Source organism: Salmo trutta, chromosome 18 (genome assembly GCF_901001165.1).
Source record: "Salmo trutta chromosome 18, fSalTru1.1, whole genome shotgun sequence".
Lineage (NCBI taxonomy): Eukaryota > Metazoa > Chordata > Actinopteri > Salmoniformes > Salmonidae > Salmo > Salmo trutta.
Window position 1 is genome coordinate 50,530,257 of NC_042974.1, and position 108,712 is coordinate 50,638,968.

Consider the following 108,712-nt stretch of genomic DNA (forward strand, 5'->3'; position numbering starts at 1 on the left):
CCATGGTATACGGTCTGATATACCATGGCTTTCAGCCAATCAGCATTCAGGGCTTGAACCACCCAGTTTATAATCAAAAATATTCCACAGCATAGGGCATACAGAATAGGGCGTACACTCAAACACATATTATTGATATCTTCTCCCCACCAATGCCAAAACTGTTCAATTTATATGTATCAATAAAATAAAGTGAATATTTGAATGATCAACTCATAAAATGTGTTTCATGCAGTGCACATGATCAAAATCATATTATATTGCTAAGTGTGAATTCCTACTTATCCCAGCTCTTTGGAGGAACATTTCCTCTGTTATCTACTGTGTAAACATCCTATACTCTATGTTGTCCCCATGGTGATTGTAACCAAATCTGTCACTGACAGGAAATTGCTTTATGTTTGCGAAGTCTGTGTTTATTGGTTGTGTCTGTGCGTGCATATCCAATGTGTAAGAATCACTCCCTCTCAGACTCTATAGTAAACTATACGTGGGTCATACAGAGTTTTTACATTTTGAATTATTAACCTGTTTTAGTAGTATTGATGGAATATCATACACTGTAAAGGGGTTGTGGTGAATTTGACAGTAACTTACAGGCAGCTAAATTTCAACTAAACTTTGGTTTAAAAGTACATTGCTGTAAAGAAACGTGTTATCAATTTGTAGTGGTCATATAGTCAGTTGCTGTGCCTTTGCAACACAACTGGACCTCTAAGCACCATTTTAGTGACAGTGGGTAGATTGAGGATTAAATGCTTGTGGCACCAAATCATTTTAAAAATAATAAGACAAATCTACAAATCATGCAGTCCACTCGACCCAGGCAAATTCCAATTGAGGGCAAAGTCAAAGTATGTTTCAAATAGTCAAGAATGAAGACAAACAAAAATATCCTCTGGATTGTATCCCTGGGGGTAATACCTGTTCTCCTAATGCTCCCCATTGATTCTCACAGAATGCCTGTCCAAATCCCCTCATCTTTGTTGTCACTAACAGCACTAAACCTTTACAACGCTGTGATAAATTTCCTTCAAGCAGCTTGTAAAACTGACCATTGTAGGCAGTAGTGAGTTAACAGACTGCAGCAACATAGTCGACATTAAAGGAATTCAACATAAGTATTAGTCAGCAAAATGAGCTCCCTGACAAGCTGCAGTGACCCCCTTAGAAAAAGCCCTTCAGAGGTGAGAGGACACTTGAGTGACCCAGGCCCAACCAAAAAGCAAGGACAATAATTATTCATTGTAATATAACCCCTTTCTCTGCCTACTCTTTAACCCCTATAAGCCATCACAAATAAAATAAAATAATTTCATTGGTCACATACACATATTTAGCAGATGTTATTGTGAGTGTAGCGAAATGCAGCGTGATGAATGTGTAACCTCTCTCTCTGCCTACAGTTTAACCCAGATGAGCCATCACCACAGCAATGTGATGAACGTGCCTGTTTGTTTCCTATTTAGCACAGTAAAAAAAGGATCAAGACCAGTTCTCTATCCCTTCCTTCTCTGCCTCCTCTACTTCCTCATTTCCTCCACCACCCCATGTTCTAGTGAAGGAGAGTGTGTGTAACAGGCAGCCAGTCATCCTGTCAACTGGGTTCTGCCCAGGAGGCCCTGGCTTCAGCAGCTTAGCCAATCAGAGCACAGGCAGTAGGCAGGGCTTAAACCAGTCCCCATCCCAGCTCTCCTGCTGCCTGTATCTGCATTCAAGCTAAAATTACTCCATGTAGTCTGACTTCCTGGGAACCAGGGAGAGAGTGTTGCGAGCCCCATACATGACCAATTTCTCTAGCTTTGTTTGGATTGAAACTGGGATCTTTTTTAAACCTCCTCGCCGGGGAGCGGGGACTACAGGGATTTCCCTTTTTATTTAGCTCTCTGTTTATTCTTTCACCACATCGGTGGACAGGATGATCGCAGCACAGCTTCTGGCCTACTACTTCACTGAGTTGAAGGATGACAAAGTCAAAAAGGTGAGTGCCCTGTAGAAATGTGGCTACAGCAAGCAGAGCCGTTGTTACCTACCTTCCAAAAATAGGACAGCTTTGAGGCACAGAGCTCAGGGCCGTGTGACAACAAGTGACACAATCTGAAGCCCTGGGCTTATTGATTGTCTTGAAGCTGGTAGATTCACTCTCAGGCTTACATTTCCCTGTCTTTTGATAGCATGCAGCAGCATCTACAGCGCCGGTCAGGCATCTTGTAACACTGCAATGCCCTTGAAACCAGGATGTAGCCTGCCCTGAGCAGTGGGCCCTGGGTTTTTCCATGTCTGTTGTGACTGAATGTGTAGGGTGTGTTTAGCTCTAACCTTGTAAGGGGGCAGTTCAGGAGCATCTACCACTATCCACCTCCTGAGTTAGGTTTCAGCCTTCAAATGACATTGCGCCAACCCGCTTCCTGGAGGCCCTTGCTGTAATAATTTCGCTCTATCATTGTTGAGAGAGAAAGGATTGCAAACTTTGAGAATGCACATGTTGAAAATGCCCAATACCTCCTTTCCTGGCTGTTGCAGGACTACTAGCTAGGGTGTGTTAGTGGCAAATGTGCCTAAATAACAGCTAGCAAGAACATACTGTAGCTGGCAATCCTATATCCTTGTGATAAATGTAATCAAATCAAAATCAAATCCAATTTTATTAGTCACATGTGCCGAATACAACCTTACAGTGAAATGCTTACTTACGAGCCCCTAAACAACAATGTAGTTTTAAAAAGTACAGATAAGAATAAGAAATAAAAGTAACAAGTAATTAAAGAGCAACAGTAAAATAACAATAGCGAGACTATATACCGGGTACCGGTACAGAGTCAATGTGCATAATATATACATGTAGGTAGAGTTATTAAAGTGACTATGCATAGATGATAACAACAGAGAGTAGCAGCGGTGTAAAAGAGGGAGAAGGGGGGGGGGCAATGTAAATAGTCTGGGTAGCCATTTGATTAGGTGTTCAGGAGTCTTATGGCTTGGGGGTAGAAGCTGTTTAGAAGCCTCTTGAACCTAGACTTGGCGCTCCGGTACCGCTGCCGTGCAGTAGCAGAGAGAACAGTCTATGACTAGGGTGGCTGGAGTTTTTGACAATTTTTAGGGCCTTCCTCTGACACCGCCTGGTATAGAGGTCCTGGATGGCAGGAAGCTTGGCCCCAGTGATGTACTGGGCCGTTCACACAACCCTCTGTAGTGCCTTGTGGTCAGAGGCCGAGCAGTTGCCATACCAGGCAGTGATGCAACTAGTCAAGATGCTCTCGATGGTGCAGCTGTAGAACTTTTTGAGCATCTGAGGACCCATTCCAAATATTTTTCGTCTCCTTAGGGGGAATAGGTTTTGTTGTGCCCTCTTCACAACTGTCTTGGTATGCTTGGACCATGTTAGTTTGTTGGTGATGTGGACACCAACGAACTTGAAGCTCTCAACCTGCTCCACTGCAGCCCCGTTGATGAGAATGGGGGTGTGCTCAGTCCTCTTTTTCCTGTAGTCCACAATCATCTCTTGATCATATTGAGGGACAGGTTGTTGTCCTGGCACCACACGGACAGGTCTCTGACCTCCTCTATATAGGCTGTCTCATCGTTGATCAGGCCAGTGGTTGTGTCATCGGCAAACTTAATGATGGTGCTGGAGTCATGCCTGGCCATGTAGTCATGAGTGAATAGGGAGTACAGGAGGGGACTGAGCACGCACCCCCTGAGGGGCCCCTGTGTTGAGGATCAGCATAGCAGATGTGTTGTTACCTACCCTTACCACCTGGGGGGCGGCCCATCAGGAAGTCCAGGACCAGTTGCAGAGGGAGGTGTTTAGTCCCAGGGTCCTTAGCTTATTGATGTGCTTTGAGGGCACTATGGTGTTGAACGCTGAGCTGTAGTCAATGAATAGCATTCTCACATAGGTGTTCCTTTTGTCCAGGTGGGAAAGGGCAGTGGAGAGTGCAATAGAGTGCATCATTTGTGGATCTGTTGGGGCGGTATGCATATTGGAGTGGGTCTAGGGTTTCTGGGATAATGGTGTTGATATGAGCCATGACCAGCCTTTCAAAGCACTTCATGGCTACAGACGTGAGTGCTACGGGTCGGTAGTCATTTAGGCAGGTTACCTTAGTGGTCTTGGGCACAGGCACTTGGACAGGGAGAGGTTGAAAATGTCAGTGAAGACACTTGCCAGTTGGTCAGCGCATGCTTGCAGTACACATCCTGGTAATCCGTCTGGCCCTGCGGTCTTTGAATGTTGACATGTTTAGAGGTCTTACTCACATCAGCTGCGGAGAGCGTGATCACACAGTCTTCCGGAACAGCTGGTGCTCTCATGCATGTTTCAGTGTTATTTGCCTCGAAGCAAGCACATAAGTAGTTTAGCTCATCTGGTAGGCTAGTGTCACTGGGCAGCTCTTGGTTGTGCTTCCCTTTGTAGTCTGTAATGGTTTGCAAGCCCTGCCACATCCGACGTGTGTCAAAGCCGGTGTAGTACGATTCGATCTTAGTCCTGTATTGATGCTTTGCCTGTTTGATGGTTCGTCGGAGGGCACAGCGGGATTTCTATTAAGCTTCCGGGTTAGAGTCCCGCTCCTTGAAAGCGGCAGCTCTAGCCTTTAGCTCAGTGCGGATGTTACCTGTAATCCATGGCTTCTGGTTGGGGTATGTACGTATGGTCACTGTGGGGACGACGTCATCGATGCACTTATTTATGAAGTCAATGACTGATGTGGTGTACTCCTCAATGCCATCGGAGAAATCCCAGAACATATTCCAGTCTGTGCTAGCAAAACAATCCTGTAGCTTAGCATCTGCTTCATCTGACCACTTTTTTTATTGATCTAGTCACTGGTGCTTCGTGCTTTAATTTTTGCTTGTAAGCAGGAATCAGGAAGATAGAATTATGGTCAGATTTGCCAAATAGAGGGCGAGGGAGAGCTTTGTATGCGTCTCTGTAGGTCGAGTAAAGGTGGTCTAGAGTTTTTTTTCCTCTGGTTGCACATTTAACATGCTGATAGAAATGAGGTAAAACGGATTTAAGTTTCCCTGCATTAAAGTCTCCTGCTACTACGAATGCCGCCTCTGGGTGAGCGTTTTCTTGTTTGCTTATAGCGGAATACAGCTCATTCAATGCTGTCTTAGTGCCAGCCTCTCACTGTGGTGGTATGTAAACAGCTACGAAAAATACAGATGAAACCTCTCTAGGTAGATAGTGTTGTCTACAGCTTATCATGAGATACTCTACCTAAGGTGAGTAATAGCTCGAGACTTCCTTAGATATCGTGCACCAGCTGTTATTTACAATAATATAGTCTGCCGCCCCTTGTCTTTCCAGACGCCGCTGTTCTATCCTGCCGGTACAGCGTATAACCAGCCAGCTTTATGTTGATAGTGTGGTCGTTCAGCCACGACTCTGTGAAGCATAAGATATTACAGTTTTGAATGTCCCCTTAGTAGTTAATCTTGCACGTCGGTCATTGATTTTATTCTCCAAAGATTGCACGTTTGCTAGCAGAATGGAAGGAAGAGGGGGTTTATTCGATCGCCTACAAATTTTCAGAAGGCAGTCCACCCTCTGGCCCCTTTTTCTCTGCCTCCTCTTCACACAAATCTCAATGATCTAGGCCTGTTCCCGAGAAAGCAGCATATGGTTCAAGTCGGGCTCGTCAGACTCGTTAAAGGATTAAAAGGATTCTGCTAGTCCGTGGTGAGTAATCGCAATCCTGATGTTCAGAAGTTATTTTCGGTCATAAGAGACGGTAGCGGCAACATTATGTACAAAATAAGTAAAAAAAGAAGTTATGAACGAACAAAAAAAACACAATCGATTGGGGACACGTAAAACGTCTGCCTTCTTCTCCTGCGCCATTTTATAATGTCATGACATTAAAGCCAGCAAGTATTAGGAAGTATCAAACATCTTTAGGTTTCTCTGGCAAAGCCATGTTAACAATTTACCACAGAGAGGTACAGGTTATTCATTCTCTGAAGGTTATTTGTGTGGATATCTGAGATGTGCTACAGCATGACTCGTAGTGCTAATGAAAGAAACACTCAGTTTCAAATTGTTGGGCTGAACTTGTTTTTTGTAATATGCATCTGCTTTTACTTGTTTGGTGTGCTGCAAATGTATTCCCCCTTAAATGGAGTAGTATTCAGAAATGTTTTACAATATGTGCAATATGATCAGTTGTACACAGGGATAATGAATGTTATATGGGCATCACATAGTTTGTCTGTGTTTGTACTCACTAATTTAAATTATTTATATGTCAGACGATTAGGCCCACGTGCCCAAGACATTACACACATTTCCTGTTTTAACCATTTCATTAGCCTTGAGACTAGGCTGATGAAATTTGGTAATAAGTATTGTACAAAAATGTCTCAAAATATTGATTGTGTTGTAAGTATTGTCTTCACCTGTCCTTTGTCAATATATGTACACATAGGACACATAATTACACTGTAGATACAACTAACTCTGTAGGGAATGCTATTGTATTGACTTAAAATTGCCCCTTGTTGACTTGGCACACCTTCTTTGCATTGAGTGAAGGAAAAACAGTTTGACAGTTTAACCTGATACCCATGTTACATCTGGTTATGTTTCTCTAGCCACTGGAGTATGCCTAACAAGGTATTTCAATATGTTTTTTTACTACCACAGCACACATCTCAATAAAGGAGAGGGGGTACGTCCACTTAATTATCACTGGTCACTGTAGACAGACAGCATGGTTTGCAGTCATCATATTGTTCCCTGTTTCCTGAAGATGTAGAACGGAGTGAGGCCTATCAGCGCGTCCTAACACTTTTTTGGTTCCTACATGATTCCATATGTGTTATTTCTAGTTTTGATGTCTTCACTATTGTTCTACAATGTAGAAAATAGTACAAATAAAGAAAACCCTTGAATGAGTAGGTGTGTCCAAACTTTTGACTGGTACTGTATATATACATAGGGTGCCGTTGGAAAGTATTCAGAACCCTTGACTTTTTCCAAATGTTGTTACTTTACAGCCTTATTCTAAAATGGATTAAATACGATTGAGCTCAGATGCATCCTGTTTCCATTGATCATCCTTGAGATGTTTCTACAACTTGATAGGAGTCCACCTGTTGTAAATTCAATTGATTGGACATGATTTGGAAAGGCAAACACCTGTCAAAAAGGTCCCACAGTTGACAGTGCATGTCAGAGCAAAAACCAAGCCATGAGGTCGAAGGAATTGTCCGTAGAGCGCCGATACAGGATTGTGTCGAGGCACAGATCTGGGGAAGGGTACCAAAAAATGTTTGCAGCATTGAAGGTCCCCAAGAACACAATTGCCTCCATCATTCTTAGATGGAAGAAGTTTGTAACCATCAAGGCTCTTCATAGAGCTGTCCGCCTGGCCAAACTGAGCAATTGGGAGAGCGGCCTTAGTCAGGGAATTGACCAAGAACTCAATGGCCACTCTGACAGAGCTCTACAGTTCCTCTGTTGAGATGGGAGAACCTTCCAGAAGGACAACCATCTCTGCAGTACTCCATCAATCAGGCCTTTATGGTAGAGTGGCCAGACGGAAGCTACTCCTCAATAAAAGGCATAGGACAGCCCGCTTGGAGTTTGCCAAAAGGCACCTAAAGACTCTTAGACCATGAGAAACAAGATTCTCTGGTCTGATGAGACCAAGATTGAACAATTCGGCCTGAATGCCAAGTGTGACGTCTGGAGGAAACCTGGCACCATCCTTATGGTGAAGCATGGTAGTGGCAGCATCATGCTGTGGGGATGTTTTTCAGCGGCAGGGACTGGTAGACTAGTCAGGATCGAGGCAAAGATAAACAGAGCAAAGTACAGAGAGATCCTTGATGAAAACCTGCTCCAGAGCGCTCACTACTTCAGACTAGGGCGAAGGTTCACCTTCCAACATGACAATGCCCCCAAGCACACAGCCAAGCCAAGGCATGAGTGGCTTCGGGACAAGTCTCTGAATGTCCTTGAGTGGCCCAGCCAGAGCCCGGACTTGAACCTGATCAAAACATCTCTGGAGAGACCTGAAAATAGCTGTGCAGCAATGCTCCCCATCCAACCTGACAGACCTTGAGAGGATCTGCAGAGAAGAATGGGAGAAACTCTCCAAATACAAGTGTGCCAAGTTTGTAGCGTCATAACCAAGAAGGCTCGAGGCTGTAGTCGCTGCCAAAGGTGCTTCAACAAAGTACTGAGTAAAGGGTCTGAATATTTTATTTGCATAATTTAGCAAACATTTTCTAAAAACCTCTTTGCTTTGTTATTATGGGGTATTGCGTGTAGATTGATGAGAGGAAAACTATTCAATACGTTTTAGAGTAAGGCTGTAACGTGTGAATGTGGAAAAAGTCAAGGGGTCTGAATACTTTCCGAATGCATTGTGCATATACATATATATGTTGTGTCTTTACTGTCATTAAATGTGAAAACTTGTTTTATCAAATCAATTCTCTGTGTAATTATTATTATGTGATTAAACTAATAATGTAAACTTAATTAACTAGGAAGTCGGGGCACCACGGAAAATGTTGATTTACAGAGCTATAATTTTCCGAATATAACTCTTCAGATATTTTAATATCTGATCGATTAGTCATTCTCATTCATGTATTATCCTCTTACAGCTACTTAAGGATAGGGGGCAGTATTGACAATTTCGGGAAAAAATATGTGCCCATATTAAACTGCCTCCTACTCAAACTCAGAAGCTAGGATATGCATATTATTAGTAGATTTGGATAGAAAACACTCTGAAGTTTCTAAAACCGTTTGAATGGTGTCTGTGAGTATAACAGAACTCATATGGCAAGCAAAAACCTGAGAGAAATCCTACCAGGAAGTGGAAATCTGGATGCATGGGCTCTCTTCAAGTCGTTTCCTATTGAATACACAGTGATGTAGGAATAATTGTGCACTTCCTACGGCTTCCACAAGATGTCAACAGTCTTTACAAAGTTGTTTGAAGCGTCTACAATGAACAGAAACCAAATGAGGAGGAGGGGAAGTTGTTGAGGCAGGGAATGACATCACTTCTTGGCGCGCGTTCATGAGGGTGGATCCTCCGTTCCAAAACGTTTTTCAAGACACAGGAACCGTCCGGTTGAAATATTACTGAATCTCTACGTTCTGAAGGCCCTAAAGATTTATGTTTTACAATGTTTGACATGTTTGAACGAACGTAAATACAATTTTTTTAAACTTTTCGTCGTGACATCGTCCGCGCGCTTCCTACATTTGGAGTAGCTTACTGAACACGCGAACAACAAGGAGTTATTTGGACATAAAGTCCATAATTTATCGAACAAAACAACATTTGTTGTGAACCTGGGATTCCTGGAAGTGCCTTCTGATGAAGATCATCAAAGGTAAGGGAATATTTCTAATGCAATTTATGATTTTAGATGACTCCAAGATGGCGGCTATCTGTATAGCCTAGTGTATTTTTCTGAGCTCAGTACTCAGATTATTGCAAAGAGTGCTTTCTTCGTGAAGCTTTTTTAAAATCTTTCATAGCGTTTGCATAAAGGAGCTGTTCATCTATAATTCTTTGAATGACAGTTTAATTTTGTATCAACGTTTATGACAAGTATTTTTGTAAATTGTGGCGCTGATTCACCGGCAGTATTTGAGGGAAAATATTTTCTGAACGTCATGCGCCGATGTAAAATGCTGTTTTTATATATAAATATGAACGTGGTTCGTGGTTCGATTCAGGAGAAGTGTATTTATAAAATGGTGTAAAATAGTCCTATGTTTGAGAAATATAAATTATTAGATTTGGTTTTGAATATGGCGCTCTGATTTTTCACTGGCTGTTGATCCCGCTAACGGGATCGGAGCGGTAAGAGGATTTATTATTACCTTGTTAGTCTCATTCCAAACGTCGTAAAATTCTTGGTTATCTGCACAAACTCTAGCATAAATTATGAATCAGTGATATACAAATTGGCTTAAATATTTATTTATTATCTAACTAAATAATCACAGAAATACACAACAGACAAACAGTAGATATTGGTTTCTAACAATGATAGAAAAGTCCCTAGTGGGCTAAGCCGATATGACAGCTTGGTAGACAAAAGGAAAGGAGTGGGACTGAGAAAGAACGGGAAAGACAATATGGATTCATTACACACAGTCTATAATTATATTCATTGAAATGCTAGTCCTTTGCATATTAAAGGCCGCTCATTCGAGAATAATTGCAATGTATATATATTTACGCCCGTATGTCAATGTTGTCTTCTCTGTAAGAATCCTTGATTGTCATGTAAGGTTCATCAGTCTGTGGTTAACTTTTGAAGTCACAACATCTTTTGCGGTTGTAGAATGGATACTTCAGAGTACCATTCAGAAATGTTGTCGGTATTCTCGTTCTAGGATTACGTAATTTCTAGCGGCAGACTAGTAATTCGTGTCGTCTAGAATTTGCTCCTTCTGTACTGAATCAATTATCTCAGAGTTTAACCATTTCCAGCCATGTAGCCAACGCTCCACGTGGGATGGTTTTCTAGTCTTATGGTTTGCGTTGTCTTAACCAATCGAGACGTCCGACTTACCGTGGATCTCTTTGGCTTGAAATGTAAATTTTGTCACAGGTGGTTTATACATTTCAAAGAAAAGGGCGGTTCCATGACGCCTGATGTAATGGCTGTCTAACGGGGGCGAGGCCACTGACTAGTTAAACTTTACATTGAAGACAATTCTCTCATTTTAAAGGTTAACATCCCATTACATCATTTCACAAATAGTTTAATCTTAACTCGTTCATTTTATACAAGAATTAGATGCAAACCCCATAATTGAGAAATGTACATATTCAGAGGTACAGTTATGTGTGTTTCCTGTCCGTCATCATCAAATGAAACACACTCAACATGACTGCCCCTTAAGTGTCCACGGACCATTCCCACAGTAGAAATATTGTTTAATTCTCCCATTTTGGGGATTTAGGAGTTTGGCCAAGTCTTTCTTTGTTCTCTCTAGGCTCTCTACCTCCATACTGCATGGAAGTTTCTACCCGGTATTTATGACCTGAGGTAAGAAACCTGGTTTAGGAGAGGAGTGGGGGTGCCACGATCTATACCCAGAAAGGGCCACGTCATGACAGTCCCCCCCTGGTGGTTTGGATCTTGTGATTATCCTGCAAGTTACAAACCAACATAATAATAATGACCACGTAATGTCCTGGTTGTAGATCATCATTGCAGTCCCACTCTGGTGGTTGACCTTGGTAGGTTCTCTGAAAGCAGAGCAGACCAACACAAGGATGGGCAGTGGATGTCCGGTTGGTAATCGCCATTGCAGTCCCCCTCTGGTGGTCGACCCAGGTAGGATTTCTGAAAATGGAACAGGCCGTCACAAGGATGGGCAGCGGATGTCCAGATTGGGACCGCCGTTCCGGACCCGTCATCTGGTTGTACAGACTGGAAGAACTGGGCAGTAACTTAGGCAGACGTTAACTTCCCTGGCTTCCCAGTCAACAGCCAGTGGAATCGCGTGGCGCGAAATACAAATACCTAAAAAATGCTATAACTTCAATTTCTCAAACATATGACTATTTTACACCATTTCAAAGACAAGACTCTCGTTAATCTAACCACATTGTCCGATTTCAAAAAGGCTTTACAGCGAAAGCAAAACATTAGATTATGTCAGGAGAGTACCCTGCCAAAAATAATCACACAGCCATTTTCAAAGCAAGCATATTTGTCACAAAAACCACAACCACAGCTAAATGCAGCACTAACCTTTGATGATCTTCATCAGATGACACTCCTAGGACATTATGTTATACAATACATGCATGTTTTGTTCAATCAAGTTCATATTTATATCAAAAACCAGCTTTTTACATTAGCATATAATGTTCAGAACTAGCATACCCACTGAAAACTTCCGGTGAATTTACTAAATTACTCATGATAACGTTGAAAAAAATACATAACAATTATTTTAAGAATTATAGATACAGAACTCCTTTATGCAATCGCTATGTCCGATTTTAAAATAGCTTTTCGGCGAAAGCACATTTTGCAATATACAATGCCATGTATGGACTTATAGACCAAAAACGAATGTCCATTAGAGAGGACAAAAATGAATTGCTTGTCCTCAGCAACTCTGCCTTCATTCCCCTGGACAGATGTGGAAAGACTTTAGAGAGAACAGCTCACTCTCCCAAGATTAAGGCTTAGAGGGGTGGCCTTCATCGTGATTGTAATGGGTCCTAGGTGTAGCTGGTGTAGAGAGTCAGGCGCAGGACTGCAGATATGAGTAATCAAAGTACTTTTACTCAAAATGTCAAATATACAAAGTAACAAATACATGCACACCATGACAGACCGAAAATACAACAAACAATCACTCACAAAAAAACATGGGGGAACAGAGGGTTAAATAATGAACCAGTTATTGTGGGATTGAAATCAGGTGTGTAAAGCAAAGACAAAACAAATGGAAAATGAAAAGTGGATCGGCGGTGGCTAGAAGGCCGGTGACATCGACCGCTGAACGCCGCCCGAACAAGGAGAGGGACCGACTTCGGCGGAAGTCGTGACAGTGATACTGGATCCATTATGTCATAGGACAGCTGAATCACTACTAGTAGATGTTTTGCAAGTATTAATGTCTTTTGAGAGCTCATTGTGTTCCCTCTTATGGAGAAAGTAGATCATATCATCTTAATGTTATGAATTATGAATGAATTACTCCCTGGATTAATCTGAAGAAACTGGTTGTAAATGATCAAAGATGATGATGTGTTGGTGTCTTTCAGATCGATAAGTACCTGTACGCCATGCGTTTCTCCGACGAGACGCTGATGGACATCATGAAGCGATTCAGGAGGGAACTGGGGAATGGGCTGGGTCGGGACACTAACCACACAGCAACTGTCAAGATGCTGCCCACCTTCGTCAGGTCCATTCCTGATGGGTCAGGTGAGCATGGACACTCCAACCAGATACTCAGAGGAAGAAGAGTTGTGGGAAATCTATGCCTGGTTCTTTCTTTTTTAAGGACAAGATGTAATAACATGTTAAAGATTTGTACAGTTACAAATCCAGGTATGAGGCAGAAACCAGTTGGTCAAGTGGCATGGTTTCTATTTTTTCACCCATTGGCTAGAGTCACAATAGAAATAACAGGGTCTGGGCCCATATCCACAAAGAATCTCAGAAAAGGTCCTAGGAATCCGGTTAAAACCTGTTTTAAGAATGAAAAAATTCTCAGCTCAGAATAGGTTTTAGGATGATGTTAAGACGCTGCCCAGACAAACTGAGCCAGGAGTAAACTCAACTCATAAAAGTTTCTCAGCTGATAATCACAACAGTTTGAGTTACCGCAAAGGAAAGATAGTTTTGACTTTTGTCATGTCTTTGGCATCATTAAAGTGAAGACTTATTTTATCAAATCAATTCTCTGCAATTATTATTACGTGATTAAACTAATCATGTAAATGTAATTAACTAGGAAGTCGGGGCACCAAGGAAAATCTTCAGATTACAAAGTTATAATTTTCCTAATATAACTCTTCAGATATTTTAATATCTGATCAATTAGTCTTCTAATTAATGAATTATTCTTTACTTCACGGTAGTCTCATTCCAAACGTCGTAAATTGTTGGTTATCTGCACGAACCTAGCCTTCAATATGAATCATCCATACACCAATTGTCTTAATTATTTATTTACTAACTAACTACATAATCACAGAAATGCATAAACAACACAGTAGATATGGTTACAAGGAAATGATAGGGGAGGTTCCCTAGTGGGCTAAGCCGATATGATGGCTTGGTGGACAAAGGGAAGTGGGTGTGGACTGAGAACAGCGGGAAAGACAAAAAAATTAATCACTACACAGTTGATAATTATATTAATTGAAATGGTAATCCTTTGCACATGAACGCTCACTCATTTGGGAATAACTGCAATCAATATATATTTACGCTCAGTGTGTCATCGTGATCTCTGTTGGAATCCTCCGTTCATCCAAGCGTCTCTCTCTCTCTCTGCTTCCCTGAAGATCAAAGTCTTTCATGGTTAGAATGGATACTTCAGAGTACCATTCAGAAATGTTCTCATACCATAGATGTTTCGACGGTTGTCGGTCTTCGTATCCCAGGTTGACATAATTTATAGCTGCAAACTAGTAATTAGTATCTAAGATTTCCTCATATTCTGTAGAGATCGATAGTCTCAGAGTTTAACCCTTTCCAGCCGTGTAGCCAATGCTCCATGTGGTATGGTTAGGAATTCAATAACTAATCGCAATCACAGCTCACGCTGTGGGTTTTCTTAATCTAAACTCAAACCTGTGCCTGCGTTTTTCTGGATTTTTTTGTTGTTATTCTGTCTCTCACTGTTCAAATAAACCTACCATTAAAATTATAGACTGATCATTTCTTTGTCAGTGGGCAAAGGTACAAAATCAGCAGGGGATCAAATACTTTTTTCCCTCACTGTATGTGTTCTTCAATTCTAAGTTTGATTTGAAGGAGCAATGTGAACTAGAACAATCAAAGTGTCCGCCAAAGTGCTGGTTAAAAATGTGTGCAATTACTAACAAGCAAGCAGGGGAGGAAGTCTAGTGGGTTTGACTACCTCTCGACATACTATTGCTATGCTACACTGAAGTTTCTGACTTTCTCCCATCAGGAGACCAATTTGGCAGAGAGTGAATAATAGCAGATACAGTGTTGTTGTCAAGCAATAGCAGTAGGGCAAAATTAAGTTGTTAATCCGTCTGCACTCAGTGTTTTAGTAAAATAAGCATATTATCAGACCATCACTTTGAAGTGCAGTACCAGTCAAAAGTTTGGACACACCTACTCATTCAAGGGTTTTTCTTTATTTGTACTGTTTTGTACATTGTAGAATAATAGTGAAGATGTCAAAACTATGAAATAACACATGGAATCATGTAGGAACCAAAAAACTGTTAAACAAAAGTTTTTATATATCATTTAGATTCTTCAAAGTAGCAGCCCTTTGCCTTGATGACAGCTTTGTACACTCTTGGCATTCTCTTAACCAGCTTCACCTGGAATGATTTTCCAACAGTCTTGAAGGAGTTCCCACATATGCTGAGCCCTTGTTGGCTGATTTTCCTTCACTCTGCGGTCCAACTCATCCCAAAACATCTCAACTGAGTTGAGGTCGGATGATTGTGGGGGCTAGGTAATCTGATGCAGCACTTATCTCTCTCCTTCTTGGTTAAATAGCCCTTACACAGCCTGGAGGTGTGTTGGGTCATTGTCCTGTTGAAAAACAAATGATAGTCCCCCTAAGTGCAAACCAGAGTATCGCTGCAGAATGCTGTGGTAGCCATGCTGGTTAAGTGTGCCTTGAATTCTAAATAAATCCATGACAGTGTCACCAACAAAGCACCATCACACCTCCTCCTCCATGCTTCGCGGTGGGAACCACACATGCAGAGATCATCTGTTCACCGTCTCTGTGTCTCACAAAGACACAGCGATTGGAACCAAACATCTCAAATTTGGACTCATCAGACCAAATGACAGATTTCCACCAGTCTAATGTCCATTGCTCGTGTTTCTTGGCCCAAGCAAGTCTCTTCTTCTTATTGGTGTCTTTTAGTAGTGGTTTCTTTGCAGCAATTAGACCATGAAGGCCTGATTCATGCAGTCTCCTCTGAACAGTTGATGTTCAGATGTTCTGTTACTTGAACTCTCTGAAGCATTTATTTGGGCTGCAATCTGAGGTGCAGTTAATTCTAATGAACTTATCCTCTGCAGTAGAGGTAACTCTGTGTCCTCCTTTCCTGTGGCGGTCCTCATGAGAGCCAGTTTCATCATTGCGCTTGATTGTTTTTGCGATTGCACTTGAAGAAACTTTCAAAGTTCTTGAAAATTTCTGGACTGACTGACCTTCATGTCTTAAAGGATGGACTGTCATTTCTCTTTACTTATTTGAGCTGTTCTTGCCATAATATGGACTTGGTCTTTTTCCAAATAGGGCTATCTTTTGTTTACCACCCCTACGTTGTCACAACACAACAGATTTGCTCAAACGCATTAAGGAAAGAAATTCCACAAATGAACTTCTAACAAGGCACACCTGTTAATTGAAATGCATTCCAGGTGACTACCTCATGAAGCTGGTTGAGAGAATTCCCAGAGTGTGCAAAGCTGTTATCAAGGCAAAGGGTGGCAACTTTGAAGAATCTCAAACATAAAATATTTTTAACATGTAGAAAATAGTAAAAATAAAGAAAAACCTTGGAATGATTAGGTGTGTCCAGACTTTTTACTGGTACTGTAAATCAGATCAAAAGTTAAATAAATCCCACTGTGAGTGTGTTAGCTAGTGAATGACGTAAGAGATTATATGGAGTAGGCCTTTAGGGTTCATCGTTTGTATTCCCTCTTGTTTTTTAAAAAACTTTTCAGTTCCTTTGGTTTACAAAAAATAGGTTGTCACGCCCATAAAACTACTACTGCTTTAATTGCGACATGTTCTCAAGACAGTGTGAAACTGTTTTTAATTCCCGGGAAGAGTGGATTTTTGGCAGGAGCCAGGAGCTTTTGACAAAATGACATCTGATATACTATTGCATGGCAATGCCAACAGTAGTCAGCCCAGACATGACAATCATTGGGCAACACAAAGATTTGAGTCACTGAGTACGGTTGCATGCACACAATATTGCGATTATTGTGGACAGTCAGATTAATATAATAGTTTGATTAGAATGTTTACATGCTTTACAAGAAGAACGATTTCCGTAATAATCCTGTTTACATGGACACATCTGAAATCAGGCTACCTAGTTTAAGTTTTAATGTTACATGCACAAGTACAGTGAAATGCCTTTCTAGCAAACTCAAAACCCAACAATGCAACAATCAATAACAATGTAATACTAGTGTCATGTATGTCGTAGGGTGTAGACCAAAACGCAGCGGGAAAATGTATACTCATCTTCTTTTTATTAGTGAAGAAGGAAAACACAAACAACGTATACAAAAAACAAACGAACTAGACAGTCTCGTCAGGCACACAGCAAAACAAGAAACAATCTCCCACAAAATCCCATGACAAACACATTCCTATTTATAGGACCTTCAATCAGAGGCAACGATAGACAGCTGCCTCCAACTGAAGGCCCCAGCACCAATTAGCTAAACATAGAAATACAAACGACTAGACTGAACATAGAAATAAATTAACATAGAACAATAACCAAAACCCTGGACTAATAAATCAAATACCCCTCTTCATACACAACCACCCCGAACCATATAAACCAAATACCCCCTCTACATGAACACATAGATAAACACACCCTGAACCACATAAAACAAATACCCCCTGCCACGTCCTGACCAAACTATAAGAACAAATAACCCCTTTACTGGTCAGGACGGGACAACTAGAAAAAAAACACAAGAAATAAGAAGAAATATGAAGAACACAATAAGTAAGTAAGCATACTATATACAGGGTAAGTTCCAATACCATATTTACAATGTGCAGGATACTGGAGGGATGGAGATAGATGCAGTATGTATAGGGATAAGGTTACTATGCAACAGGAAATAAGATAAACAGAGTAGTAGCAGCTTGTATGTGAGTGGGTGTTGTGATAGAAAAATGACATATTTACCTGATTTGTTTAATATTAAAAGATAGATATTTGTTTGACAATTTCTGATTATTTTTGCTTGGTTTTATAGTTAGGTAACACCAGTGAATTTGAGCAGGAAGTTAATGTATTCTAAAATTGTAATCTGTTTTGATTACGTGGAACAGTGTCCAGTAATTAAAGTAGATTGAAATAAGTATTGACTATTAAGCTGATAAAAGAGGACCAACTTTTTGAAGGTTCTACATTTGTTAAACAACAGTTTATATTTTTACTAAATTAAGGCAACAGGTTGCAATCTTTACATTGCCGGAAATGGGTTATGGGTTTGTTTATTTTAGACGGTGTCGATTCCACATAATGAAACACTGTATTTGAGCTCCCGAGTGGCGTAGCGTCCTAAAGCACTGCATTTCAGTGCAAGAGGGGTCACTATAGTCCCTGGTTCGAATCCAGACTGTATCACATCCGGCCGTGATTGAAAGTCCCATAGGGCGGCTCACAATGGCCCAGCGTTGACGAGGTTTGGCCCGGTAGGCCGTCATTATAAATAAGAATTGTTCTTAACTGACTTGCCTAGTTAAAGAAAGGTTAACAGGAACAATCTAAGGTGACAATATAGTAACAATATCATGATAATTTGACATGGTGACCAGTCATATAATACAATATGGGAGTGAATTGTTAGACTCAGTGTTGCCATGTCTAAGGGTAGTACAAGCTAAATTAAGCGCACATAAACGTTGGGGTACATTAAAATGAATGATTATCATGATCATGATTTGTTTGTAGTTAAAACCTTTGGGTTGCTGATTATGATATTATTATACTGAATGCTAAAGAAATTTACATTTCTCTTCCAGGAGAATGGGGATAGTCATTTTCTCTCTCTTTGAAATGTTTCCTGAGGCTATGGTCTTGGGAGAGGGGTTAGTGAAATTCAGCAATTTTATAGGTAAAATGGTATCTGGATTCGGTGGTAAAGAGGAGTTACCAAATTAAATAAGGCCCCATTTTTGTTTGATTTTACCAATGTTCTCAGTTTTAATTGACCACGTGAATTATTCTGATATTAAATGTACTGAGGAAACTTACTGTAAACCTGGGATACAAAATGTATGAAATATTTTACTGTTTTTTATGAATTTGTCTAACATAAACTCAACAAAAAAAGAAACGTCCCTTTTTCAGGACCCTGTCTTTCAAAGATAAATCGTAAAAATCCAAATAACTTCACAGATCTTAATTGTAAAGGGTTTAAACACTGTTTCCCATGCTTGTTCAATGAACCATAAACAATTAACAAACATGCACCTGTGGAACGATTGTTAACCTAGTATCCCACCTCGACAACGCTAGTGTCCCACCTCGACAACAGCCAGTGAAATTGCAGGGTGCCAAATTCAAACAACAGGAATCCCATAATTAAAATTCCTCAAACATACAAGTATTATACACCATTTTAAAGATAAACTTCTTGTTAATCCAACCACAGTGTCCGATTTCAAAAAGGCTTTACAGCGAAAGCACACCATGCGCGTTATGTTCAGTAATGTATTGTCTCAAATAACATCTGGTGAAATTGCAGAGCCAAATCAAATTACAGAAATACTCATCATAAACATTGATGAAAGATACAAGTGCTATACATAGGATTAAAGATAAACGTCTTGTTAATCCAGCCGCTGTGTCAGATTTTAAAAAGGCTTTACGGCAAAAGCACACCATGCGATTATGTTAGGACAGCACCTAGCCACAAAACACCATACATACATTTTCCAGCCAAGGAGAGGACTCACAAAAGTCAGAAATAGCGATTAAATTAATCACTTACCTTTGATGATCTTCATCTGGTGGCACTCCCAGGACTCCATGTTACACAATACATGTTCGTTTTGTTCGATAATGTCTTCCTTTATGTCCAAAAACCTCTGTTTTGTTGGTGCGTTTAGTTCAGTAATCCAAAGGCACAAAGCGAGCTCTCAACATCCAGACGAAAAGTAAAAAAAGTACAATAAAAGTTCGTAGAAACATATCAAACGATGTTTAAAATCAATCCTCAGGTTGTTTTTGTAATAAATAATCAATAATATTTCAACCGGACAAAAGCTTCATCAATAGAAAAGGAGAAACAAGAAAGGTGCGCTACCGATCACGCGCTAGACTCATGTCTGAAAATTTCCACTGTCCACTCATTGAAAGTGCTGTATCTCCCTCATTTTTCAGAGTAAAAGCCTGAAACAATGCCCAAAGACTGGCCACATGTAGAAGAAGCCATAGAGATCATGAACTGGGTCCTAAGTCTTTGTATGGTGGATAGGCTTTCAATGGAAAAACAGCCTTTCAAAATAATAGTACTTCCTGGATGGATTTTCCTCAGGTTTTTGCCTGCCATATCAGTTCTGTTATGCTCACAGACATTATTTTAACAGTTTTGGAAACGTTAGAGTGTTTTCTACCCAAATCTACCAATTATATGCATATCCTAGCCTCTGGGCCTGAGTAGCAGGCACTTTAATTTGGGCACGCTTTTCATCCAAAATTCCGAATGCTGCCCCCTACCCTAGTGAAGTTAAGACACTAACAGCTTACAGACGGTAGGCAATTAAGGTCACAGTTATGAAAACTTAGGACACTAAAGAGTCCTTACTACACAAAAAGAAAGATGCCCATAGTTCCTGTTCATCTGCGTGAACGTGCCTTAGGCATGCTGCAAGGAGACATGAGGACTGCAGATGTGGCCAGGGCAATAAATTGAAATATCCGTACTGTGAGAGGCCTAAGACAGCGCTACAGGGAGACAGGATGGACAGCTGATCATCCTCGCAGTGAAAGACCACCTGTAACAACACATGCACAGGATCGGTGCATCCGAACATCACACCTGCAGGACAGGTACAGGACAACAACTGCCCGAGTTACACCAGGAACACACAATCCCTCCATCAGTGCTCAGACTGTTCGCAATAGGCTGAGAGAGGCTGGACTGAGGTCTTGTAGGCCTGTTGTAAGGCAGGTCCTCACCAGACATCACTGGCAACAACGTCACTTATGGACACAAACCCACCGTTGCTGGACCAGACAGGACTGACAAAAAGTGCTCTTCACTGATGAGTCACGGTTTTGTCTCACCAGGGGTGATGGTCGGATTCGCGTTTATCGTCAAAGGAATGAGCGTTACACCGTGGCCTGTACTCTGGAGCGGGAGCGATTTGGAGGTGGAGGGTTTGTCATGGTCTGGGGCGGTGTGTCACAGCATCATCATACTGAGCTTGTTGTCATTGCAGGCAATCTCAACACTGTGCGTTACAGGGAAGACATCCTCCTCCCTCATGTGGTACCCTTCCAACAGGCTCATCCTGACATGACCCTCCAGCATGACAATGCCACCAGCAATACTGCTTGTTCTGTGTGTGATTTCCTGCAAGACAGGAATGTCAGTGTTCTGTCATTGCCAGCGAAGAACCCGGATCTCAAACCCATTGTGCACGTCTGGGACCTGTTGGATTGGAAGGTGAGGGCTAGGGCCATTCCCCCCAGAAATGTCTGGGAACTTGCAGGTGCCTTGGTGGAAGAGTGGGGTAACATCTCACAGCAAGAACTGGCAACTCTGGTGCAGTCCATGAGGAGGAGATGCACTGCAAAACTTAATGCAGCTGCTGGACACACCAGTTTCTGACTGTTACTTTTGATTTTGACCCCTCATTTGTTCAGGGACACATTATTCCATTAGTCACATGTTTGTGGAACTTGTTCAGTTTATGTCTCAGTTGTTGAATCTTGTTATGTTCATACAAATACTTACACGTTAAGTTTGCTAAAAATAAATGCATTTGACAGTGAGAGGACGTTTCTTTTTTTTCCTGAGTTTAGTAAGAATCACTAATTTGAAGGGTTTGAATGACATCTGACCTCAATCCTGACTTTCTAGTGTGATTTTTATCACCCTCGCTGGAAAGCTGAGAGACAATGGATGATGATTTGAAGGTAATTTGTAATGCTGTTAAATATGGAGATGTTTTATAACTAATAGGAAGTGTTGTTGTTTTTACACATTAGTCAATATTGTGAATTATTTGTCAAAATGGGGGAATTACAATTTTTTTTGTTTTTTGTATTGAAGTTTACACACCTTGAGTGATATGTAGGTATGTATTGAGTGATGTATGAAGGAGTGTATTGTTGCCTTGTTTTTTTTTGTTTTGATAAATCTCACCAGATTGGGTCTGCTGGATGATTGGGATAATTTCCTGATCCTTTGACTGTGATGAGGTTGACAGTGTGATAAGGGGAGTATAAGCTCATTTGGGAAAAGATGTTTCAACAGAATGTGTTGTTATTTTCTTCAACATTTGTTTTAGAAATTTGCATTAAAACCTGTTGGGGCTAGGGGGTAGCCTTAATCCCCCAGTTGAGATTGCTAGCAAGGCGGGAAATTCAAAACATCAAAAATCGATTTCAATTTCAATTTCTCAAACAATCAACTATTTTACACCATTTAAAAGATAAACATCCCCTTAATCTAACCACATTGTTCGATTTTCAAAGAGGCTTTACGGCGAAAGCATAAAGTTAGATTATGTTAGGACAGTACATAGCCAAAAAAGTACAAACATCCATTTTCAATTCAAGGACAGGCGTCACCAAAAGCAGAAAACCAGCTAAAATTATGCACTAACCTTTGACAATCTTCATCAGATGACACTCCTAGGACATTATGTTATACAATACATGCATTTTTGTTCCATCAAGTTCATATTTATATCCAAAAACAGCATTTTACAGTGGCAGAATTTTTTTCTCCCTCAAATGCTTCCAGTGAATCAGCGTTACAATTTACAAAATTACTATTCGAAAACATTGGTAAATTATAATATTGTCATTCAAAGAATTATAGATTAACATCTCGTAAATGCTACCGCATTACCAGATTTCAAAATAACTTTACTGGGAAATCACACTTTGCAATAAACGGGGTCCTATGCTAAGAACATGCTAAGAACAATAGGCTAGGATATACAGGTTAGCACCATCTAATATCAATAATACTATTGTTAATAATCCCTTACCTTTGATTATCTTAATCAGAAGGCACTTCCAGGAATCCCAGGTCCACAACAAATGTGGTTTCTTTTGACAAAGTTCATAATTTATGTCCAAATAACTCCAAATTGTTCCATGTTGTTAGGCGTCCGGTAGGCTCCTCAAAATGTAGGGGGGGGGAAGTCACGATGAAAAGTAAAAAAAAAAATCTATTTACGTTCGTTCAAACATGTCAAACGTTGTTTAGCATCAATCTTTAGGGCCATTTTTAACGTGAAACATCAGTAATATTTCAACCCGACCTCTCCTGTGTCTTGAAAACCGTTTTTGAAAAATGTCTCGCCTCACATGCACGCGCAGGCGCGCACAATAATGAAGTGACGACATCCCAGGGAAGTCAACTTCTCTTCGTTGTCATCCGGTCTCTGTTCATCATAGACGCTTCAAACAACTTTATAAAGATTGTTGACATCTAGTGGAAGCCGTAGGAAGTGCGAAATGAATCCTTTGTCACTGTGTGATCTATTAGCAATGACTCGAAAATAGTACAGCCACAAAATTCTCATTTCCTGGTTGTATTTTTTTCAGGTTTTTGCATGCCATATGAGTTTTGTTATACTTACAGACACCATTCAAACAGTTTTAGAAAATTCGGAGTGTTTTCTATCCAAATCTGTTAATAATATGAATATCCTAGCTTCTGAGTTGGTGTAGGAGGCAGTTAAAAATGGGCACATATTTTTTCAAAATTCTAAATACTGCCCCCTAGCCCCAACAGGTTGAGAATATTGGTAGAAGTAATAATTTCTCATATAGTCAATGCTTGTCTGGATTTCCTGGATCAGAAATGAACTGAACTGAATTGTTGTTCTGATTTGTCCTCTCGAGGTTAACCTGTTATGGCTAGGGGGCAGTATTTTCACGGCTGGATAAAAAACGTACCCGATTTAATCTGATTATTAGTCCTGCCCAGAAACTGGAATATGCATATAATTATTAGCTTTGGAGAGAAAACACTCCAAAGTTTCTGAAACTGTTTGAATGGTGTCTGTGAGTATAACAGAACTCCTATGGCAGGCAAAAACCTGAGATGCTTCTGTTCAGGAAGTACCCTGTCTGAACATTTCTTGCCCTTCTTTATTATCTCTATCGTTTACAAAGGATCTCTGCTCTTACGTGACACTTCACACGTCTCCAATGAGGTCTCATAGCCCGGGAAAAACAGGAATGACGTAATTCAAAGCCCTGGCTGAAACAAAGGAGAGCAAAAGCTAAGTGGTCACTCAATGGACTAAGCCTTAGGCGCGTGACACGCCCCGCCCCCGGCTTTCGGTTTTTTCCTCAGTTTACAGACAGGCAGATTCCCGGTTGGAATATTATCGCTTCTCTACGAGATAAATTGCATAAATATTGGTTTTAAACAGCGGTTGACATGCTTCGAAGTACGGTAATGGAATATTTAGAATTTTTTTGTCATATTTTGCGTCATGCTCGTGGCCGAGATTTAGCGTTGGGATAGTGTCTAGAACGCACGAACAAAACGTCGCTGTTTGGATATAACGATGGATTATTTGGGACCAAACCTACATTTGTTATTGAAGTAGAAGTCCTGGCAGTGTATTCTGATGAAGAACAAGCAAGGTAAGAACATTTTTCTTATAGGAAATGTGATTTTGGTGAAGGCTAAACTTGCAGGGTGTCTAAATAGCTAGCCCTGTAACGCCGGGCTATGTACTTAGATTATTGCAAAATGTGCTTCATCCGAAAAGCTATTTTAAAATCGGACATATCGAGTGCATAGAGGAGTTCTGTATCTATATTTCTTAAAATAATTGTTATGCTTTTTGTGAACGTTTATCGTGAGTAATTTAGTAAAATCACCGGAAGTGTTCGGTGGGAATGCTAGTTCTGAACGTCACATGCTAATGTAAAAAGCTGGTTTTTGATATAAATATGAACTTGATTGAACAGACATGCATGTATTGTATAACACAATGTCCTAGGTGTGTCATCTGATGAAGATCATCAAAGGTTAGTGCTGCATTTAGCTATGGTTTGGGTTTATGTGACATGATATGCTAGCTTGAAAAATGGCTGTGTGATTATTTCTGGCTGGGTACTCTGCTGACATAATCTAATGTTTTGCTTTCGCTGTAAAGCCTTTTTGAAATCGGACAGTTTGGTTAGATAAAGGAGAGTCTTGTCTTTAAATAGCTGTAAAATAGTCATATGTTTGAAAAGTGTAAGTTTTCGGATTTAGAGGAGTTTGAATTTCGCGCCCCGCCCATCATTGGATATTGGAGCAGACGTTCCGCTAGCGGAACGTGTAGATGTAAGAGGTGGAAATGGTATCTAAATGCACGAAAGGGATAATTTGACCAAACAGGGTGTGGACCTCAAAACCCCCTCTAACCGGCTGAAGAAATGGCGTTCACTACAGCCCTGTCCTGCATCACTCCTATCGAGAGACCTGAGTCCGAGCCAGCAACCGGTGTACAGCATCCAGTTCTCTCATATTGCTGGTATACTGGTTGGCAAATGAAAAATAGATAATAGGAGTTGTGGTGGGGTTCAAGTGTGACATTATCATGGGCCATACACTTTGAACTGTGAAGCTATCTGAAGAAGGAAAATGAAGAAATGCCAGAAGATTGAGTGCCGGAGAAGGGAGGGGGTTGGTCAACTGTGCCCGTAATTGATTTAGACTTATCTGAAATTGTTATTTGGTGTATAGTTATTTAGGGTAAGAATGCATTGAGATACTGATCTGTAATTATAACGCTGACGAGAGAGTTAATTGGGTTAATTATAAGGTGAATATATTGTATGTTAATATGGATGTACATTCTGCCAGTGTTGATGTATGTTAAATTGAGGGTTTTCATTTTGAGTGATAGAACCAATGTGAATCACTGAGCTATGTCATTCAACATTTTGGTTGGATAATTAATTGGGTTTTGAAATATGATTTGGAAACAAAATTATTTTTTAAAACTGACTGATTGATTTGAGTAAGTTTTAGTATGTTAACCTCCCTGGGCAAGGTGGGACGTTTGCGTTATGTCAGGAGAGTACCCTGCCAAAAATAATCACACAGCCATTTTCAAAGCAAGCATATATGTCACAAAAACCACAACCACAGCTAAATGCAGCACTAACCTTTGATGATCTTCATCAGATGACACTCCTAGGACATTATGTTATACAATACATGCATGTTTTGTTCAATCAAGTTCATATTTATATCAAAAACCAGCTTTTTACATTAGCATGTGATGTTCAGAACTAGCATACCCACCGCAAACTTCCGATGAATTTACTAAATTACTCATGATAAACGTTCACAAAATACATAACAATTATTTTAAGAATTATAGATACAGAACTCCTTTATGCAATCGCGGTGTCAGATTTTAAAATAGCTTTTCAGGAACGCTGCGCCTCACTGACCTGGTTCTCTATTCCCCAGACGTGGGTAGCCGCCAGTCACGAGGTAGAAAGAATGGTCTCGGGATCCGAGGGTGTAGAAGTGGGGCAATTGCGGCGTGAAAGCGCGTCTGGCTTAACATTCTTAGACCCCGGGCGGTAGGAGATGGTGAGCCGGGTGAACAACAGGGCCCATTGAACTTGCCTGGAATTGAGACGCTTGGTGGTGCGGGAGATATTCCAGGTTCTTGTGATCCGTCCACACTATGAATGGAAGTTCTGCCCCCTCTAACCAGTGTCTCCACTCCTCCAAGGCCATCTTCACCATGAGTAGTTCTCGATTCCCCACATCATAATTCCTCTCCGTGGCAATAAGGTGATGGGAGAAGAAGGCACAGGGATGCAGCTTAAGGGCAAAACGCTGGGACAGGGTGGCCCCCACTCCGACACCCGAAGCGTCTACCTCCACCGCGAACTGACGGGACACCTCCGGATGGATCAATATGGGAGCTGTGGTGAATCGGTGCTTAATGTCCAGGAATGCCAGGTCAGCAGCTGGGGACCACGTGAATGGGACCTTGGGAGAGGTGAGTGTTGACAGTGGGGAAGCCAGGGTGCTGTAACTCCGGATAAAACGCTGATAGAAATGGGCAAATCCTAAGAAACATCGCTGCTGCACTCTGGACGTGAGTTGGGAGAGGAGGTCTGATTCCAGTCCCCCTCCCCCCCAAAAAATAGATAGCCCGGCCATCAAGGCTAGCTAATTTGACATCCACCAAGTTTGGCCCTCACCAAACTCAGATTTACTATAAGAAAAATTGGATTACCTTTGCTGTTCTTCGTCAGAATGCACTCCCAGGACTTCTACTTCAACAACAAATGTTGTTTTGGTTCGAAATAATCCATAGTTATATTGAAATAGCTCCGTTTTGTTCGTGCGTTGAGGTCAGTATCCGAAGAATGACGCGCGGGGCTCATTTCGTGACAAAAAATAAAAATATTCCATTACCGTACTTCGAAGCATGACAAACGCTGTTTAAAATCAATTTTTATGCGATTTTTCTCGTAAAATAGCGATAATATTCCAACCGGGCGACGTTGTATTCGTTCAAAGAGAGAAAGAAAAAAATGGAGTCCTCTCGTGCACGTGCGCTCCAGTGTCAGTGTTCCCTGCCTGACCACTCACAAACACTCCTGCTGTTTTTCGCCCAGAGACTGCAGAGCTCTCATTCCACTTTCTGGCGCCTTCTTAGAGCCAATGGAAGCCTTAGAAAATGTCACGTTACAGCAGAGATGCTGTATTTTTGATAGAGATGCCCTAGAAGGACAACAAATTGTCAGACAGGGCACTTCCTGCATGGAATCTTCTCAGGTTTTTGACTACCATATGAGTTCTGTTATACTCACAGACACCATTCAAACAGTTTTAGAAACTTTAGAGTGTTTCTATCCAAATCTACTAATTATATGCATATTCTCGTTTCTGGGTAAGAGTAGTAACCAGTTTAAATCGGGTACGTTTTTTTATCCGGACGTGAAAATACTGCCCCCTATCCCCAACAGGTTAACTATATGAGTGGAGCAATTAATGTATTATGGATTGATTGTTTAGATTGTTGTTATGCTAATGATGACATGGGTAAAGAAGTTGTGTACTATGATGAGACTATTCTCAGCATGCCTTGGTAAAAGGAGGGGTAAACTCTGATCCTGAGAGTGAAACTCATCTTAATCTATTTGATTTATATCCATTACCAAATTGAAATGTTTAATGATAACACTCAGGAACTATAGCAGGTTTATGCTAATGGCACATAGAGTCCATTGGTGATGCCTTATTGTCACGTCCTGACCAGTAAAAGGGGTTATTTGTTATTGTAGTTTGGTCAGGGCGTGGCAGGGGTGTTTGGTTTGTGTGTTTCGGGGTTTTTGGGTTATGTTCTAGTTTTTCTATTTCTATCTAGCTTTCCTATGTCTATGTTGGTTTTGGTAGGACCTCCAATTAGAGGTAGCTGGTTGTTATTGGCTGTAATTGGAGGCCATATTTAGTTGGGTTAGTTTTCTCTTGTGTTTTGTGGGCGGTTGTTTCCTGTTTAGTCTGAGCACCTTATGGGACTGTTTTCGTCGTTTGTTTTGTGTAAGTGTTTTTTTCCTTCTAATAAAAAGAATATGATCAATATACCCGCTGCATTTTGGTCTACCTACAGCGACGCTTGTTACAGAACCACCCACCAAAGAAGGACCAAGCAGCGGAGGAAGGAGCAGCAGGAAAACTACCTGGAGTTGTGGACATGGGAGGAGATATTAGATGGTAAAGGACCATGGCACCAGGCTGGGGAGTACAAGCATCCGAAGGAGGAGCTGGAGGCAGCTAAGGCAGAACGACGGAGATGTGAGGCATTATATCCTCCATTTCAGGAGGAGAGGAGGCAGGGGAGTTTAGTTGAGTCAGGGGGGAGCCCTGACCTAACTTCCCGGGCATACAGGAGAGAGCCGTGGAGGAAAAGAGAGCCAGTCATGGAATCAAGCGAGGAGCTTGACGCGAGATTCCAGAGAGAGGAACTGGCGGAAAGGGCACGAAGGGGCACCTGTGTTTATTATGGGGAGCGACGGATCAAGCAAGCAGCATGTTATGCAGAGATACGCACGGAATCGCCAGTGCGCAGCTACAGTAGAATGCGCTTGGTGAAAGCTCCTCACAGGTGTCATGCTAGAGCTAGCATCGAGCCAGGACCAGTGATGCAAGTTGCAAGCATCAGACCGCCGTTGAGGGTTCATGGCCCAGTGTATCCTGTTCCTGCTCCTCGTACTCTTCCTCCAGTGCACCTGCCCAGTCCAGTACATCCTGTTCCTGCTCCTCGCACTAGCCTTGAGGTGCGTGTTACTAGGCTGGCGCCTCCAAAGCCAGCCCCACGCATCAGGCCTCTAGTGCACCTGCCCAGTCCAGTACGTCCTGTTCCTGCTCCTTGCACTAGCCCTGTGGTGCGGGTTACTAGTCTGGTGCCTCCAAAACCAGCCCCACGCATCAGGCCTCTAGTGCACCTGCCCAGTCCAGTACGTCCTGTTCCTGCTCCTCGTACTAGCCCTGAGGTGCGTGTCACTAGTCTGGCGCCTCCAAAGCCAGCCCCACGCATCAGGCCTTCAGTGCACAGTCCCCGTCCAGAGCTTCCGGCGACAGTTCCCCGTCCAGAGCTTCCGGCGACAGTACCCCGTCCAGAGCTTCCGGCAACAGTACCCCGTCCAGAGCTTCCGGCGACAGTTCCCGTCCAGTGCTTCCGGCGACGTCCCACACTCCGGAACCGACAGAGACGTCCCACAGTCCGGAACCGGCAGAGACGTCCCACAGTCCGGAGCCTGCAGAGACGTCCCACAGTCCGGAGCCTGCAGAGACGTCCCACAGTCCGGAGCCTGCAGAGACGTCCCACAGCCCGGAGCCTGCAGAGACGTCCCACAGCCCGGAGCCTGCAGAGACGTCCCACAGCCCGGAGCCTGCAGAGACGTCCCACAGCCCGGAGCCTGCAGAGACGTCCCACAGCCCGGAGCCTGCAGAGACGTCCCACAGCCCGGAGCCTGCAGAGATGTCCCACAGCCCGGAGCCTGCAGAGATGTCCCACAGCCCGGAGCCTGCAGAGACGTCCCACAGCCCGGAGCCTGCAGAGACGTCCCACAGCCCGGAGCCTGCAGAGACGTCCCACAGCCCGGAGCCTGCAGAGACGTCCCACAGCCCGGAGCCTGCAGAGACGTCCCACAGCCCGGAGCCTGCAGAGACGTCCCACAGTCCGGAGCCTGCAGAGACGCACCTCAGCCCGAGGTCTCCAGAGACGCACCTCAGCCCGAGGTCTCCAGAGACGCACCTCAGCCCGAGGTCTCCAGCGACGCACCTCAGCCCGAGGTCTCCAGCGACGCACCTCAGCCCGAGGTCTCCAGCGACGCACCTCAGCCCGAGGTCTCCAGCGACGCACCTCAGCCCGAGGTCTCCAGCGACGCACCTCAGCCCGAGGTCTCCAGCGACGCACCTCAGCCCGAGGTCTCCAGCGACGCACCTTAGCCCAGAGCCTTCAGCAGTGGTCTACAGCCATGAGCCTTCAACGGGGGTGGGCAGGTTAGAATGGGGACTAAGCCCAGAGCCAGAACCACCTCCGTAGTGGGAGGATTAGGGGGGGTGTAGCACGGGAGCCGTAGTTGACGGTGGCCACCCTCCCTTCCCTCCCTTTAAGTTTGGGGTTATTTTTGTGGGGCTTTTGTGTTTAGGTGCATTCGGGATGTGGACCTTTGGGGGGGGGGTACTGTCACGTCCTGACCAGTAAAAGGGGTTATTTGTTATTGTAGTTTGGTCAGGGCGTGGCAGGGGGTGTTTGGTTTGTGTGTTTCGGGGTTTTTGGGTTATGTTCTAGTTTTTCTATGTTTCTATCTAGCTTTTCTATGTCTATGTTGGTTTTGGTAGTACCTCCAATTAGAGACAGCTGGTTGTCGTTGCCTCTAATTGGAGGCCATATTTAGTTGGGTTAGTTTTCTCTTGTGTTTTGTGGGTGGTTGTTTCCTGTTTAGTCTGAGCACCTTACGGGACTGTTTTCGTTGTTTGTTTTGTAAGTGTTTTTTTCCTTCTAATAAAAAGAATATGATCAATATACCCGCTGCATTTTGGTCTACATACAATGACGCTTGTTACACTTATACATAGTGGGATCATGATGCTTGTCCTGGGTTATGTTCATTAGGCACTAAATGGAATAAATGTCTTTTTAAACCTTGTAATTTTACTTTTAAGTTGAGAGAATTCTCAAAAAGGGGGAATGTGATAGAAAAAGTACATATTTACCTGATTTGTTTGATATTAATAGTTAGCAATTAATACTTAACAAATAGGAGGATATTTCTGTCCTGTTAGTGTCTTTGTTTTCATGAGCTCCACTCTAGTTCCCTGCAGCTAATCAGGGCGTATGGTCACTGGAGATGGCTTGAGCTGACAAATGGGTTAAAGACTGCATTACAGAGACAAGAATGTGTTTTACTAGAGATAGCTTAGGAGTAGAACAATCCTTCATTGTCTTAAAATCATCCTTACATCTGGGAAACTAAGCCAGGGTGGGGTTAAGACAACAACCCACGTGCAGATAATGACACGATGAACCCAGAGTGGCTTATGATGCCCCAATCTGCATGAGGGGGGTTGAACCAACCATAACTAAGCGTTGTTAGTGTCAGCTATATATAGTACTCTGCATTTGTGTAAAGGTTAGGTTACTCGGTCCAACACTCAAGGGTGATCAGCTCCTTCGTCTTACTGACGTTGAGGCACCACACTGCTACTACACTACCACACTGACCTCCTCCCTGTAGGCTGACTCATCATCACCGGTGATTATACCTACCACTGTCATGTCATCAGCAAACTTGATGATGGCGTTGGAGTCGTGCGTGGCCACACAGTCGTGGGTGAACAGGGTGTACAGGAGGGGACTAAGCACACACCCCTGTGGGGACCCTGTGTTGAGGGTCAGCATGGCGGAGGTGATGGTGCCAACTCTCACCACCAGGATCCAATTGCAGAGGGAGATGTTCAGACCCAGAGTCCTAAGCTTGGTGACGAGCTTGGAGGGGACAGTGGTGTTGAAAGCTGAGCTGTATTCAATGAACAGCATTCTCACATGCCTGATGGTAAATCGGCAATCAAAATAAACGTTTTACCACAGCAACCATGTTATCTTTGGGAAGCACATTTCATTCTGAGTTCGGACATACAGTGCCTTCGGAAGGTATTCAGACCCCTTGACTTTTTCACATTTTGTTACATTACAGCTTTATTCTAAAATTGATTAAATTGGTCTTTCCCCTCATCATTCTACATACAATATCCCATAAAGACAAAGCAAAACCAGGAAAAAAATGTGTTGCTGATTTATGAAAAATAAAAAAACTGATATCACATTTACATAAGTATTCAGACCCTTTACTCAGTACTTTGTTGAAGCACCTTTGGCAGCGATGTTTACATGACTATTGCATAATCTGTTTAATATCAAATTATTACTGTGCATGTGAACATACTCACTGTCGCCTGTAGTACTGTAACCCACGTACCTTGATCAGTAGGTTCCCCTTCTGTTTCAGTGGACATGATGCCTCTGTTCACAGTTCACATATTTGCTTGCTGTGAGCACATGCATATTTGTTATGCTTGTTACAGAGAAGGGGGACTTCATTGCTCTGGATCTGGGAGGCTCGGCCTTCCGCATCCTGCGAGTGAAGGTGTCCCATGAGAAGAAGCAGACGGTTCAGATGGAGAGCCAGATCTATGACACTCCAGAGGACATCATCCATGGCAGTGGCGCTCGGGTATGAGATACCTTTCAAACTCTTACCGTATATAAATGTCTAAAAGTCTAGTGGCCAGGGAAATAAATCCGAAGTGTGCATTACAGTCTTTCCTTGTGCACAGATTGCTTTCAAGATAACCATCCCTAACTTAATTATTTTCCTTTCCCTTGCAGCTGTTTGACCATGTTGCAGAGTGCCTGGGTGACTTCATGGAGAAGCAGAATATCAAGGATAAGAAGCTTTCTGTCGGCTTCACCTTCTCCTTCCCCTGTGCACAAACCAAACTGAATGAGGTGAGAGAATGAACAAGCCAATAGTACTGTACACCTGAGCTTCAGTTATTAGCTTTGTTTTTTTATTTTACCCCCCTTTTTCTCCCCAATTTCGATCTTGTCTCATCGCTGCAACTCCCAACGGGCTCGGGAGAGGCGAAGGGTGAGTCATGCGTCCTCCTGAACATGACCCGCCCAAGCTCACTCCTTAACACCCACCAGCTTAACCCGGAAGCCAGCCGCACCAATGTGTCGGAGGAAACACCATTCAACTGGTGACCGGTATCAGCCTGCAAGCACCCGGCCCTCCACAAGGAGTCGCTAGGGCACGATGAGCCAAGTAAAGCCCCCCGGCCAAACCCTTCCCTAACCCGGACGACGCTGTGCCAATTGTGTGCCGTCCTATGGGACTCCCGTCACGGGCTGTTGTATTAGCATCAGTTTTGAAGACAGATCATATCATACTATCAGTGATCTTTAGTCTAGCTGCCTGTTTGTCTTTTGTAGAGTTATTTGCTCACTTGGACAAAACGCTTTAAAGCCAGTGGAGTTGAGGGAATGGACGTTGTGACTCTTCTGAACAAGGCCATCAAAAAACATGGGGTAGGTTTGATATTTTTAAGCACGCTTGCCTAATGCAATGACAATGAACCCACTGGGCAAAAACTACTTGAATCAACATTGTTTCCACATCATTTTAACCAAGAAATTCAATATGATGACATTGCATGAACGTGGATAACTGATTGGATTTGTAAAAAGTAATCAACGTAAGGTCATTTTTATTTCACTCAACTTTTAACCTAAATCCAATGACATGGTGAAATTGTTGGTTGATTTCACGTTAGTTGACAACTCAACCAAATGTAAATCAAAACTAGATGTTGAACTGATGTCTGTGCCCAATGGGAAGTTCAGTCATAAGCAAATCTGTTGCACCATGGTTGTATAATTGTAACCCTGTGCTTTTCAGGACTATGACGCAGACATCATGGCAGTGGTCAATGACACAGTTGGAACCATGATGACCTGTGGCTTTGATGACCAGCGTTGTGAAGTTGGTATCATCATAGGTATAAAATCCATTTACCTCCCACCAGACCATTAAAGGACACCCCCCACCCTCCCCCAGAAGAAGTTGGTGCCACTATTTCAATGTAATTTCCTGTCTTAGAGAGAAAATGCACATTTAGGTTCCGCCTCTGAAGAATGGCAAAGGCTACTTACACATATTCACGAATTGGGTGTAGGAATTTCCACGTGGAGTTAAACATCAACAAATAGGGCACCTAGCTTGCTAACCATATCTAGCAGGCTAATGTTGTCTGGTGTTGCTGTTGTTTTTAACTACACTGTATTCAAAAGATTAGCCAGCTCGATCGATGGCTTGTTCTGGAGTTGGATTTGTCATCGGCATTGATTTAGGGGAAAACTTCGCCACAGATGAAACCACTGGTCTATCTTTGACTTCGCCATCTATTGTTATCTCCAAAGTTTTGACATCTTCCATAAATTGCGGCCGCGAATCCACCATAGAAATAAGATGAAGCTCAGATAATATCCATAACTATAGAAAAATAGCTGATATGCGTTTTTCTACATTGTAATTGACATGGTGCAACTTTTCGTTGGTAGGCTGCTGACAGGCTTTGGCTGCGATACAGCAAAGCCAAGTCAGCCCTTGCTCATGGTTCTCACATGGGAAGTGAAATGATAGGCTACAATGACTTTGCTCAAGATCATGCACGCTGCAAATTACATGTAACTAACACATTTCATGTAACTAACAAATTACATGTAACTAACACATTTCATGTAACTAACAAATTACATGCACCCTTAAATTGTTTCTCCATGGCTCAGGTGGCCAAGTGGAGACAAGACTGTGTGGCTCATGTCAGTCACGAAGAGGAATAACTTTGCAGCTGTTTCTGATTAATTAACAATGCCATGCTGGTGGGTGGTAATATTCAAATAAAAACCAACCCTGAAACTAAACGTAGGCTGAAAATAATTTTTATGTCATATCATAGGAAATGACACCACATTCACACGGATTTGCACAAAGTGGGTAGTTCGGATTTGTCACTTCAAGCCAATTTGACTAAAACTATGACTTATTGACTTACATCGTTATGCACCATCATGGGTAAGCTCTGGATATTGTCTTTCAGCTTGAAAAAGTGGATTTCTACCGGTGTGGGTGTTTAATTATATTTATTCCAAAATGTTCAATCATTTTGTCAGAACAGATAGTGCTGTGTTTGGTTTCAATGTGCCCCTGCTGATCACACCTTTTAACCTATTTTTGTTCAAGCCGAGCTGAAGCTCATTGGGTACACTTTTACTTTTGCATTACTCACGAGTTGTTTGTTGGTGTCTCCTCAGGCACAGGTACTAATGCTTGTTACATGGAGGAGCTAAGGCACATTGACCTGGTGGAGGGAGATGAGGGCAGAATGTGTATCAACACAGAGTGGGGAGCCTTTGGGGACGATGGAATGCTGGAGGACATTCGCACAGAGTTCGACAGAGAAATTGACAGGGGCTCTCTAAACCCAGGGAAACAGCTGTATGTCCCACATATTAATACACTATAAATCAGACCTTCCCAAATTTCTTTAAGACATGTAATAATCAGTTAAGTGCATTGATAGTAGTAGTCATCTTACATGTCACCTTTTCCCTCAGTGTTTAGCAACGTATTGCATCGTTTTCTCTCCAGGTTTGAGAAGATGGTCAGTGGGATGTACATGGGCGAACTTGTGCGACTCATCCTGGTCAAGATGGCCAAAGAGGGATTTTTGTTTGAGGGTCGGATAACGCCTGAACTTCTTACCAAAGGGAAATTTGAAACCAAACACGTTTCTTCCATTGAAAAGTAGGTGTCAATCAGTTTTCTTTTTTTTTTAGGGTCTAGATGACTTGTGTCATGTAGCCATTTGTAAACTGAGCACTGCTTTGGGACTGCACACCATTACTGTACACCTTTGTAATGTTATTTGCCACCACTGAGCTCATCTCTTCTCCGAACCTGTCACTGTCCAGGAGTAAAGAAGGCCTCACTAAAGCCAAGGATATCCTAGGTCGGCTGGGCGTGGAACCATCCGCAGATGACTGCATTGCTGTGCAGCACGTATGCACCATAGTCTCCCACAGATCAGCCAACCTCATCGCTGCCACTCTGGGCGGCATCCTCTCCAGGCTAAAGGACAACAAAGGGAACCCTCGCCTACGCACCACTGTGGGCATCGACGGCTCTCTCTACAAGATGCACCCGCAGTGAGTAGCCTATACCAGTAGAGGGCCCCCTGGGTACAAGGTAGACTGTACCCAGATCTTATTGTGCATCTTAATTGTGTATCTTGCGTTGAAGCTATGCAGTTCTGTCAAATGGCTTAGGGAGTACTACAATGGACTTTGAAAAAGAGACATTGATACAGAATACAGATGTCAAAGTTATATTTTAGCTACTAGGGCCAAGAGCCTGAGTTGTGTTGAGATACATAAAAGGTTGAGTTACACGTGAGAATCCAAGGTCAGGATTTTTGTCTGACTGAGAATCACCCTCCCCATCTCCTCAGATATGCCCGGCGTCTCCACAAAACAGTCCGCCGTCTAGTTCCTGAGTCAGATGTCCGCTTCCTGCTTTCAGAGAGTGGGAGCTCCAAGGGCGCTGCCATGGTGACCGCCGTGGCCTACCGGCTGGCTGACCAGCGTCGTCAGATCACAGAGACCCTGGCTGAGTTCAGACTGACCAGTGACCAGCTGCTGGAGGTGAAGAAGAGGATGAGGACGGAGATCCAGAATGGCCTGGGGAAAAAGACCCATGACAGCGCCACCGTCAAGATGTGGCCCACATATGTACTCAGCACACCAGATGGATCAGGTGAGAGAAGTTCAACTTGGATTTAAACTAGTTTGCCAGGCTGTGATTCTACCAGTTGACCAGAGTGGTTTAGCTCTGTGACAAAACATTCTAGAGATTCATTCCATTAATTCCATTAGACATAAATTGGAATTTACCCCTCTTCTGCTCCCCCTGCTGTATATAACCATATCAACAACTTAAAAGCTCCTTATCACTCGTTAATGCTTTAACACGCTACTGTATAATCCAGGCTTCCATGTAAACATATGATATTGTGTATTTTTTTGGCTTAGCACTTCTTGCAGTGCCCTGATTAAGGTCAAAGTATTTCTAAGTCTAATACAATTACTTCACAGCACTCCCACATCTTCATGCAAGTGAAAACATCCAATATCAATGAGAAATTCAACTCGACACACTGTTTGTCACTCATTTCAAACGGCTATGACAGTGGCAACAAGTACAATGCGTTGTAAAACTTTTCATAAGCATTTAGGAACCCTTTATAATGTGTTATTATGTCTCCTAAAAAAATAGATGGAAAATCAAACCATTATTATCTCTTTTTACGAAAGACAGTATTGTTATTTTGTTGTGTTTTCCAGAAAATGGCGATTTCTTGGCTTTGGATTTAGGAGGGACAAACTTTAGAGTGCTGTTGGTGAAGATTCGCAGTGGCAAGCGGCGAACAGTAGAGATGCATAACAAAATTTATGCTATTCCTATGGAGGTGATGCAGGGGACTGGAGAGGAGGTGAGTGAGTTTGGGAGTTTCCTGTGAGTATGGACATATATCTCATTCTGTACCAAAACAATGTCAGTTGTCTCACACATTTGAAAAGGAAGTTACTGTAAATGCAATAGCTCCTATTATAGATACAACAGGACATACGTTAAGCATATTCTAACAGCCAACCTTGTGACCTGTGTAACTTAAGCGAATGTGCTTGTGCTTGTTGAAAAATACCCTCCATTTCCCACAGCTGTTTGACCACATTGTCCAGTGCATATCTGACTTCCTGGACTACATGGGTATGAAGAACACTCGCCTGCCTCTGGGTTTCACCTTCTCCTTCCCCTGCAGACAGACCAGCTTGGATGTGGTGAGCTGACTGCTTCTTTTACAGTAATCAGCCATATATCAACTTTTTCATCTCAGACATACTGCTCATTATATCTATATTATATAGTCTATATATCTATATTAAAATACAGCCGCAAAACTGAGCTGGGATCTCCATCTTCAATTCTGCGCTTCCTTTTAGGCTCATAAGAAGCTTGTCGTCCTGTTACATGCCGCTGGCCACCGCCACTTCATATTCTGTTTTGTATTTCAATTATTTTATATTTTTTTAAGTAGGTGTTTTGGAGAGTTATTATTCCTGATATACCATACTGTCACAATGCATAATTAGGATGTATGCAGTTGTAGGCTTATTTAGAAACTGTTGAATGACTACATTACCCATAATTCTATCGGCATCCATTCCATTCCATTATATGTGTGTGCGTGTGCGTAAGTGTGTGCGTCAGTGTGTGCGTGTGTGGGTACGTCACTAATAGAACATCTTTCTGTCTTCGTTCAGGGCATCCTGGTAACCTGGACCAAAGGCTTCAAAGCCACTGACTGTGAAGGGGAGGATGTTGTCGGGCTTCTCAGAGAGGGGATTAAAAGGAGAGAGGTAAGTGAAGAGACGGCATGATACTATAACCAGGGCCCAAAGTTTTTCCTGACCACGGGTCCAGAGCAGAAAAACTTGGTATTAGTGGCTGTTCTACAGGATTACACAAAATATAAAAGCTAATATCTTATGGGCATCTATTGACAACCAAAAGTAACTTTATGCTGCTCTTTTTGTTAGTTTTTGTCATGATATAGAAGGTTGTGATACAATATTTTTAAGTGGTATTGCTATAAAAATTAAGTTCTCATTTCCGTAAGCATTGCTTCCCAGAGACATCCCGTACATGTGTTTCTGTTGTTCGTTTCTCCAGGAGTTTGACTTGGATGTGGTGGCAGTAGTTAATGACACAGTGGGGACCATGATGACATGTGCATATGAAGAGCCTACCTGTGAGGTCGGCCTGATCGCAGGTTGGTCATCCGTGTAGCTTTTGATGTGGTGTATTCATGCATCTTAATAAACTACACCTAATTCATTATTACCTCCAATTCACATTTCCAATTGCACACCCTGACATACCAAACTAGAACGGGCCCTCCATCTCAATCAATACTCAAAATATAGGTTAAATATCCCAAGCAGGGTTACAGCAACTTCCAGAGATGGTCAGGCTCCCTGGGCTTTGCGGTGGCCACTCTGGTTTGGGTGTTCTCCGCAACACTAAGTGGTCAATCACATTGTTCTGGGTTCCACTTCACAAGAGGAGGTCAGTAAAATGTTATGAACATCATGGCAAATGGTGAATTAGATTTTTTTTTTTACGTTCTGATTGGCCAAAGTGGTCAAGTCTCCGATGGGCCTCCGCAGTGAACTCTTGTAGCCTATAGTTCTTCATCATTTTTTGGAGTAACAGGGTTGACTTGTTATGCTAGACCCGCTCAGGTTTTTTTCCACAAAAAAACAGAAAATTGCCAAAAATGAGTAGAACTAGTTCACCTGCTTTTTATCTATGATTCGACTATTAGATGTTCAATGTTTTTTTCCCAATTTTTTTTAAAGGAATAGTTTCACCATATTTAAATGAAAGTTCAGTTCACGTAATAGGGTTGACCTTAAAATGAGGGATAGACGTAAATTAATTACTAATCACATGAAATAAATAATCTTCAGAAATTACTTTGTCAGAGCAACAAAATAACTAGGGCTTTACAATGACGGTGAAACAACAATCTGTTGTTCATGTAATATTCATGTAAAAATATGAATGTAAAAAATATATATATTTAATTTTTTAGAATTTGAGATTTGGCCTGCAGTACCTCCGTGGACCCCACTTTGAGAACCACTGATCTAGACAACTACATAATATTATTATTATTATTGTTTGATACCTGTCAAAGGTATGATTGCTGAATATGGTATGGTTTCTGGTTTCAGGAACTGGCAGCAACGCCTGTTACATGGAGGAGATGAGGAACATTGAGATGGTGGAGGGGGATGTGGGGAGGATGTGTGTCAACATGGAGTGGGGCGCCTTCGGGGACAATGGGTGCCTGGATGATATCAGGACAGAATATGACAGAGCTGTGGATGACTTTTCACTCAACCCTGGAAAACAGAGGTGATTGGGCTGCTCTCTCTCCCCATCGAAATTACTTCACTTCAGCTAACTTTTGTTGATATTTGATATTGAATAGTCTTGTTATTAGAGATCTAGAAATACCTAAATGATCGTGGTTCTTTTTCATCTCAGGTATGAAAAGATGTGCAGCGGTATGTATCTCGGGGAGATTGTGCGAAACATCCTGATCGACTTGACGAAGCGTGGCTTTCTCTTCAGAGGGCAGATATCAGAGACTCTGAAGACCAGAGGCATTTTCGAAACAAAGTTCCTCTCCCAGATTGAAAGGTTGGTAGACATTTTGGATCTGCGATTGAAATGGTGACTGACTGAGTCATCATAACTGCCTTTTGTTGTGCAATGGTCTCAACAAAATGTCCTCTTACCCTCAGTGACCGGTTGGCACTACTGCAGGTGAGGTCCATCCTGCAGCAGCTGGGTCTGGACAGCACATGTGATGACAGTATCATCGTCAAGGAGGTGTGTGGTACGGTGTCTCACCGGGCGGCTCAGCTCTGTGGAGCCGGAATGGCTGCCGTTGTCGACAAAATCAGAGAGAACCGTGGGCTGAACCAAATGAACATCACCGTTGGGGTGGACGGAACACTCTACAAGCTGCATCCACAGTGAGTAGTAATGATATGATTGCAATTGGTTGAAATGACATGTATCATAGTCATTAACTGTGTGTTTCAAGTTGACAATGACGTTATGATGAATGTTGAGTATGTGCCAGCAATGGTTGTGTAGTTTATTGCAGTTATAAAATATCTTCCTTCTATTCTGTATTCTTTTTGATCAGGTCCTACATCTGAATGGCTTCATTGATTTACATTTTCAGTGTAACAATAGCATGAACAAAGTCAAGTGTGTAAGTGAGACTATCCATGTCTTTTTCTATCCCTTCACAGCTTCTCAGGGATCATGCACCAGACAGTGAAAGAGTTGGCCCCTAAGTGCAACGTCAACTTCCTTCTCTCTGAGGACGGGAGCGGCAAGGGTGCAGCCCTCATCACCGCTGTGGGCTGTCGCATGCGTGAGCAGGAGGAGCAGAAGAGCTGAGTCTGTTTGGCTTACCCCCCTCTCCACTCCTCTTCCTCCTCCTCTTCCTCTTCTTTCTCTCCTTATAGTAGCATACCACTCTAGCAATGACACTTACAGTATTTTCCACTTAACCCCTCTGCTTCAGACACCACCCATTGTTCGCCTGTGGTGGGCAGATCTCAAGGGCACCAATGACAGAACATGTACATGCTTTAAACAATTTCACTTCTTCACCTGCTATTACCAGCTGTTTGGTCTTTGTGTTGATCTGCTATTCCGTATGCAAGGAACAGGGCTCTTTGTTTGATTTCATCTTATTTGTGATGTTATAACACTGCTTTAGGCATTTGGGTATATGTATAATAGGACATATTTCTGCTTTGAATGTTGTATACCTTGCTCAGGTATATAAATGTAAATGTTATTTATTTCATTTTTGTATTGGGTGGATGTTTTGACATAATGAGTTGTAAGAGAGAATCATTGCAAGGTTAAGAAGTTATCTTGTGAAATGTGGTTTTAATTTTTAACTTGGCATTCTTCTTTAAGCGTTTCAAAGATATCAAATGTCAACCTTTTTTGTATTTGCTTGATAGAATTTCTAGGGTTGTTATGAATGAACCATTGTTCCTTGACCTTTGAGTATGTTTTCATTGCTCAAGGGCAGGCTGCTCACAAGCTCATTCAAAGTAAATGCAGCCACGCCGTAGGATGCTTCCTCAATGCATTGCTTTGGCAGTCTTTGTGAAACCTCTTAGGTTGAGTCATGTTAAGGGCCAGATTCAATCAGATCCTGCTGAAAATCAGATATCTAAAGCAACGGTATCAATAAAACTGTCTTTTGTGAATAAGATAATGACTTGAATTCCAGCAGTGCACAATGTACAAAAGATGACATAACAGAATGAATGGAGCAAGATGTGTGTGAGCATATGTTTGTATACTGCAGTTGAATGTTCAAACCTTACTGTAAGAAAGAAAATAGCTATAAGGTTATATAATAAATGCTTACCTTATTTAGTGGCAGAAATCTAGAATACAATTATTTTGTACAATCAGAGATGCACAAAACTGGTCAAAAGGATGCATTGGGATTCAATTACATTTATTTTGATGTGCAACCAAATATAAAGCTGTTAGTCATCAGATAAAGACCTATTGTAAATACTTTTTCAATAAAGGTCCACTTCCATTCTGAGGTTTTGTTCATGAAGTGTTCCAGTGATAGTATAGTACATTAATAATACAGTATAAATCAAACAGTTAAGCCCCTGGACAAAGATGCTATGTCAGCAACAAGATTGTAAGTTATTTTGTGAAATAATTTCACCTACAATACTATATGTCTGCACAGTCATGCAAAGCTACATATGTTTTTCATTTCAGTTATGGTAATGTTAAAATAACATTCTGCACATGAACACAATGTTTTATGAAGAAATAACTTTAACAGGAACTTGCCCTCATAAAGTAATTTATGAAATACACTGGCATTATGCAATTATCTTGAGGTGGAAAGTCATCCGACCTGAGTTGTCTACACTTATCAACATAGCCGTAATTAATTTCCAAAGTAGCCAGCACATTACAATAATGCACAGCGTAACATTTTACAATACTTTAAATGTATCAATTCCTCAGTGGAGTGACTTTTCTATGCTACACTATATCAATATCAACTTTACAAAATACAACAATATTACAAGCATGACCTACATCATGTGACACCATAGGTAGCAAAAAATGTAGTGAGATAACTTTGACAATTACATTTTTTGACCACATCACAAGTCACATGAAAAGAAAGAGTAGTCTAGGGCACAAAACAAAAATTCAATACACACTGTGATATTTAACAAAGGCAACAGTTACCACATATTACATTATCCTTTTTAAATTCACATGCTTTGTTTTTGACTGTTTGTGTTCTAAACAATTTGTGTTGATAGTCTTTTTTCTGATTTCAGAGAACCATTGAATAATGTACACGGCTACTGTACTCCAATACTATTTTAATTGTACCATCTTGCACTGACAAACACGTGTTAAAGATTATTTTCAACATTTTACACCATAGCTGCAAACATGGGCTCTATGGGACACTACAGCTATCCCATATACAGTACCAGTCAAAAGTGTGGACACACCTACTCATTCTAGGGTTGAGAGAATGCCAAGAGTGTTCAAAGCTGTCATCAAGGCAAAGGGTGGCTACTTTGAAGAATCTCAAATATAAAATATATCTTTTACCACTTTTTTGGTTACTACATGATTCCATGTGTGTTATTTCATAGTTTTGATGTCTTCACTATTATTCTACAGTGGAGAAAATAGTAAAAAATAAAGGAAAACCCTTGAATGAGGTGTGTCAACTTTTGAATGGCACTGTAACTCTTTCAATCCCCTTGCCACAAAACTATTAAAAGGTTGCCTCTTACAAGTCAAGTTCTGTTGTGTATGGATTTTGGTAACAGTTCTATTGCTGTAGAAAAGATTGCAATATATTCTACTGGAGAACTTTCATTTCCCCAATACGATCTAGGACTACAGTGGTTACATATTTCAGAGGTGTGCTGAAAAATAATCTGTGTAGTTTAAATATCACAGTTCATTCCTCAAATTATATTGTGGCAGATGTTACCGCATTATTCATTTGTGTAATAGAATTTGTGTACTATTAATAAAGTGTGTTAATTTATCAGTTTCTTATCAGTTACTTTATATTTCAGCAAATATTTACAAGTGGGTTCACTTGCATGTTTCACAATCTGGTCTACAAAGCCAGGTAACACACAACATATACCAATATTATGCTAAAACACAAATAAAATCACTACCTAAACACAGCAACATATAAGGCCTGGTGCTAATGCCATGGGAGATCTCCTTCCCATTCTCCTGGAACCCATTCTCCTCCTGGATTAACAGTCATCTGTGAGGTATTTGGTGTGACTGAGTGACTGTACACAATCATAACATGATTTGTTTCACTTGACTTCTCCTAGCAACTGTCATCATGAGCTTGAGCATGTCCTCGTGTCCTTAGCATTTCATGAGCTTGACTGTGGTGTGGTCATCATGTTGGGTGGAGTTGTGGCGAACCACATTGCCCTTGGTGTTCTCATTGCGACAGCTGCGTGTCATCCTGAAGGTCTGTGTGTGCTGCAATTCCATCTTGTCCTCCTCCGACACCTTTATGAAGGGCAACCAGCTGAAAGCGTGACGGAACCCCGAGCGGAATCTAGAAAAAGAGATGCCAAAGGGAATATCAGCTGGTTCACCAAGTTAGCCAGCTAACGTTGATAAACATTCCGAAATTAACTATTGCTTTATTGCTTCATTAATAAAGTTCAACCTAAAAAGGTGGATTGTAGGTTGTTAAATCAATTATATCATGCAACTGCCACAATATGAGTTTAGTGATGTCCCTCTGGCTTTACCTTTGGTTGAGGCAGCAGTAGATGATGGGGTTGTATATGGTGGAGCTCATGGCCAGCCAGAAGATGGCCAGGTATACCTGCTGGATGTACGTCTGCATGTAGATTTCCTTGTTGAAGCTGCCCAGGATGAAGTAGATGTGGTAGGGCAGCCAGCACAGGGCAAAGGTCATCACCACCACTATCATCATCTTCACCACCTACATGGAGCACAAAACATCACAACTCACTGAGACAGCCGAGCATCTCTGATGCCATGGCAACTATATGCACCAGACCTGGGTCTAAACGCTTGCTTTAGTGCAGCTCAAGCATATGAAGCGTTTGTTTTTGGTATGTATTTGCAATGGCCACACTGGTGGAATACTGGACACAATGCTTTCAGTAAATAGAGATACACATAAAAAAGCAGGTTCTTATAAACTGTTCAGTCAAGGCTTTTCATCAATATGACATAGCTGACCTTGCGTTTGGCCTGGATCTGATTCTGGTAGTGATCTGAGGCCTCCCCTGGTATCTCACTGCCCCACAGTGTCTGGCCAATAAGGCTGTAGGTGATCAACATCACCAGCAGGGGGAGCAGGTAGATCAGTATGATCATAGCTATCTGGTATCTGTGAGACAGTAGGATATTGTTCAGTCTCAAGTATTCCAGACAGAATTATTTGATAATGTGCACTTGGGCTTCGAACATGACATAACATCCATTTCTAACCATGAAAAAAAGAAGACACTTTGATCTATGTTGTCATTATAGCAACAACGTCTAGACAGACACACAGTACTGGAAAAGGTATTGTGGGTGTCTCACGTGAGATGGTGTTTTCCACCATAGTCATCAGGCCAGTTGACCATGCAGATGGTCCGGGGTGGATAATGCTGGGTGACAGAGTAGTAGCACTGGGGGAAAGCCAGGGAGAATGCCACCGCCCAGATGAGACCAATCACAATCTTGGTGGATGTGGAGGACAGCCTTGGTTTCAAAGGGTAAATTATGGCCATGTATCTGTGGAAGAGAAACAAGCAAAAATCAGATACAGACAGAGATGTATAACAGTACATGTCATAGGCTGCTTAGAGTGCTGAAGACTGAAATGTTCTGAAAACCTCACATGGTCATGACAAGTGAATGGTAGTGCACTTTGCCGATAATCATTCTGTAATACGAGTAACTTTTGTTCAGAGCTTTGAAAACAGCAATGTCTACAATACAGTGGATTTTTTTTAAAACATTAAGATATATCGAATTGAATAAAAAAAGGATGTGGTGCAGCTTTCAGGGTGATGATGCAGTCAGAGTTATCCAGCTGTCAATGGAATATCTCATTGAATAGCATGCATATCATCGAAACACACACGGTGAGAGAGAGATGTAGAAAGATTCAGAGATAAAATGGGAATGTAACTAGGACTATTAAATCAGCATCGCAGAAGTTCAGTTTTACAGCGTGAATGAAATTGAAAAGGCAATGCTCCCGCTTTAGCGGAGACTGCATTCACTGTAAACGCTGCATATGTTGGCTCAATCATAAATTACCTTTACATTACTATCGCAGAACCCGTAACGCTTCAGCTTTACAGATAGAATAGAGCCCTTAAACAGTAGGCTATAGCTCCATAGGATATACAGAATAATATATGAATTGTCCTTATATCAACAGAATAGGTGGATTTAGGAAGGCTAGCGCGCTCTATACCCGCACAAAGACAGACAGACTTCACAGTGCATGTCTGTCACACACCCAGACAGGACTAATAAAACCTTTTGAAGGGATACATGGGAAAATATGTTGTAAGCAAATTCAATAATAAGAATTACAGTGTATTGCACCCTTAGGATCTACAGTGCCCAGTAAGTTATATTTAAAAATATATTTGAATATAACTCAGAAATATAATACAAATTAGCGTATGTGATGATTATTGTCTACTTCAATGACAAGTAGCGTCATTACACATGTATCTGACTGATGCAGCCGTTGTAGAGGTTGATATGATTATGTCTTTGGAACGTGCCTAATTTAAATAAATTCCCCATGGTTTGAGTGGACATTTTTACTTTTGATGTCCCTGAACAATTGTATGTTCTCTACAGACTAGAGTATGCAGGCTATATCACATAATAGGAAGAAGGCTCGTTGTATGTTCTTACCTGTCAACCGCTATAGCTGCCATAGAATAAATGCTTGAAAACATGGCTGTGATGGGATAGAAGTTCTGAAACCTACAGTATCCCAACCCGAAGTACCAGTCGTTGTGTATAGCATAAACGAAATTGAAGACCGTGTTAAAAGTAGCCATCGAAACGTCCGAGAATGCAAGATTTACTATAAAATAGTTAGTCACTGTCCTCATTCTTTTGTGCGCCAAAATTATCCAAATTACAGTGACATTTCCTGTGACAGACACAATCACTATCAGTGAATAAGCAATTGCCCACAGTGCCACTTGCCAATCCGGCTGTTCAAAACGATTGATGGTCGTCTCGTTTCCATAATCCTGAAAATATATGGTCGTTGAGAGGTTGAGCGGCTTCGAAGTTGTATCCATCTCTACCTCAAATTGCACAAAATAATTTTGGAAACAGCATTGGACAATTAATAATTAGTTCAGATGTCATCCTCGAGCACATTGTCCTCTCCTTGAACAAAAACTATCCATTTCAGAACCATTATGATTTTGTTAAATCAGAGGACCCTCTCCAGCTGTCTTCTGAGTAACGGTAGCCCCTGCTGAAGTGGGCTCCATCCAACCTCTGGAGCCTTGCCAGTGGCGCGTGCGTAAAACTGAGCTGCCAGCAGCGGTTGGAGAGCTACGGTTTTGGAATGTGCGCAAGAGCCTACTGAAGTGTTGGGTTTGAGAGTTCAGGATGATATAACAGCTGTGAAAGTACAGGTGCGCACTTTCAACAATAACATCTGATTTTAGAAGTGGTGTCAATAACAAATAGCAAACATAGCCGCATGGAGCAGACTTCCAGAAACCTGCAGAACACAATGAAGCAAAGCAGGCACACAAAAAGGAGCAGGTTTGGAACAGATTACATGTTATCAGTTACATGTAATATGATTACAAAAAACGGTAACAAATCTACTACATTACCAGAAAAAAACATTGCAAACAGATTACTAATAGTTTAGAAAAACTAGATGATTCATTCTTGGATTACTTTAAATTCAGAAAGGATGTTTGCTCAAAAAATACATTAATGACACATTTCTGAGTCGGACCACACTCCTTTGTGTCTTCTTCTGGGGTCCCGAGTGGCTCAGCGGTCTAAGAGTGCTAGAGGTGTCACTACAGACGCCGGTTCAATTGCAGGCTGTATCACAACTGGCCGTGATTGAGTGTCCCATAGCACAGCGCACAATTGGCCCAGCACCGTTTGGCCGGGGTAGGCCATCATTGTAAATAAGAATTTGTTCTTAACTGACTTGCCTAGTTAAATAAAGGTTAAATAAATACAAATAATGCCTCTTAAGGGGAATAGTCATCCAAAAGTAAGTGAAATTAATCAGGTTACCTTACTGAGTTTGGGTAATCCAAAGTTTCCTTACTGATTAGAATTTTGGATAGGCAACTAGTAACTAACAGATTAAATTTACAAATCAAAGTTTATTGGTCTCTAAATAGATTTGCAGATGATGTCACAGGTGCAGTGTAATGCTTGTGTTGCTATCTCCAACAGTGCTGCAATACCTAGCGACAAAAAAAATAAAACTAAAAATATTTTTAAACAATTCTGTATTATATAGGATGAGCCATGACTAGAATACAGTATATACATATAAAGTGGGTGAAACAGTATGTAAACTGTAAAAGTGACCAGGGCACGGTAATGATGATTGTTTAACAGTCTGATGGGCTGGAGATGGAAGTTGTTTCTCAGTCTTATGGTCCCATCTTTGATGCACCTGTACTGTCTCCACTTTCTAGGTGGGTGAACAGGCCATGGCTCAGGTGGCTGACATCCTTGATGATCTTCTTATCCTTCCTGTGACAACCCTGGATATGAGTTAGTGAGTTAGTTAATCAATAAGGACCGAGGGGGTGTGGTATATGGACAATATACCACGGCTAAGGGAGTTGCGTCATGCATAAGAATTGCCCTTAGTCGTGGTAAGTTGGCAATATACCACAAACCCCCCGAGGTGCCTTATTGCTATCATAAAGTGGCTACCAATGTAATTGGAGCAGTAAAAATACATGTTTTGTCATACCCATGGTGTATGGTCTGATACAGTATACCACGGCTGTCAGCCAATCAGTATTCAGGGCTCAAATGACCCAGTTAATAATTTATATTGGTCATATACCACATTTCCTCAGGCCTTATTGCTTAAGTGTTTTATATAGAGGATGGAGAAATTGCATCAGTCTACAATGGGCTCTTTCAGGCAAATGGCTCCATATAGCTGATAGGGGTCAAGAGGTTTAACTACAATGAGGCCATGTGACCAAATATCAACACACCCATGGGCTAATATTGCACTATTGATGCCACTTGGTCAATTTCTTGAGGTACCAACTTGTCCATTGCAAATTGGACACTTAGTGATTTATTGCATTAGTGTAGCATTGATTAATGTTGGAATATAAAAGTCTGAGGATTAGTACTATGGCCCGGTTGTTTTCAAAAGCTGAACATGATATCTGCATGCAGAGCAATGTCTACAATACAGCTATATATTTTTTACTCATTAAGATATTGAAAACAAAAAGGATGTGGTGCAGCTTTCAGGGTGATGATGCAGTCAGAGTTAACCAGATGTCAATGGAATATCTCATTGAATAGCATGCATATCATCGAAACACACGGTGAGTGAGAGAGATGTAGAGAGGTTCAGAGTCCAACACACCGACAACCACTCCCCAATGATTCAGGCTCAACATACCAGATATGTGCCATTCTATTTCAAGTGGCCTACCACAAGAAAACAACATCATACAGTATGTGGCAAGAAAATGTTTAATGAAAGCTTCTTTCAACTTACTGTCTAAAATCAACAATATTAAATCCACTGTCTGGGTACCATCCAGGTACTCTCCCCACCTGAGACAAATACCAGCAAGCCAAATTAATCAAAATATATTTGTAATGAATCTGCAGACAGGCAAAACAGACGGTTAGAATTGTTGAAATGTTCCATTGGTTCAGTAAAGACATCTTTCAGAGTACCTGGGCTAAAATCAATCAAAATTACTTAGATATTGTTTAGCCACGTTGTGAAATTCATTTTTTGTCTCTGAAAAGTAACTCTGCTGACATAATATTGAAAAAAATGCAATACCTTTGTGCATGAAGTTTTATGTTTTGGTTTCAAAATTCACAATAGAATCTAATGTTGCTACATTTGACATGGCCTACCCTACCACATTTGAGAGTACCCTTTTGACAATCTTACAAATAACCACATCAATGATTGTATAGTCCTCAAAATATGGGGTAAACAAGAAAACAAGGGAGCAATAATAACATTGGCATAGGCCTATATCATAACCAGGTGTTGTATACAGTGTACCCTACATGTCCATATAAATTAATACAAAAATATTACCAGTAAATATGTTTGGTCTTTAATGTCAGAAAATCTACATATTTGTTCATGGTGTAGCCTACGATTGCTTTTTGAATGTACCTTGCTTTAATATGTGGATGCTTTCATTTCTAAATGGTAAAACATGTATGAAAACACACTCCAAAAAAAAAAGTGACATTCTGTACTGTCGCCTCATATAAAACATTTTCTCAAATCCAAAATGCTGGAGTATGGAGATAAATGTAAAGTTTTAGCTTCACTGTCCAAATAAATACGTAGGCTATAACTCATTATGCCTGGATATGTGCATTTGATTTATGCATTGAATTTCTTCCAACAGTGAAACCAAAATAAAACTGAATTGATTGCCTCACAAAAAATTTAACTTATGAAGTAAGCAAGCCTACCAAAATCAGAAGCAACAGTGGCAGAAGTGCTCCATTCATTCCTAGCAGTGTCCTAATTGGGGCGTCTATCTATTCAGTCAAATAACTGGTCAGACAGCACGAGCCGACGCGGTACAGAGTTCAAAGTGTGGGGGACGAGAAACAGGAAGTCAATCGTTCAGGATCAAACATGTCCAATGATGTTAGATATTGCGAGAGGTTCTCCTACGTTTTTCTGAAGTTTACCGTCATTGTATATGCCACTATCTTCTGGGTGAGTAGCCTATGCTTTAATATCCCGGTGTCGCCAAATAGATAACCAAGGCAGAATCGATGCACACGGCGGATGAACGGACTCGTGCATTCCGGCAATTATCCCTGGCTGATGTTTGACAAAAGGGCGATGCGTAAATATTGTAGCCTATTAGGATTGTTGATAAGTTCTATTGAATCGACAGTTGCCAGATCTTGTAGCCTATAGATGGTGGAGGTTTGATAGGCATGGGTACGTATTTGCTACATTGTTTACGTTTTTGCTGGTGGTTCACTCCTGAGTCCGACGGAATTCACATTTTACAGTGTGTGGCTTTGAAGGGCATGTGACAGTATAAGTGCTAATAAATGTAATGTGTTTGGATAATTAAACGACGTATGAGAGGACCTAGCAAATATGACCCCATTGTGGGTAGAACTTTATAGTTCACAAGTTATTTGTGTAACTGTTACTGAGTGTCGTTCCAGAGTAACTGTTCTGATGTCAACTTACTTTGTACACCCAATGATAGTCTGTAAAAAATACTTTAGATAAGTGCATGTGACAAAGTTTCTCCGGTAAAACATATACACTGTGTACAAAACCATTAGGAACACCTGCTCTTTCCATAGGCTGACAAGGGCTGCGTTTCAAACTCAAAAGACACACCCTCAGCCACTTAACCTCTCCTTATGCCCTTATGGGAATCCCCGCGGCCATATGTCGCTGGTCCAAATTATTAGCCAAGCAAGGGAAGTTTGCGACGTAAGGCCCTCAGCCCTCGAGTTGAGTGTACAATTATGTTCACTTCAGGGCCTGAAATGCCCCATAATTCAATTTGTGATGACTGCTAAGAAAAGTCCACTAGCTATCATACAGTAGGTGTATATGAATAATTATATAGTTAATATAAGTAGACATGCAGTCATTGACTGTAGCAGATATAAAGCACCCACAAGCTACCGGTGGGTGAAAACACAATCTTCTAGTGACGAATTTCCAGATAAGGCCTGTCCATTTTAAAATTAATTCCTCCTCCCTTGCCCTGCAAGTGTAAACTCGTCAGAAGTGTCCACTTAACCTGAGGGGAGAGGGTTTGTCTGTTAAGTGTTTGGAATGCAGCCCAGGTGAAAGCTATGAGCCCTTAATGATGTCACCTGTTAAATCCAATTCAATCAGTGTAACAAAGGGGAGGAGAGAGGTTAAAGAATGATTTTCAATATATGTATATGTGTTCCATTCAGAGGGTGAATGGGCAAAACAAAATAAATGTAAGTGCCTTTGAACGGGGTACGGTAGTAGGTGCCAGGCGCACCGGTTTGAGTGTGTCAAAAACTTCAATGCTGGGTTTTTCACACTCAACAGTTTCCCTTGTGTATCAACAATGGACCACTACCCAAAGGACTTTGTCAACTTGATGCAACTGTGGGAAGCATTGGAGTCAACATGGGCTGCATCCCTGTGGAACGCTTTTGACACCTTGTAGAGTCCATGCCCTGAAGAGTTGAGGCTGTTCTGAAGGCGAAAGGGGGTGCAACTCAGTATTAGGAAGGTTTTTCTATTGTACGTATGATAGCAATAGTGATGGGAAGTTCAGCTGTTTTTACTGACTCGTTCAGTCAAAATAACACAACTTTCAACTTATTTTGTTCATTTGAGTCAGTATTGCCCAGAGCACGTATGATCGCCTATAGGCAAACGATGAACTGAAAACTCAAAATAGTCTTGATTCTACAAACCTCTCATTCACTTGTCGTTCACCATAACAGGCTTGTTGGAGCTGTCATCTGGGACTGAGGCTTGTAAAAGCGTGTTTTAAATCATGACCGTTTGTTGATTTATGGGCATACTAATAAGATGAATTCTTGGTAGCCTAAATTTGAAACAATGTCTAGTTGTGGCCACAACTGGACTAGATTGTGAACGACTCTTGGCGGAATGCATCGATTGACTGCCATGAGGATGAAGCACAATATCGTTTGCGAACTGCAGCACCCCAAATGATTTGTTCTGGAATTTGAGTTTGTTGAGCAGATGTTTTGGTTCTGCAAAGCTGTGTCCATAACATTCAGTAATCAATGAATTGCATTCATTCTTGCTCCATGCGATCAATTATCAGTTCTAAACATGTTTTTTTTCTTCTCTATGCTGCCTACAGCATGATCCATTTTGCCTGAGCGCATATACAGTGGTTGGTTGGAGCATGTCACCGGAGGGACACATATTAATTCTGTGGTAGAATTCATTGCTGCCAGCAGGTCAAACAAAATACTAAAATTAATGAGTCACTCAGAAAAAAAGAATCATGACTCTCAAATCGTTAACGAACTGCAGATCACTAGATAGCAACAACTTTGTCTTTGATACAATTGTAACGGGCAGCCGATCCAAAGGAGTAGGCTTATTTCAGGCGACGTGAGAGCTGCCCTTGGGGGCCACCAATGTGGAGCTGCTGAGCAAGGGTGCATCGGCCCAATGTGGGCAGCCTACATGAGTCCAATGTTTTAACCCGCATTGGGCCCACATCGTGCCAATGTGGGTATGTTTGCTGGGAGAAGATGGGCTTATTTCAGGCAAAGTGAGGGCTTCCCTCACCAGATATGGGCTGTCAACATTCGGCCAATACCTTTGGGGCCAATGTGGAGCCGAAGGGCCAATGCGCCTTTGCTCAATGTGGGCAGCCTATGTGGAGCCAATGTTTTAGCCCGCATTTACCCCACATCGTGCCAATGTGGACATGTTTGCTGGAGAGTTATAGCGTAGAAGTTCTGTTTCAATTATTTGTTTCGACATCTCAGTGCGATTCACAGAATCTGTAAGATGCTCGAAGAACCAATCACGCATGTCTGTCAGACAGACCAGTCGAGTGGCGAATGAGGTGAGCCCATCCCCTCATACTAAAGAGCCACTCACCTGCACTCTGGTCATTCTCAGCTCTCCTCAGCACGACTTGATTTGTTTTCCGGTTCAACTGTTCACAGGTGTGCCACAAGGTTATGCCACCGAGCGCAGGTTTTTCAGCTTACGTCTTGTTGGGTGACTTTACCGAAAGGAACGTTTTTGCTTTGGCTAAGAATTAGCGTTTTCTTCCCTTTTGTCTCCTGTGGTAGCTAGCGTCACACGGCTATCTACTAAGCCTTTTTTAGCTTAGCTGCAAGGTTAAGATAACCTGGCTAGCTATCCTAGCGACTGTCTTTTCTACCTGGAATGGTAGAATTACTAGCTCACTCTCTTGTTTAGGTCAACTTACTAGCATGCCACGTTGACTAGACCGACCGTCCTAGCTTCACTACTTATCAGTCGGGAGCCACACATTTGTTCGTCCCAAGACCAACATAGGGCTAACTTTCTTTGGCTAACATTGTGCTAACTAGCTAGGCTACTAACCCCCGACGCAAACGCTGGCTATGTTCACATTGTTGAACGATTAGCTTCTCCATCTAACACTGTGCTAACATTCTACCGTCTAGACTTCACTGCGCATTCTTTGGTACATACTGTACTCTGTTGGGGCCTCTGAGGGTTGATGCGTTGAGACTACCTGGCTTCAGAGAGCATGTGTGATACAGGAATTGGCCAATTCCCGCTGTGAGATATCAAAACAAATAATTGAAAGAACTAAAGGTTACTTGCGTAACCCCGGTTATCTGATATTATGAGTGAGATACCTCCCCACATTCCCCTACTCGCAACATTGTGAGGAAGTTCAGCATGCTCGAGAATGACCAGAGGGCGGGCGAGTGACTCTTTAGTTTGAGGGTGCTCATCTCACTCACCACTCGACCGGTCTCTGACAGACATGTGATTTGGTTCTTAGAGATTTTGTGAATCCCACTTTGATATTCATAATATCACAGATCCGGGGTTATGCTAGTAACATTATGACAGGGTTCCCCAACTGGCGGCCCTCGGGCTGAATTTGGTCAGTGGGTGAATTTCAAGTTTTCTGAGCAAAAAAAAAACGTTTTTATTTGTTGGACATGACTGTAGAAGCAACAGGAAATCAACTCCAAGTCATTTTTAAAATGTATTTAAGAAATCTGTTCCCAATATTCCCACACATACTGTAAGAGACAAACGTGATTGCATACAAGCATAAGCAAGGTTTGAAATTGTTGTAGTCAAACATGTTTCGAAGGACCTCCCGAGTAACACAGTGGTCTAAGGCACTGCATCACAGTGCTTGAGACGTCTCTACAGGCCCCGGGCTGTGTCACAGCCGGCCGTGACCGGGAGACCCATGAGGTGGCGCACAATTGGCCCAGTGTCCGAGTTAGGGTAGGGTTTGGCCGGTCGGGATTTCCTTGTCCCATCGCGCTCTAGTGACTCCTTGTAGCGGGCTTGGTGCCTGCAAGCTGACTTTGGTCGCCACCTGGACGGTGTTTCCTCTGACACGTTGGTACAGCTGGCTTCCTGGTTAAGCGAGCAGTGTGTCAAGAACCAGTGTGGCTTGGCAGGGCTCTCGACTTTCGCCTCACCCGAGTCCATAGGGGAGTTGCAGCGATGTGACAAGACTGTAACTACCAATTATATATATAAAAATGTATATAGTGTCTTTGGAAACTATTAAGACCCATTGACCTTTTCCACATTTTGTTACATTACAGCATTATTCTAAAATTGATTCAATTGAAGAGAAATTCTCAACAATCTACACACAATACCCATAATGAAAAAAGCAAAAAGAGGTTTTTAGATTTTTTTGCAAATGTATTAAACATACCTTATTTACATAAGTATTCAGTCCCTTTTGCTATGAGACTTGAAATTAAGCTCAGGTGCATCCTGTTTCCACTGATCATTCTTGAGCTGTTTCTACTACTTGATTGTAGTCCACCTGTGGTAAATTCAATCGATTGGACATGATTTGGTAAGGCACACAACTGTTTATAAGGTCCCACAATGCATGCCAGAGCAAAAAGCAATGAGGTCAATGGAATTGTCCGCTGAGCTCTGACACAGGATTGTGTCGGCACAGATCTAGGGAAGGGTTCCAAAACATTTCTGCAGCGTTAAAGGTCCTTAAGTGCACCGTGGCCTCTATCGTTGTTAAATGTAAGACGTTTGGAACCACCAAGACTCTTCCTAGAGCTGGCCGCCCGACCAAACTGAGCAATCGGGGGAGAAGGGCCTTTTTGTTAGGGAGGTGACGAGAACCCGATGGTTACTCTGACAGAGCTTTAGAGTTCCGTGGAGATGGTTGTCCTCATGGAAGGTTCTCCCATCTCTGCAGCACTCCACCAATCAGGCCTTTATGGTAGAGTGACCAGACGGAAGCCACTCCTCAGTAAAGGGCACATGACAGCCCGCTTGGAGTTTGCCAAAAAGCACCTAAAGACTCTCAGACCATGAGAAACCAGATTTTCTGGTCTGATGAAACCAAGTTTGATCTCTTTGACCTGAATGCCAAGCGTCACATCTGGAGGAAACCTGGCACCATCCCTATGGTGAAGCATGGTGGTGGCAGCATCATGCTGTGGGGATGTTTTTCAGCGGCAGGAACTGGGAGACTAGTCCGGATCGAGGGGAAAGATGAACAGAGAGATCCTTGATGAAATCCTGCTCCAGAGCGCTCAGGACCTCAGACCGGGGTGAAGGTTCACCTTCCAACAGGATGACGACCCTAGGCACACATCCAAGATAACGCAGGAGTTGCTTTGGGACAAGTCTCTGAATGTCCTTGAGTGTCCCAGCCAGAGCCTGAACTTGAACCCGCTTGAACATCTCTGGAAAACCTGACAATAGCTGTGCAACAACACTCTCAAAATACTGGTGTGCCAAGCTTGTAGCGTCATACCCAAGAAGACTCAAGGCTGTAATCACTGCCATTTATTGTAATACAAATTAGCATAAAATTCTTCTAAACCTGTTTTTGCTTTGTCATTTATGGGGTATTATGTGTAGAAATGAGAGGGGGGGGAAAAATCTATACATTTTAAAATAAAGCTGTAACCTAACAAAATGTGGAAAAAGTCAAAGGGTTTGAATAGTTTCCGAAGGCACAGTCCAAACTTTTCACTGGTACACCACGTCATTCCAGGGTTTTATTTTTACTATCTTCTACATCGTAGAATAATAGTGAAGACATTAAAACTGAAATAACAAATCAAAATGAATTTTATATTTGAGATTCTTCATTCTTCATTTGCCTTGATGACATCTTTGCACACCTAAAGATGTTGAGGTGCTTCAGGGTCAACCGTGCAGAAGGCACTGCGTGACAAAACGTTGGTTTGTTGGGAGCGTATTTCTAAATTGTTGGGAGCATATTTAGTTTGCGACTTTCTTTTTATACTGTTGATCAGAGGGAAACATGAGGACCACAGGGGTTTGGCAAACATTTTGGTAATGTATTACCTACATAACACATTCATAATGAGATGTTAACAGAAGTCAACAACCACAAGTGGATATTTGCCTGTTTTGCCACTGTTAACATAAGCATGTACTGCTTATGAATGTGTGGGTCAAAGGTGTTATGTAGTAGGTAGCCTACCCTTCAAGTGTAGCGTCACCAGTATTTTGATATAGACTCGGAACTAGCTCATTTCTGTTTAGTACATGCTCTGCACCTGTTAAAAACCTTTTTGAACATGATGGTTAGCTTACCTGTCAATCGTCATAATTAGGGCGACCATCAAATCTTTGTTGTGGAGGATGGAGATTTACAGTGAGGGGGAAAAAGTATTTGATCCCCTGCTGATTTTGTACGTTTGCCCACTGACAAAGAAATTATCAGTCTATAATTTTAATGGTAGGTTTATTTGAATAGTATAACAACAAAACAATCCAGAAAAACGCATGTCAAAAATGTTATAAAATGATTTGCATTTTAATGAGGGAAATAAGTATTTGACCCCTCTGCAAAACATGACTTGGTGGCAATCAGAGGTCAGCTGTTTCTTGTAGTTGGCCACCAGGTTTGCACACATCTCAGGAGGGATTTTGTCCCACTCCTCTTTGCAGATCTTCTCCAAGTCATTAAGGTTTCGAGGCTGACATTTGGCAATTCGAACCTTCAGCTCCCTCCACAGATTTTCTATGGGATTAAGGTCTGGAGACTGGCTAGGCCACTCCAGGACCTTAATGTGCTTCTTCTTGAGCCACTCCTTTGTTGCCTTGGCTGTGTGTTTTGGGTCATTGTCATGCTGGAATACCCATCCACGACCCATTTTCAATGCCCTGGCTGAGGGAAGGATGTTCTCACCCAAGATTTGACGGTACATGGCCCCGTCCATCGTCCCTTTGATGCGGTGAAGTTGTCCTGTCCCCTTAGCAGAAAAACATCCCCAAAGCATAATGTTTCCACCTCCATGTTTGACGGTGGGGATGGTGTTCTTGGGGTCATAGGCAGCATTCCTCCTCCTCCAAACACGGCGAGTTGAGTTGATGCCAAAGAGCTCCATTTTGGTCTCATCTGACCACAACACTTTCACCAGTTGACCTCTGAATCATTCAGATGTTCATTGGCAAACTTTAGACGGGCATGTATATGTGCTTTCTTGAGCAGGGGGACCTTACGGGCGCTGCAGGATTTCAGTCCTTCACGGCGTAGTGTGTTACCAATTGTTTTCTTGGTGACTATGGTCCCAGCTGCCTTGAGATCATTGACCAAGATCCCCCCCGTGTAGTTCTGGGCTGATTCCTCACCGTTCTCATGATCATTGCAACTCCACGAGGTGAGATCTTGCATGGAGCCCCAGGCCGAGGGAGATTTACAGTTCTTTTGTGTTTCTTCCATTTCCGAATAATCGCACCAACTGTTGTCACCTTCTCACTAAGCTGCTTGGCGATGGTCTTGTAGCCCATTCCAGCCTTGTGTAGGTCTACAATCTTGTCCCTGACATCCTTGGAGAGCTCTTTGGTCTTGGCCATGGTGGAGAGTTTGGAATCTGATTGATTGCTTCTGTGGACAGATGTATTTTATACAGGTAACAAACTGAGATTAGGAGCACTCCCTTTAAGAGTGTGCTCCTAATCTCAGCTCGTTATCTGTATAAAAGACACCTGGGAGCCAGAAATCTTTCTGATTGAAAGGGGGTCAAATACTTATTTCCCTCATTAAAATGCAAATAAATTTCTAACATTTTTGACATGTTTTTCTGGATTTTTTTGTTGTTATTCTGACTTTCACTGTTCAAATAAACCTACCATTAAAATTATAGACTGATCATTTCTTTGTCAGTGGGCAAACATACAAAATCAGCAGGGGATCAAATACTTTTTTCCCTCACTGTAACTGGGCTTAATGTTTCAAACAACAGGAAATTGTGGGAGCCAATGATTTACCACAGGTGCTGACTGAAACAACATATTGAGGAACAGGACTCAGGATTATAAGTTCCCAAATTTTATTAGAATAATATACTTATTTTAAATGTCCTATTTTTTTCCCTCCACTATTTACTGTCAATTAAATGTAGCACTATCAGGGTGTAAACAAAGGTATGGTAGGCCCACTGTTTCAGACTCTTTTTTTTACTGTTGTTTTTATTCAGTGTCTCATCGGAAATGAAACTTGCTGAGTCTGCAAGCCAGGCGGGTATTCCTGTATTTGTCGACTGCAACAGCTTTTGACATGTTAGCCTATGATCTGAGTGCATTTGGTTCTCTGAGAACCATTGTCACTTTTGTCTCAAGTGTATGTTTTGCTATTTTCAACCTCCGCTTTCTTTCAATCAAGAAATACACTTTTGATGTTCTACTGATTAGACTATGTCATGAAATATTGGTTCTCTTATCAATCTTGGTTCAGGAAGTCTTTACTCTGTCTTCAAGCAACTATCACAGACTTTGATGCTCAAACTTGGCAGGTTGTTTCAAGCCAACATCTCTTGTTACCAGTCTCGGTTCAACGAGTTGATTGAAGACCGAGCAAACACTATCACAGGCTTTGCTATCACTGATATTTTTAAAGAGATTTTGGCTTGGAACAACCTGCCAAGTTTATGTTGCCAAAGTTAAGCAAGTTGGTTGGAAATATCTTTTCATTTATTGTACACAGTAGATTATATTTTCAACAAATCAAATGGTTGTACTTTGTTTAACAAAATTACTCAGAGGGATTGTATTCAGTGATGGATTCACCCATTGTTGTGCTTTTGAGTGTTTGGAAAATTGTTTTAAAGCATATTTCACGCTTGAAGTTTTAACCTCTCACTGTTTTTGCATTTGCATTCCTGGAGATCTACCAACAAACTTATAACTGTACTTGTCTCAGACAAGTTGAAGTCAGAAGTTTACATACACTTAGATTGGAGTCATTAAAACTTGTTTTTCAACCACTCCACAAATTTCTTGTTAACAAACTATAGTTGTGGAAGGTTTCTACTTTGTGCATGACACAGGTAATTTTTCCAACAATTGTTTACAGACAGATTATTTCACTTAATTCACTGTATCACAATTCCAGTGGGTCAGAAGTTTACACACACTAAGTTGACTGTGCCTTTAAACAGCTTGGAAAATTCCAGAAAATGATGTCATGGCTTTAGAAGCTTCTGATAGGCTAATTGACATTTTTAGTCAATTGGAGGTGTACCTGTGGATGTATTTCAAGGCCTACCTTCAAACTCAGTGCCTCTTTGCATACTCTTTGTCATACTGCTCAGGAAGGAGACGCATTCTGTCTCCTAGAGATGAACATACTTTGGTGCGAAAAGTGCAAATCAATCCCAGAACAACAACAAAGGACCTTGTGAAGATGCTGGAGGAAACAGGTACAAAAGTATCTATATCCATAGTAAAACGAGTCCTATATCGACATATCCTGAAAGGCCGCTCAGCATGGAAGAAGCCACTGCTCCAAAACCGCCAAAAAGCCAGACTATGGTTTGCAACTGCACATGGGGACAAAGATTGTACTTTTTGAAGAAATGTCCTCTGGTCTGATGATACAGAAATAGAACTGTTTGGCCATAATGGCCATCGTTATGTTTGGAGAAAAAAGGGGGAGGCTTGCAAGACAAAGAACACCATCCCAACCGTGAAGCACAAGGGTGGCAGCATCATGTTGGGGGGGTGCTTTGCTGCAGGAGGGACTGGTTGACTTCACAAAATAGATGGCATCGTGACAAAGAAAATATTATGTGCATATATTGGAGCAACATCTCAAGAAATCAGTCAGGAAGTAAAGCTTGGTCTTCCAAATGGACAATGACCCCAAGCATACTTCCAAAGTTGTAGAAAATGGCTTAAGGACCACAAAGTCAAGGTATTGGAGTGGCCATCACAAAGTCCTGACCTCAATTCTATAGAAAATTTGTGGGCAGAGCTGAAAAAGCGTATGCGAACAAAGAGGCCCACAAACCTGACTCAGTTACATCAGCTCTGTCAGGAGGAATGGGCCAAAATTCACCCAACTTATTGTGGGAAGCTTGTGGAAGGCTACCTGAAACGTTTGACCCAAGTTGAACAATGTAAAGGCAATGCTACCAAATACTAATTGAGTGTATGTAAACTTCTGACCCACTGGGAATGTGATGAAAGAAATAAAAGCTGAAATAAATCATTCTCTCAGCTATTATTCTGACATTTCACATTCTTAAAATAAAGTGGTGATTCTAACTAACCTAAAACAGGTTTTTTTTTTTTTTACTAAGATTAAGTGTCTGGAATTGTGAAAAACTGAGTTTAAATGTATTTGGCTAAGGTGTATGTAAACTTCTGACTTCAACTGTAAGTGAAGTGTCTCCCTTGAAGCTCATAATGTTCTTGTACAGCAGGGCATTGTGGGCTTGTTAAGGCCAGGAACAGCGGTGTTATGATTCTCGCTGCTCCTTAACAAAAGCACATCCACCAGGGAACAGGCAGTCACATGTTAGAAGCCATCATTGTGAACATAAACAAAAGGCTGCATGTACCTCCCACATTGGTGAGAAAGTAAGCTGTTGGATTTCTGTCAGGGAGATGTATGACCGTCCGCTGGCTCTAAGGTATAGGTTTATTCACAAGGCACCGGAGTGTGTGCATGAATAGTGGCAGGTAGGATTGTACTGCATTTGTATAGACTTAAAAAAAAATTTTTTATAGAAACATGCTGCAATCCAGCTTTATAGGTAAAAAAAAAAGTAATATTCACTCTCATTGTTTGCTGCTTCCAATAAGTTGATGCAGATATAGAGTATTTTGCCATAGGGAAGAATTGTGAAATAGTCAGACCACGAAATCAGTCTGATGAATGTGCACTACTGCAGGTTGTTGAGAATCCACAGAGTCATGTCAATGTGCTGGCCAGATCCTTGCAATGTCTGGATCCCCTCAGCAATACCAGATAGGTGTTAGTTTATGGACTACATGGTATTGTTTTTATGAAACAGACAGTATCTGCTGAACTACTGTACTTGAATATAGTCATTTTTTTTATTAATTTGAATATTGTCATCGGTATTTTACATGTGACCCAGAATACTGTATTAAATAATTGAAATAAATGAAATACCTTTTGTGCAGGTATTTCATTTAAGGATTTGACATGCTTATCTGAGCCACATGCGAGTCCACATGTAATTTAACGGTACAGTACCGGCCACTGGTTGCAGTGGAAATACGATAAATATACAACAATAAGTTACTGTATTTTTACTGCTGAATTTCCTGTATTTTTAAGATGCACTACCAAAACCTGATTGCAGTGAAAATACAGTAAATGTACAACAAGTAACTGTATTTTAAGTTTATGGTGTTATTGCCGTAAAAGGACAGTATGCTGCTGTATTTTGATTACTTGGTACTCAACCTCACATGGAATTTAAACTCCCAGCATCTTGTTTGCCAGCAACCTGACTTTCCAAAGAGCTCTATTTTCATTTCATCCAACAAATTTAAACACCTGCGGTTTGCTAAACGGTATTGGCACTTGGATGAGAACCGGTGCCATGGTCAGATGACCTGAAAAGAGCTCTTTAGCAACGCACACCAGTGGTGGGTTTGGTATCAAAATAAGGATGCCTAAGCAAAAAATAACCCCATACATGCTATAAAGGTATCGTTGATGATATGGGGCTATTTTGCTTCCGCTGGTCCTGGGGGACCTTGTCAAGATCAACACATCATAAACTTGACCAAGTACCAGGATGTTTTAGCCAAAAACCTGGTTGCCTCTGCCAGGAAGCTGAAACTTGGTCACAAATGGAACTTCCAGCAAGACAACAACCCCAACCACACATCAAAATATTAATTAACCATAAAATCTAAATTTTGCAATGGTCGTCTTGAATTAAACCCCATTGAAACTCTGTGGAAAAGATTCTGTATGGAAAATGGTCCAAGATCCCTCCCAATGTCATCTCCAATCTCATAAAACATTTCAGAAAAAGGCTCGGTGCCGTTATCCTCGGAAGGTGAGGTAAAAACAGAGACAATGATTTTAACAAGTCTTTTAGAAACATTTTTAAATAACTTGTTAAACATATCTTTCTCTGAGAAATTGTATTAGTACAACAGAACCTAATAAAGAAAAATTGAGCATACAATATAGCTCAGTTTTTGTATTTTATCCAGTCTTTTTTGCTCATCTTTATCAAGGGTGCCAATAATTTTGGACTTGACTGTTTGTAGATGAGTTTGCCTAGCAACCACAGCTCCCTCCATTTGGACTGGTATCAAGCGATCAAAAAGCCTTGTAATTTCCTGTGTAGGCCTACCGTATCAGTCACAGTTCAGAACACAGTGCCGCCTCATAGCTGCTTGGTGTCTCTTTTAATTACAAATCCACCTGTGACATCAGAACAGTCAGTCACGATCTCAGAGCCAATTCTTTTTGCAATAAAAAACTCTGTCAGAGCTGTGCACAATAGGTTTCCTTGAACTACTCCCAAAGCCAGAAATCTCTGCATTGGCTGTCCAATCAGCTGCCTGTGGCACACCTGGGGAGACAGGCATTCATAGACCTAGAGTCACTGATTAGTTGTCACAGGTATAGGATGTAATGAACACCAGAGAATGTGTACTTTTGTAATAAATCAGCATTACATACTGGTTCATTAGTGCTGGAGGGGTTAATACTCCTATTATCTTTACCTCACATTCACTTTTCAACCAAGGTCTGTGAACAGTAAAGTAAGCTGAAGAGGGCAGTTTGAGTTTCTGCGTTTGCATTCATGTGTTATAAGTGATTTTAATTGTCTTTACTTTTAAAGAGGGAGCCCTTCTCAATGCTGTAATTGCTTTGATACTTAGAGTAAAATATGGATTGCTAATGCTTAGCAAAGTAATCAGCTAATTGAAATGGCAATGGACTGCCAATTAACTTAATCGTAGGGCTGTGACAATACCAGAATTGCAATATTTTTTCAAAGGCAAACATGAAAAGACAAACCGTTGTAGGCATGATTACCAACAATGACGACACTGCCTACAAGGTGGAGGTGAGGGCCCTGGATGAGTGGTGCCAGGAAAATAACCTCTCCTTCAACAAAACAAAGGAGCTGTTCATAGATTTCAGGAGACAGCAGAGAGAGCATGCCCCCATTCACATCTACTGGGCTGCAGTAGTGTGTGAAAAGCTTCAAGTTCTTCAGGGTGCACATCACTGACAACCTGAAATGGTCCATCCATACAGACAGTGTGGTGAAGAAGGGACAGAAAAACCTCTTCAACCTCATTCTGAAGACCCCTGCTTGACCCCTAACACCCTCACAAACGTCTACAGATGCACCATTTGAGAGTATCCTATATATTTATATTCCGGACTCTGACATTGCTCATTCTGATATTTCTTACATTGGATTCGGAAAGTATTCAGACCCCTTGACTTTTTCCACATTTTGTTACTTTACAGCCTTATTCTAAAATTGATTACATTTGTTTTCCCCCTCATCAATCTACACACAATCACCCTCAACTAACCGGTGCCCCCGCACATTGACTCTGTACCAGTACCCCCCCTGTATATAGTCTCACTATTGTTATTTTACTGCTGCTCTTTAATTACTTGTTACTTTTTTTTAACTGCATTGACTAATAACATTTGATTTGATAATGACAAAGCGTAAACAAGTTTAGAACTTTTTGCAACAAAAAAAGAACCAATTTGCATAAGTATTCAGACCCTTTACTCGGTACTTTGTTGAAGCACCTTTGGCAGCAATCACAGCATCGAGTCTTCTTGGGTATGACGCTACAAGCTTGGCACACCTGTATTTGGAGAGTTTCTCCCATTCTTCTCTGCAGAAACTCTCAATCTCTGTCCGGTGGGAGGGGGAGAGTTGCTGCACAGCTATTTTTAGGTCTCTCCAGAGATGTCGGGTTCAAGTCCGGGCTCTGGCTGGGCCACTCAAGGACATTCAGAGACTTGTCCCGAAGCCATTCCTGCGTTGTCTTAGCTGTGTGCTTAGGGTTGTTGTCCTGTTAGAAGGTTAACCTTCGCCACTGTCTGAGGCCCTGAGCAGGTTTTCATCAAGGATCTCTGTACTTTGCTCCGTCATTTTTTCCCCCCTCGATCCTGACTAGTCTCCCAGTCCCTGCCGCTGAAAAACACCCCCACAGCATGATGCTGCCACCACCATGCTTCACCGTAGGGATGGTGTCAGGTTTCCTCCAGGCGTGACACTTGGCATTCAGGCCAAAAAGTTAAATCTTGGTTTCATCAGACAGATTTTCTCATGGTCTGAGAGTCCTTTAGGTGCCTTTTGGCAAGCTCCAAGCGGGCTGTCATGTGCCTTTTCACTAAGGAGTGGCTTCCGTCTGGCCACTATCATAAAGGCCTAATTGTTGGAGTGCTGCAGAGATGGTTGTCCTTCTGGAAGGTTCTCCCATCTCCACGGGACTCTGGAGCTCTGTCAGTGACCATCGGGTTCTTGGTCACCTCCCTGTTCTTGGGAACCTTCAATAATGCCGAAATGTTTTGGTACCCTTCCCCAGATCTGTGCCTCGACACAATCCTGTCTCGGAGCTCTACGGACAATTCCTTTGGCTTGGTTTTTTCTCTGACATGCACTGTCAACTGTGGACCTTTATTATAGACCGGTGTGTGCCTTTCCAAATCAATTGCATTTACCAAAGGTGAAACATCTCAAGGATGATCAATGGAAACAGGATGTGCCTGAGCTCAATTTTGAGTCTCATAGCAAAGGGTCTGAAGACTTTTGTAAATAAGGTATTTCTGTTTTATTTTTAATAAATTTGCAAATATGTAAAAAAAAATATTATTTATATATATATATATATATATATGTTTTTGCTTTGTCATTATGGGAAAGGGTATTGTTTTGTAGATTGAGGATTTTTTTTATTTAATACATTTTAGAATAAGGCTGTAATGTAACAAAGTATGGAAAATGTCAAGGGGTCTGAATACTTTCCATTGCACTGTCATTCTTTTTTTTATTTGTAAGTGTTGTGGTGTTTTGTATTGTTAGGTATACTGCACTGTTGGAGCTAGAAAAATAAGCATTTCGCTGCAGCTGCGATTAACATCTGCAAATGTGTACGCGACCAATAACATTTGATTTTAATCTAGCAGTGTATCTAGCACAGATGTTATTTACATTTCAATGTTGATGAATTACCCTCAGCAGGGAGCCATCCCACAAGGTACAAGCCTACTGAATCAATGTTGTTAAACATGTCATTTCAACAACAAAAAATTTAATGTGATGCTGAATGAATGTGAAAAACTGATTTTTAGATAGTCATAAACCTAAATCCAATGTTTGAAATGGTTGTTGATTTCACATTTGAAATCATGTTAGTTGACAACTTGATCTATGTAAATCAAAACTAGACATTGAACTGATGTCTTTGCCCAGTGGGATTAAAGTTTGTGATCATAATGAATTAGATTTCTGTGGTCCTTCATTAACTATTGACAGAAAATATTAATTAATCTATGAGCATTAAATTAACATGAAACCATTTACATAGATAAAGCTCTGTTTTCTGATTTGACATTGCATTTTATAGGTAACCACTCAGTATAGGTAACCACTGAGTATACTGTAGGTAACCACTCAGTATAGGTAACCACTCTTAGCCCCTATACTTAATTCTCATCTCCATGTCTGTCTCTATTTCTGGTAGCTGATTGGGGGGTTCATCCTAGCCATCGGTATCTATGCGGAGGTGGAGCGGCAGCGCTACAAAACCCTGGAGGGGGTGTTCCTGGCCCCCGCGATCATCCTGATCGTCCTGGGGGTGGTGATGTTCATTATCTCCTTCATCGGCGTGTTGGCCTCCCTCAGGGACAACCTGATGCTCCTCAAAGTGGTGAGTACTAGGCCCACACAATTAAATACAACACTGTGATATAGGCTTGAGGTTCACCACTCACCAGACCTGGGTCAAATACATATCTCAAATATTTTAATGTATTTAATGTGCACTTGATTTACCTTGGGCTTTATCGTTTTGGGACTAAATCATTGGTACCATTGTACCACTAAATTCAAGGACATGGACCGTGTACAGTCCTTGAAACATATTTCTCTATTATAATTTCAGGTCTTCAGTGCTAGGTGCATGAGACAATGTAGCTCTCATGTCAGTATGCAAAATATGAGCGCTAAACCATAAATGTTACCTGAAATATTTAGCATAGCATCAGTTGATTGGGTTTCAGGTTGATTTGTCTGCAAGGTCCAACAGGGTAATTAAGACACAATTACTAATGAAAGTCCACTAGCTACATAATTATCATTGATTTATTAATTTGGCACAGTTTAGCCACCCGCATTGACAACATTTGAAATATGTAATCAGACTTTAGCAGGCCCTCATCCATTTTAGATATGACACATTGCTCTGATGAATTAATGACTGGAATAAATTAATCACATTTTGAGATGTTTGCATCTACTTTTAAGTAGATGTATTGGTGCTTGTATTGGCTTGAGTTTGATTCCTTCTGAACGAATTACAGATTTTTGTCTTCTAAAAGCAAGGTCTTTTTTTGCCTAATCAAATTCTGCTATTTTATTTCACTGGGGAAATACGTTTTGTAATGCCACTGTGCAGAAACTACAATACAGGCATTTTTAAATGGCGCCTGATATTCAAAGACATTAGGCATGCAATTGGAAACATCTTAGAACAGTGCCCCTTCAATTTCATCATGCAATGATCAATACTTTTGTTTTTCGTGTATGAGGGCACCACAAGTGTCCCCTATTCATTATAAAAAAAATGTTTTGCCTTAGCTGAGCTGCTATCAAAATGGCAAAGAGCAGCAGCATTTAAGATGCTACAGCAAACAGGTGGTTTTGTGGTTCACAAGATATGATCAAAGGAAAGCTAACCAGACAGATCCATTAATTTCTCTTGGGTAGGGGGCAGTATTTTGATGTCCGGATGAAAAGCGTGCCCAAAGTAAACTGCCTGTTACTCAGGCCCAGAAGCTAGGATATGCATTGGTAGATTTGGATAGAAAACACTCTAACGTTTCTAAAACTGAAATAAGACATAAAATTATGTCTGTGAGTATAACAGAACTGATATGGCAGGCGACACCTCGAGGACAAACCATCCCCCCCCAAAAAACATCAGCCTACCACTATTTTCAATGGCTATCACTTTTATTATAAGGCCAAGTCCTCCCAGATTGCAGTTCCTAGGGCTTCCACTAGATGTGAACAGTCTTTAGAAAGAGTTTCAGGCTGGTTTTTGGAAAAATGAGCCAGAAATTGTAGTTTTTCTAGGTGGCTCTCATTTTGGCTATAGTGTTTCCAAGCGTGTGGAAGAGAGCGCGTTCTTTGGTATTTTTCTCCAGTAAAGACCATAACGATTCTCTGTCTTAAATGTATTGTTTATTTACATATTAGGATACCTAAGGTTTGATTTTAAACGTTGTTTGACTTGTTTGGAAAAGTTTATTAGTGACGTTTGGGATTCATTTTGTATGCATTTTGATGGAGGGAAACTGGGTGGATTATTGACTGAAGCGCGCCAGCTAAACTGAGTTTTAATGGATATAAAGAAGGACATTATAGAACAAAAGGACCATTTGTGATGTAACTGGGACCTTTTGGAGTTCCAACAGAAGAAGATCATCAAAGGTAAGACATTTTTATATCGCTATTTCTGACTTTCGTGTTGCACCTGCCTGGTTGAAATATGTTTTTCATGGTTTTGTATGCGGGGCGCTGTCCTCAGATAATCGCATGGTTTGCTTTTGCCGTAAAGCCTTTTTGAAATCTGACACATCGGCTGGATTAACTTGAAGTTAAGCTTTATTTTGATGTATTACACTTGTGATTTTATGAAAGTTAAATGTTTATAATACTGTAGTTTGAATTTCGCGCTCTGTAATTTCACCGGATGTTGGCCAGGTGGGACGCTACCGTCCCACCTGCCCATAAGAAGTTTTAAACTGTTTTTATAAATAAAAATATTCTGTGTATTAACCTTGTAAATGTGATTTTGTTTTTCAGTTTCTCTACACCCTGACAGTCTGTCTCATTCTGGAGCTCCTCGGTGGCATCCTGGCTCTGGTCTTCAGGCATCAGGTACCGTAAACCCATTACTTAGCCATTATTAAACTCATAATCATTGAGAGAAAGCCGATCTTTATATACACAAAAGGGACTCATGCCACCTCTTATTGGATACATTTACCTTGGCTTGTGCAAGTAGAAAGCTAACAAGTTTATGAAACGGTGTACGTTACAATAAGTCAACATAGTGGGACTAAATCAATTGTGTTATCAGGCAAGGATATTAACTGCTCTTTACACCGTTCTCGGGGTATTTCAGATTGGCCCTTGTGGTTTCCATATAGGAATTTTCCAATGTCTTGTATTGTCTGACATTCCATTCCCGTTATGTTTTGAAATTTGTGAAAAGATTTTTGGCCGGATAAAATTGACAAACTTGCAAAGAGGGAAATAGGAGGAGGACTATCCGTACCAAACTTTAAATTATATTTACAGTGTTAGCAGTTGTTATTCTTTAATAACACAGACCCCAAAGCAAATCATGGGGAGGAAAATAGGTTTATTTAAAGAGGATAAATCATAGATGTTATGCTGAGGGGAGATGGTCGTTCCTTCCCTGTCCTCAGTAATTCTCTCCAGTGAACAAAGGGACAGGATGTAGTTTATAACCTAGCCCTAGCCTGTGGTTGGCCAGTTAAAGTCCTTGCAATAAAACTGGGCCAATGGCCAAATAACAAGTATCTTATGTCAGGCTCACTGTATAGACAAATTCCTCCCATGTCTTTGACCCATTGCTCATTAATCCCCTATTACAGAAAAACACTTTCCATTGATTGTTAGTACTTTATTGACTTCTCGTCCTCTGTCTCTCATACTCTGTCTCTGCGTTGTGTATTTATATACTTAAAATGTATTTTTAGAAAAATTGAAAACGTGAAAAAATAGACAGTATAAAAAACATTAACAGTAAGCATAAAATCATTCACATTAAACACCATGCATTTCTATAAAACACAAAGGGCATATTGTACTTGCTGTTACAATAATAGATTTCAAACAAAGTTATAGAAAATAAGTATTAACATGCGTAATGATGATGTCCCTTACAATTCCTATCACATCCTGTATTAGGAGGAAACTCACAAAAAAATTTGGTCTACAAGACAATAATATTAATTTGTCCTATTGGCAAGGTAATCATTCACCAAGTCATTTAAAAGTGACCAGCTCTTCCACACTGGTATCAGTCCCACATAGATAATTTTGTCAGAACATAATTTATAATAGTTATGTTCTGACAGTCTGCCGGTAATGAGGAATTCTTCTTCCGTTGCACTTCACCGGCGATCTTGTATCGTTTCAGGTACAGTCCATGGTTCAAGGGATATTGCTGCAGCTTCAGACGATAGATTCTCATAACCTGTAAACGAAGGAAACAAAAAAGTGAAAGTAACATGTCCTGGTTTCAAGAGAAATTTACATTTCACATAGATTTCCTTAAGTAAGCATGTCCCAATATAAAAACAAATCTATATATATTTTTTGTTTTCAGGAAAATGTTGGACATTTCACCTAGATATCCCTAATATGATGACTGCGGTGTATAACACAGAAGCTTATCAGGTTCTGATCTTCTTACTGTGCTTCTTTACCTGAGATTGGCCCCCAATTACTAATCAATCAGTTCTTCATTCTCCAGGCTCCTCTATGTCATCAATATGGACAACCTTGCAAATGAGTGACATGTATCCATCGTGATTTTCTCCTTGGACTTTTACTGCCGTTATGAGCAAAACTTGATAAGCACCTTTCCATTTTGGCCCTAATATCTGTTACATCTTTTTTTACCATCACCCACTGTCCTGGTACTACGTCATGTCCCCCCTCGGGACTTATTCCCCACGCCTCTTTTACTTGTCTTTCTGCTTCCCCTACTGCATTAGAGAGTTGTATGCAATAGTTAAGCATTGTGTCACTCATGAAGTAAACGTCTGCTTGTCTCAAATCTAACGTGCCTGGTAGGGACATGGGTTGACCTGTGACGACCTCAAACAGACTCAACCTTGTGGTTTTATTATGTGTTGCTCGTATACTACATAATACAGTAGGCAATGCATCTTTGAAATTCTCTTTCCAAACTCGATTTGTGCATTCTACCTGCCTACACGATTGAGAATGATAAGGGCATTGTAGTTGCCAGTCTATGTTCAGAAGACGAGCTACCTCCTGACACACTTTTCCTGTGAAATGAGTGCCTTGGTTGGAATCTAATTGTTCTGGAAATCCCCATCTGGGAATGATTTCTCGAATCAGAATTTTAACTCTATTGTGCAGTTCCTTTCTTAGTAGGGTAGGCTTCAACACATCGTGAGAAACGATCAACAACGACCAGCACATCTTCGTGTCCTTTACATTTGGGCATTGTGATGTAATCAAGCTGTTGATGTCTGAAGGGTCCTGGTGGGGCAGGTGCTTGTCGTGTCTGTACTTTCACTCATCCCTTGGTGTTGTTTTCCATAGAAATATTGCAATTCGCCATAACAGCCTCAGCCTCTTTCTGCACACCATGATTCCACCATTTGCCCACAAAACGATAAACTATCTTGTCCACACCAATGTGTCTCAAAGAGTGGATCTGTGTCACCAAGTAGGGTAAGAGTGCATTTGGCGCTATACATCCCAGGTTGTATTTCCACACACCTTGATTGAGTTTGCATCCTGCAGCCATCCTTTCCCACACTTCATCTTTTGGTGCACTGCCTTGCATATCTCTAATGTGTTGCAATGTATCCAAGGTGTATCTCCTAATCAGTTTAGGAGACAGAGGTGTTCTCTTGGCAGCCGCTTTGGCAGCTCTGTCAGATGAATCTTAATAAACCCATCAAAGAGCTGATCCAAAACCAACTCACAACAGTCGTTCAAGTAATGTGGTATCTGGGGGAAGCATCAGAGTAGCTGGATTACATGTTGTGCCACATTGTATGATGCTGTTAGGAGCCTCCACTACTTTAGTAGCGGCCATAGCTTCTTTGCTAGCACCAGCATTGTCTTTGGGGACCCTGCTTCTCCTGGCCATTCCTCATAAGAACACGTTTTCTTTTCCGACATTCTCGTTGCCAGTGGCTCTCCATCCATCAGCCACATTTTGCTCTTCACCACCCACAGCTCTATAAACCTTTTTCTTCAAGGACACCATGTTCACTGTTGTTCAAAACAAAAGATTATAGCTGTAACACATCATAAGGATGTAGATTGTGGAGTTTCTTATAACGCTTCAAATGGTCCCATGTTTTCATACCCACTTCTCGTGAATGTTTCAACATTTTTGACCATTCATCCAACTGTTTTGGAGATGCTGATTTGTGTGTGATTACTGTCACTAGAGGTTTATCTTTAATACCTTTTACAGCCTGTGTTCTGGATGGACTAAAACATCGTTCGTCACTGCTGTCAGTATCTGTTCACTCAAAGCTAGGCAGTGCTGATTAGATGCTTGAAACCTGATCTGCCTTGTGCAATTCAGAGTGGGGGTAGATTGAGGGAACAAAGGGTCCGCTTGTTGGAGCCATGTCTGTTTTTACGACCCTTGCCTGTAATTGTTGAATTTCTTCTTCCAAGGTTTTTATCTGTTCACCAAGAGCTTTCAAACTTTCTTTATCTCCAATGTGCTGTCATGATTCTCCAGAAATAATTTCTCATCCCGTTTCCCTACTTCGGCTAATACAGTTAAATACCATCATGTCTTTGTCAACGAATTAGACATTCTCTGTATTTTCCCCCAAGCTTTTTGTATATCTGACATATTCCATCTTTTTCATTAATGACAGAATATTTTTCTTTTGCCTACACCTCTACTTTGAAATGGTTCTTCATATCACTAGACAGTGAATTTAAAATCTCTTTCATGCTCACATCAGGAGGAGCTGTGCTGCCCTTTTTCAGAGTGGTTTTCTCACTTAACAATGGCATTATATTAACTTCAAAAGTTGTTTTAATATATATCTCTATGTTTATATATTTATTTGACTGCAAAATATAACCCCTTTTTTTAAGGACTCAAACCTCTTCTCGAACACATTGTTTCTGTAGGGCTTGGCTACCCATAAACTTATGTTCACTTCAAAAAGCTTGTTGAATGCTTACAGTGGTTCCTCCTTTAAAAGTTGCGAGCTTACACCACGGGACTTAGAGGTACCTAGCATCATAGCTTCATTGTTCCAGACCACCACAAGGGGGAGTTAGAGCACACATTATGCATTTGGGTCCCAAGGTTTTTATATGACCAATCATATCGAGTTGTTCCGATGACGAGTTTGACGGGAGCCATCCGTCGCTGGTAACTTTCTTCAGCAAAGATGGCTGACAAAACATTACGGTGGAAGCAAATGTAAGTAATTATAACGTCATAACGAGTTAAGCAAAAAATGTACAATTGAGAGGCATATGTTGGTTAATGTAGAGACAAATGATTGCATATGTTTTTGTTATAAAGTTAATTTACGAAAATTGCTATTTAGCAAGTTGGCTGACTAGCTAACATCAGCCAGCTAGCTAGCTAGTGTTATGACATGAGTATGAAATTGTAATTTGTGTTTAATGTTATTTAGGGACTCCTGAGAAAACCAGGCTGTCGTCTTGTGAAACAGTGGATGTAAAGAATCTAACTAGCTAAAGCATTTACTGCAAATTGAATGTACAATTCTGTAAGCTTGCCTTGCTTATATTTGCCATGCAATGCAGCTGAAGTAACATAGTTAGCTAACTATTTATTTGCTTATTGTGTGGTGGAGGATAATAGCTAGCTACAGTATGTAGCCGATCTGTGTATGGACCCTAAAACATCTGGTGTGAATATTAGTTCAGAACCTATGAACCTCAGATATCATAGTTGTTGTATTGACTTCAAGTCTGAATGGCATTAATGAAGCCTATGGATTGAGTAGAATATAATAACTTTATTGTGCAAGTCCTATATACATGTACTGTAGTTATTACCACGCATGAGATCCCCACATTGTAGCCTGTACATTGAATATATTCACTGATCGTGTACTCTTCCTTCGCAAATAAAGGTGTCTCACAGAGATTCATACCTGAACCGCATTCTTTTTCAGTCATATCCAATACCAGGTGTATCAAACTCCATGGTGTGTGTGTATTACAATTATACTCTTCAACAGTGTTTACCTCACATTGTAACTATGCAATAGACTAGAAACATGATTTAAGTAAAGGCTGATTTGTAATTCATATATACAGAAAAACAGTACACTACACTTCCTATGCATATCTAAGTCCCTTCATCTGTATTAATCTGAGGACACAGGATAGGTGTAGTATTCCAATGAGATACTTAATTTAAACCAGTGGAGAATGTGAAACGCTTTATTGAAAGTTCATTATCCAGGTGTTATAAATGCATAATACATGCATTATAAATATTATAATTGTAATATTATAAATACAAGTTCAATCTGTACTTCAATGCACATATGGTGTGCATTATTTAAAAAAGAGTAAGAAAGAGGTGGGGAGAGGTGTAGAAGAAAGAGGTAAAAGAGAGGAGCAGGGAAGACAGCATATGATTAATGAATTACAGTGCTACCCTAATATTCTCTCATCACAATTACATAGTGTCTCTAGCGGTGTCTCCTAACCAGCCTTGGGCTCCCAGTCGGCCCAAAGGTTATCTTAAGAGCAGGTTAGGTGGCAATGACGGGACTGGGTTCCTCTCTCACATCAAAACATACCTGCAGACGAGAGACAGAGAGAGAGCATGATTAAGCTTTTTTTTTTTTTTTTTCGAACACGGTCAGTCATCATAATCATCAGGAGGTGAAATGCAAAACTGACCTTGGATAATTAACTCTGGGACTACTACATCTCTATCTGTATTTCAATGTAAAGCATCTCTTTAATAATACTTCCTGTTGACCTGACCAAGTGACCCCTCATCTATGATCATACTGTGCCCTCTGTGTCAGCCAGTTCAGATACGGGACGGGTTCAAGAACACAGCTGATATAACCTAGAGGATTTAGGGGGGGAGGGATAAAGTGAAGGAGAGAGAGACTGTTATTGAGAAAATAAGGTAGTTAAAAAGGGACGGGGTGGGGGGTCTCACCTGGTGTCCACACTAAGTGGCTACAGAGTACTTTATGCTGAAAAACAGACACATGAGGAGAAACAATAGAAGATAATATCATTATTAGACTTTTACATTACCAGATCAGATATGAATAGATAAATGCCACAGTCCTTCGTAGGTGTCCGCTATGACTTCCTTTGTGTCGGAAAGAAAGGCTGAACGGTATTGGTTGTAGCCAAACTGACACTCAAAAAATTGCCAAAATGGAGGGTGGTTGAATGCGAGTTTTGATTTTAATTACATTTTTTGTTCTCAAACTATTTTTGGGGAATAAAATGCATTAAGTTTTGCGCTCCATATACAATATTTGATTGCAAAATGTTTTTGTTTTCAGAACAATTTTATTTTGGATAGAAAATAAAGTTTTGCTCTCGACAAAAAACCCAATTCATCTGGGTCACAGCACCAAATGTTAGCAGTTTGTTATTCTTTAATAACACAGACCCCAAAGCACATCAGGGGGAGGAAAATAGGTTTATTCGAAGAGGATAAATCATAAGGTTATGCTGAAAGGTAGATGGTCATTCCTTCCCTGTCCTCAGTGATTCTCTCCTTCAATGAACAAAGGGGACAGGATGTAGTTTATAACCCAGCCCTAGCCTATGGTTTACCAATTTAGAATTCCTTGCAATAAAACTGGGCCAATGGCCAAATAACAAGTATCCTATTTCAGGCTCACTGTATAGACAAATTCCTCCCATGTCTCTGACCCATTGCTCATTAATCCGGCAGGTAGCCTAGTGGTTAGAATGTTGGACTAGTAACCGAAAGGTTTCAAGACCAAATCCCCGAGCTGACAAGGTAAAAAATCTGTCGTTCTGCCCCTGAACAAGGCAGTTAACCCACTGTTCCTAGGCCATCATTGAAAATAAGAATTTGTTCTTAACTGACTTGCCTAGTTAAATAAGGGTAAAATAAAAAAAAAACACTATTTCCAATGATTGTTAGTACTCTATTGACTTCTCGTGCGTTGTGTATTTATCTTATACCAGGCACTAGCGTTTCATTCCATCCAAATTGGTTTAGACATGATTATTCCGCCCCCCGGCTGAGCATTCAGAAAGTATTCTGCCCTCTTCCCCTTTTCCACATTTTGTTATGTTACAGCCTTATTCTAAAATAGATTCAATTGTTTTTTTTCTCGCCCATCTACACACAATACCCCATAATGACAAAGTGAACACGTTTTTAGACATTTTTGCAAATGTATTGAAAATGCAGAAATGTCTCATTTACACAAGTATTCACACCCCTCAGTCAATACATGTTAGAATTACCTTTGGCAGCGATTTATATTCAGGACATAAAGTACATTTCTTTGTCACATTTTTTTCAGTTTTTTACTTTAGTGCCGTATTGCAAACAGGATGCATGTTTTGGAATATTTGTTTTCATTACAGGTTTCCTTCTTTTCACTCTCATTTAGGTTAGCATTGTAGCGACCTACAGTGTTGTTGATCCATCTTACATTTTTTTCCTATCAGTACCATTAAACTGTAACTGTTTTTTAAAGTCAACATTGGCCTCATGGTGAAATCCCTGAGTGGTTTCCTTCCTCTCCAGCAACTGAGTTAGGAAGGACGCCTGTATCTTTGTAGTGACTGGGTGTATTGATACACCATCCAAAGTGTAATTAATGAAGTCCCCATGCTCGAGGGGATATTAAATGTCTGCTTTTTCATTTATTTTAGCCATCTACCAATAGGTGCCATTCTTTACGAGGCATTGGAAAACCTCCCTGGTCTTTATGGTTGAATCTGTGTTTGAAAATCACTGCTCAACTGAGGGACCTTACAATTATCTGTATGTGTGGGGTACAGAGATGATGTAGTCGTTCAAAAATTATGTTAAACATTATTATTGCACACACGGAGTCCATGTGACTTGTTACCAAATGTTTACTCCTGAACTTATTTAGGCTTGCCATAACAAAGGGGTTGCATAGTTATTTCAGCTTTCCATTTTTAATCAATTTGTTAGGTTAGTTCAGGGATTTTCAAACTTTTCTTGCCCAGGGACCCCTCCCAGGCAAACCAGCGACTCGGGGACCTTCCATCATATGTTAGCAAGAAAAACGCCATTTTGAAATTGTAACAGTAACTAATCCTCCTAAGGTCCAATACAGATATGTTTCAAGTCTGAACATGATCCTGTTAAAAAGAGGTTACATGGCAATTTGTGTCTTGAGGAATTGCTTATGCAAGTGTCGTGTCTTTGGCATCATTAAAACTGAAGACGTATTTATCAAATAACTATCTGTAATTATTATTACACGATTAAACTGATTAATCATGTAACTGTAATTAACTAGGAAGTCGGGTCACCAAGGAAAATATTCAGATTACAAAGTTATAATTTTCCTAATATAACTTTCAGATATTTTAATATCTGATCAATTAGTCTTCGAATTAATGAATTATTATTTACCTCCACATTAGTCTCATTCCAAACGTCGTAAATTGTTGGTTATCTGCACGAACCCAGACTTCACTATGAGTCATCCATACGTCAATTGTCTTAAAATAATTTATTTACTAACTAGGTAATTCACAGAAATGCATAACAAACAGTAGATATGTGTACAAGGAAATGATAGGAGAATGTGCCCTAGTGGGCTAAATCGGCATGGCGGCTTGTTAGACAAAAGGGGAGTGGGGGGTCAACTGAGGAGACACTACAGAGTTTAATATTTTAACAATTGAAATGCTAATCCTTTGCACATGAACGCTCACTCATTCAGGAACAATTGCAATCAATATATATATTTACGCTCAGTGTGTCGTCGGGATCTCTGTTGAAAAGTTTGTTTCTGTTGGAGAGTCTGTTCTCTCTCCTCTCTCTCTCTCTCTCTCGTGGTTAGAATGGATAGCTCAGAAAAAGTAACATTCATTCATGTCGTTATAGAATAGCTGTTTCGGCGGTTGTCGGTCTTCGCGTTCAATGATACCGAATTCCTAGCTGCAGACTAGTAATTAATATCAAAGACTTGTTCTTATTCTGTCGGTATTGATAGTCTAAGAGTTTAACCACGTGGTATGGTTAAAAGTTCAGCAAGAGAAATGCATGGTCTCAAACCTTGGCCCTCTCGTTATCGAGGTAAGCTGGTCTCCTCTCAAACCTTGGTCCTCTCGTTATCGAGGTAAGCTGGTCTCCTCTCAAACCTTGGCCCTCTCAGTATCAAGGTAAGCTGGTCTGGTGATAGAAAACCTAGGTGGGGGTTTTATTCGGAACATCGAAAAGGCTGTCTCATGATGCCAGGTTCTGTCTGTGCCCCTGGGGGCGTGCCAAGGACTTAGTGAAACTTTAAACAGAAATACAATTCTCTCACATTAACATCATTACATAGCATCCCATCATCTCACAAATATCTTCATCCTTATTCATTCATTTTATACAACCATTAGATGTAAGTCTCATACCGGAGACTCTTCTATAAACATGGTTATGGTAATGTGGCGGTATTGTCTCACATGAGTTTCACAAAATTGTACCAAACGGACCAGTTCGTAGCTGGATTCTTCACCGATCTTTTATACCTTCTCCAGAACATAAATGTCGTTCGGTTCTCCAGTTCTGTGAGGTGGAAGAAATTCCTTTGTCCTCTCTATGAACTCATTCTCTCTCTATACTGTGGCCATGAGGAGAGGATCTCCTCATAGGAATTTACGACCTCTTCTGACTGAGCCTAGTGTCAGGAGTATAGAGGTAGGGGGATGGTGCATAGAAAAGGGCTGGTGCAGAGGGAGGGGGGGTATAGTGCTCGATGTACCCAAAGAGGGCAACGTCATGACCCCAGGATTTAGGAAAATAAAGTCGTTTTTATTGACAGCAGCAATATAGGGAGAGTTCAAGTGTTGGTGCATTGAATTCCTTATTAAATGTTTAAAAAAAATGTTTGTACTCGATTGTTTTAAAGCTGCCTACACTATCAATCCTACAGTCTTAATATATTTCACCCTCTATTTTTCTTTTCCACCACCATAGACTGTGGACCTCTTAAACAAAAACATTCGTAAAGGAATAGTGAATTACTACGATGATCTGGATTTCAAAAACATCATGGACTTTGTTCAAAGAAAGGTAAGATTTCATTTTTTTAACAATTAATGGATATTCTTTTTAAATTGTTTGCAATGTTTTGTGTCTGCGATTCTTTGTGTTTTTCATTGATGTTGAACAAATGTAATTTGTGATTATTCACTTTGAAATAATGGAAGGGGTTATGTCACAAAGGGAAAAGTGGTTTGTTGTAATTAGAAGGTTCCTTCCGGGTGGGGGAGAGATGGATGCTGTCAATGCAGCATTGGAGTTCTCATTCTCACACCTAACCTTGACAAAATCTGTTACAGAGAACTCATTTTCTCCAGCAATCCTGCTTTTCCATAAGTTGTTACACAGGAGGACTACTAATGATAAAAAGTAACCCGGGTACAGTGCTGTGAAAAAGTATTTGCCCCCCCATCAAATTCTTTTCTACTTTTGCATTTTTTTTAATACTAAATGTTATCAGATCTTAACCAAAACCTAATATTAGATAAAGGGAACCTGAGTGAACAAATAACACAACAATGACATACTTCATAAACAAAGTTAGGCAACACCCAATGCCCCTGTGTGTGAAAGTAATTGCCCCCTTACACTCAAAATTCCTCCACAGCGACGTGAGAGACTGATCAACAACTACAGGAAGTGTTTGGTTGCTGTCATTGCCGCTAAAGGTGGCACAACCAGTTATTGACTGTAAGGGGGCAATTACTTTTTCACACAAATTGGGTGTTGCATAACTTTGTTAATTAAATTTTTTTTAAATGTATTATTTGTAAAATCAGGTTCCCTGTATTTAATATTAGGTTTTGGTTGAAGATATTACAACATTCAGTATCAAAAGTATGCAAAAATAGAGAAAATCAGCAAGGTGGCACATACTTTTTCACAGCACTGTATATGCCAAACAAGTATTGTGCTTTATTTCAAGCATTTATACTCACCACAAGCAACACAAAGCTGTTTGTAGAATGGAAAATGTTTAAAGAAATAACTACTTGTAAATTGGGACTCTGAATGTTGGAGGACAGCTTTGTCTGTCTCCCATAATAGAACGTCAACGTGTCATACCGTCTCCATTCTCTCCAACTGTGTGATGTGTTTTGACATTATCCTAAAGCAGGTCGAACAGGAGCTTTGAAAATCCCAACTGAGGGAGATAGTTGTGGTAGTTTGGGCTTGTTGATAGAAGGAAGTAGATCAATACAACTGCATCGAGTGCTGCTGTTCCCCTTTTTTTAAACTTTTTCTAAACTCACTATTGAATATGATTTTGTAAGTAACCACAACTGTGTGCTGTAGCTCTTAACTAGTATTAGACTGGCTCTCTAAGTGGTCACTCAGATGGAAGTAGGTTCTATAGGGGGAAATGTATGTTATGTATTGTGCTTTATTTGTGTACCATAGATGTCTTTCGTGATGGTTTTGGTGGCGTCAGAGACACAGCTTTTTAGAAATACGTGACATTCTGCCACTCGATTGAGACATCATCTGTAAATGTATTCGTATAAAAACGTTCACTTCATGCGAATGTGAAAGGTGCATGTTTTACCAGCCACATGCAATACATTTGTGAATGTTCATTGCCTGTCTTTATGCTTTTAAGCAAAGGTCTCTGCTATTCCAGGTCATTACATTTGTATGTATTTATTAAGGACTATAATTATAGCAGGATATTTTAATAGCACTCAAATGTATGCACACATCTCAAGCCTCTGATTTCTGGCTTGTATATTTGGCTTCTAGGTTTTGTGTGTTTTAAAACTGACGTTTAACACAGGCCAGTATTTGTTTAATGATCGCTAGAGTAGGCTTAGTATTGCTTTGGCTTGGGTTAGTTCTTACTCTGATGAAAATCTGAACTGGACTACTTGGTCTCTGTGGTGAACCATGAATTGGTACAAAGTGCTTGTATGAGCTGCTGGAGGAAAGGTTACTTGCTAATCTCCCTAAGCACACACAATATCTCTCTCCCTCATGTTCTTGTAACTCAATAATGTCAGTGCCACTACAACTCATTAGTTATATACTGAACAAAAATATAAACGTAACATGTAAAGTGTTGGTCCCATGTTTCATGAGCTGAAATAAAAGATCCCAGAAATGTTCCATCTGCACAAAAAGCTTATTTCTGGGCCTGGCTCCCCAGTGGGTGGTCCTGGCTCCCCAGTGGGTGGTCCTGGCTCCCCAGGGGGTGGTCCTGGCTCTCAAGTGTTGCGTTTTTATATTTTTGTTCAGTGTATATATCATCACATCCATGTTTTGGGAGTTTTCTTCAGGAATACATTTGTTAATGGGTAAAGAAACCGGATTTTCCTAAAATATTGATTTACAATCTAGATTTTTTTTACCTAGTCACAGAAGGTGGAAATTGCATGTAACTGCCAAAATACTGTTTCCTTTAGTTACCTGTACCTCAACACATTATAAATAATAGTGTTAATTTTGATCCCTTTACTGAAACTTTACAGGATTCTAAATGACAAAATGATATTGGCCAACCATAATGCTATAGCTCCTGAAATAGTGTACTTAAAACTTTCAGAGAATCCTATCCAGGTAATTGGAGTAATTACTAGCAATGGCTCTAGGCATTTTAAGAGCCTTTTCAGATCTTTGCTTTGAAGACAAAGCAGATTCAGTGTATAGCTCAGCTCCTTTGAATTATAGTCTTGCAAAATACTTCCTTTAAACCTAAATTGTGTTTTATGCTAATACAAAAGCTCAACATGTAAACAACATTGCTGTACCAGACCAGAAGAGTTAGAAAATGTATTTGAAGCTCAAATGATCCACAATTTTAAAAAACGTGTTCATAAACCCTTTTATAAGGCCTTCATAGTCTATGCTTCACAAATCGTGTAAGCAAATGGCATGCTAGAGGTTGACAAAGGGGTTATGCCACATTGTGTGCCTGATTTAAGGACCTGTTAAAAAGCTTGTATAGGATGAATTGCTTAAAACAATGTGTATCTCTGTAGGCATAAAGGGTTTATGACAGCTTAAGTAAGCCTTTAAAATTGCGTGTTTTTTAAAGAGGAACCTAGGTTTTTCATAATGCTGAATACCATTTTAGAACTGTTTTTGATTTATTAATATGTTTGTCAGTCTGTGCTTTGTCACTGTCTGTTCTTTACAGTTCAAGTGTTGTGGAGGGCAGGAGTATGAAGACTGGGAAGTGAACATGTACCATAACTGTACAGCTCCTGGACCACTGGCATGTGGAGTTCCTTATACCTGCTGCCTCGAAAACAAGGTCTGTGCTGCTCTTCCATTGAGAGCTCATGATGCAAATTACAATATAATAGATCTTTATTTAAATCAATTTGAACGCAAATTGTTTGGTGTCACAGTACCCAACCCAACCCAACACCCCACACACATGACAGTCTGGGAGCAGCACAGGGTCAGCTCAGCAGAGCAGGGACCCTGAAGCAGTTTCTTTCAAAATGGCAGTAGGTAGCATATGGGATAATGATGCCAGCAACCCTATGGCTGCAGTTCACTCCAGTCTGCTTTTACGTGTCAGCCCTGTGATTCAAACCGACAACCTTCCTCTTATTGGTCCGAGACTCTAACCTTGAGGCTACCATTGTCTCCAAATGTCACTTTGTCTTTTTCTTAGTGTCTTTGTACTAAACAAATCTCAGGTTGGGAAGATCACACATTCAAATTTTTGTCTGGCAAGAAACATGGAAATGTACAACCAATTCTGCTTATTTACACTCATAATTGAACTGTTTAGCATTGTGGGGTTTCAGCAGAGAATGGTTGATTAGAGACCACATCCATGACAACACTTCATGTCCCCTAACACATTTGCATACTTGTTGAAAACTATTAATCAGTACAGCTCAGATTAGTTTATCTCTAGATGCCTCCTATGCCATATTTGTTCCCCTCCGTGTTGTTCTGATCTCTAAATATAACACTAGGGTCGTTCTTGAATTACGGTCGCATTTGGGCATTGCATTATGGGGAAAATGAACACAATGTTTTTCTTCCCATTCTAAATCAATTAATATGGTAACTGAATGACTTTTTAAAAATAGTTTTGATAATAAATTATATAACATTGACACCAGTAGGAATAGAAACACCAATAACATAGGTAATTGAGGATTTTCCTAAATGGAGGCCACAGATGCTCATATCTAAGGTCGTTAACCCTTTAAAAATCCATTGATTAGTCATTTTGCTCACAATGTAATTTCCTTTCATTTAAATTGAGTAACACCAATTACACTTTTTATATAGACACACAACATTTTCAATGGAATCCTCAGATATATGACATACTAAAAGGTTGTGATTAACTCATAGTTGTCTTTAATATAGACCCCTCCCCTGCAAAGTTTGCCACTGGAGGGAATGCTCAAGGTCCTTGTACAGTGCCTTCAGAAAGTATTAACACCCCTTGACTTTTTCCACATTTCGATGTGTTACAGCCTGAATTTGAAGTGGATTACTTATAGGTTTGTCACTGGCCTACACACAGTGCCCCATAATGTCAAAATGGAATTATGTTTTTAGAAATGTTTACAAATGAATGTAAAATTGTCTTGAGTCAATAATTATTTAACCTCTTATGGCAAGCCTAAATAAGTTCAGGAGTAAAAATGTTCTTAAGTCAAATAATAAGTTGCATGGTGTTTAACATGATTTTTAAAAATGACTGCTTCATATCTGTGCTGCACACTATGACACTATGATTGTTTTTGAAAGAAAAGCAATTTTTTTTGTCCATTTAAAATAACATCATAATTGATCCAAAATACAGTGTAGACATTGTTAATGTTGTAAATGACTATTGTAACTGGAAACGTCTGATTTTTAATGGAATATCTACGTTGGTGTACAGAGGCCTATTATCAGCAACCATCACTCCTGTGTTCCAATGGCACGTTGTGTTAGTTAATCCAAGTTTATCATTTTAAATGGCTAATTGATCATTAGAAACCCTTTTGCAATTATGTTAGCACAGCTGAAAACTGTTGTGCTGATTTAAAGAAGTAATAAAATTGGCCTTCTTTAGACTAGTTGAGTATCTGGAGCAACAGCATTTGTGGATTCGATTACAGGCTCAAAATGGCCAGGAACAAAGAACATTCTTCTGAAACTCGTCAGTCTATTCTTGTTCTGAAATTAAGGCTATTCCATGCGAGAAATTGCCAAGAAACTGAAGATCTCGTACAACGCTGTATACTACTCCCTTCACAGAACAACGCAACCTGCCTCTAACCAGAATAGAAAGAGGAGTGGGAGGCCCCGGTGCACAACTGAGCAAGAGGACAAGTACATTAGTGTCTAGTTTGAGAAACAGACGCCTCACAAGTCCTCAACTGGCAGCTTCGTTAAATAGTACCCGTAAAACACCAGTCTCAACGTCAACAGTGAAGAGGCGACACCGGGATGCTCTTCCGGGATGCTGTAGCGTGCCCGGGGAAGTCAGGTCAGGCGTCCACAGCTGCAGTCGGAATAGCAGCACAGGATCATCAGCTCAAACAGGTGGACTTGGGACAGGAACGGCAAGGAATCATCAGCTCAGATTTTCTTCAGGCAAGTTCCTAGGGCTCCAGCCCTCCGGGAAGGGAGACAGAGACCCCATGCTTTGTGAGTTCTTTCTGTGGATGTGAGCCTTAACCATCCCCTCTCTCTGAGAGCACAGCTGGTCAGACAGGATGTCACTCAGCAGAACTGGCAACCACTTTGTGTTCTTAAAAAGTACAAAGATAACATTCTCCCAGGCAGCTAGGGATGGGGTCTCGTGCTGCCATGCCACTGTAGGAGGATCTGGCTCTGAATCCTAATATGCTATCCTGATTTTAAATGGCAAGGTAAAAAAGACTGTTGGTCTATTTATTAATCTTATTATGGGCATGCAAACCTTTTGTCTGTCATCTCAAAGATTACGTTTTAACCTGATTGGTAAAAATAGCAAGTCATAATGAGAGATGTGCTTGCTGTCTTTCAAGCTCATGATTTTCAACATATAGTTGCTGGGATTTGAGATATAGAAGCAGATAACCTTCAGCGATCCCCATGGCTGAATGTATTATCTTATCTCTAAACTCCAGATATTGACACCTCACAAGGCTTCATATAAAAGGGTGAGACAAAAAAATGCATTGTTTGTTCCCAATTAAAATTCCAGTCTCTGAAGTGAATAAAAAGCTGGAACATGTCTGTCTTAGCTGTTTTTGTTTAAAACAATTTAGGTCTATTGATATTTAAAGTGCCTCTACTCTGCAACTTTCCTGAGGTTCCAGTTTTTTTTAATGCATGTCAAAATGCCCATGGTCTTGCGGCCATATCACATGTTCTCCCCTATGGTAACTGTCATTATTGAACAAAAAGATTAAAAGACTTCTAATTTTGTTTTCTGAACATGCACAGTTGCTCAGTGCTCAGGGATATTTATGTCAAAGTACACTGAATAATGTATACCTTCTATCATTCAAGTGGAATTAATTCAAGTAAAATAGAATGGACAACTTCTTACAGCATCATTTTGTCTATGAAAAGAGAGTTAGGTGTCTGTCTGGTTTAAAAGTTGTAGAGCTTTTTACCAGTTTTCCACAAGGTACTCCATCTCTGCTGTGAACCACCCAAGCTGAAGCGAGTAGATTTCCCTGGTGTGGGTCATTCATGTTGTGTGTTTTCCCTCAGTTATCACTGTCTACTGTTTGCTCCTTAATAAGTAATGGGGATCCTGGGGGGCAAAGCTAGGATTTTAGCAATGTTTGTCAACTTGTTCCAATAAGACTTGGAGCATTCGGTCACATTACTTACTAATATTTTCATTGAAGTCTTAGCTAATATTTAACATTTTAACATATTTATTGGTTGATCTTTTGAACATGGTCTTAGGCTGGATATTAGTCTACATATCCATTCCCTAATGTTGGGACTGATTGATCACTCTCACTCATCACAATCACTAGCCAAGGGCCAAACTTCTAAAATAGTTCAACTAGACCAGGCGTACCCAACCTTTTTGACATGAGATCTAATATTTCCACTACCAGTTTAGAAGATACCAATCACAGGGTTCCCACGTTTATACATTTTATTAACTTTTCCACAACTTTTCATGCCTACAGAAATACATGTACTTTCAAAATAAGCTATTTGATTTTCTATTGTAGAAAAGCAGGTGGACATTGTAGAGAAGATTCCTCATTATGATTCATTATTTGAATAATCCTCAAGGGATGTATCCTAACTTCAAATATGCTTGGGTAATTTGCTAGTAATGTGCTCAAATCTGTTATCACTTTTACTTAGTATTATGTTCTTCCTTCCTTTTCAGCCTAATGAAGTTACCAACACACTATGTGGATATAAGGTCCTTGACAAAGAGGTAAGACTATCTGAACAAAATCTTGTCTCAGTGTCTCTCACGGTCTCAATTTCTAAATGTGAAAGTCTAAATGGGAAATTGATGTTTACAGAGGGACAGTGCATTCATTTTTTTATTTGTTATCACATATGTATGAAAGGTCATATCACACACACATCAGTCATACAGATTTGCACAAAGGCCTGCCATTTTAAATGTATATCCCTCCTGCTTAGAGGCTGGACTTGCAGAACGTCATCTACATCAGAGGTTGTACTGATGCTGTTTTCATCTGGTTCATGGATAACTATAAGATAATGGCTGGCTTGCTGCTTGGCATCTTATTCCCCCAGGTAAGAGTTAACCACCATGACATTTCAGACTGACATCTGATGTCCACCAACAATACACAAGTAATGATTCACACAGAAATGTTATGGGCACAGCTCTTTAGTTAATGGCTGTAGCAGGAGGCAGGTACTGGTTTCCACATAATGGTTTAAAAACTGCTTTTCGGGGGGGGGGTTAAAGATTTTTTTTAAATATGCTGTTATATTGTGAGCGCTTTCCTTTTTTTCTTCATTTAAAAAAAAATGTAAGTAGTGGAAGCCCCTACAAGTGTTTTCTTATCACTTTATAATTTCTGCCTCTCAGAACTAATCATTGATTTGCACGTTGGACACTTTCCATTGGTTTCAAATTCCATGTCCATCTTATCAAGCACAGTGGGAAAACAAGACAAATATGCAACATTGAATTTACACCTTCAAATTCTGAGTCGTTTTTCAGTTCTTATGAGCTTTTTGGAGTTATTTGGCACAAATTAATGTTTAATCCTCACCATAATATGTCAACTGGAACTTTAATCCACTATCAATCTGCAGTAGAAAAATCAAAATCCATTTTTTGAGGTATGAGTAATGTTATTGTAAATTGCATTACTGTAAGCCAAGCCCCCATCTGCTGCCTAACTACTCTTATCTTTTAGAAGGGTTCATGTTGTTTATATGCAACACAAACCTACAGGTACACAAGAGCACCATGAAAAGTCTAGGCCCATGTTCCCATGAATGGGGTCTCCACAAACGCGGAAAACATTGCCCTTAAAAGGTGCATAGCCGACCAAATAGTGATCGGATTGAATCTTGGACCTAGTACCAGTCAAAAGTTTGGACACACCTACTCATTCCAGGGTTTTTCTTTATTTTACTATTTTCTACGTTGTAGAATAATAGTGAAGACATCAAAACTATGAAATGACACATATGGAATTATGATAAATAAAAACCCTTGAATTAGTAGGTGTGTCCAAACTTTTGACTGGTATTGTAGATCCATTCAGAATATGAGTGTGTTTGGCATGCTTCATGGGCCTCCCAGGTATAAATTCTTCTCCACTGCAAAGATTAGGCATATTGGTTTATGTGACACATCGCCCCTTTCGCAGACATTCCCTATGGAGACAGCACTTTGATTTATGTTGTTTACCTGGTTCTGCTATAGATGGGCCAAGACAGACCAGTATCTCCACAGCAGTGAGTCTAGATTAGTGCATTACTTACAGTTGAGAACTAATCATGAGGCCATTTTGGGGTAAGGGAGGTTGGAGGACATAAGCAAGAACCCTCTCAATAACGGACTTGGGCTGAACACATTGAGGAAATGTATTGTGTTGTCCATGTAGGTTCACTGTTGAAGCCTCTCTGTTGAAGTGTGACCTTGATGAGTAAAGGAACCTAAAGGACTGTTGTTTGTAATGTCCATGCTCCTCTACCATAGCTGGGATTAATTAGGTACTATAAATACGGAAAGTATATATTTTTTCTGCAGTTGGTGAAGGTGTTCCATAACGGTCCCAGGAGCCTTGGTTCATTACATGCTCCATATAATTTCCTGTTAATTAGCTATGTTCAATTATAATTATTACATTATTACCACTTGTATCTTATAGAAAAAAAGTTATGCTTATAAGACTGAAAATTGTCTTTTGAAATTTTGTAGACAGACTGTAGTCTACTGTGAAGTCCCAATGATGTCACATGTTAATTATGTGTCCAAATGCAATCTGTTCCTCTGAAAACAACGAATACAAATAACATAAGTTTAGCAAGATTTTGAAGACTTTTCAAGACCCCTTTCAATCAAAAGATTGTATTCTAGGCTATCTTGACATAGTCACGTCACACTCCACACAAAATTACAACCAAGTCAAATTTCAGACCCCTCAGTCAACGAGTTATGGAACTAAAATGATGTCACTTCATAGCTGACTTGACTTGCCGTCTGCAGCACTTGAATACTTTTAACATGACATATACCCACAAGGATACTTTTTAAAAGAAAGTAATTGTTTCATGCATTCTTAACCAGAAATGTTTACCTCAAGATGATGCAGATGTACTGTAGGGCTTATTTCATGCTTTTTGCACACTGCTGCTTGACAAAAGTAAAATCAAATTCTCTGCAGTGTGATTTGCTACATCATTTTTTTTTTAGGGCTGTTGACAGTAAGAGCACATAGCTTGAGCTTTAGAATCAGAAAAAGCTATGCTTGCCTGTTCATACATCATTGCAGTTCTTGTCTGTTTCAGGTTTGTGCTGTTGGTTGAAAAGGCATACTTCAGACTTTTTTTTGTTAATGTTTTGGAAAAGTGTTGTATATCAAGGACAAAATGTAATGATGTGACATTATTTATTGAAAGCCCCCCCCCCCCCCCCCCAAAGAAAAAAGGCAGTGGTCAGTAATGGACTGCAGATACAACGTGCCCCAATATATGCTATCTGCCTACAATACATTGAACTTGTGGCCACCTACCCCAAGCCCATAGTTTAAGACCATATGTCCCATCCATAACTCTGAATCTCCTTGTGTTTGCAGTTCTTCGGTGTGATCATTAGCTGGCTCTACATCACGCGGGTGGAGGATGCCATTGCTGAGTTTGGTCTCTACCAGGATGGACTGCTGGACACAGTGGACAGTGGTGGCTTCAGGGCAACCAAGAAGCAGGGCAGAATGGCCAAATGTTGCATTTGCATGCCTGAGATCGACTGAGTGGGCCTCCTTTTTATCTAATAAGCCTAAAACACTGCTGTGCCTGTGTGAGCTCAGAGAGAGAATACAGCCATGCACTGCCTGCCTCAGCTCCAGTATGTAGGAAGGCTATCAGCTCCATTTTACAACGCTGTTCATTAGCCTTTTAATTGGTTTAATTCAGGGATTGTTGTTTTTTCAGGGGTTAAGTTATGAAGGTTTTAGTAGGATGGAACGGTATGAAACGTGTATAGCCTTTTATGAATAGCCTTTTTTCTCTTTGGTGAAATTTACTTTTTATTAATTCACAGCAAAAACATTGAACGCTTTTGAATTTTAATTTATGGAGATTGTAGCTCTAGCCAGTCCTGTAAAGTATATTTTTAGCTTTTCAAAGGGATATATTTTCTATGGGGAATTTTATGGAGGGTATCTTACCTTAATCCAATTGTTGATTTTCAGAATCATTGGCGATGTCATGGGTTCAACACATTTAATGGTTTTGTGAGTACAAATGTATTTCAGTAAGTTTTTAGACAGTCACTCAATGTGGCTTAATTTGAGGAGCTAGGAATACCAAAGTGTTTAATCATGTATAACATGCACATGGTCAGTTGCCCACATTTTATTAGGATGTTGTACTGTGTAATGGTTTGAAATCTACATGTATGACTTTGCTCAGTCAGTGATATTTACCTCCAATATGTGAGAGTTGAGGGATTTGCTAGTAATGCTGGTGACCTCTCTCAAGCTGTGTTCAAGATGGACGAGTGCTTACGCTCTCATGATTACTCATACTCTTCCCAGAACAGCATTAAGTGAATGGTCTTCCTGCCAATGATTGTTATCGCTGTTAAAAGTATGGGATTGCATGCCTAGCTTTAACGGCTAACATACTTATTCCGACCAGAAGTTCCATCAGCAGCCTGTGTCCGTGGCAATGGACTAAATGAGGTTGTTCTCCTGAGACAGAACGATATTTAAATCCACCCACACACAATAGAAAGTCAAACTTTTTAAAATCTTATCTTCAAACTTATTTCAACTCAAAATACATCAAATTAATTAAAGTGAAATCTACAGGTTATTTATTTGACCAACTTTTAAGGTGCTGTATTTGTAAATCTTTTGGTCTTTCTTCTTTTTCAAAATGAAACTATTTGTACTTTTATGCTGTTCATTTAAAAAAAAATGTGTGTGTGAGCTCACTAATACTTTTGAACATTTTATATAGTGAGTGATCTGGTGAAATGAATAAATCATGTTTACAGTCATGTTATGCAGCCTTTGTAGTGGAGTTGCTCTTCCTGTCCTGCTGGTTTTTCTGTGCATGCAGAGGGTGTCCGGCTGTGACGATGTAAATATTTTACTCTTTCATGGAGCCTAGTTCACCCAAAATACCCCATTTGTGTAATTGTTATTCTTCAGCTTTCTCTCTGTCCCATTACAAACCCATTAGTCATCATGAATATACTTTACGTTCTTCAAACTTTTCAAACACCTTTCTAATACAAAACCCATATTAGTCTACAAGCCAACATATTTTTTCCATGATGCCTTTGGTTTGGACATTTTTCGCCAGAGATCTATACAGTTGATGTCGGAAGTTTACATACACTTAGGTTGGAGTCATTAAAACTAATTTTTCAACCACTCCACAAATTTCTTGGTACAAACTATAGTTTTGGCAAGTTGGTTAGGACATCTACTTTTGTGCATGACAAGTCATTTTTCCAAGAATTGTTTACAGACAGATTATTTCACTAATAATTCACTATCACAATTCCAGTGGGTCAGAAGTTTACATACACTAAGTTGACTGTGAAATTAAACCGCTTGGAAAATTCCAGAAAATGATGTCATGCCTTTAGAAGCTTCTGATAGGCTAATTGACATCATTTGAGTCAATTGGAGGTGTACCTGTGGATGTATTTCAAGGCCTACCTTCAAACTCAGTGCCTCTTTGCTTGACATCATGGGAAAATCTAAATAAATCAGACCTCAGAAAAAAAGTTGTAGACCTCCACAAGTCTGGTTCATCCTTGGGAACAATTTCCAAACACCTGAAGGTACCACGTTCATCTGTACAAACAATAGTACGCAAGTATAAACACCATGGGACCACGCAGACATCATACTGCTCAGTACGGAGACTCGTTCTGTCTCCTGGAGATGAACGTACTTTGGTGCAAAAAGTGCAAATCAATCCCAGAACAACAGCAAAGGACCTTGTGAAGATGCTGGAGGAAACAGGTACAAAAGTCATTGCTCTATCCACAGTAAAACAGCAAGGAAGAAGTCACTGCTCTAAAACCGCCAAACAAAAGCCAGACTATGGTTTGCAACTGCACATGGGGACAAAGATCATACTTTTTTGAGAAACGTCCTCTGGTTTGATGAAACAAAAATAGAACTGTTGCTCTTGCTGCTGGTGATTCTCTGATCCACCTCTACGCAGACGACACCATTCTGTATACTTCTGGCCCTTCTTTGGACACTGTGCTAATAAACCTCCAAACGAGCTTCAACGCCATACAACACTCCTTCCGTGGCCTCCAACTGCTTTTAAATGCTAGCAAAACTATGTGCATGTTCTTCAACCGAATGCTTTCCGCACCCTCCCTCCCGACTAGCATCACTACTCTGGACGGTTCTGACCTAGAATATGTGGACAACTACAAATACCTAGGTGTCTGTTTAGACTGTAAACTCTCCTTCCAGACTCACATTAAGCATCTCCAATCAAAAATGAAATCAAGAATCGGCTTTCTATTTCGCAACAAAGCCTCCTTCACTCATGCCGCCAAACATACCTTCATAAAACTGACTATCCTACCGATCCTTGACTTTGGCGACGTCGTTTACAAAATAGCCCCCAACACTCTACTCAGAAAGACTACATCCAGTTATCACAGTGCAACCCATTTTTACCCACCACTGCGACCTCTATGCTCTCGTTTGCTAGCCTTCACTACATATCCGTCGCCAAACCCACTGGCTCCAGGGCATCTATAAGTCTGCTAGGTAAATCCCCGCCTTATCTCGGCTCACTGGTCACCATAGCAGCACGCGCTCCAGCAGGTATATTGCACTGGTCATCCCCAAAGCCAACACTTCCTTTGGCTGCCTTTCCTTTCAGTTCTCTGCTGCCAATGACTGGAACAAATTGCAAAAATCTCTGAAGCTGGAGTCTTATAGTATATATACCCTGTGGACTGAGCTGACGTCATGTTAGCATTGTACTTTTTATAGGTGTTGACATTCTTGCAGTGTCTCTCTCTCACTAAAACAAAGCATGTCTGCTTGTTTTGAATTTCCAGTGCCCTCAGTCTCTCTCACTTGCCTTTCACTTTGCTTTAACCCTTCACTTACATTTAACGTTGGGGGTAAAATGCTATGTACCGTTAGTGCTCCAGTGGGAAAATAGCCTTAAGTATAAATAAAAACATCTGCATGAAGGATACCTACAAAGTACTTTTAATAACCTCTTAGAGACCCCTTCGCGCTCTAATCCCGTTAACGGGATTGATTTTGACAACAGCCAGCGGAAAATCAGAACGCCAAATTCAAAACAGCTAAAATCTCATAATTCCATTTTCTCAAACAATCAACTATTTTACACCATTTTAAAGATAAGACTCTCGTTAATCCAACCACATTGTCCGATTTCAAAAAGGCTTTACGGCGAAAGCCTAAAATTAGATTATATTAGGACATAAACTTCACAAGAAAAACCACACAGCCGTTTTCCAAGCAACTAGATGCATCACAAAAACCAAAAGTACAGCTAAAATATTCACTAATCTTTGATGATCTTCATCAGATGGCACTGATAGGACTTCATGTTACACAATACATGCATGTTTTGCTCGATAAAGTTCATATTTATATCCAAAAAAACATTTTACATTGGCGCGTAATGTTCAGAAATGTTTTCCCTCCAAACCCACCGGTGAATGAGCACAATGGGCACACATATTACAGAAATACTCATCATAAACTTTGATCAATATAGAAGTGTTATGCACAGAACTATAGATACACTTCTCCTAAATGTAACCGCTTTGTCAGATTTCAAAAAAGGTTCACGGCGAAAGCACAATTTGCAATAATCTGAGTACAGCCCAGAAGACACCAACAACTAGCAAACAGAAACCCGCCATCTTGGAGTCAATAACACTAAGAAATTACGTTAGAAATATTCACTTACCTTTGATTATCTTCATCAGAAGGCACTCCCAGGTACCCCAGCTCCACAATAAATGTTCTATAAAGTTCATATTTATGTCCAAATACATCCATTTTGTTCACGTGTTAGGTTCACTATCCAAATCCACAATGCGCATGCTTACTTAGTCCAGACAAAGTCAAAAAAGTTATACTACAGTTTGTAGAAACATGTCAAACGATGTATAGAATCAATCTTTAGGTTGTTTTTAACATATATCTTCAATAAAATTCCAACCGGACCTATCCACTCTCTTTAGGAGTGAATATGAACTCAGCTCGCTCCCAAGTCCTTGCGCGTGACTGAACCCATGCCTTATAATGGGACACCTACTTCCTTGGGCTGTTATTCCCATCAAATTCAGCATAGAATCCTCAAACAACGTTCTAAAGACTGTTGAGATCTAGTGAAAGCTTTAGGAAGTGCAAAATGAACCCATAGTCACTGTATACTGGAAAGGCAATCACTTGAAAAAACTACAACCTCAGATTTTCCACTTCCTGGTTGGATTTTTCTCAGGTTTTTGCCTGCCATATGAGTTCTGTTATACTCACAGACATCATTCAAACAGTTTTAGAAACGTCAGAGTGTTTTCTATCCAAATCTACTAATAATAATCATATTCTAGTTTCTGGGCCAGAGTAGTAACCAGTTTAATTTGGGTACGTTTTTCATCCGGCCGTGAAAATACTGCCCCCTATCCCTAAGAGACACTATTCAGCACTTGACTCCTTAACAACAGGATCATTTCACTTGATTTTTACAATGCCTTCAGAAAGTATTCAGACGCCTTGACTTTTTCCATATTTTGTTATGTTACTTATTCTAAAACTTTTTAAATAAAAAATTTTCCTCAGCAATCTACACACAATACCCCATCATGACGAAATGAAACCTTTTTATTTGTTTTAGCAAATGTACTAAAAATGAACCAGAAATACCTTATTTATATACAGTACCAGTCAAACGTTTGGACACAGCTACTCATTCAAGGGTTTTCGTTATTTTTACTATTTTCTACATTCTAGAATAATAGTGAAGACATAAAAATTATGAAATAACACATGGAATCATGTCCCACAGTTGACAGTTCATGTCAGAGCAAAAACCAAGGCATGAGGTCGAAGGAATTATCCGTAGAGCTCCAAGACAGGATTGTGTCAAGGCACAGATATGGGGAAGGGTACCAAAACATTTCTGCATTATTGAAGGTCCCCAAGAACACAGTGGCCTCCATCATTCTTTAATGGAAGAAATGTGGAACCACCGAGGCTCTTCCTAGAGCTGGCCACCCGGCCACACTGGGCAATCAGTGGAGAAGGGCCTTGGTCAGGGAGGTGACCAAGAACCCGATGGTCACTCTGACAGAGTTCCAGAGTTCCTCTGTGGAGATGGGAGAACCTTCCAGAAGGACAACCATCTCTGCAGCACTCCACCAATCAGGCCTTTATGGTAGAGTGGCCAGACGGCCACTCTACCATAAAGGCAGTAAATGGCACATGACAGTCCGCTTGGAGTTTGCCAAAAGGCACCTAAAGACTCTCAGACCTTGAGAAACCAGATTCTCTGGTCTGATGAAACCAAGATTGAACTCTTTGGCCTGAATGCCAAGAGTAATGTCTGGAGGAAACCTGGCACCATCGCACCGGTGAAGCATGGTGGTGGCAGCATCATGCTGTGGGGATGTTTTTCAGCGGCAGGGACTGGGAGACTAGTCAGGATTGAGGCAAAGATGGACGGAGCAAAGTACAGAGAGATCCCTGATGAAAACCTGCTCCAGAGCGTTCAGGACCTCAGACTGGGGCGAAGGTTTACCTTCCAACAGGACAATGACCCTAAGCACACAGCCAAGACAACGCAGGTGTGGCTTTGGGACAAGTCTCTGAATGTCCTTGAGTGGCCCAGCCAGATCCCAGACTTGAACCCGATCGAACATCTCCGGAGAGACCTGAAAATAGCTGTGCAGCAACGCTCCCCATCCAACCTGACATAGCTTGAGAGGATCTACAGATAAGAATGGGAGAAACTCCCCAAATACAGGTGTGCCAAGCTTGTAGCGTCATACCCAAGAGGAGTTGATGCTGTAATCCCTGCCAAAGGTGCTTCAACAAGGAACTGAGTAAATGTTCTGAATACCTATGTAAATGTTTTTTCAGTTTTTTATTTGTAATAAATAAGCCAACATTTCTAAAAACCTCTTGCTTTGTCATTATGAGGTATTGTTTGTTCCTTGATGAGGGTAACGTAAGAATAAGGCTGTAACGTAAGAAAATGTGGAAAAAGTCAAGAGGTCACAATAGTTTTCAAAGTGCGTATGTTACGTCATTTACGAAAAGGGATTTGATACCCTTATGCTAACCTGAAATGCAATCTTTGTACAAATGTGTTATACCCTTTCATTCTTTGGCCCTGCCATCAACACTGCAATTTTAATAGCAAAACATTCAACATTTCTCACATACAAAAAATTCTTCCTCAGCTTTTGGATTTTGTACAATGGCCATCTGAGGAGGTTCTATTCTAATCAGGTAAGTTTTGGCCACTGAAAATGGCCTACAGCTAAAACCTATCCAGAGGAATAATTGGTCCCTTCAGCCATCTTTGTGCTGTCACATTTAAGAGATACTCCTTGGGAATTGGATGCTCATTTCAGAAATAGTGCTCTGTGCCCCCAGGACAGAACCAACCTTTGCTGTGACACAACAAACAATCTTTTTGTTGTTGTTGTTTACATCCCAATCAAGGAGGTATCCTGCAAGGATGACACACTTACTCATACATATTCAGCCTCTGTGTCATCCAGATTACTAATAGAGACCCACTGGGCAAAAACTGGTTGAATCAATGTTGTTTCCATGCCATGTTAACAAACAAACATATCTGATGATGTTGATTCAACGTGGAAAACTGATTGGATTTTTAAAAAGTCGTCAACGTAAGGGAATTTTATGTTTTTCACCCATTTTTTTTCACCTAAATTCAATGAAATTGTGAATTTTTTGTGGATTTCACGTTTAATCCAGGTTAGTTGACAACTCAAATGTAATCTAAACGTTGAACTGACGTCTGTGCCCAGTGGAGAGTGGGGAATGGGCTCCTCTTGTTTTTTTCCCACCCACAAGCTAACGCAACCAACACAATCTCCCCCCTTAGTAAGTAGTGGAGTGGGCTATATATTTCAGCCAACACTATTCCACTCTGCTTCATCATAACTGTCAGGAGGATCCTCATCCCCACCACCACTGATGGGTGTTCAGAGGACATCAAGCATTTAGAATAATGTCTAACATATTAACATTAGTATTCAGTGTGTGTCATACTACTGTCAAGTCTTGAAAAATAATGTAAATTATATATAAATGAATAAGTGATATTTCCTATCTCAGAAGTGGACCATATTTCATGATAACACTATGGTGCTTCTGGTGTTGCAGCTGCCAGTGTTTTTCCCTCAGTTGGGTTTTGGTTGAGTCAGCACATTTGTCATGTTTGTCTGATGGTGTATGTATTCTAAAAGAGGTATCTTCATCTAATCTGTTGACATGGCTACTGTAAAGCAACATAGGATGCATTAGTTGGCCTATGTATAGATGAAAAACTGATCGGTTTACTCACTCATACACTCAAGCAACTTAACAATTGATTTCCCTAGAGCAGTTAATTTACATCCAAGGACATCAAGCACTGGTTGCGAAGAGATCCTTTTCATATTTCTTCGGTTGCTTCAGTTTGTCTGTGTTTGTCCAAGGCCCAAAATAGTACAATGCTACCAAATGTGATTGTTGTAGAAGATGCATATGATATTAAGAGAAAGTGCACATTGAATCTGCCATTTCAATTTTGAAATAGATTTTTTTATCTGTCTGCCCTCCATTTACAGTGTTCTACCTGGTTGCTTGTCACCCAGTCTGGCGGGGTGGGTCCATGCTTCTGAAAAGGTTACCAACCTGTGTCCTATATTCTGTGGCATTCTACACTGAACCAAAATATAAACGCAACATGTAAAGTGTTGGTCCCATGTTTCATGAGCTGAAATAAAGATCTCCCAAATTTTCTACACGCACAAAAAGCTTATATTTCTCTAAAATGTTATGCACACAAATGTTTACATCTCTGTTAGTAAGCATTTCTCCTTTGCCAAAATAATCTATCCACCTGACAGGCGTGGCATATCATGAAGATGATTAAACAGCACGATCATTACATAGGTGCACCTTTTGTTGGGGACAATAAAAGGCCACTCTAAAATGTGCAGTTTTGTCACACAACACAATGTCACAGATGTCTCAAGTTTTGAAGGAACGTACAATTCACATGCTGACTGCAGGAATGTCCACCAGAGCTGTTGCCAGACAGTTGAATGTTAATTTCTCTACCATAAGCCGCCTCCAACGTCATTTTAGAGAATTTATCAGTACGTCTAATCGGCCTAACAAGTTCCCACCAATATCTAGCAACTTCGAACGGCCATTGAAGAGAAGTGGACAACATTCCACAGGCCACAATCAACAGCCTGATCAACTCTATGCAAAGGAGGTGTGTCGCGCTGCATGAGGCAAATGGTGGTCACACCAGATACTGACTGGTTTTCTGATCCAAGCCCCTACATTTTTTTAGGTATCTGTGACCAATAGATGCATATCTCTATTCCCAGTCATGTGAAATCCATAGATTAGGGCCTGATGCATTTATTTCAATAGACTGATTTCCTTATATGAACTGTAACTCAGTAAAATCTTTGACATTTTTATGTTTTTGTTCAGTATAATTACATCTCCCTGTCAACTGGATCCCCTTCTCCCAGTGTGTCTGTTTCCATAACGAACATCCCTCAACAGGCAGCAGAATATGAGTCAACACCCGTTTCAACCTAATGGTCCTCCTGATGCAGCTCACTCAAAGGGCCTCTTTCATATCTTCTGACATGAGGTGACTGAGGAGATATGTCTCTCTCCTACCTGCAGGATTAATAACTCTGGTTCTCTCCAAGATTGCTCTGTCCGATGCGGCTGGCCTAGAGGATGTGATTAATCGCATTAATTAACAGCATGTGGGATGAATCATATGGTTAATAACATCTGTACTTGCCTAGCACTGACTTTGAAGGTAGCTGCTCTATTGAGGAAAAGTTTGACTGACTACGACTGTGAAATGTGGTTATCTTACCCAGCTACCTTAAGATGAATGTAAATATAAATGACTAACGTGTAATATAATGTGGATTCGCTCACTGCCCTCACTCCAGCTTGCTGTTTTAAGTCACTCCACTCTCTGTTCCAATGTCACCCTGGGATGCCAAGAACCGAGTGACGCACTTCTGTTTGCTTCACAATTAGTTGTCGTTGTACCATACTGTTTGAACTGGGAGATTAAGAGGCATGACAAGTGTGGTAAGATTAGAATCATGGGTGTGCATTTTTCTGTTTAATAAAACAGCAACAGACAACAATCGAGACTAGAATGACCTTGAAAACAGGACTTCGGTAGCAACCACAAACTTTCATCCATCATGAAATGGCGTTACAACTAACTTATAGGAAATTATGAGCTTTCCTTTTTAAATTTGATCAATGTATGTGAATGAAAGGCATGAAAAATGTTATCTGACGATAGAGCATTTGTTAATATACTGAGAAATGGTTTATTTGATTAATGTTTAATACAGTGATCTGGTGCCTCATTGATTTTGGACCATGTCAGGTATAAACCACTCAGGTATATATAATTACTTACATTTTCATTAAAAAGCTAAATCCCACCAGTACCCTCTTTGCTATACTAATTCTCTGCCGGTCTGGAGAACAGAAAGATTTATGTAAGAGAATGTGGAGGAGCGAATGCAATCAGCTGAATGGGCATGCTTTCATGTTTTCCTCTGATAACAGGAAAAGGACACACTTCAGTGTTTGCACTGTTTACTTACAACCTTGAATGGTAGGACCAGTTAGCGTTTCATTATATTTTTTCTGTTAGTGTGATTAGTCTGTAGCACTAGCCTGAAGACAAACTAATGTTCTCTCCCAACCCTAATCCTAGGGACTGCCAGGGGGTCTAGACCAGCGATCATCAACTGATTTTTTTATTGAGCGGATGGTCAGGGGGCCAGAACATACATACAATCTTTGGACTGCAAATTGACCGCAAGAATCCCAAACAGATATAATATTGGACTAAAACATAATCATTTCAAAATGTGCTTACATTTGTATACGATCACATAGCCTATATCTCTCTATTTATTTTTATTTTTATTTAACCTTTATTTAACCAGGTAGGCTAGTTGAGAACAAGTTCTCATTTGCAACTGCGACCTGGACAAGATAAAGCAAAGCAGTTCGACACATACAACAACACAGAGTTACACATGGAATAAACAAACATACAATCAATAATACAGTAGAAAAGTCTATATACGGCATGTGCAAATGAGGAAGGATAAGGGAGGTAAGGCAATAAATAGGCCATGGTGGCAAAGGAATTACAATATAGCAATTAAACACTAGAATGGTAGAATGTGCAGAATATGAATGTGCAAGTAGAGATACTGGGGTGCAAAGGAGCAAGATAAATAATAAATGCAGTATGGGGATGAGGTAGATTGAATGGGCTATTTACAGATGGGCTATGTACAGGTGCAGTGATCTGTGAGCTGCTCTGACAGCTGGTGCTTAAAGCTAGTGAAGGAGATAAGAGTCTCCAGCTTTACTGATTTTTGCAGTTCGTTCCAGTCATTTGCAGCAGAGAACTGGAAGGAGAGGCGGCCAAAGGAAGAATTGGCTTTGGGGGTGACCAGTGAGATATACCTGCTGGAGCGCATGCTACGGGTGGGTGCTGCTATGGTGACCAGTGAGCTGATCTATTATGGGTGGGAATACTTTTGAACAGATTTCCAAAATTAAAATCACTTGGAGCTGATATGCTAGTGTTTTTACAGTCTTTTATGTACAACAATAAAAAAATAAAAACAGTAATTAATTAATGAGAGCCTGTGTTTACTGTTTACCACCGAAGTGGTCGACATTTAAAAAAGTAATCTGTAAAAGAGATGGGATGAAGTTAAATTGGTAATTTTTACATAATGGTGATCTTTAAATAGTTGGACTGAGCCTTAATTAAATGTTAAGGCATTCTTAATAATGGACCACTAACCTGCAGGGGTACTGCCAACTTTTCCATGATTAAACCTATCCTTGCAGGTTGAAATACATAGGGCAAGTTGACATCTGTCTGATGTCATCTTAGCTGATATAATGTTAAACGTTAGCAGAATTTTTATTGAGTATTTGTTTGAATAAGGATCTTATTAAGTGATCTATGGGTAGTGTTATACTAGTGATTTAGATTACAAATGTCTAAACATTTTCATATAATGCATCAGCACCACAAATATGGAATGTTTTGATGTCTGACATAGATAACCATGCCTGAAAGAAGATAAATGTCAGATTACGTTTAACACTGTATTGCCAATGTGGAATATACACACCAAATGTGTCTATTTATCTATCTAAAGACCAATTACTGCGCTCTGTGACCTTTGCATATTTAGAGAATGGAGAGTGCCCAGAAATGAAATGACTAAACCAATTGAGACCTCATGCTAAATACCAACCACCAGTCTTCTTCTGTTTTCTTGTATCAAGCAGTGCCATACATACACATAGTTATTGACATACAGAAGTTGGCATCTCCAAGACTAACTCATGCCTGTGATGACACTTCACTTATCAACAAGATGGAAAAATGTATTTTTAAAAATCCAACTTGTTATGGCTTTGCATCACATGTTTGGAGAGTTACTTATCCAATAGAACTCAGAGAGTATTCTTCAATGGAAGCTTCTAAAACATCAGACATGTATAGTGCGGTATACCTCAGGTTACTCTTTTCCATTTTTACGAATGATTTGTCACTTGTCTTACAAGAAGCTAAAATGACTAATGTATGTATGCTGATGATTGCAGACTCTACACATTAGTACCTACAGCCAGTGAGATCCCTGAGACTCTTAGCAAGGAGTTACATTCAGTGTCAGAATGGGTAAATAACAATAAACTGGTCTTAATTCATCTAAAACCAAAAGCATTGTTTTGGTTAAATGCATTCTCTTAGACCTGAACCTCAACTGGAGGTGTGCATAAAGGGTGTGACCACTGAACAAGATGAAGAAGCTGAACTCCTAGGTGTAGCATTGGATGACCAGTTATCATGATCAAGTCATAATTACAGTTTTTGCGAAGATGGGAAGAGGTATATATGTCTGTTGACACAAAGATCAACTGTCCTAATTGTTCAGGCTTTGATCTTGTCCCATCTTGATTACTGTCTGGTAATATGGTCAGGTGCAGCAAAGAAAGACCTGGCAAAGCTGCAGCTGGCTCAAAACAAAGCAGCACGCCTTGCCCTTAACTGCACACACAGAACTAACAACATCGTACATGATAGACTTTCATGTTTGAGGGTTGAGGAGAAATTGACTGCTTCTCTTTTAGTATTTTTAAGAAACATTTGTGTGTTGAAAATGCCTAACCACTTGTATAATCTATTTGCATACACTTCAAACAGACATACAGTACATACCCCATCAGACACGTCACTATGGTTTCACAGTACCCAAACCAAAAACAGATGTAATTCATCACTTAGTTATGTATAGAGCCATGTCATCATGGAATGCTCTGCCACCAGAGGTTACTCAGGCAAAAAGCAAATGTAGCTATAAAAAACATATTGTATCACAGTGCCACTCCTCTTTCTAAAGATCTAATTTAACTGTACTGTATATAAGAATATGAATATGTATATATGAAGTGTGTAAATAGTATTTTTGTTGTCTCTTGATGTCTTTCCTATATATAACTCTTATTTAACTTTTTATTAATTTAATATCTTTGGTTGTTCTTGTCTCTTGCTGTTCTATACTTTGTCATGTATTTGTACGTTTTATGTGGACCCCAGGAAGTAGCTAATGGGTATCCTAATAAACTGTACTATACTGTACAGTACACTGACTGGTCAACAGAATAGATGTTTGCTAGCAATGGGTTCCAATGGGTTTTAGCAATAGAATACCACCCAGAGGCCTTTTAGGTGCTGATAGATTACTGGATTGGCCCTGTCCATACATTTTCTATGACAGCTCATTTATAGCAAAGGAAAAGATATAGTCTCCCATACCCCTGGGTAAAGCTGCAACCAGAGATGTAGGTGGAAAATAAGACACAGTGGGTTACGTTGACATACTCAAACAGGTAGTTAACAGAGATTATCCCGCTCCTTATATGTATTGGTCCCACTGGCAAACTTTTGTTTGAGTCACCCTGAAGCCTATAAAAACAACCATATATGACTGTCAATGGTATTGCTGGAGAAAGACTTTGAGCATTTTGTTTCTGTGGACATGGTTGTGTCTTATAAAATGTGTTAAAATGACTACCTGTTTCATCAAAAACGAAACTACTTTGTTCATGAATGATTATTAGTAGATGACTAATAATGTTACTATTAGCAGTGTGTTATTACCAGTAGTCTGGGCCCTTTCATGGCAACGGTTGAACAGTCTCTGAATTGCTCTCATATTTCGTATTATATTTTGTCAAAGAATGACAAGGCATAATAGGAAAGCTGAGTGCAATTCAGATACTTTTCAACCAATAAACGCCTGTGTGTTGTTACAGTTACCTAATTTTAAATCCCCTTATCAAGGTGACTGTATTACCGGATTGAGTGCTCATCTTAACTTTTATTGAACACTTAACAAAACAAAAAAAACGAACGAACGCACAGTATTGCAGGCTACACACACACAGCTATGCAAAAACAACTTCCCACAAACGACAGGTGAAAAAGGGCTACCTAAGTATGACTCCCAATAAGCAACAACGATGTACAGCTGTTCCCGATTGAGAGCCATACCAGGCCAACACAAAGAAATATACTACATAGAAAAACCATAGAAATACAAAACATAGAACAAAACCCCAAAACCCCGACAACACAAAACAAACACACCCCTGCCACGCCCTGACCAAACTACAATGACAAATAACCCCTTATACTGGTCAGGACATGACAGTACCCCCCCCCCCACCCACCAAAAGGTGCAGACCCCAGATGCACCTGAAACAAAACCCAACAAAACAAATACCCACAACAAACCAAACAAATCCCAAAACTACATGGGAGGGAAGGTAGGGTGGCCACCGTCACCGACGGTGCTTCTGCAACACCCCCCCCCTTCCCAATACTCCCCCCTACGGAGGTGGCTCAGGAGCGGGACGCAGACCCTGCTCCACCCCTGGCTCACCCCACTTACATAACGTCTCTAGAGCGAGGTCCCTCTCTGTCGACCCCGGACTGGGGACCCTCGCAACGGGCGACTCTGGCTGCGTCGTACTGGAGGGCGACTCTGGCTGCGTCGTACTGGAGGGCGACTCTGGCTGCGTCGTACTGGAGGGCGACTCTGGCTGCGTCGTACTGGAGGGCGACTCTGGCTGCGTCGTACTGGAGGGCGACTCTGGCTGCGTCGTACTGGAGGGCGACTCTGGCTGCGCCGGTTCCGGACCGTGGGCCGTCTCGGCAGGCTCCGGACCGTGGGCCGTCTCGGCAGGCTCCGGACCGTGGGCCGTCTCGGCAGGCTCCGGACCGTGGGCCGTCTCTGCAGGCTCCGGACCGTGGGCCGTCTCTGCAGGCTCCGGACCGTGGGCCGTCTCTAGACGTGGCACTGTCGCCGGAAGCTCTGGACGGGGCACTGTAGCCGGACGCTCTGGACGGGGCACTGTCGCCGGAAGCTCTGGACGGGGCACTGTCGCCGGAAGCTCTGGACGGGGCACTGTCGCTGGAAGCTCTGGACGGGGCACTGTGGTCGGAAGCTTTGGACGGGGACTGCGCACTGAAAGCCTGATGCGTGGGGCTGGCTTAAGAGGCGCCAGCCTAAGGACACGCACCCCAAGGCTAGTACGAGGAGCAGGAACAGGACAAGTTGGACTGGGCTGACGCACTGGAGGCCTGGTGCGTGGGGCTGGCAGTGGAGGTACCAGACTGGAGACACGCACCCCAAGGCTAGTGCGAGGAGCGGGAACAGGATACAATGGGCCGTGGAGACGCACTGGCGGTCTCGAGCGCAGGACTGGTACCACCCGTACTGGCTGGGTGCCCGCTTCCCCCTGGCAAATGCGGGACGCTGGCACCGAGCACACCGGCCTGTGAATGCTTGGCCTCGACGCCGTGCGCATCACCCCATAGCATGGGGCCTGACCAGTATCACGCTGCCTCCGGTAAGCATGGGGAGTTGGCTTGGGGCTCAACCCTGGCCCAGCCAAACTACCCGTGTGCCCCCCCCAAAAAAAATATTGGGGCTGCCTCTCACACTGTCCAATCGGCGCGTAAAAAGCCTCATAACATCGCCGTTCCTCCTTGGCTGCCTCTATCTCCTCCGGTGGGTGACGGTATTCACCAGCCTGGTGCCATGGTCCAGCCCCGTCCAGAATTTCCTCCCATGTCTATGATTCCTTGTAGTCCACATAGTTCCTCTGCTGCTCCTTCCCCCGCTGTTTGGTCCGTTGCTGGTGGGTAGTTCTGTAACGGGTGTCGTAATGATTGGACCAAGGTGCAGCGGGAACGTGTATACTCATCTTCTTTAATTGGTAAAAAGAAGGAAAAAACAAACAAAACACGTATACAAACACAACGGACGACACTAACAGTCCTGTCATGTCATGTCATGTCATGTCATGTCATGTCATGTGCTCAGACACTAAACAAGGAGACAACTATCCACAAATCCCATGACGAAAACACCCCTCTTAAATAAGACCTTCAATTAGAAGCAATGAAGAGCAGCTGCTTCCAATTGAAGGTCAACCCCATCAACTAAACATAGAAATAGAAAGACTAGACTAGAACATAGAAACATACTAACATAGAACATTAACCAAAACCCCGGAACACTCTAAACAAACAACCCTCTACATAAACACATAGCCCAACAAACCCCGAACCACCTAAAACAAACACCCCCTGCCACGTCCTGACCAAACTACAATAACAAATAACCCCTTACTGGTCAGAACGTGACACCCTGGGGACCCTATTTAGAGGAGGGCATGCAGGAAACTATAAACATGTCCAGGGAAGCAAAAGCCAACGACAAATAGACCGGAAGTGGGTGTGCGCTGAACGAGGTCCAGCGTCAGAGAGATAAAAGAAGTGGAGAGCTGAAGGTTTTCCACCGCGACGGGAGTAGAACAGAGTTGAGTTTTGTGGTCATTGTTCTGTGTGTGGCCGGCCTGCTCATGCTCTCAAAATGTTGGCACCCGGAAAAGACACGTTTCTGAGGTGAGCATCATGATTATGAGATGGAGTTACATTGGGATGCCACCAGGCTGCAAGCAAAGTTGAGAGGAGGAATTTTGGGGCAGGGAAACAGAAAGGTGGATTTCTGAGGAGCAATGGAGGGGAAGAAAGGAAGAAGAGGTTGAGGGGAAGAAAGGAAGAAGAGGTTGAGGGGAAGAAAGGAAGAAGAGGTTGAGGGGAAGAAAGGAAGAAGAGGTTGAGGGGAAGAAAGGAAGAAGAGGTTGAGGGGAAGAAAGGAAGAAGAGGTGGAGGGGAAGAAAGGAAGAAGGGTTGAGGGGAAGAAAGGAAGAAGAGGTTGAGGGGAAGAAAGGAAGAAGAGGTTGAGGGGAAGAAAGGAAGAAGAGGTGGAGGGGAAGAAAGGAAGAAGAGGTGGAGGGGAAGAAAGGAAGAAGAGGTGGAGGGGAAGAAAGGAAGAAGAGGTTGAAGAGAATGAGGAAAGCAGAGGTTGGATTTGAATTTGAGGAAGATGGCGATAAAATGGAGATGGGTTGTCGAAGGGGATTGGTGTCAAGTGCAAACAGAGTGAGCCGTGCGCCATACCGAGTTCTGTAGGTGAAATGGAGGTGAATGAGGGTGAGTTAAGTGAGGTGGAAGATATGGTGAAGAGCTCGGAACCCGAGCCTGACATCAATGGACATAATAAAGAAGAATCTGGTCCAGTAGGAGTGACATTTTTGGAAAAAGGGGATCCTTGCCTTTTGACAGATCCATTTGTGGTTTCAGGGTGGGTGGGAAAGGAGGTAGGTGCAGTTGCATCAGTGAAGGTAACCTGTAGTGGACTTCTGATATTTGTTTGTGTTTCTTATGACCAGAGGGAGCGGGCGCTCCATGTCACGCAACTTGGGTCGAGTTCTATTTCTTGCTTTGCTCTTAGGAACAGGGCACCATTGAAAGGAGTGATTTCTGGGATAGCGTTAAGTGTGGAGGTGGAGCAATTGAAGTTGAATATTCCCAGTGTTTGTTGCGACACAGAACGGTGGTGAGCGTGGTGAAACAGAGCAATCAATGTCAGTCTTTTTGAGTTTTGAGTCAGAGTCTTTACCCGACAAAGTCATGTTAGGAAATATCAGATATCTTGTTAGAGATTTTGTGCCAAATCCACTGCGCTGTTTTAGGTGCAATGTTTATGGTCATGTCGCAGCAGTTTGTAGGAGGGAGATTCCAACATGTGGAAAGTGTGCAGGAGGGCAGTGGATAAAATTGTGTGTGTCAACTGTAAGGGTGCCCATGTTGCTGGGGATCAGAAGTGTCCGGTGCAAGAAGGGCAGGTTGAGGTGGCTAGAGTAAGAGTAGTGCAGAAGGTGTCATGGTTCGTCTTTTAAAAGTTGCAGCGTACTGCAGCACAGCTTGCGTGGTGCCGCAGAATTCTATGGCATGTTATTTAATAAGTGCCAACGACTGGTACCATTAATGCTAGTGATAGTTTGACCACCAGAGGGCATCTTTGAGAAGCATTTGATAGCCTTCAATAGTTGCTATACTAAATAATTTAAAACCTTTATTTGTAAGAACATAGTATATGGGACTGATTTTAAGATATTTCACTTAATTTCATTTGATTAATATTATAGTTTCTATTCCAAGAAAAACGAAAAACCCTCTGTGTTTCCGTTAGGATGGAATGGAAAATATGGTGCTGTACAACGTGACTTTTGAGTGTAGGCTACAGTACTTAGCTATTTAGCTAAAGAATCCCATGTCGTGCGGGAGACCGGGGTTCAATTCCCCTTGTAAATAAGAATTTGTTCTTAACTGACTTGCCTACCCAAACGGAGATTCAGTAGAAATAACAATCTCATTGATTTTTCAAGACCAGTCCCCATGCTTGTCTCAGAGCAGAGCGAAACGGTGCTAAAATAGTTGTAGGCTATTGCTTCAAATCCTATTGCTTCTAACTTCAATATGCTCTTTAAATAAATAAGACCTACACCACTTTTAACAGCACATTACTCAACACTAATGAGACTCATGTCGCCTACAGTATATCGAAAAATATGACGTGACTCTCCACCAATAATTACATATTTATTTTACCTTTATTTAACTAGGCAAGTCAGTTAAGAACAAATTCTTATTTACAATGACGGCCTACCCCGGCCAAACACGGAAGATGCTGGGCCAATTGTGCGCCGCCCTATGGGACTCCCAATCACGGCCAGATGTGATACAGCCTGGATTCAAACTAGTTCGCTGCGCCACTCGGGAGCCCACCACTGGTACCATGTAGAGGACTGGAGGATATTTCTGTAATTCAGTGATATTTATTCCCATAGTAATTCTTTACCGATCCAAAACTAAATAAACATCGGCATTTTGAAAGAGTATTTTTATAATTATTTTATTAACGAAAGTATAAAGATGCCATTATTAGTTACGTTGTTTTAGTTTGAACGTGCAGACTGGCACTAAGAACAGAACAGCGGGAACGTTTCCCTAGTCAGCGCCATTATTAGTGCAATGCCCCTTAAAGTGTTGCTCTGTGCTACCCAGTGTGGCGGGGTGGGGGTCCACTCCCCCGCTCCCTTCTCTCTCGTCCTCCTCCTCCTCCCTTCCCCATGGGCTAGGTCGGTCTTCTGTGCGTCTTCTGTGGGCTCTGCGGCCCATCCCGTGCCCCCTGCCCTCGCCTTGAACCTCACACTCTTTCAGTGGATACAGCTGGAGAACTGCAAGGCAATCCGATTGTGCGCCACTCAGGAGCCATGACCAATATGACCAATATATATTGTCCTGCTAATAACAGGGTTAATAA

The 108,712-nt window shown here is 41.1% G+C and overlaps 3 protein-coding genes across 3 annotated transcripts; 2 read left to right on the top strand and 1 right to left on the bottom strand.

The window, feature by feature from the left end:
• Window positions 1–1,701: 1,701 nt before the first annotated feature.
• On the top strand, window positions 1,702–42,030 carry hk1 (hexokinase 1). Its single transcript, XM_029698921.1, has 18 exons — window positions 1,702–1,981; window positions 12,777–12,939; window positions 32,269–32,417; window positions 32,573–32,692; window positions 33,179–33,274; window positions 33,645–33,744; window positions 35,060–35,243; window positions 35,397–35,552; window positions 35,720–35,953; window positions 36,256–36,560; window positions 37,148–37,296; window positions 37,526–37,645; window positions 38,129–38,224; window positions 38,538–38,637; window positions 39,605–39,788; window positions 39,921–40,076; window positions 40,181–40,414; window positions 40,700–42,030. The coding sequence occupies exons 1-18, from the start codon at window positions 1,919–1,921 to the stop codon at window positions 40,848–40,850; spliced, it is 2,760 nt and encodes a 919-aa protein (XP_029554781.1). The 5' UTR covers window positions 1,702–1,918; the 3' UTR covers window positions 40,851–42,030.
• Window positions 42,031–43,152: 1,122 nt separating this feature from the next.
• On the bottom strand, window positions 43,153–46,987 carry tacr2 (tachykinin receptor 2). The gene is made up of 5 exons (XM_029698926.1): window positions 46,422–46,987; window positions 45,081–45,275; window positions 44,733–44,883; window positions 44,273–44,469; window positions 43,153–44,073 (listed from the first exon to the last, which is right to left on the bottom strand). The coding sequence occupies exons 1-5, from the start codon at window positions 46,817–46,819 to the stop codon at window positions 43,875–43,877; spliced, it is 1,140 nt and encodes a 379-aa protein (XP_029554786.1). The 5' UTR covers window positions 46,820–46,987; the 3' UTR covers window positions 43,153–43,874.
• A 3,398-nt stretch (window positions 46,988–50,385) lies between these two features.
• tspan15 (tetraspanin 15) lies at window positions 50,386–90,662 on the top strand. Its single transcript, XM_029698927.1, has 8 exons — window positions 50,386–50,469; window positions 66,469–66,654; window positions 68,814–68,888; window positions 78,949–79,044; window positions 82,148–82,264; window positions 86,321–86,371; window positions 86,587–86,703; window positions 89,229–90,662. The coding sequence occupies exons 1-8, from the start codon at window positions 50,386–50,388 to the stop codon at window positions 89,400–89,402; spliced, it is 900 nt and encodes a 299-aa protein (XP_029554787.1). The 3' UTR covers window positions 89,403–90,662.
• The last annotated feature ends 18,050 nt before the right edge of the window (window positions 90,663–108,712 follow it).

Excerpts from the sequence above, each read along its gene's own strand:
- hk1 (XM_029698921.1), top strand. The coding sequence starts at position 1,919 with ATGATCGCAGCACAGCTTCTGGCCTACTACTTCACTGAGTTGAAGGAT. Across the intron at positions 35,244-35,396 it reads CTAAACCCAGGGAAACAGCT|GTTTGAGAAGATGGTCAGTG; the intron begins GTATGTCCCACA and ends TTTTCTCTCCAG. Across the intron at positions 37,297-37,525 it reads TGCAGGGGACTGGAGAGGAG|CTGTTTGACCACATTGTCCA; the intron begins GTGAGTGAGTTT and ends CATTTCCCACAG.
- tacr2 (XM_029698926.1), bottom strand. The coding sequence starts at position 46,819 with ATGGATACAACTTCGAAGCCGCTCAACCTCTCAACGACCATATATTTT. Across the intron at positions 44,884-45,080 it reads GGTGGAAAACACCATCTCAC|ATACCAGATAGCTATGATCA; the intron begins GTGAGACACCCA and ends ACTGTCTCACAG. Across the intron at positions 44,074-44,272 it reads TACTGCTGCCTCAACCAAAG|ATTCCGCTCGGGGTTCCGTC; the intron begins GTAAAGCCAGAG and ends CTCTTTTTCTAG.
- tspan15 (XM_029698927.1), top strand. The coding sequence starts at position 50,386 with ATGTCCAATGATGTTAGATATTGCGAGAGGTTCTCCTACGTTTTTCTG. Across the intron at positions 68,889-78,948 it reads CTCTGGTCTTCAGGCATCAG|ACTGTGGACCTCTTAAACAA; the intron begins GTACCGTAAACC and ends CCACCACCATAG. Across the intron at positions 86,372-86,586 it reads ATAAGGTCCTTGACAAAGAG|AGGCTGGACTTGCAGAACGT; the intron begins GTAAGACTATCT and ends CCTCCTGCTTAG.